This window comes from Equus przewalskii, chromosome 31, assembly GCF_037783145.1.
Source record: "Equus przewalskii isolate Varuska chromosome 31, EquPr2, whole genome shotgun sequence".
Lineage (NCBI taxonomy): Eukaryota > Metazoa > Chordata > Mammalia > Perissodactyla > Equidae > Equus > Equus przewalskii.
Window position 1 is genome coordinate 27,618,814 of NC_091861.1, and position 115,705 is coordinate 27,734,518.

The 115,705-nt window shown below is 46.1% G+C and overlaps 5 long non-coding RNA genes and 1 other non-coding gene across 10 annotated transcripts; 2 read left to right on the forward strand and 4 right to left on the reverse strand.

Annotated features, from left to right (window-relative positions):
• Positions 1–5,186: 5,186 nt before the first annotated feature.
• Positions 5,187–63,425, reverse strand: LOC139080601 (uncharacterized). Of its 2 annotated transcripts, XR_011535216.1 has the most exons (8): positions 63,193–63,355; positions 48,767–49,390; positions 43,068–43,191; positions 38,452–38,552; positions 37,927–38,033; positions 9,832–9,916; positions 8,782–8,983; positions 5,187–5,744 (listed from the first exon to the last, which is right to left on the reverse strand). It is a non-coding gene; the product is annotated as an uncharacterized lncRNA (long non-coding RNA). The 2 variants fall into 2 exon arrangements; XR_011535217.1 differs by lacking the exon at positions 5,187–5,744 and having other exon boundaries at positions 8,106–8,983; positions 49,250–49,390; positions 63,193–63,425.
• Positions 50,436–50,565, reverse strand: LOC139080705 (small Cajal body-specific RNA 4). The gene has a single exon (XR_011535420.1). It is a non-coding gene; the product is annotated as a small Cajal body-specific RNA 4 (non-coding RNA).
• Positions 61,849–69,337, forward strand: LOC103559099 (uncharacterized). The gene is made up of 5 exons (XR_011535223.1): positions 61,849–61,941; positions 62,289–62,370; positions 65,396–65,696; positions 66,092–66,770; positions 69,018–69,337. It is a non-coding gene; the product is annotated as an uncharacterized lncRNA (long non-coding RNA).
• Positions 64,787–84,900, reverse strand: LOC139080605 (uncharacterized). Its single transcript, XR_011535226.1, has 5 exons — positions 84,453–84,900; positions 83,143–83,375; positions 72,579–72,735; positions 68,687–68,818; positions 64,787–66,683 (listed from the first exon to the last, which is right to left on the reverse strand). It is a non-coding gene; the product is annotated as an uncharacterized lncRNA (long non-coding RNA).
• On the reverse strand, positions 84,895–101,855 carry LOC139080602 (uncharacterized). Of its 4 annotated transcripts, XR_011535221.1 has the most exons (7): positions 101,716–101,855; positions 101,443–101,588; positions 101,097–101,213; positions 100,796–100,872; positions 87,560–87,708; positions 85,893–86,757; positions 84,895–85,277 (listed from the first exon to the last, which is right to left on the reverse strand). It is a non-coding gene; the product is annotated as an uncharacterized lncRNA (long non-coding RNA). The 4 variants fall into 4 exon arrangements; XR_011535219.1 differs by lacking the exon at positions 87,560–87,708 and having other exon boundaries at positions 101,491–101,588; XR_011535218.1 differs by lacking the exon at positions 87,560–87,708.
• Positions 101,773–114,964, forward strand: LOC139080603 (uncharacterized). Its single transcript, XR_011535222.1, has 3 exons — positions 101,773–101,913; positions 113,654–114,150; positions 114,469–114,964. It is a non-coding gene; the product is annotated as an uncharacterized lncRNA (long non-coding RNA).
• The last annotated feature ends 741 nt before the right edge of the window (positions 114,965–115,705 follow it).

Sequence of the window (115,705 nt, forward strand, 5' to 3'; positions counted from 1 at the left end):
AATCATCAACAGGGTCTGCCCTGACCCCCGTTCTGACTCCTATAACAAGATCTCCTGTCGCTGCCTGAAAAATTTACTGTCGCCTCTCCTTCTCATTGAGCCCGAGTGAGTACTTCTGTCACCTTCAGTGAACTGCGTCGGCAGGAGATTTAACTAAACACCAGTCCTAGTTTAAAAACTAAATAAGTGCGTTTCCTATAAAGCAGGCGGCGGCCAGAGGCCTCCGTTTCCAAACGGCGTGAATTTCTAAAATGTTAAATCTTTCTTTGTGCCGCCTTTAATGCAGAGCGACATTGGGGGTCGCAAACTCATTTATTCGTGCAGTGCCATGAAGGGGAAGACCTTGTTAGAACCGCGGCCCTTAAGAACTATCTGTTTACCGCTGGTTGCCATTAGCAAGCTGAGATCTACATAGCATTTAAGTCGTTTTGAAAGTTGCTCGAAAATGGAAATTCTGAACTGTTGAAAATATTGCACATGATATGCATAAACGGAATAAATACACAGGCATACAAGAGGAAATCAGATGAAACATTTTAAGCCCTCCAATGCACCCAGGCATCCAACTTCGTAGCACCATTTTAAAATATATTGTCAATAAAGACTTTTCAACAATGACTTCAAAAATATCCAGATATTAAGTATCAGTGTATTATAACATTCACCAGTAAAACATACACAGAAAGCATAAACCCACATTTCTGTAATGTCCCTGATTTTAATAATCAGCGTAAAATAGTTAAGCAATCAAAATGAACATTTGCAAACCCCCGTGTCAACAACGAGGCAATTAAAAGACTGAAGTTTGATGCTTTCCTGCATCACACTAAAGCCTTACGCAAAATTTCCACTCCCTCTTTAATTTTCAATTCTTCTACCCTCCCTGCTTCACAGCTCCTGGCTATTGGCTTTTACAATCTGTCCCTAGGGAGTGAGGAGTTATTACCCCTGTCGATGGAAGAGAAAGGGATGTTATTCCCTTGTCACCCTCTTCGGCTCCAGCAGATTCCAAGCACTGATGTATAGCTTTCATTGGAGAAAGGCGGCCAAGATGCTCTCAGTCCTCAGGCCTGTCAGATCCATCTACCTGTGCCACTGATATTACTTACTGGAGTCAGAGTGACACTCGGTGTCCCCAGAAGCAACCGAAAAAGTCCAGGTACAAACACCTCACGGGCCTTTCTGCTCCTGGGGGTGAGCACCACAGCCGACCCCCGGGTCTCCTGCAGAAGGGGCGCTATACCGTCGCATCTTTGGCATAACGATACATGCAAATGTTTATCCGCCAAATCCTTCGGAATTGTACCAAGTTCATTTTTTAGGGCACGGAGTATAAAATAAACATTGTGACAACTTACTTTCGAAAAAGCCGAGGGAAGCTAATTAGAAACGTTTGGGATGCTGCCCCACTCATTCACGCTGTTTTCAACCATTTCATTCTCCTCGTTGCTGTGATTTCATCATTATATCGTGACAGTTAAGAGGCTGGAAATCTCTACTTAACTCACCATTTTCAGGCCCACATTTCTCTCTCTCATATTTTTTTTTTATCTTTAAAGATTGACACCCGGGCTAACAACTGTTGCCAACTGTTGCCAATCTTTATTTTTTTTTTCTGCTTTATCTCCCCAAACCCCCACTGTACACAGTTGTATATCTTAGTTGCAGGTCCTTCTAGTTGTGGGATGTGGGACGCCGCCTCAACGTGGCCTGGTGAGCGGTGCCATGTCCACGCCCAGGATCTGAACCCTGGGCCGCGGCAGCAGAGCGTGAGAACTTAACCACTCGGCCACGGAGCCGGCCCCTCTCTCTCATATTGAAAATATGAATAACTATTTCCATTAATTGTCAAAAAAAATCACCATTTGCAAAATGATTAAAAATGTTTATTATCAAACAATAATACTTTACATGGCTAGAAAATACATATTAATTTTTAGAATTCAGTCATGAGTTCCCCATCCTAAGAAATGTCTAGTCAGGAATCTAGGCCATGAGACTTTTCATACAAAAGCATGTAGAGCATTTTCTTCTTTTTGTCTTTGGCTTCACCCCACGTCTGTCCTCTCCCGACCTGTCTCTGGCCTGAGGTGGGTAAGCAGTGGGGCTCAGCAAAATCGTCCGCATGTGGAGCCTGCTCTGACCTGCCTGTGAGTTAGGCGACCCATGGCCTGGCGAGGTCAAGGTCAGAGCCACTGTGGGCTGGGCAGTGGACTCCAAGATCCTTTGATCATAAGCCCTTAGCAGGAGAAAGTTTTGAGCTGACACCCTCAACATATGCATATTTACTCATCTCTAAATTATATACATCTACAGGTCCCAAATCCCCATCCGAAATCTCAGAACCAAATGTGCTTCCAAATTTCTCCGATTTAGGCAAGGTAATAGAGAGCATCCACGATCCGTCATACGACATTCCCACGGGGTCCTAGGACTCGGGAAGGAAACACATCAAGACTTCTGCAGAGAAACGTAGGATTATTCTGATGATGCGCACCAGTTGTGCTAAATAAAAGCTAGAAATCAATTCAGGTCAGTTCAGGCTGAGTCCCAAGTGAACCACAAAATCACTTCTGGCTTTCAGAGCTTTTCGGACACCAGGATCGTGGATAAGGGATGGTGGACCTTTACCTCCATATTAGGTATGGCAGAAAACACACGCCAAAAAGTAAATAAAAGGGAGATGAGATAAAAAGAGAAAAGGAAGCCCTAAAATTTTCCTTTTGTATGTCCACAGTGCACACACTTCATTTTGGAAAACTCTAGACACTAGGAAGACCCCTGTTCTTGAGTGAGGCTACAACGGGTGCGTGTACAGTTGAAAATGTCCCTGGCAGAATGAGCTCATCTTCAGGATTCAGGGCCCCGGGACCATCCAGAGTTCTCCTCCCGTTACAGCAAATGCAAGCCTTCACCTCGTGCACAGTGAGAAGGGCCCAGCCAGTCCTCCCAGACCTTCAGCCCTTTAAGGATGCACAGCATCTCGGCAGGTAGACTTACCTATAATCAGGAGGAGAGAGGAGGGGTGCTCATGGCTTGCAGATACACTGGTGAATTGAAGAAAACAATTCTTCTGTCAAACGGATTTGTTTATTAATGACCAGACAACACGCTCCCATCGTTTAAACTTTGCGTTTGCTAAAACTCCTCCAAGCGGCGAGGATTAACACCAATTTTATTTCTCTAGAATGGACCCAGCTTTACCATTTCTGGTAGCAATATTTTAGTATGAGTCAATAATCTATTTCCCAGAGTGACCTCTGTTACCCCCAAGGGGCCCGGTGAATTGAGGAGTAAAAAAGGCTGAAGCACGTGGATAAAGGGGATGTTTTTTTACTTGAAATCCTCAGTGAAGTAAGGTTAAAATTGTAACATAAAGCACTTTCCACCAAGAACTACCATCCATCATAAGTGGCTCTTCCTTCAACCCTGATGGTCAAGTTCTCGTCCAGCCTTACCCACATTTTCTTTTCACAGGAAGAACCATAAGGAGGCCACATGAAGGATTAGGGATGTCAGGGAACACCCAGACCACTCCTCCTTGTGATAATTGCCTTTCCTCTACTTTCTTCCTCTGGCTTCCATTTATTCTGCCTCAGGATGTAGGACCACAAGGGCAGTGCTTGCCCATCACGGGTTGATATCCCAGTGACAGTCCTGAAAACTCAAGCAGAGAGTAGACCCCACCGCCCACCCCTCTCCCATCGCCCCCCATCCCTCTGGTTCCCCCCTGTAGGGCCCCGGGCCTTACGGGACAAAACAGAATCTTTGTTGATGAATGCAGAAAGTTTTAGGAATTCACACCAGCTGTGTTCTTATTCACAAATACCTCAGTTTGACCCTCGCAAGTACCAATTAAAGTAGGTATTACCAAAGCTGTTTGAACTCTAGTCAACATGACATGCCTGGAGGAATTCCATTTGCATATAATTTGTGCTTACTTAACGTCAGCGTTTATAAAAACATCCTGAGCCTCTTTTTCTTTTCAACCAAGAGAGTCTTTTTACACCCAGAATTTTGAGACACCCCCAAGAGCCCTAAGCAGCCTGAGGCCCATGTATAAAAACTGCCTTAAATACAGAATGTGTCCTAAAGGGCAACAAATGTGGAGACTTGCATTCTCCCACAAAGGTCTCCTGGCAAAAAGTGGGATGGATATTGTTTTTGTGTCTCTGTTGTGAAATGGATTTCTTAGCTTATTATGTTTTTGTCTCTCATTCATGTCACAGATTTAGAAAAAAAAAAAAAATCCTCATAGTGTAAGGACAACGTCTGATTCAGACTGGAAGGCCCGGTGAAATCACTTATGGGACCTCTTCAGAGTGTCAGACTGATTCCAGACACATTCTCAGCAGGTAAGTGAGTCACTCCCATGGACGGAGAGATGCACAAATAAATAATCCATCTCGTCCACGGTGGTACCTTGACTTCTAGAGCAATGCTGGCCAATAGAAATTTGCCAGCCATATTACATACAAAATTTTAAATTTACTTGTAGCCACATTAAAAAAAAAGTAAAGAGAAACGTGATATTTTAATAATATATTTTATTTAATCCATAATATTATTATTTCAACATATGATTTACATTAAAAAATTATTAATGAAGCATTTTATGACCTTTTTTCATCCTACATCTTCAAAACGCAGTCTATTTTTTATGCTCACAGCCTATCTCGATTTGAACTGCAAATTTTCGTAGGAAATAGTGGCTATGTATTTAGGTTTCGTAAAATCTAAAGTTGGAAATGTAGGCTCACATACTCAAGTCGTTCCGAACCGTACTTAAAGGTTTTCCAATAAGAGACACGAGTTACCGGTTTTTTCATTTTCATTTTCATTAATTAAAACTTAAAAATCAGTTTCCTAGTTACAACAGGTACCTTTTAAGCGCCCAGTGGCCTCCTGTGGCTGGTGGGTTCTGAGGGGGGACCTGGCAGTCCTGGGGGCGCACGTGAGGACTGGGAGCCGCCAGTGAGCCCCACCAGTCCTCCCCCCCGACGGCCCCTCATCCCAGGAGCCAACCCAGGTCCAGTTACGTCCTCAGCTCTCTGAGCGAGATTCCCAGCTACCATACTGTCTGTGGGATATTTGCGGGGATGACTTCCCTTGCGTCTTACCAGGTCCCCTTATAAGACTCCGTCTCAGTCAGCGTTTGATCAGGAAGCAGAGCCACGATGAGTGTCGTGGACTAAGGATTTATTACAGGGCACACACATCGCACGGGTGGGGTGAGTGGTGAAAGATCTTAGAAGTGTCACTAACCAGCCCTCCTGAAGCTTTGGCATAGGTGGACAGTCGGGGCTTCCAGGGCCCTCTAGAAACCAGGCACACAGCTGCTCCCGGCAGGCGTGAAGACGAGCTGGCGGAGAATCTTAGAAGGCTGCTGCCTGCACCTGGCGCTGGGCCTGCCCCTGCTCTTGTGGGCATGGCCGGCTGGACGGCGGAAGAGCCAGAAGCCGAGTGGAGGAGAGCAAGCATCAGCTGGAAACTGCCAGTCGCTCCGTGTCTGTCCCTCACGCTGGCCGTCTCCGCCGACCCACAGAGAGCAAAGGCTGCTGGCTCACTTCGCCTTCTAAATCACGCACCACTTTCTCTCTCTTTCAGTCGGTTCTTCCCAAAGCCACACAGGGAAGGGGACTCTGGGAATCAAAGGTCCAGCTCAGCCAAGCCAACACCACACGAAACCACCACAGTCTCCGTGAAGTTTTTCTCAACTCTCAGCATACAGTCAAGCATTTCTTCTAAGAAAAGAGTTTGCTTTTGCCTCATGGACACCATGAACCATCTAACTCATCACTTGTCTCTCTTTGTGGTGACTGCTAGGAAGCTCTGAACTAGATTTTCAAACCCCTTCTCACAAGTGTATGGGTCAAGACATGCATTTTGCATGCTAATGTCCCAGCTTTATTTTATTTTTCTAGTTGCCCCCTCTTCTCTCGTTTATTTGTATAATCCTGTTATGCGTGTTTTTACAAGTTGTGCCGAATGATTTTTCACAGGGAAAGTATATAAATAAAGGGATGGATGGAGAAATAGAGACAGGCAGACAGAGGCACAGATGGACCTGGCTGCAGCCGACGCCTCCAAGCTTGTTGGACTCCACTCTTCTCTCGCTGCTCCAGCTAAACCGGCCTCGTTCCTCAAACACACCAACCTCCTCCCATTTCATGACCACTGGGGTCGCGGTGCCTCCTCCCAGAAGCATGGTTGGTTCCTTTGGCTACATGAAGACTGCTCTATCTAAAATAGAACCCCCCCACCGACACTGTTACTCTCTGTTCTATCATGCTTTTTCCTCCAATTTTTGTTTTAAAATTTCCTACACTTTGATGTTCTCTCAAATAATTTACCACTAATAATTTTTTCAAAAGAAGTTGGGGGGGGTGTACCATGTTCAATCAATTTTACTTATTCAAATGGTTTGGCCAAAGGGTAAGTCCTCTTTTCATGTCTCTCCTCCCACCAGACGAGCAGTTGTAGGGGTTTTCATAAACATTTGAGCTTGTGTCATTATTCCCTGCTGCTACGGTGTCGGGGGGAAGACTGGCACAGTTTGGGTTTATTTGGGAGTTAGTTGTTCCAAACCTGTGCTGTTGGCCAGCCCCATCCCCATCCAATTCCTTTTTTTTCTTTTTGAGGAAGATTAGTCCTGAGCTAACATCTGCTGCCAATCCTCCTCTTTTTGCTGAGGAAGACCGGCCCTGAGCTAACATCCATGCCCATCTTCCTCTACTTTATATGTGGGATGCCTACCACAGCATGGCTTGACAAGGGGTGCCATGTCCCCAGGATCCAAACCGGCGAACCCCAGGCCACCAAGAAGCAGAATGAGTGAACTTAGCCGCTGTACCATGGGGCCGGCCTCCCCATGCAATTCTTTTAACAGAGAAATCAAAAGCGGAATATGAGGAACCTGAAAGTGTTTTCACAAATGGTGTTTGCCATCCACGTCAATCCTATTTTTTCAAGGGAAATTTTAATATTCCTTCTCTTGATTGGAATGATACAAGACAAGTCTCCGGCATATTCTAGCAACTATCCCTGGAAATTCTAACGGCCAAGAAGGCTGGTGCTTATTTTTAGTAGCATGTAACTTTCACATTAGATGTTGCCCTGACCCACGTTCATACCACAAATTAAACAATTTGAGAATATTTGTATTAAGATCAAATTAAAAAAAACTCATTAAAAACATATCTATAAAAGGATAAATACTGTATGATTTCTCTTACATGAGGTTCCTAGAGTAGTCCAATTGACAGAGACAGAAAGTAGAATGGTGGCTGCCAGGGGCTGGGGGAGGAGAATGAAGTTGGTGTTTAATGTGGACAGAGCTTCCGTTTGGGAAGATGAAAAAGTTCTGGAAATGGATGGTGGTGATGGTTGCACAACAATGTGAATGCGCTTAATGTCGCTGAACTTACAACACCTAAAAATGGTTAAAATGGTAAATCTTATGCATATTTTACCACAATAAAGCTGTTGAGTCTGCCCCAGTACACGAAGGTACTTGGCCTGCCTTTATACTTTATAGTAGGCTGGATAATGGCCCAAAAAAGACATCCACTTCCTAAGTCCCTGGAATGTGTGAATGTTACTGTATTTTGGCAGAATGGAGTCTGCAGGTGTGATGAAATCAAGGATGTTGCGATGGGGAAATAATCCTGGATTGTCTGGGTGGGCTCTAAATGTGACCACAAGTGTCTTTATAAGAGGGAGGTAGAGGAGATTTGACAAAGAAGAGAAGAAAGCCATGGGACAGAAGAGGAAGCAAGCAAAGTCAGAGAGAGTCCATGCTCTCCAGCCGTCTTTGAAGATGGAGGAAGGGGACGTGGGCCAAGAACGCAAGGAATGCAGCTCCTGAAGCTGGGAAAGGCAAGGAAATGGATTCTTCCTGGGGGCCTCAGAGGGAGCGCGGCTCTGCTGACACCTTCATTCTGGTCCCAGTGAAACTGATTTCACTCTATAGTCTCCAGAATTGTAAGAGAATAAATGTGTATTGTTTTCAAGCCATCCAGTTTGTAGTAATTTGTTACTACAAATTGTTTGTAGTAATTTGGTAGCCATAGGAAACTAATAGATACAGATATGATGCTCAGATGTTTACATAACAAATGTCTTTTTTTTTTTTTTGCAATACAGAATTATTAACTGTAGTCACCATGCTGTACGTTACATTCTCGTGAATTATTTATTTTATAACTGGAAGTTTGCACCTCATATTTTAATATTAAAACTGTATTTTTGATACAAAATGCTTTACGTATTAGGTACATTCCCATTTTTTGTCTTAGAAAGCTTTGTATTAAGGGTATTGTATTAAATGGTATTGGTATCTCTGAATTATAATCAGATAATTTCTATTTGAAAATTCAACACTTAAAATGCTCAGGAAAAACCTACCCGAAGCAAACTATTCCTGGCTTACTTAGCACCTCAAATATTCTATTATCTCCCAAAGGGCATTTAAAACCAAAATCAGATTTCCTTCAAATGGAGGAGGCAAATAGAATATAAACTCCCTTGAATTTGCATTCATTCTAGTTTTAACACCCACTTACATAGGACCAGCTTCTTAGACTCGGGAACATTAACAGGACAGACCCTTAGTTCCCAGAGAAGGCCCTGAACCCTCCTAAAGCTTGGAAAAGCAACACGAAATCCATCATAGGTCACCATGGAAGCCCCAGCACCGAAGACATCCTTCAAGTCTAAAGTAATATTTCGAAAACAGTTGGAGCTCTCAATACCCAAATTATGGAATTGTTTTGCACTTACATTTGTCAGGTTCCTGTCATTTCCAAGTGGTGACCATTGGTGCAAACCCAGAACGGGATCCATCCAGTCAGTAACTCATTCCTTGCCTTCGATGCCAATGGCACCATTTTCACCAGTTGGAGGAGGTCTCCCCTCCATCTTCTGAAGAGGTTGAACCAAGAAACCACCTCTTCCACCAAGCTCTGCGCCTCCACCGGGAAACCTGACACAGGGATTGCGTAGAAACGTGTAAAATGTTGATGCTGAACAGAGAAGCTAATAAAGAATACTAAGGGTCTCTACTAAATCATTAAACTCTGCAGATTATATCTCCTAATGCCACTTAAATATGTCCCGTTCTCTCCATTGCCACACTCATCACCTTAGCCTAAGTCACTAGGATTTCACCCCTGGTTAATTGCAAGATCCCACTTACTGATTTCTCTTCATCCTCCATCTTGGGCCCTTTCCGTTTGTTCTCCATTCAACAGCCTGAACTCTCTGTACTAAATGTTAATCAGATCATATCGCCCATTCCACGTCCTACTGAAACCCTTTCAATGGCTTCTCATTGTTCTCAGTGGTGACATCAACACCCTTACCAAGGCCAGTAAAGGCCCTCTGAACCCGACCCTTCCATGGCCACCATTCTATCTCATCCTCCTGGCTCTCTGCACTCCAGCAACACTGGACAACTGCCAGTTTCCCAGATGCGCTGCGTTCCCACTCATTCCAAGGAGAATCCTTGCTCCACCTCCTCAGCCTGAGGACTTGGCCCCAGCTACCAACCCCGCTCTTCGCTGGGCTAATCGTGGGTGAGGGAGGAGTCACGAGGACAGAGCAGGTCAATGTTTTTAAAGCCCTGAGAGCAGCAGCCAGCAACAGTGAGATCTAGCGCAATCGTTGCGACTGGCGTTAGTATTATTATCACTCCTCTCTTAGACCTCATTCCACGGATTCCCACGGCAGAGCTTCAGACCCCTCGGTCCAGGTCAGGCGTCCTTGTTGACGCACCCACGGAACCATGATCAGGAGAGCTCATCCCAATTTGTAATCATGCAACTTACTTACGTCGTTATTTAAGCCCGTCTTCCTCATCCAAGTCCGAGAGGTCAAGGTCTGTGTTTCATCACTCTTATATCCATGGTGCCTGGCCCTAGTGTTGATAATACAATATGATATGATAATATGAGAAGTGTTGTATAAGCGCATAGCACTATATTTCTCAAATGGCTAGACTAATTTAAAATATAGTCTTAATATACAGACTGTGTGGCATATACAAAATTCACAGGGAGGAGCGCTGGGAAAGGACCAGCCAAGAGACAGTTAACGCAGTCAGCTTTTGCCACCTCAAACTCAGTGGCCTATACAAAATGTCAACTGAGTTTAAGGAGTCTAGGCTGCGTGCAGCTAAGTGACTCCGTTAGAGGCCCACATCAGCTGGACTTGGCCGTTGGTTGGGTATAGGCCTGCTCCACATGTCTCGTCCTCCCCGGCTCCATGGCTACCTGGAGGAGGCCCTTCTCGGGGTGGAGCACAAGATCTGAGTCCAATGCGCCAGTACGTTAAGGCTCTAGCTCATGGCACATCTACTACCAGTCCTTTGGCCAAAGCATGTCACATGACCGAGCCCGAACTCAGCGAGCCAGAGGAGTACGTTCTGCCCATCGTAGGAGAGGAGAGGAAGGAAGATTTGCTGAACCATGATTTGAACCACCACAGAGGGTCATGCTTCAGAGCAGTGGAATCTAAGGGAAAACGAGACGCCAGTGCCGCCCAGCCAGAGGAGGCCTGCTACAATGATGACGCCGCTGCGAAGAGAGAAGACAAACAATGGGATCAAATATAAGCCCCGAATTCAAAGTCACAATCAAGAGCCACCACCGCAAACTGATTTACAATCGAGATGCTTCTCAGTTCAACTCCTCAGCATGCTCCGGGGCGAGTAACTGTTGGGATTTATTTAGCCACAATTAACGAACACCAAGGAGGCCTCCGCCACCACTGGGACTCTGTGAGAAATGAACGTGCAAGAAGAAAGAGAGGGCAAAAAAAAAGAAGAGAGAGAGGAGAAATTAAGTATAGTGAAGGCAACAGAATTACGGGTCATTTTTTTCATCGTCATGTTTTGAAATTTCCTTTATTACAGTGTTATGGTCTCTCAAGTCAAATAAAAAGGTTTTTTTTTTTTTTTTTAAGTTTCAGATGATTGCCCAGCAGCTGTCCAATCGATTCTCCTGCCTGCAGCCACTGTGACTATTTGAAATTGTAAATTTGGTCATGTCTCCACCCGACTGAAAACTCTTCAGAGGCTTCCAATGGTCCTCTCGTTAAACTCCGGTCTCCTTTCTATGGTTTCCTAGAATCTTCTCAACTGGCCCCAGCCTACCTCTCCGGCCTCATCTCTCAGCACTCTCTTACCCTCTAACCTCCAGATGCTGTAGACATTTTTGTTTGTAATAAAATGTTAGCCTCCTCTCCAGGCCTCGGCACGTGCTGTTCCCTCTTCCTAAGAAACTCTTCCTCTTCTCTTCCTTGTCTGGCTAATCTCCAGCCATCACTTAGGTTTAAGCCATCTCTATGGCTTCGTCAAAGAAGGTTCTGTGACTGACTCCTGCCGTGTGCCCCCAGAGCACCCTCTGCTTCCGCTACGGCACAGTCGACACGCTTTGGCTGGTGCTCCGTCTTCCTCAAGTTCCCACACACCCGTGAAGGCAAGGACCACACGTCTGACCCATTCCCCATCCTATCCTCAGAAGTCACGGTTTCCACCAGTTTTGCTGGAATCCTCTGCCTTCTGCTTCTCAACAGCTGCTCACTCTAATACCAGAGAATTTTCATTGCAAAGGAAATACTATTGAACCTTTTTTGAAATCCATATCAATTCAGTATATCTTTGGTAAGTGGCGCATTATCTCCAACTTCTACTCATTCCTCAAAATTCAGCTCAGATATCACCACTTCCAGGAAGTGCTCTGAGTTGCCAACAACCCCTTCAGGCTAAGCCTTGGAGCCCTCTTTTGTGCTCACAGTGATAACTGTGCACCTTCATCTTAGCACCGACCATAACCTTGCACGTTAAGCTCTCAATAAACATTGGTTGAACTTGGAGAAACGGGACCTAAGAGGCAGGATTCACATGTGACCTCGGCCAGAATCCTCTGTGCCAGCGCTTCCACTGACTTATGGCTGGCTCTTCTTTGAAAGCTATGTGGTACCCTCGAACTGGCACAAACGTTAAATAATGTTCCCACACTGTTGCCTCCTGGCTGGGATGTGAGAGAGGCACACATACACTGCTACAGGCATCTAAAGTGAGAAGATTCCCCAGGTGAATACAACGGTTCATACGCCAGGTGCTCTAGACACATTAACTCATTTAACCTCCCCTACAACAATCCTCACGTCCCTATAAGATAGTAGAACCATTCCATCACTCCCATGGTGCACATGGGGAAACTGAGGCAAAGAGAGGTTAAGTAACATGATCCAGGTCACACAGCTACTAAGTGGCAGAGTCAGGCACGACAGTCTGGCACAGAGCTTGTGCTCCAACCCACCACGACACTCCCTCCCTGCTGCTACAGTCACGGCGCATCTGCGCCCACATCCGGGACTTCTCAGCTCTTGGTTTTTTGGGGTTTTTTTTTTTTAAAGATTGGCACCTGAGCTAGCATCTGTTGCCAATCTTCTTTTTCTTCTTCTTCTTCTCCCAAAACCCCCCAGTACATAGTTGTATATTCTAGTTGTAGGTCCTTCTAGTTGTGGCATGTGGGATGCCACCCCAGTGTGGCCTGACAAGCGGTGACATGTCCGCGCCCAGGATCCAAACCAGCGAAACCCCTGGCCACCGAAGTGGAGAGCAGGAACTTAACCGCTCAGCCATGATTATCATTTAATAATAAGTTCACTTCATCATTTTGGGGGGTGTGGGAATACAGTATCGCTTTATCACAGAAGAGAAATAAGATGCTATTTTGAAAAATACAAACCCAATTTGAAAGGTGTTACGGACTGAATTGTATCCTCCTGAAATTCATATGTTGGAGCCCTAACCCCCAGTGAGGCTGTATTTGGAGATGGGGCTTTACAGAGGTAATTAAGGTTAAATGAGGTCATAATGGTGGGGCCCTAATCTGATAAGATCAATGCCCTTATTAAAAAAAAGGAAGAGACACCAGAGATTTCTCTCTCTCTGCTCACACAGAGGAAAGGCCACATGAGCTCACAGTGAGGGGCAGCCATCTACAAGCCAGGAGGAGAGTCCTCACCAGAAACCCACCCTGCTGGCACCCTGAGCTTGGACTTCCAGCCTCCAGAACTGTGAGAAAATAAATGTCTGCTGTTGAAGTCACCCAAACTGTGGTATCTTCTTATGGCAGCCCAAGTAGGCAATGTGCAAAGGAGCCTCATATTTCCAACAAGCTGAGGATCAATCATAAACAGTGAGGGAAAAAAGCATCAGATGTTTGTTGGGTCAAAATCCGATTGCATGAGGGAGCACTCCATTCTGGAATACATCAACTTCTCGTCATCAACAAGAACTATTTGCCAAATATCTACCAACTCTGCCCCCAAGAAGTCTATGGTCTAGTTAGGAAGCCGTGGCATATATTTACCTACATGTGAGCGCGGAGGAATATGTAAGACTGCAAGACAGCGTGTGCCCAAAGAGTGGAACCAACTTCAAGTGGGACCGGGGCTCGGAGGAGGAAGATTCATTTCAAAGACAGTTTTTGGAATATTTAGGATTTGCTGTGCTTCATAAAGAAGGAACAGGCTGCAAATACACAGTTGTGTGGAGTAAGAGATTTACAACAGAGTTCTGGTGCCTGCAGAGTCTGCAAACCCTAAATGCAACTGGTATATTCAACAACCAGTAGGCCCAAGGCCAGTTCTTCAGGATGGGGGGATGGGTAGGGATGCATGCAAAGTTGTGTTTGGGAAGATCATTCTGGAAGCTGAGTGTCGAGTGGACTACTGAAGGGAGAATCTGAAGGCAAGAAGACTAGCTGGGAGAAAGAGCAATAATCCAAAACTGAATTCTAGGGTCTAGGTTAGGCTGGTGGCAATGAAGACCAAAAGGAGCCAAGGTGAGCAGCCTTGAAAAGGAGGAAGTGACAGCCAACCATCCTTGCAACCTGGAATCCTGTCATTCGGCTACACCTCCGGCTGTGCCTCCTCCTGCTGTCTGTCATCAGGGTCTCTTGGGAGGCAACTCATTCACCCAAGACCTGGGCCTTTGACACTTCAGCCCTACTATCCCCTGTCATTAGCGGGTGCTGGAGCAGGCTCGCACCAGTTTGCGAGAGCCAACAGGTAGATTTTCAAGAATTTTGCAAGCTGGCTATTATATCCAGTCATTATTCAAAATTAAATTATGTATACTCACAATTAAATAGATACTATTTAAAACAAACCTAACAACTCAAAACATATCAGCCCTTAGTTATTCTACTAATTTTGCTATTATCTGCTGCTATCTGGTCTTGAGGTCGTTGAGGTCTATTGTCTCCGTCCATTGGCAACATCGCGTCATGGCGTGCTTCTGCGTATCTCTGCCCGACCAGCATTCAGTGGCGTCAGGTTAGCAGCTTGAAATCGAGGGAGCATGTACACCACGGAAACTGGCAGACACTGCACCTTGGGGCTTGACTTAGTGTTTTGCTGGATCTCCAGAGTTAAAGGGAAGGAGAAAATGTTACTGCAGATTAAATTCAAAAGCTGCACTGAAGGTGAAAGAAGAGTCGGTTTAATGAGGACAGTTTGTAGGAGGATGAGACACAGTTTTACAAGCGCTCACATAGCAGATTTAAGGACAAATCCGTCGGGAAAAGAGTTAGTGGATTGGGATACAATTCCTATTGTTAAGCCAGGCTGGCCACAGATACAGAAGTTTGGCCAAAATCAATGGAAGCATTCGATGAGAACCAGCTAGGTGCCCAGTATTTACGATAAAGAGTATTGATATTATTAGTGGTAAATCCTGTGCTATACAAACTTTAGATCAGTAAAATTTATAATGAACATATGGATATATCTTTTCATACATTCCCCCCTCCCAAGAAAACCTGTTATTATGTATTTACCAGCACACCACTGCCTACCATCCAGCTCAGCACCCTGGCTTAATCTCGACTAAAAGGGAAATTTGGGGTACTCTTAAGGATGAAGTAGAAAATACCATTCAATTGAATTTACTTTTTTTCTAATCAATACTTAATTCGAGTTGTTTTCAAATTAAAAAGTCTATTTTTTCCCGAAGTTTTAAGAACTGCTTCATATCTTATTATTTTATTTACAAAATTACAAATATTCACCATCACTTTTAAGGGGGGTGACTAATATTTCGTTGTTTTCACAAACTTTGGACTTTAAACTCCTTTGAAACTTTTGCATTGCATTTATAGATTTAACATATTCTATTTATATGAAGTATTTCAATTGACTGATAGCAAATAAATCAATCCCAAGGGCCTAAATAACACTTATAAACCAAATAAATTTAGCTTACACATACTGTAAATCCCCACGCCTCAGTGACAGCTCTGTGTAAATGCCCGGCCGCCATGTCGGCCACCACGAGCAGACCAGTCATCTTCAGTGCTCCTATGGCACAGTATTGGGCTTTGCCTATAATTAACTTTCTTTTTTAGAGTTTTATGTTAGCCTGGGTGCTCTAAAAAGCAGACAGTAAAATGGGCTTAGAGGTTCGAGAGATGGAATGGGGGAAACACCAGTAAGGGCAGGTGGAGAGGGCGCTGGAAAAGGCTGGGATAGCTGTCTAACCGAGATGCTGACAGGATGGAGGGGAGACGGAGGAGGAGGAGGAAACGGAGGGAAAGCGAGACGAAGGGATAGAGAGGAGGGAACTGGAGAGGGAAGGAGGGGGGAAGGAAGACAACGGTACTGCATCAACCGCAGTACCATTTAAGAGTTCTGCCAGGGCCGACAGGGGGTCCTCAAGCCAAAGGTGCCATTCGGAGGAGTCCGTCCATTCCCCTGCCTTAATGTCCCCCTCCACCCCCACCTCGTCACTGGCTGGGAGCAGCCCACGGATGTGCAGCAGTGAGAGAAGTGCCCTAGAGAAGCCGCTGTGAAGGACTCAGGAAGTAGCAGCTAGAATCATCCATTAGCTCCACTCTCTGCAGTAGGAGATCTAAGACACACATCCTCTGGCCACCACAAGCCCTTCGCTTTTTGCTTTCACTATTATTATTATTATTGCAAAAGTAATCCATTTGTGCCTAAACACGTCTCCTTCATCTCTCCCCATCCACCCTGAAGCTGTTCTCCTCCTCAGAGACCCTCAGTGTCAGCAGCTGGGCGTGGATCCTTTCAGACGTTCTTTGTACTTCCTACACTTATATTCATGCAGAGAAACACTGCAAATAAAGGAGGCCTTATTTTGTTTTGCCTTTTATAAAATAATATATACTGTTCCATTTCCTGCTCTTTCTTTTCTTAAAATAGAATCTACATTAGTTATTTCCCAAACTTGTTGACTTTCAAACCCATTTCACGGTCTTACGCATCCCTTCTGGAATTTTTCAATTGTGTCACTTTTGTGAGGTACGTGATTAAGGAGTTGATTTTAAGCAAGAAAAAAAAATTGTATTTCAGTTAGAAATCATTAAAGAACATTTAAACATAATATGTAAAGATACGCGTCACGTAACTACACGATTTGACATTTTCCCATTAATAAGTAACATGTTTAACTTACTTTAAGGTATTTATACCAAAAAACATGATTTGATGACAAATAAATTTTAAACTGACTATCATTGTAAGCTTGGTTCAGGGACAGAATATACATTAAATACAGTTAATAAATTTAACTACATCTAACATAGATTAAAAACTACCTTCAGGACAAGATGTTTGGAATTCTTATATTTTGCGCTAAAAATAGTTACGTTCACCATCTGTTTTAGCCCTAAATGACAAGGTAGAGAAGAAGGTCTCCCGTTACTGTATGCTAGTGCTCTCACATTGCCCACATGGGTCGTTTCAACTCTCCGCAGATGAAGAGCCAAGTAGATATGCTCATCATTATATCGCCTTCTTTTGCCACTGGCTTCTAAGAACTGGAAGCATCTTGATGAGCATATTAGAATTCAGATCAGATTAGTGCAATTTACAGACGGGATGAAGAGCGTCTTGAGGTAAGTCGGCAGAATGACTATAATTTGGGGCTTCTTATCTTTTTCTTTCAAGTTCAGTGCTCCCTGTGCTCCCTCCCTTACTGCACAGTCCACTGAGGGCATAAACTATGCAACAGGCGACTGCCAACCGGCCACCATGGCAACTACTGCAGCTCAGCTCAGCTCAGCCCTGCGGGTGACGGTCGAGTTAGCAAGGGCTCCAAGGGCGGCCCCCGTCACTAGGCATCCTTACTGTTCCGTTTCAACGGGGGTAAGATTTAAAAATTATTTTCCTTACTGATATTGTAAAACTAGATGCTTAAAGCAGGTGTCTTTGCCGCCTCCAAAGAACGGCTTTGAGCATCCCAGTAAACACACCACCACCAGCGGGAAATACCACTCATCCTCGGTGTTGGGGCTGCCCGGGATCACAGTGCAGATGTGCGTAACTGACCTGACCCAGCCCTTGGGGTCCTCTCCAACACGAATGTGCTGGGGTCCTAGGAAGCTCAGGTGGAGCGTGAAACACAAGTAGTTAAGCTCAGAGGCTCAAGACTCCGGCTCGGTGTCCCGTTACTGACTTCATTTATCACGTGACTTCCTTCTTCTAAGTAAAGACCTGGATGTTGGAAAAGGCTCTATTCCCCTAAACAAAGTACTCAATGTCACTGTTGTGTCCTTACAGATAACAATGACAGAAATAATGATATCTTCAATAGAGGCTTTGCAGGCAACCTTGCAATAACTCCACATTCCCCCAGGAGTCTGTGCGACAACAGGTTGGTGATGACTTATCTAAAAAACGGATGGACAGCGAATACTTCAGGCCACCCTCCATAAATATGTTTCTCTGCAGGGCTTTCGAAAGGGATTAATGGTAGTGAGTCTGAGATTATGTTTCCTGATAGGAAGCTGGAGAGCAACTATTCCAGGTAGCCAGTTAAAAGCAAAACAGAAAAAAAATAAAAAAATAAAAAATAAAAAAAGCCAAATAGTCATCAGATGAGGACTGTCTGAATGTGTCTGTGTGTGTTAAACAGGTGAAAGGACTTTGGAAAGTAATTCTGAGTGATAAAGCATCCCCTCATTCCTTAGTCATCACAATCACAGCTCTTTCTGCCTATTCATTTTGCTAATCAGCTAAAATAACGACTCACGCATAACCTACTATGAGGTATGACATGCCACTGAAATGCCCCTTGACAGTTAAATGCACATGCGGTGACGTGTAACAGGACCTCCTGTGCATCGTAAAACACAAGCAGATGGAATTTTACAGGATTCCACACTTGAAGTGCAAACCAATCATTTAATAAGCAGGAGCAATATTTCACCATGCTCTCTGTAAGGGCCCCCGATGTTTTCTTAAATTGTTCCTTTGGTAGCCAAGAAAACTAGTTCCAGAGATGGCCGGTCTGCATGAAAATTATCTCCATCAATCCAGTTGAAATCGCAGATTCGTTAAGCTCCCTGTTTGATGACTAACATGTACTAAGCAGTCAGCGCTTACACGCCACCGTGCCAGGGGCTGAGCCACGCCCCCTGGTCCAGAAGACACTGACTTCTGTGACAGACGCAGAGGGGCTAAATGGGGTGTGGTGCACCTGAGGCAGGAAGACAAGGAGGGGTTCATCCGTAAAAGATAGGAAGATCAGTGCCAAGGGGTTTTGTCTATGCAAAGGGCGGTCACCCCCAAACAGAGCCTCTCAAATCCACTCCCACTGGCAGACAGTGAGTCCGTCAACTCAAGCCCCCATAAAATGGTACCAGCATCTGAGAGACAAACCCTCATCACCTTCATTGTGAAAAAGACATTTCCAGCATGACCTGAGCTCCAACTGCCCTCTCCAACTTCCCTTAAAGAAAGATTTCTGCTAAATGTTTCCGTTTGTTTTCTTAATTTACATTCATTATTTCAAAAGAGAAAAATAAAAGTCTTATTTGTCTCTCAAGAAATGAGATGCTCAGGTAAGCCCGCAGCCACGTTCTGCGCAGACGTGTGAACTGCAAAATCGATGCCACGGTGAGGCGGGGAAGGCTCTGCACTCACATTGATTTTAAAATGCAAATCTGAACACAGCTAATCTTCACCGAAATATAATAGGGATAGCATTGATCTTTTCCCCTCGAGATCATATGAAAAATTAATTGAAGTGATGGTCAAGAAGTAATATGATATTATTTGAAGGCAGACGGTGATAAGTTAAAGATATGTATGTAATTTCCAAAGCAGCCACTAAAATATACGCACACAATGAGGTGCAGCTGAAAGTCAACAGAGGAGACAAAATGGAATACCAAAACTATTCAATCTGCCCGAAAGAAGGCAAGAAAGGAGGAAGAAAAGAACAAAGAACAGTTGGGACAAATACAAAACAGAGATGGTAGATTTGAATCCAACCACATTAAAAGCTCCCATTAAAGTGATGGTAGAGGGGCCAGGCCGGTGGGTTAGTGGTTAAGTTCGCACACTCCACTTCGGCAGCCAGGAGTTCACAGCCCTGGATCCCGGGCACAGACCTACACACCACTCACTGGGACATGCTGTGGCAGCATCCTGCATATAAAATAGAGGAAGATTGGCATAGATGTTAGCTCAGTGACAATCTTCCTTAAGCAAAAAGATTAACAATAGATGTTAGCTCAGGCCAATCTTCCCTACCAAAAAAAAAAAAAGTGATGGTAGAAAATTTGTGAGAAAAGTATCAGTAACAATGACACTGACCACCAACTAACATCTTTTCATATAAAATAGATCTTTCTTAATATATTTTAATGTGTGTTTGTCGCAGTTTCACCTGTGTTGCTTGGTAATTGGCTCCACGTGGAAGGAAAAATTCACTGGCTAATTCTCAACTACGGCTCCATCAGCAAAGTCCTTCAATGGTCAGAAACATAGTGGGTGCCCCCATGCTGAGGCTGCTGCCATCAGTAGAAATACTTGTTTATTTAACTGATGGCTGCTGCCTTCGTTAGGGTGCTAGGGACTCAGAAAGACATGCCCTGGACATAGCAAAGAGACACATATGCTTGTGAACTCTTTTTGCTCCTCTTACTAACTGTTCCTGTGAATCTGAAACACTTGGTGCCTCAAAAAAAGTAAGATTGAGTAAAGAAAGGTCAAGATGTTAGTCACACACACGCAAAAATCTCAATAAATCTGACATTAAGAAGAAAGTGGATATGATGTCCACACACCTATAGCTGGGGATATTTACAAGTCAGGGTTTCTTCATCTCACGAGGACGACAATATAACAACATTTTTATAGCAAAGCAGACTGAACTCCTGTGATAAATAACCCCCAGTCCCACACAGGCAGGCGTCCTTAAGAATTTCTGCTTTAATAACAAGAAAATTTAATTACAAAGCCAATGGGTTATGATGGACCCTCCCGGCTTCCCACACCCGTACCACAGCTGCATACACAAGTACCTACCCGTGTGTGTCCCTCTTGACTTGAAGGGACAGGAGAGGTCAAAACCTGTGTGGTTTAACATTTTCAAATAAGTAACACTTTCATGGGGGGTCCTTTGGCAACAGAGGTTTTAGCTAAGTCATTTCACCCTGAGGTGTAAGAAATCCTTTATTCATCAGTGATATCAAAATGGATTTTCTACTTAGGGTTGTGACATTGGACCACATGTGTGCCATATGAAGCCATCGGCTAGGACCACGACTGTGAAAAGCAATAGGATCTGAGAGTTCTGCCTGCAGCCCAGGGCACCGTTCCCTTCTCCCACCTCCTTGGCTGGCCTGAGGATCCAAACCACACCTGGATTCTTGCAATAATCTCCTGACAGTTTCCTCTGTTTCCACCCCCACCCCCAACGCTGAATTCTTAACACAGTCCGGGAGAGCCTTTAGAGATGTCAAGCCAGATGGCGACACTCCTCTGCCACACTTCACTCAGAGTCCTGATGTGGCCTTTCGGGTCCCCACGATGCGATGTTCCCCTCCTCACTCGGTGTGGCCTCCCCCTGCCATCCCACCATCCTTCGCTCACTCGGCCCAGCCGCCCGCCTCCTCCCGGGCTTTGCCTGTGCTGGACCCACTCTGAGCTCGGGGCCTTTACAGACGCGCTTCCCCAAACACCCACGTGTCCATGCCCGCACCACCTCAAGTGTTTATTTGAATGTCTCCCACTCAGAGGCCTACCCTAACCACCTTTTTAAAATTGCAAACCAGTCCCCCACCCAAGAACCCCTGATCAATTCCACCCCCTCCATATTAGCAATTATCATCCTCTGATGGCCAAGAATGTTACTATCTACCCTATTATGTAATTTTATATACATGTATAATTTATTTACACATTTACTTACCATCACTAGATGGTAAAACCCACAGAAACAAAGATTTTCATTGATTTTGTTTCCAGTGTCTAAACTGCGGTCATCATCAATAAGTATGTGTTGAGTCTTTAAAGGAAGGAACAAAAGGCTACGTTTTCATCAGGGGTCAGGCATGAAGAGCCCAGAGTGCCAGGATGAGCCCAGACTCGATGCTGAGGGCAAGGACAAATGTGAAAAAGATGAGGTAAAAGAACCTCCAAGAAGGGAAACTTTTGTGCATCAAAGGACACTATCAACAGAGTGAAAAGGTAACTCACAGAATGGAAGGAAATATTTGCAAATCATATATCTGAAAATGGATTGATATCCAGAATACATAAAGAACCCCTACAACTTGACAACAAAAAAAAATTTAAAAATGGGCAAAGGACTTGAATGGACATTTCTCCAAAGAAGATACACCAATGACCAATAAGTACGTGAACAGATGCCCAACATCACTAATCATCAGGGAAATGCAAATCAAAACCAAAATAAGATCACCTCATGCTCATTAGGAAGCTACCATCAAAAAAGAAAAAAACAGGAAACAATAAATGTTGGCTAGGATGTGGAGGAACTGGAAGCCTTGTGCACTGCTGGTGGGAGTGTAAAATGCTGCAGTCACTGTGGAAAACGGGATGGTGCTTCCTCAAAAAATTAAACACAGAATGACCACATGACCTAGCAATTCCATTTCTGGGTAAGTCCCCAAAAGAATTGAAAGGGACTGGAACAGATCTTTGCACACCCGTGCTCACAGCAGCAACATTCACACTAGCCAAAAGGTAGAACAACGCAAGTGCCCATCAGCTGGTGCATGGATAAACAAAATGTGGTCTACACCTCCAGAGGAATAGTATTCAGCCCTAAAAAGGAATGAAATTCTGACACACGCCACAACATGGATGAACCCCTGATGACATTATGCCATGTGAAATAAGCTGGCATGAAAGGGTGAATACGGAATGATTCCACTTATATGAGGCACCTGGAGTAGTCAAATTCATAGAGACAGAAGGTAGAAGGGTGGCTGCCAGCAGTGGGAGAGGGCAATGGGAGTTATTATTTAATGGGTGCAGAGTTTCAGTTTAGGCAGATGAAGAAAGTTCTGGAGATGGATGATGGTGATGGCTGCACAACAATGTGAATGCGCCTAACGCCACTGACTGTATCCCTAAAAATGGTTAGAATGGTAAATCTTATGTTACGTATATTTTGCCACAATAAAGTATAATAATTAAATATTTTTTAAAAGACCCCCAAGATGGTTCCCAATGAACCCTTACCCCACCCCCATATAGTTCCAGGTTAGTCTGCATGACCGATGGAATATGGCAGAAGTGGTGGTCTTTCCTTTCTGAGATTAGATTATAGGAGACACGGCAACCTCCTTGAATACACGCTCTCCATCAGCTGCCATGTCAGGAACGGTCCTATGGGAAGGACGCGGGTGAGGAGCTAAAGGCTCTTGCCCTTTCCACGTGAGTGAGCTTGGAAATGGAGTCTTCAGGCCGAGTCAAGCCTTCAGACACCTGCAGCCCCTGCCGACAGCTTGACTGCAGTCTCCTGAGACCCTGAGCCAGACCCTCTCCGTTAAAATCATTCTACTCAGCTAAGCCACTGCCGGATGCCTGACCCTCAGAACCCACGTGAGGTCATAAATGTCTGTTGTCTTAAGTTGCAAAATAAGGGGGTAATTTGCGACCCCGCAATAAGTAACCAAGGAAAGGGATAACAGAGAGGAGGCAGAACCGACTCACAGATTACTCTAGTATTCCAGCTATTAGGGAAAGGATCTGGACTAGGGCAGGGGCATGGAGGGCGGAGGATGGAACTCCTTCCAGGCATCTCTGGGAGGCGGGACGACAGGACTTGATACCCGATGGGATGCAGACAGGGATGAGGGGCGGGAGTCCAGGAGGATACTCAGATTGCTAACAGGGTTGCCTGGATATACTGCGAATCCTCAGGACACAGACTGAGATTGACCCCCACTCGTTCCTGGTCTCCAATGACAACCAAGCTCTAGCTGTTTCCTTGGTATATCCCAGCTCTACTCATCTCATCCTCCCTCCACACCCACCCCTGCAGGCAGCTCAAACCTCCCCTCCCCTTGCCAGGCTCTGCAGAGTTCATCTCTCTCCCCTGCGCCCCGGTGCGTATTTACACGCTCCTTTCATAGCACTTTCCAGGCGTTTGCAATTACTTGTTTCCGCTTGGATCACCTCTACTTTATTTCTGCCTCCTTGAGGAGGAAATTTGTCTTTTCCATCCTTATATCCCTTGGCTGTGCATACAGTAAGTGCTCAATACGTGTTCGATGGGAAAATGAGTGAAGAAAATAACTCCTCTCCACCCACCCACACAATTATTGGGCCACTGCTGCCCAAGGGAGAATTTCCTATGCCGGCCTGTTATATTCCTCCATCCAGAACGCCCTCCCCGAGATGAGCAAGCTTTCCTTACAGCCCTCCCGACGCGGCATCTCCTCCCAGCATGTCTGCAGCCCAGAGTGATCTGTTCCGGCGACAGACGGAGGCAGCCCTTTGCACAGACAGACATGAGTGGTGACCCAAAGGAAAGTCTGCAGGGGACAAAGAGAGGGTGCCTGACCGCCAGGACTACGTTCCAACCAAATAATTGGAGCAGTCTTTCTTGTCCTTGTTCTTAGGTTTAAAATATTAAACCCCCTTGCCCAAAAGTGCAAGTCCCGTGAGCTACAAGGGTTATAATTCCCAACCCCTTGTATTAGGTCTGTTTCTCTTGAACACACAACTCATTGACTCAACAATATGTACTGGGCTAGGCCTGCTGTGCCCTAGAGATGTAACAGCTGTGTGCCAGGGTGAGTCCTCCCCCACCACATCTGGGGGAACCTAGGGAATGGTTTTGCTCCCCTCTACCAATGTTTCAAAGAATATTTAGAGGGGCCAGCCTGGTGGTGCAGCAGTTAATTTCCCACATTCTACTTCGGCGGCCCCGGGTTTGCCGCTTGGGATCCCGGGGGGTGGACCTACACACCACTTGTCAAGCCATGCTGTGGCAGGCGTCCCACACATAAAGGAGAAGAAGATGGGCACGGATGTTAGCTCAGAGCCAGTCTTCCTCAGCAAAAAGAGGAGGATTGGTGGCAGATGTTAGCTCAGGGCTAATCTTCCTCAAAAAAAAAAAAAAAAAGGAAATAAATAAATAAATTTTTTAAAAAGAATATTTAGAGACAGGAATACAGCACAATGTCATTTCAAGCAGCAACAGCAGCATACAAAACCGTTTAACATGTAATACAATCCTAGTTCTGCCTCTATGTACAAGCGTGTGTCTATGTGCGTCTGTACGTGAGTGTATATAGATGCATATACATATATATAATCACACCCACCCACGCACAGAGACAAGACAGAAGTGAACTACATCAAAATGTCAACAGGTTGTATATATTTGAAGTTTTCCACAATAAAAAGTGAAAGGTTATGTTAGCCGTGGCAGCGGCATTATAAAAGCATAATATTCTTCTTTGTATTTTTCTGATTATCTAAAACACCTGCAATAAAAAATGGTATCAAATGTCATTTAAAAAGACACCTAATATGGAAAGAAATACAACAAGTGGTTAACCCCCCCGCTGAGGAGGAGGAGAGGAGAGAGAATGAGCCCTTTTTGCTTCCTTCCTATCCCCCCCACGTTTTCCTCAATATTCTGTAGCCTTCGTGTATCTTTAAACTGGGAAGTGGAACATATCGAAAAATGGAACTAATACATACAAGTGATGGACGGGATGTTTGTGTTGCCCCCAAATCCATACGTCGAAGCCGTAACCCCCATTGTGATGGTCTTTGCATGGGGGCCTTGGACAGGTGATCAGGTTCAGATGAAGACGTGAGGGTGGGGCACCCACGATGGAACTAACGCCCTTATGGAAAGAGGCCAGAGGCCCCTTGTCTTCCCTCATGCCGGGACACAGCAAGAAGGCGCTGTCGGCAAACCAGGAGGAGAGTCTCCCCAGACGCTGACTCTGCCAACGCCTTGATCTTGGACTTCTCAGCCTCCAGAGCTGTAGGAAATACACGTCTGTTGTTTGAGTCCCTGAGCCTGCGGCATTTTGTGATCGCAGCCCAAACTAAGACTACAGGCACCTGAGAACATGAGTATTCCCTCTACAGTGGCCCCTGCGGCAGGCTTTTCTCCGGGAAAATGACCGCGTACTTCTCTTGTCTACTCTTCTTTCTCTATTAGAATGTTTCTTTCACACCAAGCCCTTCAACATTCAGATTTAGACGGTAAAGCCTCTTACTTAGGTTGGAGACCCTCCTGCGAGGGCTTCTTCCAGGTCACGGGAAGCTCACCTCACGGGATGGGGAGCTGGACTTCCTGGGGCCAGAGCAGCTCTTCCTCAAAAAGTCACTGGCGAACAGGCCAAAGAGCCGTTTAACCCGCCAATCCTTCCAAACCTGTGTCTGGGATTTGGGTCCTCAGATATCCCAGGCTTCCTTCTGACTCCAGCAGCCATGACCCGAAAAGCTGGCAGACAGTGTAAGGAGTAGGTGGATTTGCAGGTCCTGACGCCCCCTGCTCTCTATTTGTGCACAGCCTCAGAAGCTCATACACAGGCGACCTACACCTGCACACCCTAGAGAACGAAATCACTGCTCCTGGCTCCTCAGGCCCTCTGCTCTAGCCGGCACCAGGACCCCTCACCCTGCTAGGGCTGCTGACATCCCCTCGTTCTGTGCGTTGTGGGACCCTAGGCCACTCCCCTGTCATGGGCTCCAGAGGAGAACTTCACAGAGCTCCTTGCATCCTTGCGCTGCCGACCTCTTCCCCCTCTGGGCTCCCTTACCTCCCTGCCCACCTTCTTAAACCCTTTCTTCTGCTCAGTTTAGGGATTCTCCATGGTTCTGGGCAAAAGGCTCTCCTGATGCTTTGCAATCGCCTTTTAAAGCAGGAAGCCCAGCCTACGTGTGCAGGTGTCTTGGGCTGAGCCCCTCCAGCTGGGAAAACAAACAGAACATGGCCTGCGGCCTACAGGAGGCAGAATGGGCCTTTCTTGGAGCTCAGGCCCCTTATGTATTTGGATGAACTCAGATCCCTCATGGATCCCGCTGGAAACTGTCAGGGCCGCCTGACGCCCTGGCCTTTGTGAGTTCTGTGGTGAAGGAGATTTAGGGTCCTCGCTGCCACCCGGGAGCCAGGCGGATGGACTGCGGAGTGGGGATCAGCACCAGGGTTCCTAGTCGGCTTCTCAGCACCACCCATGAGCCACATTCCTGGAGCTCCCACTGCAGCCAGCCAGGCCCATCCTCTCTGGCAACATTGTATTGATACAAATAGAGCTGTCACTGAGTTTGATTGTAAAAGAAAAAGATAAATGGGGGAAAGATTCTAGTTGCTACGCACGTTTCCTTTTGCATGTTACAACCATCGGGCAGAACCAGCGCCCCACTCAGGCAACATTAGTAAAAGCAAAGATGTTGCCTGAGCCATTCGGCTCTTCCTGGAGTTGTGGGCTGAAACAAATTATTATTATCACCAGCTTATAAACCCTTAAAAAAAACCTTAATGGAAATGCTGACAGCTCGTTAACTATAATGAGCGCCATCGTTGCAGGACACATTCCAGCAGACGGACGGCAACTGTGTTAACGCGATCTTTTGGTAACCCAGTGAGCTCGCCACCAGGATGATGGACACCAAGCGGCCAGGACCCTCACATCAGGACCAAGCACGCTGCAGTTTGTGAGAATTCTCCCGGCTCCCAAACTAGGCCCGGCAAAACCCAGTCGATTCACCCAAACTGACTGGTCCTGGAGAGGACGCAGCACCTCTGTGGGACAGCTGAGAAGGGGGGCAGTCAGCTCTGGGCATCAGCTGGGACCGCAGCCCGTTATCACAGACCGGCTGTTTGCTCCCGGTTTGAATCTATTTCTGGAGACTGTTTACCGAAGTGAAATTACTGATCCTCGTGGGCAGAGTTCAAAGCTCAAGAGATAAGTGAAGTTGGTGGCTAAAAAGATGCAAACCTGGGAAAATAAGGGGAAAAGAACGAAGTTAGATCAATCCTAGGAAAGAAGTCTTAAGCTATAAAAATCACATGGCAGGGCTGGCCTGGTGCTGCAGCAGTTAAGTGAGCATGTTCCGCTTCTGTGGCCCGGGGTTCCCTGGTTCGGATCCCAGGTGTGGACATAGCACCACTTGGCACGCCATGCTGTGGTAGGCGTCCCACATATAAAGTAGAGGAAGATGGGCATGGATGTTAGCTCAGGGCCAGTCCTCCTCAGCAAAAAGAGGGGCATTGGCAGCAGATGTTAGCTCAGGGCTAATCTTCCTCAAAAAGAAAAAAAAAATCACATGGTATTATTTAGACCATCAATTGATTTTAATTCCAAAGGTCTGAAGCCACTGTTTAAGAGAACTGATTAATACATGATATCCTCCCCAGCGATCTTCAGGAAGGTTTAGAAGAGCAAGTGCTCTGAGGGGCTATCGTCACAGGTAACGCTAGACTGAGTCCCCTGGGGACGAGTCTGCGGATTCCTAGACCTGGAGGAGTAGTGATACTTAGTGAGTCTAACTCAGACGCTTCCTGACTTTCAGTCTCTGTGTCTCTGGGGATTGGCTCATGGTGATCACCCCACAACAAGCTCTGTGGAAAGTTGATCCCATGGTCCCTGGCTTCTCTTGAAGGCTCCGTTACAATGTCTTTTCTTAAACTACTCTAGGGGCAAGTTCTGCCTTGACCATCAACCTTGGGTGAGGGGTGTTACAATCTAGTTCTTGCCCATTTGCATTTTCCTTGTTTATACATTTTAAGGGACATCAGAGAGAGAATCTTTGTCTTCTAATGTTTTACTGAACATTTCCATCACGGGATTTTCTTTTCCAGTCTTTGGCTGTCTTTTTTTCTTATCTCCTGCACCCCCAGCAGGTGACCGCTGCTGACAGCAGGCACAGGCTCTCTCTCTATGCGCACATTTCTCCAGGACCATCCAATCCCTTAAGCCAGCGGACACAGAGATACGTGTGTGAGTGTGCGTGTGAGTGTGTGTGCATGTTTGTGTGAGCCTAGTTTAATGTAACTGGATTCATAATCCGTATCTCTGCATCTGCTTTTCCCCCTTACAAACATGTCATGGTCACCCTTCTGGGTTAGTAGAAGATGCTATAATCACTTTTTTAACGGTTGCCTAATATTTCACAGTCTGAATGGTCAGCAATCCATTCAGCCATTCCCCTCCCGCAGGCACTGACGGTGTGCTCAGTTACTCACCCCTACGAACGAAGCCACAATAAATATTTGTATCCGTGAATCCATCCATGCGGGTACCTTTCTTCCTATAGGAGACTCCTAGGAATGTGCACGTATTTTTACTGATATAAATGGTGTTAGGTTACGTACCACATTCTATTTCTTACTCCCGTCTCTGTGCACTATGTTTCGGAGACTTAGTGATGTTGTAATTCGCAGGCCTCCTCTCTCCATTCCAAGCTGTATAATACTCCACAGCGAGCCTGCACGCCACTCACCCGTCCCTCCCCAGCGGGCTCAACACAGGAGCAGCACGACGCGGAGAGTGCTTCTAAAATACTACTGAAAGGCTAATGCACCCACGGGAAGAGCACTAGATAGAAAAGAAAGCATCCAGCCTTTTCAAACTCTCAACAAATTTGATCTTGAAAGATTGTTCTGACCCACCAGGGCACAGAGAGAAAGGGGAGGTTGGAGGGGGTCGGGTGGGGGGTTCACATTCGTTGAGAGTCTGCTGTACACGAGACACTTAACAAAAATCTTATTTGGTGCTCAACACAAACCCTAGAAGTAATATTTTACCCACTGATCAGATGACGAAACGGAGGGATGGAAGGGTGGAGGGCACCCATCGCACCTGGGGGACTGGGATCCAAAACCACATCTACCTGGCTCTGAGCCTCGGCCCTTCCCGCTGCTCCTTGTGAGTTCAACCCAGACTAGCTTCTCACTTCGTGTGCGTGTGTGTGAGGAAGATTGGCCCTGTGCCAACATCCGTGCCAGTCTTCCTCTGCTTTACGTGGGACGCCGCCATAGCATGGCCTGATGAGCGGTAGCTAGGTCCGTGCCTGGGATCCGAACCTGCGAACCCTGGGCTGCGGAAGCGGAGCATGTAAATTTAACCACTACACCACCAGGACAGCCCCTAACTTCTCGCTTTTTAGAAAGGATTCACAAGCATCATGGGGGTCATCAGGGGAGGTACATAAAGTACCCCAAGACTTTCCTTCTATAGTTTCATCCAAGGATTCTGAGAACACTGAAAGTTGATATTCTTCCCAACAAAAATGAACGGTTTTAAATTAATGTTCCAAGGAACTCTAAAAGTCTAACAAATGTACAGAGCTTTTTTGAGAAGATCCTCGTGGCAACAGGAACACGATTAGGGGTTGAATTCAGTTTTCCGGGGTCAGGCAAGAGGCCGGGCAAACTAAGATAGGAGGCATTGGGGAGTTGGGAGAAATAGGGTCGAGTCAGGACACTGCTGGCATAGAAGGGGTGGAAAACGAATGCTCTGGAACATGAGCAGATCTCTGCCCAGGGTCCCAGAACTGTCACGGGGTCTCTGGCCCGGCACTGAGCTTTCTCTTCCTAAACACATGGGATAGAATGAGTAATATGCCATGGTCAGTGTGTGTAAAGAATCTAGAAACCATCCTAAGCCAGTCAGTCAGCAGCAGCTACTAGGCCTGTAAGGCAGGCAATGGAAAAAGCCCAAAAGGAGAAGATGAAATGATCACCCCACAGGATGGCAAGGCAAGGAATGTCACCTGTTTGCATAATCTCCAGCCCAGGATCCAGAGTCCAAACAGAGGCCCTGAGATCACTTAGATTTTTTCAAGCGCACGGAGACCCGGCATCAGCTCAAATTGCTGTGTCGTCGTGCTATGACACCTGTGCCCAAAGCCACCATAGGCAGCAGGTGAGCCGACTAGCACTGGATCTGGGCCTTGAAGGACGGCCTAGTCCTAATAACCACACTTATGGCGAGCTTCCCAGGTGGCCAGTACGGATCTAACAGCTCGTGCATATTCTGTCCCTTCCTCTTCACAGTCATCTTGTGATTACAGATGCTAGGTATGTCCCAGGTGATACAGATGAGGAAAGGGAGGCTCAAGGAGATTAATTGACTCACTCTAAGTCATAAGTAAGGGCACAAGAACAGGAAATTGAATCCAGGACTTTTTACTCCAGAAGTCCTGCGTTCCCTCTCGTCCTCTGTGCTCAGCACCCCTCTAACTTTCTCACACACAAAAAAAGAGAGTAAGAGGAGAGAAACTCCAAGCAAAGGGCTTTCAAAAGCCTCAGCAGCACCAAAGTGCCTGGACTTTCGATGGAGGCCACCAGGGGGTGGTAGAGACAGAAAAGGAGGGAGGGACCCGATGGGACGGGCGGTGAGGGACAGGGAGCCTGGAAAAAGCCCGCAGGCAGGCCGAGAGGGAAGGGGGACGCCACCCTCAGAAGGCTGTGTTTCTTTTTCAGTGGAGGTGGAATTCACGTTACACAGAACTATTTGGAAGTGAATAATTGGGCGGTACTCAGTACATCCCCGGTGTCGTGCAACCACTACCTGTGTCTAGTCCCAAAACATTTTCATCATCCCCAGATAAAATCCCACCCCTATTAGGAGTCACTCCCATTTCCCTCCTCCTCGCAGCCCCCGGCGACCACCGCCTGCATCTTGTCTCTGTGCATTTCCCTTCTCTGGACGTTTCATATGATGGAATCACACAATTTGTGGCTTTGGTGCCCAGCTCCTTTCACTTAGCATCGTGTTTTCAAGGTTCGTGTTGTAGCAGGTGTCAGGACTTCACTCCTTTTTGTGGCCAAATAATATGCCATTGTATGGGTGGACCACAATCTATCTATCCAGTTGTCCATTGATGGACATGTGGGTGTCCCTACCTTTTGGCCATTAGGAACAGAGCTGCTATGAACATTCGTGCATATCATAGGAGTTTCCAAACTGACGTGTACTTGAGAAAAGACAGGAAAGGGTCAGAGGAGTAAAGGAGACCAATACTTAGCACCAGCAGGAAGAGGCTGAGCGAAGAGGAACGATTTGAGAGAGATCAGAAGCAGAACTGGCAGGATGTGTTCTGCATTAAATGTGCTGGTGGTGAGCAGATGGCAGGTGGCGAGAAGGCAGCATCCCAGGGGACTGTGAGGTCTCTTCCTTTGCCCGAAAGGTGATGATGAAGCCATGGAGGGAGGGAGAGCGAGGCTGAGGTTGAGAACATGAGTTCAGGGTTGAGTTTGAAGGACCACCAGGCACTCAGCTGGCAATGCAGTCGGCCCTCGGAGACTCCACCCAGGAGAAGGTGCGGGGCTCACAGCCAAGGAGGAAAGAAAGGGGGTGCAGAGGAGGGGATGGGGCTGAAACGCTGGGAGCCCAGCTGAGGGGAGAGCAGCTTCTGGACCACTGCAGGCCCACTCTGCTTTTCCTGGGAGGCGGCTCCAATTCTCCGAGCCTCTCAAGGTCCGGGTCATATGACACCCTTTTCTGGAGAAAGTTTGCACTCTGCGATGGCTTCTCTGTGGCACCCTGGTCCCAGCGTGATCCGTCATGCTGACTCGCAATTGTGTCGTTACAAGGGCTCCTCCTGAGTGTGAGTCAGGGATGCTGCCCATGATCTTTCTGTGCATCACGGACAAGGCACCGCGGAAATGCCGGCCAGAGGAGGGAGTGAAAGAGTGGGCGGTCTGTGAAGAGGACCGAGAAAGCACTGCCGAGGAAGGGAGAGTGCGGGGGGAGAGCAGTTGTGTGGAACCCAGGAGGAGAAACGTCCAAGGAGGAGGAATAAACCACACAAAATGCCGAAACCAAGTGAAATGGAACAAGAAGGTGGCCCTGGATTAGGAGGGAGGATGTCTGTGGGCTTCACCAGGGGGCCCCGGGGATGGAAGGCAGCAGGGGGCTAAGGAAGGGCCCTTGTCCCTGGGGATGGAAGGCTGCAGGGGGCTAAGGAAGGGCCCTGGGCCTGGGGACGGAAGGCTGCAGGGGGCTAAGGAAGGGCCCTGGGCCTGGGGACGGAAGGCTGCAGGGGGCTAAGGAAGGGCCCTGGGCCTGGGGACGGAAGGCTGCAGGGGGCTAAGGAAGGGCCCTGGGCCTGGGGATGGAAGGCTGCAGGGGGCTAAGGAAGGGCCCTGGGCCTGGGGATGGAAGGCTGCAGGGGGCTAAGGAAGGGCCCTGGGCCTGGGGATGGAAGGCTGCAGGGGGCTAAGGAAGGGCCCTGGGCCCTGGAGGCAGCTAAGGACAAGAAGAGGATGCTGAGGAGACAGGAAAGGCTCTCTGTTAGGAGGTGGAGGGAGGGAGGAAAAGAAGAGCTGGAGGCAAGTCAGAATTAAAAGAAAGGAATTCTTTCCCTTGAGGACAAGGAAAGCTTTATTCATTTGCAGGGTGGAGAGCGATGAAGAAGAGAGAAAAAGGGAGGTGTGCAGAGTGAGAAGAAACAGAGCACGAATGGATGGGAATGCTGGAACTGGGGGTCAGGATCCCAGAGGAGGCAGGTGGAGGGCCGTATTCTTTCTCAGCAAAAACTCCCAGAGGTGGAGTTTATTTTCATGGGCCAGGATTTGCTTTGACTGGTGGAATGCGGGAGAAAATGACGATGAACCAGCTCCAAGCAGAGGCCTTAAGAGGCCTGGATGGTCCTGTTTCCCATCTTGCACTTCTGCCCTCTGCCAGTTGAGCGGCCGGCCCAGGGGGCCAGAGCCTCATCAGCCAGCGACCTCAAAGGAGAGCTGGGGGCAGCCCTGAGCCTGACCTGCCATTTGGAGCCAAACCCAGCCAAGCCCCAGACCATGAAGGAGAAACCGGGGTTGTCACTGTAAGCACTAGAGTGTGGGTCATTCGTCACCGTACAGCAGAAAGGAGTAATGTATCTCGGAGGGGTCCAGGGCCACTGCTTCCTCGGCAATAGGAGGGGAAACAGATGTCTGAATGGATGCAAACAGACGCATTTGCAAGTGGGAGGAAAGGGACGGAGGAATTTCTCACCTGATGCACTTTGACTGTCTCAGCCCAACTCCAGGTAAGGTTGTCTGTAGAAAGGGGGCCGAACAACCCCGTGGACTGGAGGAGAGGCGCACAGTGTGGAAGAGCTGCAGGGGAGGGGGGAGCCAACCTGGAAGCACGGGAAGAACCCCGAGCCCTCGCCTGAGCCAGCTCACCAATGCACACATGCCCGGGATGAGAGGCACCCCCCCCCCACCCTAAAAGGCCTCAAAGACAGAGCAGGAAGAAAAGGTGGGAGGGAGAAGTTTCCCAAGTTCCAAATGAGAAGGAAAAATTTCAAAGTCTCCTTTTTGCCTGCCATGTCAGGGACACATCTCTGAGCCTGAGGCCTCCTGGTGCTGGGGACCATTGGTGACAAGAGGGATAAACAGCAACTCACGCTTCCTCCCTGCTCACCACGGTCTCTGCAACTGCTCTGGGCCACCTGTGTGGAACTGCCAGGCCGAGAGATGGACAGCCACAGTGGGTTGGGGGTCCAGGGCCCCAGGCCTCAACTTTCTGGTGGCACCTGTGTCCCACCGACTTCCCAGCTCCCTCTGACCTTTGCCGTGAGATGGCAAAGCTCATGGCAGGTACTATCCCTACACCATCAGCGGTGCCGAGACATTTTAGACACTCCAACAATTGCCCAGTAGCAACAACATGAAAAGGAAGAAACTGGAGATTTCTTATGACATCGTGTGATAGCTCCAAAAGATACCTCTTTGGTTATCTATCCAGAGATGTGTGTGTGTGCCTGTGTGTGCAGGGTTAGTGTAGCTTGATGCCAAAAAACCCAGAAAGCAGAGCAGTCTGCCAGAGGCCAAGCAGGGTACGAACAGAGCACAGACTGGGGCCAAGAGCCTGGGTCTGAACCCCGACCTGCCAGACTGTCACTTTGGGCAAGTGGCTTGATGACACTGTGCCTCAGTTTCTTTATCTGTATAATGGGGATAACGAGGGCCTACCTCATAGGAACCACGAGGAGAAAATACGTTAAGTCATGCAAAATTTCCGTGACATAAGTGGGACATAATAATCCTTCACTGCATCTTATCTCTGCCACTGAAGCTGTGACCACGGGCAAGCCGCTTACCTTCCGTGTGCCTCAGTGTTCCCATCTGTATACTGTGGATACTAATAGTACTCACTTCAGAAGGCTGTGATGAGACATACATGTGCTAGTATTTGTGAAATGCTCAAAAGAGTGCCTGGTACACAGTCAGTGCCATAAAAGCGATGGCTGGGCTTTCCCGCCTTTTAATCCATGGACAAGCCAGGCACGTATCAAGAAATATCCATTCATTTTTTCCCTGTGGTTCTCAACCACACCAAACCTAACGTCTTAAGACAACAAATGTTTGTAGTCCCCCATACATCCTGAAATGTAGCTCACAGATAAAGTAACCTAGCTATAGACACAATTGCAGAAAAATACACAATGGTCCAACTGTATCATAAAGGATTTCTAACAAAATAACGCATATTTCAATGTTGAAACGCTGGAGCACAGCTACATTAGGAGACATAATTAGTCAGATGCTTGTCCCTACTTCAAATGAGTAAGTTTGGATTTAAGAAACTAGAAGAAGCCACTTCCTACGAGAAGCACAGGATGGAGAAACAGCAGACATACAGGTGGACACCAGAATAAAGTCTAGTGTTTGAACAACGGTAACAGACAAACTTATTTATATGTGCTAAGAGAAAGCACAGGTGTGCCAGCCCCAGGGCTTAAGTTTGGCACACTCTGCTTCAGCAGCCTGGGTTCAGTTCCCAGGCATGGACCTACACCACTCGCCTGTTAGTGGCCACACTGTGGTGGTAACCCACATACAAAAAGAAGAAGATTGACAGTGGATGTTAGCTCAGGGCGAATCTTCCTCAGAAAAAAAAAAGAGAGAGAGATAGAAAGCATATGTGTCTATTTTATATACATATATACATTTTATATACACATGTATATATGCATATATGTATACAATATATGTAGATACATTATACATACATTATATACATATATGTTTATTTGTATATGCTAAGAGAAATGACCCTAACTAGAGGAGAAAAAGCATGCTGAGACAAATTACAGACAGTTGAAGTAGAAAAAACAAGTTTATAATGATGTTCTCACAAATGAATAGGACCTGGTTTCTAGGTGTAGCAGCTGAATAATCACTTCTGTTGTGACATGGAGCCAGGAAGTGACAAAGTACCATAGCCAGCTTGTCTCCCGTTGTGACATCCCACCACAAATGAAAGCTGACATTCGGCAGCTAGAACTTCAGAATTCTCACGGGAGAAGAGAAGAGAATGGGAAAAGAAATGGATGTGAGAGACTAGAGAAAGGCCATGCAGGGGACCTCCGGGAACAGCGTCAGGGAAAGAGTGAAAAAAGAGAAGCGACCCCCATGTTAATAAATAATTTCATTATTATCACAATATAGACTTCTTACCATTTCACATCCAACAAAATTTTAATAGATAGCACAGCAATAAAATATTTTAAAATAAGTTGTTAATAAAATCCAACGTTATCCTTGAAATGCATGTGTCTGCACTAATTTAATCTTTTGGCTCTAAGAACGTTTAAAGGAATCTCCACTCTCTGTTACACATTTGCAGCTGGCTGCCTTGCTTACGAAGAAACCCTTTTCAACTAAAGATGCAGTTAGAAATGCTAGACCGCAGTGAACAGGCAGGAGGCACACATCATGTTGCCCAATAACGTTCAGAAAATGTCTTTATTCACCAAAAATAAAAGGTAAATACACGAAGTGACGATGTGTTAATTAACTCGATGGGAGAAGCCTTTCACAATGTACAGGTGTATCAAATCATCAAGATGTACCCTTTAAATATCTGACAATTTTATTTGTCAATTATACCCCAATAAAGCTGGAGGGAAAAAAAAGAAGAAAATGTCTTTATTTTGTCTAAGCTTCCCTCTCCATAATAACATTATCCTATATTATTGACTATTCTTGTCATTTCATGTGAAGTATTACTACGTGGTCGATAGTATTATTATGTACTAACGTACTACTGGTTTGGCGGCCAGCCCACTGGTGTAGCGGCTAAGTTTGCATCTGCTTCAGTGGCCTGGGGTTCACAGGTTCGGATCCCAGGTGCAGACCTACACTCCACTCGTCAAGCCGTGCTGTGGCAGCATCCCACATAAAACCGAGGAAGACTATCACAGATGTTAGCTCAGGGCCAATCTTCCTCAAGCAAAAAAGAGGGGGATTGGCAACAGATGTTAGCTCAGGGCCAATCTTCCTCACACACACAAAAAAAACAGTACTACTGGTTTATATTTATAATGTGTTTAGTTCAGGGGGACAGAACACCGCCATGGCCAGTGACGAACGCCACCTCACAGGAGCTTCAGCGGGAAGGAGAACTCACCAGCTCACATTACAGGCCCAGCTTGATCCAGGGATGCGAATGCTGGCTTTGGGACTGTAGGTGTCTCCCGATCCCTCAGTTCCGCTTGCCTCCACTTGGCTTCATTTATACCAGCTCCAATCACCTAGCAGAGAGGTGGTACCAACAGCCCTGGGGGACACCATCTTCAGAGCAGCTCTCCTGAGTAAAGAGCACAGCTCTTTCACACCCTAACACCACATGAGCACTTCTCTGGTGAGGACTATCCTGGTCACCTTCTGTGAGCAGGAGAACGGTGTCACTGATTAGCGACTCCTGGGGGTGAATGTGGAATACATGCCATAGATTTATGGGGGGGGGGGGGGTAGATGCAGGACAAATAAAAAAAGGACGTGCGTACAGAATACCTCCAAAATCAGTGTCCAGATGGCAACTTTCGGTTTGCCCAGGTTTCAGAACAACAGCCAACCAAAAATCGCCATGTAGAATTTCACTGAACGGTCACGCATACATCTCAGAATGTTTAAAATTTCAAAAAACTCGAAATGACTATTTCTGGATGGTGATATTATGGATGGTTTTTATTTTCTTCTTTATATTTTCGTACTTTCTTAAAGAAGCATTTATCTTTTTTAAAAAGCAGAGAAAATATAGCTCCTAAAAGGAGAACTGAAAACTGTATATCTATGACATATATAATCCTGGGGGAAGCTATTTTTAATAAAGTACACTTTCCTATTCCTTTTTTCAGGTTTTCTGCAATGTGCACATGGCGTTGAAATAATGTGGGAAAACGTAACAAAATAGGATTCTTTTCAAGATGCATTCCCGACTCCAGGTGCTTCCTCCTGCTCCTGGAGCTTCTGGTTGAGTCTTATTGTCCAGGATCCAAGGAGCTACTTTCACATCTCCTTTTATAATTAGAACTTTTAGCACCAAAAACACTCCTGAATTGTTCGTTACTGGTTCAGTAACCAGTAAAATGCAATCAGATGTGTGTGGCGCAAAATGAGCGACCCAACCAAAAATTATTTATAGAGTCAAAGAGTAAATATTTTCTCTATTTGCTACTACGGTAGGCAGAGGAAGGAAGGTAGTTTGAGGAGTAAACAGAAGTTTTACATTTTTCTGATGAAACAGGAGAGGAATGATGACACAGAGGTTTCATTTGGAGCCCAACAGCTGCAAATGACAACGGAATATAAAACACCCTGAGCACTGAGACTGGCACATGGCGCTCAGTTCCTCCTGTCCCCTCCCGTCCCTTTCATACCTAAGATACGCAGGCCACGGACTTCAGGGGACGAGACACAGATGCAAATTCTTGCACATTTCCAATTCAGCATTCATGGAAGCGGCAGGGAACTTCGGAACGAGACCCTGAGATTACAGAATTTGACGTGTTGAGGAAACGCATCCCTCAAGAGGCTCTCCTCTTTGCCCGGAACGCCCCAAGCCACTAGCTTCCTCCAGGCAGGGCAAACTCCCACTCTTCTTTCATTTCTCATCTTTTTCCTCAAATATGAAGCCCACGGTATCGGGCAGTTCTCACTATGTTACACTGCAGTAACAAACAATTGCAAAAATCCAATGGTTGAAAACAACAAAGGTTTATATTTTCTCACCTTCTATATATATATGTCATCTGGGGCTTTGCACCAAGTATCTTCTTCAATCTGGGACCCTGGCTAAAGGACAGCTGGCTGAAATGCCCAGCCTAACTTCTCTGAACGAACTTAAAGAGACTCAGCTGCCACTCCAAGTAATAACTCCCTTGCTCTTGCAGGCATTCGCTCACCGTCATGTACGGAGCGCTCCAGTGTAAGTCAGCCACTGCACCAGCTGCCGGGAAGTCGGACTTGGGTGGGATACAGCACCTCTCATGAAGGAGCTCAGAGTCTAGCAGGAGTAAAAGGCAAATCAATTGACAGTGATGATGCAGGAAGGAGGTTTTGGTTCGGTGGTGAATAACAGAGGCACAAAAGAATAGTGACTTAAGAAAAGTTGAATTCTTTTCCATGGAAAAGCCCAGAGGTGGGCAGTCCCAAGGCTGGTGCAGCCACTCCACTCCACAAAGTCCTCAGGACTCAGGCTCCCTCGAACTCCCCACTCTGCACGCCTGGGACGGGCTCGGCCTTCATCCTCAAGCTCCAAGATGGCGGAAGAGTCACAGGGTGTCCCAAGCAGCAGGGTGAAGGAAGACAGACTAAAAGGGGGTAGAGTGTCTTTTTTAACACATTTCTGTTTACGTTCCATTGGCCAGAGCGTAATCACACAGCCACACTTACGGGAGCAGAGGGAGGGAGGGGGCAGGCGGTTACATGAAGTAAAATTCAAAAGCACGTCTTTTGTCCACAGACAGACACAGCTTTAAGCCTTTGCAGGTCCCCCATTTTCAAGCTAAGAAAATCTGAGAGAGAATGGTTACCCAGTTACTGAATGGCCAACTTAAAACTAGAAATACTAGTTTTTTTCACTATACCATGTTGCTTCTCAACCCCTCATTTTATTTAATAAACATACGATTTTTATATCATCTACTTTCAAAAATGTAAATTATTAATGTGGAAGGAACTAGAAACATACTATTTAACGTGATAAAGGAACTGGAAAGATTACCAAGAGAGAAGGAAACTAGATTTGTTCCACGTTCAATTCCTAAATAAATACATCCAAGGAATTCATTCATTCATTCAAACGACACCCATTGTTCCTCTCCCCTAATTAAAGAACATGGCGCTGTGGGACACAGAAAGATGAATAAGAAGTAATCAGTGTCCTCAATGGGCATTGAATAACATAAATAACGCTAAGAGTATCCTATACACACCAAAAGAATTAAAACGAAATACCACCTAATTCAGAGGAAAGGAATCACAGTGGGCTGAAGGCTTTGTAACAAAAGCGGTACCCAAACTGGGTCATTTAGGAGGCAAAAGACTTCAACAGATGGGTGTGGAGTAGAGACACTTTGCACTCTTCGAACACAGAGCACAGGGTCCAGAGAGGTTCCAGGTGTGCGTTTTGGTGGGAGAGAGGCGTGCATCCCATGACGAAAGAGCAGGGAAGGAAAAGGCTGGCGAGGTAAGCTGAGAGCAAAGTAAAAAGGGACTGAATGTCAGTGAAGAAACGTGGGTTTAATTCTGACGGCAAAGTGCATGCACTAAACCACGCAGGATGTCCACTTTAAAACAAATTCACGCAACCCAATGTCAAGAACGTGACTTCAACCGTGGGGTTGACACCACCAACTTGCTTAGAAAAGGCGTTTTCATCGTTCCAAGCTTTTGCATCAGTCATGGCAGCCGTGTGTGTGTTTCCCAGGGAAGATGACAGACTTGCCCACCCGTCCTTCTCCACGGCCTGCCCAGCTCTCCCCGTGAACAGTGAGACTTGGTGGCGAAATAGTTCATCAACCGGAAGGTCTCTGTGCTGAGAGCTGCAAAGTACAGCTGGGCAGGAGGAAAGCAGGGGCGGAGATGCAGCCCAGCTCTCTGCCACCTGGTGCATAACCTGATGGGAGCTGGGGCAGTCCAGAGGGACGGGCTCACGTGCCACATTAGCACAAAGTCTGAGTCTGTCCACGAAACTGGGGCTGGGGGCTCTGTGGGCTCAGAGGGGTGCCTGTCTACATCACACAGCAGAGGCCCTGCCGGGCCCTTTCCCTGCTTTAAACAGGATCTTTAGTCCCAGTTGCTTGAAGAGTCTTACAGATGCCTCCTGGCGCCAGCGAAGGCTTTATTTATCCTCCGAAGGCACTCAACAACTGCTCGATTGATGGAACCAGAGGCTGGACCAGGGTTAAGGAGAGGATCATTTTGTTGATAGGCACTAAGAAACTTTCAACAGAAATAGAACAGAACCGGGCGGCCTCGCTTCGTGTGACCAGGGACCACTTTTCCCCCAGGAAACCACATCGAGCCATAGCTCTTCATCTGTTGAAAACATCAACCCCTTTTATATATTCATTAGAAATAATTTATTCATTATTGTAAAATGCTTTTAATTTTTTACTACTTAGTTAATAATAAACATGAATCACCAACAATGAGATAAGCGTTCTCAAGAAACAGCCAAGATAAAGGCTCAGTATTCAAGTACTTATATATTTTTAAATTATCCAATAAAAATCTCAGATGCTTATTATTATTAATGTGCACCATCAGAAGGCTTGATAATGGCCCGCAGGCCAATCGCTCTCTCTTCCAGATCCTAAAGGCAGGGGCCAGAGCTGGAATCTCAGGGCTTGCTCCCAGGCATTCTGCCTGTCACAGCATATGAAAATTGCAGGTGCGATAATATTCCGTTTCAAAGCTGTAGATAAAGAAAGCGGCACGCAGTCAATGTTGTAAACCTCCCCAGCGCGTCTAGGAACTGACTCGCCTTCGCTGTGTTTCATGAGATAAACACTGTCATCTGACTCACAAAATGACTCCTTGAATTCTCAGTAAATTAATCTTGATTGTTCCCCTTTATAACATATACTGGTGAGCAGATAAACAAAGACGGGATTCACTCAATGATCACTGATGGCCGGGGCCATATTAAAGGAAGCATATTCCATGCGACTATCATTATCAGGAGCTCACACTGTTGGACTTTTAAAAATTTCTGGTTTCTTCCTCCAGGAGCCAGAGAGCTTCAGCTGCAGACCTGACCGGTTCAGTTGGGCACCACTCGCTGTCTTCCCAGCCAAGTGAGACAAACGCGCCCTGTTCACCCAGCTGGATCATTTCCTCCAAGGCCACGTGTTCCGCTCACGGATTGCTTCACCTCCTGAGCAGGACAAGACTGGGTGACACGCAGCAGCAATTCCAAAGTTCCAGTTCCCCGGAGTGAGTGACAGTGTAAGGGAATCGGCTAATGAGCTCCCCAAAACAGAAGCCAGACCATAAGCACCTACTTTCCCAGACGCCCCAGGTAGTTATCAGTGAACCTCCCAGGTCTGTGGGGAGACCAATTCCCCAGCAAAGGAAACCAACAGAAATTGTTTAAAATGCTGCAGGCATTTAAAAAGAAACAAATATGATCACCTTCAAAACAAGAATAGTAGAAATTTGGTATCGAACCACTAAACTAAAATTGTTCCGTCAGAGCTATAGGAAAAGGCATCTAAACCATCGTCGGTTTGTGCGCAAGATGGAGGGGAGACCATACCAGCTGGCGATGCTTTACATTTTGCAACTGGCAAGTCTGGGACAGGACCCCCGGAATCTCTAAGCTCCCCACTCAGGTTCTTGACAACCAGCACCTGCAGGCCTGTGATCCTTGAACTAAGAGCACCCGCAAAGCTGGATAAACTGCAAGACGACGAAATCGTCTCCATTTTTACCTGCAATGACTCCTTTTCCCTCACAAATATTATCCTGAATTTGGTTACTCCAGGAGCCAGTGACAGGTAGGACGTTGCAGAACACCGGGCCGAAGCGGCGGAAACCTTTCCTGACCTACCACTCAGGGATTACACCCCCGCTCCCAGGTGGTGGAGAGGAGTCAACTAGCTTTAGAGAAAACAGAGAAGTGCCTGACACACCAGGAGCGCTCAGTGATAGCTGTTACCAGAGGGCACCCCTCTCTCTCCTAGTCCAGTGCCATTTTTCTTATCACTCAGGGTGCATCAACCTCTTTAAATACACAGTGTTCTTTGAGATACGTGGAAGTCTGCAAAACGCAGAAAAAAAGCATACCCTGACATGAGAGAAAAAGGATGTCCCTTCTCCCTGTTGATCACCCTTTTCCCCACAAACACTTCCTCAGGGAATTATTTAATCCGCAAAATGACACCACAATGCCTTATTTTAAAAAAGCATACCAAACAGACAGCGAAGACCCTTCCCCGGGGCGGGCGGGGGCGGAGGGGGGCGGTTCACGAGCAGGCTCTGGAAGCCCTGCGCCCCAGTGCCTGAGCGCCTCCTTAACATCTTGGGTTTGTTTTCACCAATTCCAGCCCATTGTTTCCCCTGAGAGCGCGCGATGCGGAGCCTTCGCCCAGGATGCGCTCCTGCCGGCCTCTTCCTTCCAGGCAAACTGCTGAGAGCAGCGCTGGGAGCGCAGTGCCTGTGGGAGGCCACCCCGTGGGAGCGCGCCCCCAGGAGGGAGCCAGGAGCGCAGTGCCCGGCCAGCGGCTGCGCGGGTTGGCTCCGCGGGGGGCGAGCTCTTGCAAAAGGAAAAGCGAAAATGAGCACGTGCTATGGGCCGCTGTCTGGCCTGGAAAAACCGCATGCGTACTGCAAAAATCCCTATGCGCACAGTTTGGTCGGCATTGCTGTATTAGCCCGACTTTTATTTATACATTCAAAGAATTACTATCCTGAGAATGGGGTGCCCCTCTCCAAAGGAAGTTCGAGTCAGGATTTCATTCCTTTGGTGCCATAGACGCCGATCAACAACAAACGCCCCCCAACACACACACACCTTGTTTCAGACCCAGGCTTGTTGAGAAGGATATTTGGGGCGCGTCTCCAAGGTCGTTCCCGGCGCCCGAGTCCAGCCTTCTGTGCCAGGCAGATTGAAGATTTTAGGACCAGACGCCCATCGCCTGTGGAGAGTCAAAATTAGAAGCTCAGTTTTCTTTACGCTCATCAGTGAGAATCCTTACATTTGAGACATCCTTGGGGTTTATGCTTTTTTGTTTTTTATCAATGATCTTATTATGGAAGCCTATTAATAAGCCCTAAATCAGAGGCCTGCTGGAGTCTCCCAGACTTATCCAGATGGAACCTCAGAAGAGGAGCAAGTGAGAAGTGGCTTCAAACACCCAGACCCAGCCCAGGCTGCAGAACGGGGAGGGGGCACATTCAGCCTTGCTCTGCGGCAGGGGGCTGCTGCTCACTGACAACTGGCCTGGATGGTGGCAGCCAGCGCGTCCCAGGAACTCACAGCAGGTTCCCACTGTTGGCTGCACACTCCCCTTCTTGTGTGAGACAGAGGGGAACATTCTTTTCATCGTCTTTGCTAACAGGATCTTAAAGAGCCATGCCTCACTACGGAAGTACCTCACAGGAATTCCTATTAAAGAAAACTGCTTGAAGATGACCTAATTTATTCATTCAAGAAGATAAACTCCTCCTATCTACGCATTATTGTTGTTATGGCTTCTGTTCTTAAATTACACATAAGACGCGCAAGCTGGACCAAGCCTGATTTAGAAGTGAAACAATGTCAGAACATGAATCTTGATAAGCTCATTCTTTTAAATTGTGCCTGAGAATGTGCATTATTATTGTAGATGCCCCTTTGTATCTTCACCAATTTGTAATCCTAAATGCACTGTTGAAAAATTGTTGTAGAATGCATTCTTAGACTACGTTCGTTCACCCCCTTAGACCTGGCTGTTGCCTTTTTAGTCTTCGGTCATTTTTCAAATAAGCTTCAAGATAACCCCGTTTATGGTCGTTTGCCTTCCCTATGTCCACTTTTCCTCAGTAAAACTTTTCCACCTTTTCTCTGATAAAGTCTTTTCAAACACGAACGAGTCTATAAATTCATGCTCCCCAAGGCACGGTTCTTCCAACACCTGTCCTGCAAGACCCTCTCTGGAAAGGAAGTTTGGGAAACCCTGCACGTCGTCCCCTCCCCAGGTTTACAAATCCCGGTAAGGCTTGTGGTCAAGAAACCTGCTGCTGGCCTTGCCTGAGCCCAGCATTTCTCAAGCTTCCTTGCATGTGAGGCTCTTTCCCAAACAAGACTCATTAATATTCGTGGAGCTTTTCTTTCTAGGATTTCACTTTGGGAGTTAGTAATTTAAACCATCTAGTATATGGGATAATCAGAGGTCAAATACAGCTGAGATAAGTCAAGACGCAACAGAAGAATTTATTTTAGAGAATGAAGAGGAAGCCGACCCTAATTGCTATTGGTGCATTTCATAAATGCACTGTTAAAAAAATGCTTTAAATAACTAGGTGACTAGACACTGTGTCAGAACCCTGAAACTACACAGAATAAGACCATTCCAGAAACATCCCTTTTCTCCCACGGGAAGCATAGCCCAAAGTGTGGTAGACTCCCTTTCTGTTGAGTCAGCCTCTCCATCAGCCCCCAACACGCCCGGAGTATTTAACAATAGTCTCCTGCAGTGTTCTTGGAAGTGAATTTAATGCTCAGGAGGAAGGGCTGCCCAGTCCAAGCCTGTTCTATTGCGTGAGCCCCACCTCTGCCCCCCGAAATAGCCATGCACCCCGACAGGCTCTATGCTCCCAGAAGATCTGCACGGTTGACAAGGCTGACAGGCTCTTTTTTTGCCTCGTGGCAGAGCCAACAGAGAAAAAACCCACACAAACATCACCCTTGCAGCCTAAGCATTGCTCAAACTGTGGCCCCTCTGGACAATTTTTATTCGATGAAAACATTTTATAGAAGGAACTCCAGGTGTGTCAAGCACATGGACTAATAGGAAGTGGGGAGCAGCCGAATGAATGGAGTTGCATTTACCTTCTCAATCAGACAGACTTCAGAAAGAGAAGCATTTACATTAAAACACTTAAAAAATTGCCCTTAGACACCGCTACCCTCCGTGGCTCCCAATTTCACACACACACACACACACACACACACACACACACACACACACCAAGGCACAGAAGGTAATAGGAATATAACTAAGAAATTATGCAATCATTTGTCTCATAATCCTCACAACGCTTAGCAGAGGGCTAGGCACAAAAGAGATGCTCCATAAATTCTAATCAATGGATTAATTAATGGATCAACTAATGGCCCTCCCAAAGTTGCTTATCATCTGAGAAAAGCTGAGCTTACACGCAAACATTTTGCTCCTGCTGCACCCCAGCCGGTTACTTTCTGTTTCAAGGGAAGCTGGCAGTTTAAAGTGGACTGTGAAAAACGAACCAAAACAGGCTGGCTAATATTTCTCTAATTCTATTCCACCCACAAAATTTGCATCGTGTCTGTTGATACTTGTCAAATGCCTCCAAGCCCCTTCTGTCATCTTCTCCCACACAGATAGCCCAAAACTGTGTATATTTGTTCTCGGTTACCTAGTAATTATGAATTTTATGGAAACTTTTCAAAGGAACAGAAATGATAGACAAAATATATTTCATCTCAGCCCACCAGATGATGGCTTTTTAAGGTCTGATGCTTGACTTGGTTAAGATATCACCAGAGGCTTAATTTCATCACTAAGAATTACTATTATCACACAACGTATACCATTAAACAAACAGGTCCGTCCTCAGCGATTTCATTGTAATCAGCCGTATTGAGACCTAGAATCTCCTACTTAAAATGCATATATTTGAATCGGCTAGATATGTTTAAAGTAGAAAAAAATTATCCAGTGCACGTCTGGTTAAGTATTTGTAGCAAAGGTCTCTGCTTCTCATACTTTCACAGAAAATGAAAGTGATACTTAATTAGCAAAATAAAAATCCTCTGAATCTGCACGTGCAAAACAACTTCCCCTTTTTCTGGGTATTTTCAATCCCCCAGGGAGTGGAAGAACAGAAAGGTCTTTCGGTTGTTGGTTCAAAGAAAATAAAGTGTTTTTCTGTTCAGAGTAAGTAATTTCTTAAGGCAGTTTGTAGAGTATTTAAACAATAATACTGTACACTAAAATAAAGTCCTTATCACAGCTTGGGAAATCACATTCGACTTTATAGCATGGAAGTGCCTCTCGGATTCGACCAATGAGCAAGCTCTGGGCTTTCCTGGCGTGCCCAGCTTGCCAACAGCCGCAGACCAAATGTGCTCCTTCCATTTTTGTGACCTGAAAGTCCAGGACTGCTCATTCCATCTCGCTCTACTCCTCCAGCAGGATTTTAGGGCGGTTTGATGCGACCCATATCCACGATCTATTCCAGCCAAAGCAAGGTGACTGATGGGCCCTCATACTACTACATTTTGCCTTTGGAAGTCCTCTGGTTGGGAAAATGGGGCAGCTGCATGCTGGTGTCTATGCTGCCACCTCTTGGTCTTACAAGGAAAGACATCAGTGGGAGAAGAAGGCAGGCTGTTGCGTGCTGTCCTCACGTTGTATTTATTTTAGGGTCTGTAAGTGCTCGTTAAGTGTGGGGAGGGGAGCTCACAGACCCTTTGGAGACTATTATGAAAGCCCTGGACCCTCTCCAGAAAATTTTATAGACAAATCAGGACAACCTGACCCTCATCCGGGTACCCCATCTAGACCACACATCCATCAGAGCAGCCTCGTTTTTTGCACTATGACAAAAATTCTGTATGTGAAAGAAAGCAGGCATTCTGGGAAGATGATTAGAGTGTGAGATCTGGAAGAAAAATTTTGACATCAAATGATTTTTAATTCAAAATTAGTAGTGTGTCGAAAGGAAAAATAAAAAACTCCATACACTTTTCCTGGCAGCCAAGAATGTTTGGATTTCATTTCCAAGCGAGTCAATGGGAAAGGCCCTCTGGGAATTCTGGGTGGGGTTTCCAACAGAAACATTATGCTTTTGACGCCTCCGAGGTTGACATCTTAAGTCCTCCCACAGCTGAGTTTGGGATCAGATGGCACGGTCTGGGGCACGTGGTCTGTTTGTTTGTTTAGTTTATAGGAATCTCCTCTGGGTTTCTATGAATACTTTTGCAACACGGGTTGCAGAGTTGTCAGCTGCCTTTCTAAGTTGTTTCGAACATACCTCAGTGCTCACCAGATCCAGAGGCCTCCCCATCCCTCCTCCACATGAAGCCATGCTTCCCTTTTCCTATTTAGAGAAGAGGGCCTGGCCGCGTCCTCAGAGCATCTGAGAAGCTGCTCGAACTAATCCGGCCAGTCTTCCTCCCTAATGGAGTGATTGGCAGACCCCTAAAGAGGTATCGATTGGTCCAGTCATCAGGATGGCCAAAGGGACGACTGGTCCTTCTATCTGTCAGTGTGACCAGGGTATTAACCCAGGAGCGCTGGAACCCTGTACACTCTCCCGCCGTGGAATTAGCGTCTCTTCATGAGTTCCCCCTTGGGTCTCCCGTATTCTTAGGGACTGAGCTACTTTTTACATCTATAGTGACAACCTGATCACTCAGTCCACCCAGAGGAACGATTTTTCGCATTCTGCTTTTTCTTCTCATTGAGTTGGATTTTTTCCTTTGCTTTGCTACTCTCATAACTCTCATAGAGCGTGTTATGTCATCAACATGCAGTATTTTATCTTGAAAAATAAATCATTGTTTTACTGGGGGAAAAGCTTTCCCCGGTGCCCTGCGAGTGTTACCAGCAGCAGACAGCAAGCTGACAGGCCCCTAACTGATGGAGCAGCGAGTCCTAACACTGGTGCTGCTACATGCTTCTGGGTCGCTTCAGGAGTTTTTACGTTTTATTAACGTAATAAAATGTAGCTTTTACAGTTATCTAGGGTCTGAAAATACAAATGCATGTCATTGATATTATCAGTGTGATGCTCGAGTTTCTTTTTCCATTAGTAGAAACTCTGCATTTTATATATTAATTATGTAAACAATTAATGATGGCTTATACAAGTCTGTCTACAAGTGGACACTTTAGAAGCAATTATATTCATCGTGGAGTACACCTCTCTTTAGTAACAGGTTTGTTCCAAAAAGTGATTTTAAATTTGTTCATAAACATAAAGTGGTATTATACAAGGAATAAAATAAGCATATTCACATAAAACTCCAGTTTTATAAGAGAACAGTAGATGTTGAACATGGCATCAGTTCTTAGTAAAATTTCATCCAAAGATATTTACATTTTGACTTTCTTCTTTGCATCACTAAAAATGTTGATAACAAGGACTCCAAACTCAACTTGTCCAGAAGGAAACAACCATGCTCTTCTTCCAGTGTCCTGTCACAGGGGATGGCACCACCATCATCCAGCCCCAGAAACCCACACCCAGGGGTCATCCCCACCTCCCTCGATCCAATCTATCACCAAGCTTCCTTGGTTCTCCTCCTGAGTATCTCTTGAACCTGTCCACATCTCCCCACACCCTCTGTCACACTCTGCTTTGAGCTCCATCATATCCTACCTGGGGCCTTGCAGTGGTCCCATACCCCTAACCTCCCCACATCCACCTCAGGTCCATCTCAAACCCATTTTTCCATATTGCAGCAAGAGGATTATGTGAAACTCAAGTCATGCCTCCCTCCCCCCATTGAAAATGCTTCAATACCTTCTTATTGGTCTTGAGATCAACAAGAAACTCCTTTCCATAGTCCACAAAGTCTTCTTGCATGGTTTGATCTCATCCGGCACCAGGCTCTTCCTGGCTTGTCACACTGACCCTGCTGGAATTCCTCAGTCTGAACTCTCCTGCCCATCAAAGGGCCTTTGAGGCTCATGTTCTGCTGCTATTTACCTGGCTAAGCTTTGCTCATCTTTCAGCTCCCAGCTCAAGCTACCTCTCCTCAAGGAAGCTTTCCCATCTAGGTCAGATTCTCCTTCTGTGAGCTTTCGTGGTATCTTGTACTTCCTCCTTATATTGCAATTTTATGATTATTTGGGTTTTTTCAGTTAATATCTATCTCTCCCATCTATAAGTTTCATGAAGGCAATGTCTGCTTTTGGTCCCCACTCTAGCTCCAAAGTCTTGCATAGGAAACAGCAGGTAGTAGATAATAAGTGAATTGGTTATTGATCGAATGAATGAACGAACCACAAGCAATGCTTCACGCCAGGCTTTACATCAGTCGTGGACTCACAGGCCAGACTTCCCAGTTTTGAATTCCAGTTCTGCCCCTTACTGCGTGACCAAAGGCAGGTGACATAACTTCTCTGTGCCTCAGTTTCTTTATATCTGTAAAATAGAAGTAATAATAATACCCACCTTACCGGGTTGTTATGAAGTTTAAATAACTTAATAGATACAGACAATCCCAGACTTACGATTCTTCGACTTTATGATGGTGTGAAAGTGATACACCTTCAGTAGAAACCGTACTCCAGATTTTGCATTTTGATCTTTTCCCAGGCTAGCGATATGCGGTAGGACCGTCTCTCATGATGCTGGGCAGTGGCAGCTCCTGTCAGCCCCGAGATCACCAGGATGAACGACCGATACACTCACAGACCTTCTGTATCCATCCAACCGTTCTGTTTTTCACTTTCACTACCTTGTTCAATCAATTACTTGGCTATCCAACCCTTCATTCTAAAATAGGTTTTGTGGGAGGTGATTTTGCCCAACTGTAGGCTCACGTAAGTGTTCTGAGCACAGTGAAGGTAGGTGAGGCTGAAGTTACGATGTTCGGTAGGTTGGGTGTATTAACTACATTTTCGACTTACGATACTTGCAACTTAACAATGGCTTTATCGGGACATAACCTCAGCGTAAGTCAAGGCACATCTGTACAAATCACAGAGAACTGTGCCTGGCACATAGGGAGCACATACACGTATCGTGACAATTATTATTATCCTCAGACTTTAATGATGATAAAGAAGATCCTCAAAGAAACGAAAGACCTTTAAAACCGTTACGAAGTTAAACCTCTTGAGTTCTTATCCTGAAGCTGTGGCATACTGAATGTATGGTCCAACTGAGAACTCGTCCCTTAACCACGGGCAGCGTATGTCCTTGGCCACCATTTAGAAAATTACTTCTACTTTTATTTTCATCGGAATCACCCGCCTTTCCTTACTAGAACTTTAAACTCTCTTGCTGTTTCTGCACTTGTAGATCATGATGAGGTTAATAACGGCTGGATGACACCTCAAAAGTCAGTCTGAGCACAGCAAATACCCCGGAGGCTACAGCAGACATTAACATGGCCCCACAAAGTCACTCATCCCATCTGTGGGCGGTGTGACGCACCTGGCACTCTCGTCCTGGAGGGGACCTCTCAGGACAGGTACTCCCACTGTAGTCAGAAGATCCTTCACAGATCTCCCACTTTCTCCAACCCTTTTTCTAGGACAATTGTAGTCAGCAGAGTCTTGCTGTGTCAGACTCAGCCTCCTTAGTCATCCAGCTCATGATTTTTAAAACAAAGTTAATTCCCACTCAATTACAAAACCACAGTACAGATCATCTCAAAAATTCCATGACATTAAGGCTCTGGTCCAGATTTCTTAAACCAAGTAACCAGAGTAACTGAAAGCAGAATAAGAATTTTTGGTTTACTGAAAGTGAAAAAACCTTTAGAACATTTCCATTCACAAGACTGGAATGGACCTCATCAGATTCATGAAATCTGAAGGGAAGAAGAGATTGGCATCCTTATTTCAGAATGGAGGAGAGAAGAGAGGAGGCCCCCAGTATTCGGGGGGGCAGCTGCCGCGGGTGGGCCATCATGCTAGGCACCTTCAGGTGGGTCATTTCATTTAATTCACACACCAGCACAGCCACCTTGGTCTTATCTTCATTTGACAGATTAAAAACTTGACACTAAGAAGGTTCATATCTTTTGCTAAAGGTACCACAGCTATTAGTGGGCAGAACTAATACCTGAACCCCAGGCTGACATTCAAGTGCATGCTTTTTAATAACTCAGAACGCCCTGTGACAGCTCTGTCCCCTCGTCTATTTCAATGGATGGCTCTTCACGATGGAATGACTTTCAGATCCCTGTCCTACCATAAGTTATTGTTAATTTTCTATTGATTCTTCCCTTCTAGGATGCTAAAATTCACCTCTCCTCTAATGTTGGTGACCTTACACACAGTCACCTTCTCTCCTAGCCTTGTTCTGTTTTCGGGACCTCCACCAGCCAAGGACGTTTCCCAGGGTGTGACTGTCCCCAACCCTCTGGGATTTGGCACACGCTCTCTGACCCTTCCCAGGATGCTCAGGGCTCCTCCTGGATCTTGACATTTGACAGAAAAACCATGAATAAAACACATGTAAACCTGGTCTGGATGGTTGATAACTGTATAGTTATTCTTTAACAAACTTCCACACTCAGGAGTCGAGCTTAGACCAACGATGACAACTCACACCAACAGAATGACCACGGTAATTCACTGTCCTGTTTAAAGATATTATTTGGCAAAGTCAAGGTTAAAGGCATGTAATGGAACAAAGTAAGCGGGGCTATCATGAGACCTCCATAGGACTTGGCATACACCTCAACTGAGACTAAGAAACATGGCTGTATTTCATACTCATCTAAATTTTTAAAAATTTTTTCTTTGTAATGATATTTAACATATCTTAGGAGAGATTGTTTGAACCCTCGTAAAAAACCTTTTTCAGAACTTTTAGCCAATATTTTTCAATTTATTTTTAAAATTTCCAACTATGGAAATTTTAAGGTGAGGGTAACAGGTTTGCCTTTTTTCATGACTAAAAACAAAATCCCCTAAGAGTCTGACCACAGTTTTATCCCTGTGTTACCATGTAACTCACATTTACTAGGGGGGAAAAAAGTCAATTTAGTTTTTTTAAAAAAGAAGTGGCAGTTGGAAGCCCCACCCCGACCGCCTTGGAGCCCTGCCCGGGTTTTGTGCAGAGCTCGGCTGCACAGGCTGGAGAAGGCAAGGGCAATCCCGAGGCACGAGCCACGTAGAGTTAGCGCATCATGTGTTTTAAAAGGAAAGAATGTGAGAAGAGTTCATTGTGAGATGCACGGGGACCTGCCCACTTTGCAATCATTCTGTAAAGGGAATGAAAGGGTAGCAGCATTTTTAAGAGCGCCACAATCTCCCATTTGGTGAAACAGGAGGTTTGCACGTTCCTGGAAGGGAGGCTGACTGTCCTCAGCCCGCACCCTCTGCTGCCCATCAACGCCATTTATTAGTCGCGATTTCTTCTGATTAATATATAACCGCAGAGACGAGAGAGAAAACTTCACAATCTGCATGTCGCCTCAGTTTTCAAATTCCTTTATGTCGAAAGCAATCCCCAGCAAGGCTCTCTCCACTCTGACATATTTATTCTTCCCCTTCAGATTCAAACCATTCCAAAAGGTTAACAGAAAATACAGCAAAAGCAGCCTGCTTGTCGACAGTATTTACATGCATTACGTACCCTAAAAATATGTAGCTTATTAACGACTGATTTTCCGTCCTCTTCAATAAGCTTTTTTATTAGCATGACCCTCCTTAACTTCCAAGTGTCAAACCATCTTGCCCGTGCGAGTCTCCTTTATGGTGTTTAATATAAAGATAGAACAGTATTTATATCCCTCCCAATAAGAGATAGATTGTTTTAAGGTTATACAGCCTCAATGTGATAGAGAAAGAAGGAACCTTACAAAATGATAAATATTTTCATTAAAAAACTTTAAAACTAAAAGTTCAAAGATATGTTCGCCTCTCTTATTTCTTGTCAAAACATGACTTAAGACCCAAAACTAATCTACTTTCAATTTTATTCCATATTTCAGCGCTGTCATGGTACTCAGCAGAGAGTACTGGAATACGATCATTTTTTATTTTGTTGATGTTACCGACAGCTTTATTTCACAAAGCAATCTTATACTATGTCTACCAGTGGCAGGGCACAGAGGTCAAATAGTCCATCCTCACAGGTAGAGAGCTTATTAAATGGCGCGTCTATTAAACCCGATGGACAACATAAAGAAACATTCCAGCAAAATACTTTTAACATAGTTCAATGAAGATATGGCTCCAAAGGGTAGTAAATAATTTAAACGGAGACCAATAGAGAATTTGTTCTATTTTTTACTAGCATCTTCAAAATTATATTTCAAACAAAGTGGTTAGAATAGAGAAACACAAAAGCTGCAGGGATGGCCCAAGTCCTGTGGCTAATGTGAAGGAGCACGGGGACTTCAGGGCAAATCCGAATATCAATAAATCAATTCCACTGCAAAGTTCATTTAAAATAATCTAGGCACAAATATTGTGTCATTGCGAACAGAGATAACCACTTTTAAAAAATAATCTTCCTGACCGTCATTTTAATGTTTTGCTTTTATTGTGGTTTTGGAAAACACTGGATTTTTAAATTTGATGTATGATATTTATTCATGACAACACTTCGCTTCTAAGAGAAAAACTGCATCAGAAGAAGTCAAAATAATAGGGAAAATACTTATTTGAATATTGCACAATATTTGGTGTGAAAATCTAAATGTGGTCACAAAGGATTGGAAAAAGAGCACTTGATAATGCATAATTGTGATGTTTTTTCTAGTATGGCTGGTAACTCTGATCATCAAAAATCAGACTATCACCCTTTTAATCAAAGTGTTTCCTCCTGTATATGACTAACTGTATTTACAAACGAGAAAAAAGTGGACTCCATGAAAGAGAACTCCGTTTCTTATCCTCATACACAAGCTGTGGTTTTCGACCAAAATAACAAATGGAATCAGTAACTTTTAATAAGTTTATGATAAACTGTATCTCTTAATCTTGAGACTGGATACCTAGTCTCTTCCCAGGAATATGAACTACTTGATCAACGGTTATTAGTAGCTTCAGCTGGTGGGATAATTAAGAACATACAGAAACATCAAACACGCTCTGTTCGCGTTTACAATGACCTGCCCTCACGGCATCTCTCTGGATGCGCTGTCCTTGCCTCAGCACGCAGTAAATCATCTTCCTAAATGCATTTGCACCCAATCATTTTTTAAAGTCACAATCTCTGTAGTGTCAACTTGTCAAGGGTCAAAGGGAAGAACAGGCAAGATTCCCAAATCAATCTGCTTGTAGAAACTGTCTCATTTCATTTCAAATTACCTGCTGTGGGTGAAGCAGGCTGTGGACGAACTGACTTTCTCCATAAACCCTGACAGCACGGGTCGAAATTCTGTGATCACTCAGAGGTCGAGTCACGCCGGCTCTGTCATTAACTACTTTTAAACGGCCGTGCGGGGTTAAGTGATCTCGCAGGGCAGCCGCAGATATAAATATTGTTCGGACAGTTTAATGTCAAGAGACAACTCCTCTGGGATTAAAACTGTGTAACCCAATAGAACAGTTGTCGATACGAGGATTAAGGTGTTTGGTATTGTTACTAGGAGCCCTGCCTTTACGTACATTTCGTGTAAGTGACCCCAGAGGAGACTTGGAGTGTCGTCCATCCACATCATGCAGCTCCTGGACAGCGTTCCGAGGATATTAAAAATAACTTCAGGGCCTCGGAGGTCCACCCTTCCAGCAGATGTTCTTAGAGAGTCTGTGTTTGTCCTTGTGAGGCCGAGCGGGAGATGAGAGCAGGCTGCTGGTGAGGGCGGACACCTTGCACCAGCTCCAGAACCTTGGGCTTCCAGGACGCATGGTCAAGCGAAACCTCAAAGAGCTAATGCTGTCCATAAAATCAGGGTGGTCGGGTACACTAACTGGTGCACGAAAGACCCATGATCTGAGAAAGAAGACTGAAATAGTGATCCCACCGCCTTTGAAGCGCTCATTCCTTGGGGCCAACACTATAATACCCAAAGATAACAGCAGCTAGTATTTACCGAGTGCTTACTGCATATTGGTCAATGCACAAAGCACTGTATGTATGACCTCACTTAAATTTCCAAAGAACCCAACGAGAAATCTATTTTTAGTCCCACTTTACACGTGAGAAAGCCGTGAAGCAGAGCTGGTCCTAATTTGCACAAGGTCGCACAGCTGGTGATGATGAGTATAGGAACAAAAATATTGTCTGCCTCCAGCACTAGCCCTCCCAACTCCAGCACTATATACTGCCTCCACTCTAATTATGCCCCCTGTGAGAAATTCTACTTGCTTGACTGATAAAGTATTCATAATAGACACTGGCTTAGCTCTCTTTAACATGCGTTAGCTGTGTGCGAAAACAGTCTGAATCATTCAATGAAAAGAGTTGCTAAGTTACTCAGAGAGCTGGAGAAAGTTAGATCCAACCGGTGTACCAATGCCTCTGTGGGAAAACGCAGACTTTCTGGAGGGTACGTGGGCACAGATGGTTTTAAGGAAATGCATTTCAAAATCGTCAGGGTCCATATGCTTTCTTTCCTAAAATTGATCCACCTGAGAGAATATCCTGCCAATTCTACTTTTCTACCCCCACTCAACGATGGCAATTCTCCGAATTCAGGACCCACATCCCTCCCACTCACGACTCTCCCCCTGCCCCAAGGGTGAACGTCTCCAGGTCACCCGAGACTGTTTACCGGGCCCCCAACTTCCCTCCCCAGTTCATCCCGTGAAAAGACGCATCTCAACCAAGAGGTTTCTGTGTTGAAAACTCATCTATCACATGTTGTCATATATTTATGGTGTTTGATCCATTTCTAAAGCTACCTCAATAGGGAAAGAAATTAGTAACCTTTAGGACCTCATAGTCATAGGATAGCTGGAAAAAATTCAATTTACATACATAGTTTCCTAGGAGAGAATTTTATGGTAACTCGTAAGACTTTCAGACTCAAAGGAATTTCCTCTGGATAACATTCTGTGAGGGGAAGAGAATGGGAATACAATTTCAAGGAGAAAAAGGAACAGAGGTATAGAAGGGTTTGCTTCTGTATTTTTTAAATGGATGCTCATGAGTATAAAATCACCATGATTTTCATATTCCTTTGCACACGCTCAAATCAAAGTTTCTCAACCTCAGCACTGTTGACATATTGGCCTCGATAATTCTTTGTTGTGGGTTGCGTTATAAGATGTTGAATGCATCCCTGGTCTACACACACACACACACACAGTTGTGACCACCAAGAATGTCTCCAGACATTGCCCAAATGTCTCCTGGGAGGCAAAATTGCCCCTGGGTGAGAACCCTTAAACAAAGGATGTAACAGATTTGTGACTCATTTTCAAAATTTAATATTTAAACTTATGATGAAAAATGTGAGATATCCACTAAAAACGATGCAAGAGAGAAAGTAATTTTTCAAAATTATATTTAGAGGTATATATGGGCAAACACATTTCAAGACCACTGAGGTCAACAGAAATAGAAACGTTGGTGGCCAATGTGGTGCCGGCAGAAGGAACCTCAGCTGGGCCTGGTCCCTCTCAAGTTCAGCCGCCGGGATGACTCAGATCCATGGAATGGGAAGAAAATGGCTGGATCATCACAGAGGCGGCTTCGATGTGAGATTTGATATTTGAAGGTGGCCACTTTGAATAATCAGCAGTTTAAAAGAAGCAGAAGTAACCATGAATATGCATCATTCCTCAATGATTTTAAAGAGACATCTTTTGAAGAATAAGCATGCATGGAGAAGAGCCGAATTCAGGAGACCCTGAAGAATTCCCCAGAAATGCTAAGACCAAGAGGCCACAGACCACACGATATTTCTTTTGACTCGTCATAGACCTGTGCAACGTATTTATCCATGCTTCAAGTGAACTGGCAAATCTACTTTATTATAATATACAATAATATAATAATTGCAATTTCATTATAATTATCTGTCCTGATACAAACTTAGGAGTCTGGGGATGTGTAGAGCTCAAAGGACCTCAGTTTCCCACAGGCCTGTTGTCCCCCTGGGAGCCACACACCAAAAGCCAGGCTGGAGGAGTAACCAAACCACCCATCAGACAGGACTACAGCACCTAACAAAATCAATGGTAATAATCCTGATATCTTACATTTAGTATGCTGTCACTTAGAGACATCGAGTGTACAATATCAGATATTTACAACAGTGATCCTGAAGTGTCAAGAAAGTATCAAAAAGCAAGTTACAACCTTTTCATTGGATATCTTTAATAACTTTTTTTCTTTTTAGTGAGGAAGATTGGCCCTGAGCTAACATCTGTTGCCCATCCTCCTCTTCTTGCTTGAAGAAGATTGGCCCTGAGCTAGCATCTGTGCCGATTCTCCTCTATTTTGTATGTGGGATACCAACACAGCATGGCCTGATGAGCAGTGTGTAGGTCCCCGCCCGGGATCTGAACCTACAAACCCTGAGCTGCTGAAGCCAAGTCCTCAAACTTAACCACTACACCGCCAGGCCAGCCCTTTAATGACTTTTTTCTTTTAAACAACTCAACTGAGCCAAAAAAACAAAAAAGTTCTTAATAGCAAAATTAGGAAATGCAAATGGGCAAAACCAAGGAGATGAAGTTACCCAGAATCACATCAACCAGAAATGACAAAAATAGAATCTTCTTGTGCACGTTCTTTTGAAACTCTGTATATTAAAACTGGCAACTCAGGCTCTGTTCCAACTCCCATCTTTCACTAATAAAGGTTGCAGATGGTCCTTTCGTTTTAATGGTCGTCTACAATAATGGAGGCCTGAAGAGGGGATGCATTATCACTGGAGTCTGTAAGGGAGGGAGCAGAGGCCCTAGACGTAAGTGGCTTAAGCCCCAAGTCTGGGGCTCTTTCCTCCGAACCACGCGGCCTCCGAAAACCAAAGTAGCCGTGGCCCTTTATGCATGCCAAATATTCGTTTTTGGCTGAGCTGCCAATGTGAACACAGTTTCACACGTTGCATCCTGGTTAGGAAGGATCAGCTGGCCAAGTGTGCATTTGAGATCTGAATCTTTAAGAGAAAAGCGGTCTGGATACTCCATCCTTGGATGTTCAAAACCATCTTTCTGAAAAGTGCTACTTGGGATCTAACATCCTGGACTTAGTTCCCACCTTAGTGACTTCAAGGCAGCCCCGGCCTCCTGAAAATTCCCTGTGAGCTTGGAGACGCAGCACCCGCCATCACAGGCTTAGAGGCGAGAAGCCGCACACTGATGAGTGGAGAGGAGCACAAGGCAAGCCGCCTCTCCGATGCCCACAGACAGAACGAAGGCACCGTCACGGGAGGAGAGGAAGGCACTCACGTCATCAGCCCACACATCTTCCTGGGCGCCTGTGAGCCTGGCAGTGTCCCAGGCTCTGGAGATGGAGGGGACAGACAGGCCACCTGGTGGGGAGGGACCAGCATCCCATGCACCCGGGCATATGTGAGCATAGATCCCACTGCACCTCTCACCAGCCAACGAGGCAAACAGTATCATCTGAGCTTCGGTTTCCCCAATTATACAATGAAGATACTGTCTAGGCCACTGGGTGAAATTAGGTAATATATCTAAAATATGTGACACGCAGTAGGAGACCCACAAATGTTATGAATGGAAGCTGATCTTGGCTGAGGGCTGACTTGTTTGAGGGATGTGCTGGCCCTGCCACATGCATTAGCTCATTCAGTCCTCGAAATTTAGCATCATCCACTACTTTATGGACGACGAGACGGAGGCTCAGTACAACTACCCCGGGTGAGAGTCAACATTCAGATCCTGGTCATTTGTCTGCAGGGCTGGTGCTCATAAAGACACGGAATGTACCCGCTCCCCTCTCCTCCCTCTCCTGCAATTTCCAGTCCAGGTTCTGAAGGAACAAGGGAGAGAGGCGTCTGAAGGGCACCCGAGACTCAGACGGCCCTCCCTCAAGATTCCATGCCCGGGACTTTGCACACAATACCCACTCTCCACTGTCCAGTCACACGGTTCCTCTTGTCTGTTGCTTCCAAACAGGGCTCCAAATTCTAATTCCTCTGACCCTTTCTCACTTCCGTGTCTTCCTAACCAGCAGAGCTGGAGTTCTGGATGGAATCAGCATCCTCAGCAATATCTAAGGGACCCTGTGCTGCTTCTGCCCCTGGAATACGAGGACAGGGCCCATGTTGGAACCAGCTAAACGGCAAGTCAACGCCTATCATTCTTTAATTATGAATTTGGTACATGTTCAGTCAGAATCCTTGCTTGTTCTGCACCCGGGATCTTAATCAATATACACGGCACGTGTTTCTCCCAATCAGCAGGCCGGGGGGCTCTCCCTCTGAGTTTCAGTTCAGGGCATGACAGGCTGTCTCCTGGAGACGGCCCTACCCACGGCTTTCCAAGCGAATCTGAAAGACGCTTCAACACCAGGGTAATCACATCATTTACTGTCCAGACCAACACTTTAGAGAGCAAAGGAGGACGCTTGTAAGAATTATACTGGGACAACAGGTGTAAACTGGAGCGGCACTGGGCAAACCAGAACACACGGTCGTCCTCCAGCTCCACTGTTTCTGAACTGGCTCCCTTCCCAGGAGCCTCCTCTCCCTGTCCTGGGGAAGGGCGAGCCGGCTTTACTGATGGTTTAGCATTCCATTCACCAGACGCTTGAATCACATGAGCCCCCAAGGGCTTGACCCAACCTTGGTCCAACCCCTGTGGTCAGGAAATGGAATGTGGTGGGGTGGCTTAGCCAAGGTCAGAGGGTGGAGTCCGCTTCACCCAAAACATGGCAGGAGGAGCTGACTATTCCCACTGTGGCAGACAGACTCTAAAGGTGGCCACCAAGAGCCCACCTCCTGTTATCACAGCCTTGCATAATCGCCTCCCTTAGAGAACAAGCACAACCTGTGCCTTGCTTCTAACCAATGGGAGATGGCAAAGGTGACAGAGCGTACATAATCCTGACTGATAAGATTGTAGCGCCTGTCCTGCCGAAGTCTTTTCTTTCCCTTGATGGCTTGATAAAGCCAGCAGCCACGCTGAGAGCTATGTGGCGAGGGACCTTAGGACTCTGAGTCCAGTTCCAATGTGGGTTTTTTCCCCCACACCAAGTGATTCTCCAACACCAGCTGGGTGTCCTACAATTCAACTCAATTCGGACGCTATCTACCTGGAGAGAGCGTCAGATCCCACAGGTTGAGGTCTCAGTCCTACAAGACTGCGCCCCACCCCCACTTCAGACACCAACTGCAAGTCCTGATCGTCTGTCCCCCGAGTTTCTGACCAAGCATCTACAGACTGGAAGTTCCCATGACCTCTTCCTTGGGTTGGATTAATTTGCTCGAGTGGCTCACAGAACTCAGAGAAACACTTTCCTTAATAGATAACCAGTTTATAAGAAAAGGATGTAATTCAGAAGCAGCCAGATGGAAGAGAAGCATAGGGTAAGGTGTGGGGGAAAGGGCACAGAGATTCCACGCCCTCTCTGAGTGCGCGTCTCTCCTGAATCTCCATGCATTCACCAACTCTGAAGCTCTCCCAATCCCATCCTTTTGGGTTTTATGGAGGCTTCATTGCATAGTCATGACTGATTACATCATTGGCCGTTGGCGACTGATTCAACCTCCATCCCCCCTCCCCCACACCCCAGGCCCGGGGATAGGACTGAAAGTTCCAAATCTCTAATCACATGGTTGTGTCCTCTGGCAATGAGCTCCCATCCTTAGGTGAGGTCCAAAGCTTACCTCATTAACATAACAAAAGACACTGTCATCACTCTCATCACTTAGGAAATTTCAATGGTTTTAGGAGCTCTGTTCCAGGAACAGGGATGAAGACCAAATATATACTCCCTATTGTAAATCACAACATCACAGACCTCTAGAAACAGAGGCTGGTTTCTGAACAATAGCCAGCAAGAAAATGAGGTTTCAGTCCAGCAACCTGCAAGGACTTTGAGCTGCCTGTAGGATCTGACAACGGTCGACAAGCCACAAGGAACTGAGTTCTGCCAATAACCGTGCTGGTTTGGAAGCAGATACTTTCCCAGTCAAGCCTCAGATGAGAACACAACCCAGCCAACGCTTTGCAGCCTTGCAGAGGACACAGGTAAGCTGTGCCTGGACCCACAGAAACTGTGATATATATTGTTTGAAGCCACTAAGTTTGTGGTCATATTGTTACACAGCAATACACAACCCTTGCATCCACAAAAGTAAAATCACAGCACTGTAGTCATGGAAACAGGGCAGAGATGCTGGATGACAAAAACAGCAACATCCACCACTATTACAAATAATGATTGAATATTTGGTGTTCCCACTCTGCTGTTTCCCTCAACAGAGCATAAATAGCAAATTATTTGTGTTGTAGTTTATTAGCAAATAAATTCACTTCACCATCATATTTTACCACCAAAAACACACGTTAAGAAAAAAATCCAAATGTACACCTTAAATATATACAATTTTCAATTGTCCATTATACATCAGTACATCTGGAAAAAATGTAACCCTTGATTTTGAACCATTTCTAGCAGCAAAATGATAGTGGTCATCCAATAATTGGATTTAAAACTGACTGTGGGCAGTATTTTATGATCCAATAAGAATAACTGAAAAATCAAGAAAATGGAAATAACCATAATAAATTAAAACTAACTAAATAACAGTATTTATAACATTAAAAGTGGTCTGTAGGATTAGAGGACATGCTGATTTGTTTGAGAAATTCACAATATTTTAAGGAATAATGTGTTCAATTTTACATAAAGAAAAGTCACAAATCATAAATACGCTCAATGAATTTTTAAGTTTGGTGAACTTTTAACAGTGAAAATACTCATGTAACCACCACTGGCATCACACCCAATCAAATACAATCCACATAAATAGCTAGAAGTAAACGAAACCCTATTGATGTAGGAGATATTTGGAGAGCCCGCCTTCCTCTCTGGCAGCCCGAGATGTTACAGGGATGTGAGTTGTTACATCTATCAGCCCAAAGGTAAGTCTCAAGAAGGATGAGAAGGTGAAAGTTAGAAAGCAGGAAATATATAGATGTATTCCTCTCTCGGTTATGTCAGCCTCTGCGTGTGCACGTATCTGCAAACCTGAGACATAGACGCAAACCAGGAAGGAAACAGACCAAACCTGCAGAGGGTTATCTCCCGGTACAGGAATTGCTGTTGATTTTTTAATTCCCTCCTCATCTTTTTCTGTATTTTCCAATAATTTCATAACTTTTTAGAATCAGGACCAAAGTGCACTTTTTAAAAGATGGAATTAATCTGGGTTAGTTCAGAATAAACTATGTGCTTCTGGTTTAAGCTACGTATCCTGATATGTACCCAGGTGCCCTGGCCCAGGATGTCAGAGGGGACTGCCTGTCACATTCAGCAGGACACACGGGGAGGGGGTGAGACAGACCGAGAGAGTAAGTAGAGGAGAGATGGTCTCCTGGGGACAGACACCTCCACCAGGAAGGTCCAGGAGCATCTTAGCGGGAGCCTGAGGACGGAGGCGATAGGGTGGTAAGGGCTTTCCAGCCCCGGCTGGTCCCCACCAATCCACAGGAAGGGGGGAATCCAGACAGGCACCGGGAGGGTCCCAGAGCGCAAATTACACTCCCGAGGGTGGCACCAAACCAAGGGGAGGGGCAACCTAGAGCAAAGCAGAGAATGTGACTACAGACAGGAACGTACAGCCCTAAAGGGCACTGACGCCACTTGTGGGTCTCAACAGATGGCTAATGGCATGTAAAAACATTCACAGTTCAATGTTAAAGACAGAGTTACATAAAGAATATTACCCCATTTTATACAAAACACACACACACAAACACACACTGGGAGAACTCAACATGTTAAAGTAGTTATCAGTGGGAGGCAGCATTATGGGGGATTTTTTAGTTTCTTCTGTATTTTCCAAGTTTTCTACAATGAGCATGCGTTACTTTTATCATCTAAACATTACCAACATCCGTATACATAAGAAGGGCCCCAGATCTCAGGAGGGCTCCCCAGAAGCCTACAGTGGTCAAGAGCTTGGACCCTGAGCTTGCTCAGGGACTGGCCATGGTCAGCATGTGGTCACCAACCGCACAGAGGCAGGTCCCCTGGAGGAGAAGCTGGAGAAGCTCAACTCTCTGCACCTCTGTGTCCGGGGACCGGGCACGTGCTAAGCTTGCAGGTGGAGACATGGAAAGTCAAGGCTAGCAAACAGGAGCCCCCACCCTCTTGCCATCCAGATTACTCACCCTGATCCGCCCAGCCGTCTTGGTTCCTACCCAGGGGCAGCTGCCTGATGCTGGAGAAGACCCCCCAATCCCATAGATTTGTCTTTTAACTTCATGGCCCCGACCTCGGCGGGCCTCCCAGCCACACAGCTGCTTCTCCTCCTCCTCTTCCGCCTCCTCCAGTGGGTCCTCCCAACCTCCACCTCCCTCTCCGCATCCCACCACTTCCTCTGGCATCTTCAACAGATGGTCCCACCTCCTCCTCTTTGCAGCAAGTCTCTTTGAAAACAAACTCTCAACTCTCGACCCCACCCACAGCGAGGTGTTATCTGCGTCTCCCCACCCTCCTCTCAAAGGCCTCGCAGTGTACCAGGCACCAAGCCGCTCAGGGGCAAGAACACAAAGAAGACACACTCCGGGCTTGCAGAAAGTTTGCTTTTTCTCTTCCTTGCCCTCCCCTCGTCCAAGGTGAAATACTGGATCAGGCCTTCAGAGCATTCCCTCCCAATCCTCCGGGACCTTATTATCTCTCATCTCGCCTTTTAACTGCCTCTGCTCTTCAGCATACCAACTGCCTCAAGAATTTCCACTCTGCTTAATTTTAAAGCATTCTCTTAGCCCTCACCCCTCTCTCTGGTAAACTCCCACCGCCTCCCCCAACTCTTCACAGCGACCTTATTGAAAAAGTGCATCTCCCGTGGCCACCTCCCAGCCCTGCAGTCTGATCTCCACGCCCGCCGTGCGTCTCCGCTGGGGACGAGCAAAGACACTTTGGAGAAGTGTGAAATCTAAAGGACACCCTCTCTCCTTATCTGACTCAATTAAGATAGGGGAGTGTCTCTTTGTACAGCAATGGGCACTTTTCATCACTCTCTTTTCCTTCAAACTCTTTTCTTTGGCCTTCGAGTCACTTTGCAGGCTCATGGCTTTCCAGATTCCTTTCGGGACCCTCGTCCTCCTGCCCCCCAAACATCAGTGTCCCCTAGATTGCCTGCTCTGACTCCTGACACTGCTTCCCTTGGGGAAATGCATCCAGACTCCCAGCCTCAACCACTCCCTCCAGACTGATTATTCCCCCAAACACGTTCCAGACTAGAACTCGCTCACAGACGCCAACCAGGGCAGCGGGGTCACAACACACCAACATTTGACTTAAAGGAATTCAAGGAGACTCAGTCAATAAAAAATCTTATAAGAGAGAAATAAAGCAATAGAAATAGCTCGGGCCATTCCACGCAAGGAGCACCTGGCCTGCAGTGAGCGTTACGCTGTGGTTTCCTCGGGCGTCTCATTCCCCAAATGCCTCTGGAAGGCGAGCAGCGGCCAGAGTCTAGGGTTTCCACATGCTGCCAGCCCTAAAGGTAACCCGCTGCTCCAGCTCCTGTTCAACTGAAACACTGGAGCAAAGTTCTCATTCTTGGACTTGAAGGTCATGGTCCAGCCCAATGCCTCCTTAGAGATTTTTGAGCATAATTTATGCAATTTTCACCTCATACCTTAATCTTAGGAACAAGGAAGGTCTAAAATGAGGGAAAAGGGGAAACTGAAGTACACTCAAAATTACTCCCTGGAAAATCCCTTGAATTGTCCATCACATGCAAGGTTGACACATATAATTATTCACAATAATATGTATTTATACAGTAATGTCCAATACGTCATAAAGAGTAGGCAAGATATTTTGTAGTTGACTACGAGATTAAGATAGTTAGTTCACATTTAGAGTCTCTGTTGCAGGAGAAAAAAAAAACGTTGAATTTGCATAAGGAAATTAAGTTATATTCACATCTGATGTGATGCTTCTGAGCTCTCTCTAAAGGATTGCAGAAAATCTCCCCAGAGAAGAGGGGCTTGAGCTGATGTTAAGAAGAGGACTTTGCCCAGAACACCAGTGGGGTGAAATTATTGCAGGTCCCACCACAGCATCAGGCACCTCTTTCCTGCTCAATCCATTGAATTAAACTGAAGCAATATGTAGAAAGATTTCGAAGGAAGAAAGAGCACAGTACGTGGCAGAAAATGCCAGGTGACTTCAGCGTTGTTGGGGTGTAAAGTGTGAGGTTGGGATCAGAGGAGGGAAGGGCAGGTGAGCAGTGGTTGAAGATGGTCTGAACCGGTAGGCAGGGCCCACATGTCACATAGATCCCAGGAGGTGGGCTGTGACAGAAGGTAGAGCCTTCTGTGCAAAGCTAAGGACTAGACGCTTCATCCTAGAATTTCTAAGTTTTCGCAGGGTTACAAGAAATGAGGCGACATGATAAGATTGGCATTTCAGAGCACCGGACCCTGGACAGAGATTGACGTGGAAAGAGAACGTGGACACGAAGACCCTTTAGGAAGTTGGTGAGAGGGGACCTCCCCTTCAAGGACAAACGAAGACACTGCTGTCTAATCCTCAAGGCAATTTTAAGGAAAATGGTCTTAAACTAAAACACTTATACAACATGTCCAGTAAACTGATGATTCGCTGCTTTGCGAGATTGAAGTCATAAAGGACATGTTCATTCCTTCAGCTCCTCTCCACGGTAAAATGGCGCCGTATCTTAGCACCTTCTGTTTTCTCCGGCAGTGTCTCTGCATAAACACCCTCCTCTCCGCGCTCACCATCCCAGCCCTCCTGCTCCTCCTGAGGCTGCCTTCTGGTGATTAACCCTCCTTCACTGATACCCTCCTTCTGCCTCTTCCCTGCTCCCCTTCGTTTATAAACATGAATGTTCATACTCACCCGGGGCTGAATTATTTTCTTCTTGAGCTTTCTTGAGTCCTCTTGAGGGACCCTTGAGTCTGGTACCCTCCCCCTTGTCCAGCCAGTCTTTCCTCTCCCTCCTGCCTCCTTTCACAAAAAAGCAATCGGTGCTCAGTGCCTCACCACCCACTCTCTCCCTGATGAATACCGTGTCTTCTGGTCTTGACCCTCCAGGGCTCTGTCCTCCTGCGGGCCCTCACCTTCCAGCAGGATGAAGTATGTGCACAAATAGCACACCCCAGGCAGCGTCAAACCGTGCAGATAAAGAGCCAGGGGAGAAAAGAGGCGGCTGGCCACCTGAGCCAAGGAAGAACATGAAGGAGTTGGCGTAGGACCTGTGCCTGGAAAGATACGCCACCTCCTTCTCATAAGTGACAAAAATCCAATGCAAAATCATTTCAGCAAACAGAGAATGTATTGTTGCCCACAGCAGAAAAGTCCGAGGAGTGAACCGAGGCTTAGCTGATGCCTGTCAGGCACATTCTCCCGCCCCTTCATCTCTTGGCCCTGCTCCCACGTTGGGTTTGTTGTCAGATAGGAGAACGTCAGAGAATAAACGGTCACGGCAGCTCCAGGCTCATGCAGTCTTGGAGCTGGAGTCACAGAGTCTCCTTCCAGGTGCCCTATCCACCCTGAGCAAAGGCTGGCTGCTCAGCAAGGTCACGTCCCCCTCCACAGCTTCCCAAACAGGAAGGGATGAGGAGGGAATCAGGAGATGGATGGAGATGGTCTACAGGAGGGCGCGTTTTGGGGAGAACACGTGTTCCTGTTTGTGGGGAGAAGGGGAAGAAAAGAAGCTGTGACTGCAAAAGAAGTTGGGAATGAGACGGAGCCCTAGAAAGCCATTCTACAGGTATGTGTGTGATTTTTTCGGGAGGGCTGGAGAGGGTTGGTTATTTTTAGGCACTGAAAAAATATTGATGGTTATTAAACAGGACAATGACCAAGTGCAACTGGGAGTTAGGAAACAAGACTATGGCCATTCCAAGCACCACAGAGTCGGGAATTCCTGGAAATACAAGGAATTCCTCGCTGGTCATGATAGAACCTTCCTGGATGATACAGGTAGAATGGTCATCTCTTCAGTCAGAAGCTGAGGTGAGCAGGCAGAATAATGCCTTCCAAGCAGGAGGAGTGGTAACTACTTCCTGTGGAAAGACAATAGGATAAGACAGCAAAATTGTGATCCTGAAGGATTTCCAGTGAAGGATGGTGGGGAAGCAGGAATGTCATCACGGTTTCTACTTAGAGAATCCTAGTGTATCAGGACAGCCATACTGGCTGTTGAAATATGAAGATACTTCTGTATATCAGTTGGTAAATAACCATTACCTTAACATCCCCTCCCAGGGCCACTGAGACCATCCCATGTTCCAGTGACTACAGCATTGAGTCTGACCCACGGTGGGGGGTGCTTCCAGAACCTGGTGCATCATATATGGTCCATGTTCTCTGTGCAGATAGGTTGATGCCTGTACCACCTTGATTGTTACATATTTTGGATCTTAGCCCTGGGTGAGAGCATCATGGAGAAGAGCCCCTGGACCATTTTCCAGCATCCAGGGAGCACTGGGGAGGCTGGACCACCAGAGAGCTGAGGATGGGGAGCTGCCCATAGAGGAATGGGCCGGACCCCTCCTGTAGAGCTCACGGTGTCTGTGGCAGTCCACCCAACACTCCATTCTTCACTCTGTTCACTTCAAACGGGGACAAGGAGAGTCACCAGCCAATTTGATGTTGGAAAACTAGCAGCATTATCTGTAATGATTTCATTTCTCTTTTACCCTGCCCTGGGCAACCATGAAATGTAAGCCAGAGTTAACCTAGAAAGGAGGATGAGTAGCTAACTTAGATCTGCCCTTGGATTACTCTACATTCATCCAAATCACAAAAGAGATTAGAAAGCCTCCATTTGACCCGGAAAATGTATGAAGCCAAAGTGGATAGTGACAGCGTCATCTGTTTATAACCGTCCTCTTAAGAGATACTGAATTTTGTAAAAGGTCAAATGTTGTAGGAAGAAGCCGACCATGGCAGGAAGTAAATAAATATGGTAAGTGGCTTATACTTGCTTGTTTATTTAGGAAAGTATTCTGAATGAACTTTGGCCTCACAGAAACCTCTTAGACTTTTAATATTCAGTCTAGAACTATAACCATTCTTTAGCGCATCCCACAACTGATTTTGGAATATCAGTTTCGCGGTGAATTTTTATTTTTAGAAAAGCATTCAGAAGGCAAGAGAAAATTAGTTTGGTGGTTTCTCAATAAGTTAAACATAGAATTACCCTACGACCCAGCAATACTATACTCCACTCCTAGGTATATACCCAAAAGAATTAAAAACAGGGGCCGCCCGGTGGTGCAGCGGTTAAGTTTGCACATTCCACTTCTCGGCGGCCCAGGGTTCGCCGGTTCGGATCCCAGGAGCGGACATGGCACCGCTTGGCATGCCACGCTGTGGCAGGCATCCCACATATAAAGTAGAGGAAGATAGGCACAGATGTTAGCTCAGGGCTAGTCTTCCTCAGCACAAAGAGGAGGATTGGCAGCAGATATTAGCTCAGGGCTAATCTTCCTCAAAGGAAAAAAAAAGAATTAAAAACAGTTTCTCATTAATAACTTGTACATGAACATTCATAGCATTATTTACAATAGCCAAAAGGTGGAAATGACCCAAATGTCCATTAATGGTTGAATGGACAAATGAAAGATAGCATATCTGTACAGTGGAATATCATTCAGCCATAAAAAGGAATGAAATACTTACACATGCTACAATGTGGAGGAACCTTGAAAACATCATGCTAAGTGAAAGATGCCAGACACAAAAGGTCACCTGTGTGATTCCATCTGTATGAAATGTCCAGAAGAGGTAAATCCACAGAAATGAAAGCATGGGCTGTGGGAAGGAAAGAATGGGGAGTGACTGCTTAACAGGTAACAGAGTTTCCTTTCGGGGTGATGAAAATGCTCTGGAATTAAATCACGGAAATGTTTGCACAATGTTGTGAATGTGCTAAATGCCACTGAATTGTACAGTTCAAAATGGTTACATTGGTGAATTTCATCATATATTTTGTACACAATCTTTTTTAAAGGGTCAGAGAAGGCAACGGGGTTGGGAGACCCTGAGAACACGGTCTCATGACTGAGAGCTCCTGGAGAGCATCAGCACCAGCTGCCCCCCTTCCCAAAGCAGCCGCCTCTCGCTCCTCTTGCCACGAAAAGCAGCATTTCCTCCCCAGCTGGCGCTTTTTTTTTTTTTTTTAAAGAACTCTCTGAGTAGGTTTTGAATCTTCAAGATTTGACTTCGTTAATCTCACCGAAAAGACTTTTGCAAAGTATTTATTTTCCCGATACTTTATGTAAAGGAAGTAAGAACAAAACACTTCTACTTAATAAAAATAAGTCCTTGCTCGGTCTGTCTAGAAATGGTTTAGCTCCGCTCTTAGCTGCAAGCCTGTAACAAGGTGCAAGCCAAAGAAGCTGGGGGGTCCAAAACAGTCTGACGGCCACAGACTATAACCTGAAGGCTGCTGGGGTGACCAGCCCCCAGGACTGGGAGTTGCGGACATGGCTGAGTCTGAAGGAAGGTTTTCTGTCCACATAACCCATCATCGAAATCAATGGAGTTTTCCCAGCTTTTAAAGTTGGGCCACCTTCACATTGGCGTGTGGTAAATACATGCATCATCTGTGCATTACCGGGAATAAAAATATGTCATCCTTTGCCTGTGGAAAACATGAAAACTTCTTTCACCAAAAAAGGAAAAGAAAAAAAAACATACGATTTTAGATTTCCTATAGATTTCTGAGTCAAAAACAACATCTAAGGCTGCTATTTTAAAACCAAACTAGAGAATTTTTTATGACAGGAAACCATCCTAACAATGATACCTTATTTCCTGAAAACTCCAAGTAAATTCCACATATTCCCATATTGACTTCACCGGAGTCCGAGGCGACAATTTCCACCGCTTAGTCACCTGAGTGTGTCCTGCATATATCATTTGAAACTTTAGATGCAGCATGCTTTATATTCCGAGGTCTCACTCCACATTTGAGCAATATACAAAGGATCAAGCAAACTAAAACATACGAAATATTAACACGTGAGGAAAGTTTATATGATCCCAATTTACTTTGATTTTTCCTGAGACGTAACAGTTCGATAACCGAAAGCCTCTCAGAAAAACACCAACGTAACTTTGCATTATTAATTTCGACATCCTTTCCTAAGGAAGACCTTCCAGAGTCTGGAAACGTGGTGTCGTCCTTTTCCCTTCCCAGCCTAGAAGGCCTGGTGAGTTGACACAAGACACAGACTTTTCTGCAGTCGCTGAAGTGTTGGGAACTTCAACTGAAATGGAAGGGGAGAATGCAAGGCTGAAGGCACCATTACCCACACGAGGTCCCTGGAGCGGCCGCCCACACGGTGGTCATGGGCACGTGGCCCAGGTCACTGCTGTGCAGCCTCCTCCCTCGAGGAGCGTCTCTGAGGCCTGCAGTCCAGAATCCTGCCTCACTTGGTGGAATTCCACGTGCCCCTCTCTTCTGTGGCCACTCCTTTTTGACGGGAGCGTGATTAACATTCCACAGACACCCCGGGCACGGCTGGCCTCGTCATTTCTGCTCGATGTACGGCCCCTGATATCATGGACAGTTATCGGTTGAGTCCAGAAACATCCTGGGTTGTCAAGATGTTTGAATTCTATAGAGGAATGCTATCCCCACGCCAGCCAAGAGCACACCTGTCCGTCTTTTTATCCCTTGTCTAGTTTGTGGCCTGTTAGGATTTTCAAGTCCCTTGAGCAGAAGACGATTCATCTGAGATGAAGGGCACATGTCTGACGGTGACTACCCACTTTCTCTCCGGAACGTACCCAAGGGAGTTACCAAAAACGCCGTTACAAAAAAAGGACCCACATTTTCTGCCCACGCAGCTTTCCTGTCATAGAATATGCCGACACGCTTGGTCTGTCACCATGGTCCGTAAGAGCTTGAGCCTGTGTTCAAATTCAGACTCCACCACTTTACAGTGATGTCACCTTGGGCAAGTGGCTTCACCTCTCCGAGCCTCAGTTTTTTCGTCTGTCAAGTGGGAGAACAATACATGCACCCGCCTCTTAAAGAAAAGATCCCCATGAAAAGGTTAAAAGTGACAACGCGCGTCAAAGCCCTGGGAAGGCTGGGGCCGGGCGCTTAATGACTGTTACTGCTATTTCTTCTCACTCCTCTGCGCCTCCTCCTTAGCTAACGTCGTTTCACCAGCTGGGACAGAGGACAGGAAATGGAAACCACGGGAGAGGAAAAAGGCCGTCTGCGGATGTTTTAGATGTATTTACAATGTGAGGCAGGGGAGACAGACATGCGAACGCAGAGACCAGAGCTTTTGAGCTCAGCAGAGAAAGAGGGGAGTCCCAAGCGGCGAAGGGTTGGAAACTACTGACAGAAGAACAGGATTCATTTAGGAGGACCGCCTACTCGCGTCAACACTGCCCATGCCAGAGGCTCAGATTCCAGCCCCGCAAGATGCACACGGCTCCCTCCTGTTCAACAGCCACCGTACGCCAGCTTAACAGAGAGGTACAGCGCTGATGGACTAACACAAATTCAGTCACCACCAGTGGGGCCACATCCCCCCAGGGCTCTGGACACATCTCCACCAGCTACGGGGGACAGTCAGAGCTGAGCCCCATCACCCATTTGGTAGGAGAAGTGGGGCGCTCAATAAGTATTTGTGGAACAGGTAAATGTTTGAATGAAGGAGTTAAACATGCACATGTGAATAATTAAGGGTAAGGAGGCAGAGAGGCTGTCGGGATTCAAGCAACTTCTGCTCATCCTTTAGGACAGGGCTGGGCAAACTTTTTGTGTAAAGAGCCAGATAGTAAACATTTTGGGCTTTGCCAACCATACGGACTCTATCTCAACAACTCAACTCCGCAGTGTAGTTTGAAAGCAGCTGAAGAAAATATGTAAATGAACGGATGCGTTCTGATAAAACTTGATATTTGTACACAGAAATGTGAAGCTTGGGGGCCGGCCTGGTGGCGCAGCAATTAAGTGTGCACGTTCGGTTTCGGTGGCCTGGGGTCCGCCGGTTCAGATCCCGGGTGTGGACACGGCACTGCTTGGCACGCCATGCTGTGGAAGGTGACCCACATATAAAGTAGAGGAAGATGGGCACGGATGTTAGCTCAGGGCTAATCTTCCTCCAAAAAAATAAAAAATAAATGTGAAGCTTGTATCCTTTGCACATATCATGACTTCTTCTTCTTCTTTTAATTTTTTCAACTGTTTAAAAATGTCAACATCATTCTTAGTCCACAAGCTGTATAAAAACAGGTGACAGCCGGATTTGACCCGAGTGGCTTTGCCAACCACAGCTCTAGGAAAAGTAGGAGACAAGTAGATGAGGAAGGAGGGAGACGACCAAATATTTCTTCAGTCTCTACTGTTTGCAGGGACTGTGCTAAGTGCTGCTGGGGACAGAACAGCGAAGAAAAACAGGCCGAGCCCCTGCCCTGAGGAGCACGTGTTCCAAGCAGGAGAACCAAAGGAGGTGATTTCGGGTTGGTATGGAGGATATACGCAGGATCATGAAATAGACCAGGGAGGCCGTCTCAGAGAGACAAGGGGCTCCGTGCATTCACATACCTGATCACGTGTAAACCCCGGACAGCTCTGTGGAGATGGGAAAAGTGATATCTAGGCCAGTTACGTGACCTGCCTGAAGTCTCAGAGCTGGTGATTGGAGAAACCAGGTCCCAAAGCCACATCCACTTGTCCCCAAGTCCTGCGCTTGGTGGAGTAGCTGGAAAGGAGATAACTCAGTAAGAGTCAGGGATTCCAGATCCAAATTCCTCAGGGCCTCAGTTTGAAGATGGAAAATGAGGATAATCATCAGGATGGTTGCGAACATATGTAAGAACCTGGGGACGCACCAGTCAACAGTGCCTGGCACACAGTAGGTGTTCCGTGGATGTTAGGAATCTCTTCCATTTTTTCCCAAATAATCCTAGTCCTTCCCTTTGTCTGCAGCGCGGCGTCCTTAACTGAGGCCCGCCCAACCTACTGTGCATTTGGCCTCCCCAGTTGGCAGCCTCTACATTTAATTATTGTCACAATTAATCTGAAGTGCTCACAGCATGTGCTTTGCAAACTAAGGACAGGAGGCTTCAGGAGACGTCTAATGCTGCAGATCAACCTCGCACACAAAACAAGGCAGCCAGATTTGGGGACTGTCATGCCTCCTCCAAGCCCCACCCATATCCTTGGAAATTCCCTTAGGACAAAGTTTTCCCTTGAAAATGATAAACAGAAAAAGAAATCTCTTAGATTCCAACGTCCATAATATTCTTGTTTCACAGTTGTCTATGTTTATCTTGTATTTAGCAAAACCTATGAGGTGACGTGGGGGGAAGTGATTCTGCAGTTAAAAATACACAAAGGATTTCTGGCCTAAATTTCAAAAGTTAGAACCCCACTCTGCACTAATAATCAGAATGCCTGGCTCATGGTTACAATGAGAGAAAAATCAGGGAAGGCCAGCTTTCCATAGGCATTCGAAGGACATAGTATTTAATCACCAAACAAGCAGTCATGTGAAGTAGACAAGTATCCCAGGACATATGTTATTACCTGAAGTCCTTTAGAAGGAGAAAAAAATTCGTATGGATATGGACTGGAATGTTTAGATAGTTGCTACTGTTCACTCACGATCAAGGTGGTGCTTTACTTGCGAGTAGGATGTCGGGGAAAGAGAAAATTGTAGCAGATTAAGGATGTAATGCACATTTAGCACATAGCATAAGGTATGAAATTTAGGGTGGTCTAAGAGAAAACACAAAGAAATTAAACATTAATAGTAGCCAGAAGAGCTTTTCTTGGACAATAATGAGAATGAAAATGGTGCAATTGTTTGGAGTATTTACCAACAATAATACACCAGCAAGGCTGGGTATGAAACACTATGGCCATTTCTAAGGAATTGAGGTGTTCTATCAAGTCAAAGTGTATCAACCAGGGAAATAGATGGCATTCTCAAGTCAGGATAATCCAAGCAGGATTGAACAAGGAGACTATCTACGAAGGTAGACAGTGTGCAGGAGACCCCAGGGAGAAGGGCTGGTCTCTAGGCCTGACGGGATGCACAAAGCGGGTGCTTACTAGAACTCAGAGAGGCGCGGAGAGAGGACAGGTTGAGAGAAGCAGTGACCTTGAACTTAGGGATACGGCCAAGCTTAGGTGACACCACAAGGAGGGAGCCGGGGAAATACATACCTCAACCTCACTCTCTACTTTCCCTCCATCTGCTGGGGCTCCCCACTGGCCAAACCCAACCAGAGGGCCCTTGGTATGGTTTATAGGTTAGATACCTTGGGAGAGGGCAGGGTGGAGGGGTGACGAGAATTGAAATGGGGGTGCAGACAGATTTGCTGCACACAATGTATTCTTTCTCTCTGTGTGTATATTTTTCCATTTCTGTATCTCAGATGAGTCCACTAAAATATTAACTCTAAGCAGCATTGGCTACAATAGTCTAGGCCATGTGGCAAGTGCTTAGAAATACCTCTTCTGCACCATGAGCCAAACAGACAAAGCCCCTCCCTTCATCAAAGCTATATCCATTTCTCAAGTTTCTATCCAGCACCACGTATCTAAGTTTTACTATTCTATATTTCCAATTCTGATATAGCTAATTCTTCAGTATTTTTTTTTATTTCAGATAGCCTAAAAATGTCTCTTATTTTCCCCCACACTGAGACTTTTCATGCCCCTCCTTCATTTTCCAGAATGATCCGTACTCATTTCTGTTATGGAACCAGGTTTGTTTTTGCCTGTCACCCAGAAAGCCAGTCAGTGAGTCGATGAGGTTGCAGCAGAAAGAGGGTTTAATCACAAGGCATGCAAGTGAGGGAGCGGCAGAACCAGTCTCAAATCCGCCTCCCCGAAAATGGGGACTCAGGGATATTTATGGGGTAGGGAGCAAGATGGTCTGAAGTGTGGAGACAGAGGATTGGAGGTGAGGAGAGGTGAGGTCATTGGTGATCTGTGCAAGCATAGTCAAGCTTCACGCCTCTTCATAGGGCGCATGATCACAAAATGGCGGCTTCACCATGATCTGAGGGTGGATTTTTTAGCTCCTCCATGTCACAAAGATCACTTGTCAAGCATTTGCGAGGGCCCAGTTGATGGGCTGGTGGTCTCAATCAGCCTGAACTGGACAAGGGGTCTCAGCTCCCAAAACATCGCTCAATTATTCTGTTGATAAGATGCAGTCAGTTGAACTGGTCCTGGAGGGTCCGTGGTTACATTTCCACTTGACCCTCCAGATCTTCCATGAACAAGATGGCGCCCAGAAAAAAGTGATGGAGTGAATGTTCAACAAGTATCCAGAAAAGTAAGTGTTCAAGCAGCAGCACCCAGCATTTCTTTGCAGGACAATTCCATACATGGGGCCTACATATGCAAACTCGTGTCTGGCTATGCCATCATTCCCCATAGTAACACAAACCCAAAATAATTAATACCTCTCCTCTCTCAGCAAATGTCCAGCCCCTAGTCCCCTGTCCTCATGCTCAGCTGGAAATCTCACTTCTTACTTCACTGAGAAAATTGAAGCAGTGGGACGAGAATAGTCACCAGTTGCCACTGTCCCCTTTACAAACCACATCTACACCTGGCCCATATTCTCTGCGTTCCTCCAGTTCCTACGAATGGCCTCTCCAAGTCACCTCTTAAAGCCAAACCCTCCCCAGGGCATCTGGTCCTGTCTCCTCCGACCTACTCAAGGACCTCTCTCCAGCACGATCCCTTCTTTCCCGCATAAAATTTCCCGCTCTACTAAATCTTTCCCGTCAGCGCTCAAACTGGCCAATATTTCTTCCATGTTAAAAACAAAAAAATAAACCTCTTTACCTTTGTTATTCGTTTCCTGTGGCCTCATAACAAACTGCCACAAACTGAGTGGCCTAACAGAACAGAAATTTATTCTTTTCACGGCTCTGGAGATCAGAAGTCTGGAATCGAGGTGTTGGCAGGATGCACTTCCTACAGAGCTCTAGGGGAGAAATGGTCTTGAATTTCCCTCTGCCAAAGACACTCGTCATTAGATTCAGGGCCCACCTGAATAATCTCCTCATCTCAAAATCCTTACCTAAACTGTATCAGCAGAGACCCCTTTTCCAAATAAAGTGCCATTCACAGGCTCAGCTAACTCCTGTGTGATCTTTACTCGGCTACAGGAAGTCACAGCCTGCCAACAAGAAGATGTAGAAGGAACGAGCCATGGAAAACCACCAATTTGCAGCCTCCACTGAAACAACTGACTCAGGCAAGGAATATCTTGGATGCTAAAACCGTGGGATGAAAGGTCACCTGGAGAAAGGATAGTCACACAAACTCTACGTATCATCCAACAGACTCCTTATTACTTAACAAGGGGATGGGCACCTTTGCAGTGAAGAAATCTCGTGATGCCCCTGAACCCAGGGATGAGGCCTTGTATGGGCACCATTGGATGGGATGCACTGAGAGGACCCAACATCACCTCTGCGGTACCTCAGTAGAAATGGATAATCTGAGCCTACTCATGAGGAGATGATCAAAGCCACGTCAAGGGACAGTCTGCAGAATAACGGATCTGGATTCTTCAAAAATGCCCACATCAGGAAATCCAAAATAAGGGCCATGGTGTTCTTTTTTTTTTGAGGAAGGTTAGCCCTGAGCTAACATCTGCTGCCAATCCTCCTCTTTTTGCTGAGGAAGACTGGCTCTGAGCTGACATCTGTGCCCATCTTCCTCTACTTTATATGTGGGTCACCTACCACAGCATGGTTTGCCAAGGGGTGCCATGTCCACACCCAGGATCTGAACCTGGGAACCCCAGGCCGCCAAAGTGGAACTTGTGCATTTAACTGCTGCACCACTGGGCCGGCCCCTAGGGCGGGGTGTTCTTGATTAAAGAAGACTAAAGGCTGGGGCCACCTCATGGCTGAATGGTTAAGTTTGCACACTCCACTTTGATGGCCCAGGGTTTCACCGGTTCGAATCCTGGGCACAGACATGGCACCACTCATCAGGCCACGCTGAGGCAGCATCCCACATGCCACAACTAGAAGGACCCAAAACTAAAAATACACAACTATGTACTGGGGGGCTTTGGGAGAAAAAGGAAAAATAAAATCTTTAAAAAAACATAAAAAAGAAGAAGACTAAAGGCATGACAGCTACATGGAATGTCTGGATTTTTACATCCTGGAATTTTTTTTTTTTTTTTAAGCTATGAAGAGCATTAACAGGACAAATGGAGACTGTGTACCAGATAATAGGATTATATCAATGCTAAAGTTCTTTAGTGTGATGATTGTACTATGGTTACGTAGGAAAATATCCTTATTCTCAGGAGTTACTTAAGTATAAAGTGCCATAATGTCTGCATCTTACTTTCAAATGGTTTAGAAAAGAGAGAGTGACAGAGAGAGAGAAAAAGCTAATGTGGCAAAATGTTACCAACTGGTCAATCTAGATAAAAATACAGGTGCTCATTGTATTATTCTTCCAACTATTCTCTAGGCTTGAAATTTTTCAAAGTAACAAGGGGGTACACCTTAAACTAACACAACATTATATGTCAACGATATCTCAATAAAACTGGGGGGAGGAGATATTGAAGGGTATCATAAAAATTATCACAGAGCCATTCTTAAATATCAGAAATAAACTAAAAAGAGTCTTTGAAAATCATCTGAATGATGGAAGCCTTGCTTGCCAAAGCTTTATGTAAGAAAAGCTAAAGAGAATATTGGTTGCAAGGGTCTTGAAAGGGTTTGTGTCAGTAGCAACTGGGCTGGCCACAAATGATGGTGGAGACAGAGCATGCTTTGGCCGAGGATTGCAATTTCTAGTCCAGGTCTGTGAGACCTGGAACCTTAATGTCCTCAGGTTTTGGTTTTGTCACATCTGTAACGATAGGGTCACTCTAGTTGAGCTTAAGTTCTATTTTGCGCACAAAATTATGTGATACAGATAAAAGAGAATGCCTCTGGCGTGTCATACATACTCACTATATAGTGTACCCAAAGCTAGAAGATATAAAACCATGGACACACTTTCGTTGCAAAATATAAAACAAAATAAAAATGGAAAAAAAATACCCAGTTGGCGGGGAAATGAAGTCTCAGTATATGACTATTTTTTCTCTCTAAGAGAGCTTCTCATTGACTTGAAAAACAGCCCCTGCCTCACTCAATCCCTGTTCTACATTACCTGCACTGCCCTCTCCCATCTGCCAAGCCACCCCAGTGCCCCCAATCCACCACCGCCCTTCCCACCCTCCACAGCAGACCACCGAGCACAATCGGACTGGGGGCCCCCGGCCAGCTCCACCTGTCACTTTTCTCAAAATCACCATCCTCCTGCAAATCATTTGGTCACATAAACCATTGGTGCTCAACCTTAGCTTGAGCCTCAGAATCACCCAGGGGGCTTTATAAATGCAGACACCCCAGAGCCAGTCGTACAGATTCTAACTCACTCGGTCGGGGGGGGGGGGGGGGCGGGTACAATGCACCTGTATTTACATGTTTCAAGATCCAAATGAAGCCTGGCAGTCACGGACAGGAGCCCCTGGAGCAAACCCCTCCGGGTGAGTTTCTCTTTGTTTACCCACTTCGTTCCGGTTAAGAATGATCATTTTGACAGTAAAGAAATCCTAAACTTTGGGGACATTTCAGTGGTTGCCTTACCACTCTTGTGGTATATACAGTACTCTGCATACGCAAACTTGCCCCAGGTGTAAAGTTTGATGTCATGAGGCAGCAGGATGAAATCAGGCATATACATTAGGAGGAACGCCAGTCATTTACAAAAATCCATCATATGTTAATACTCAGTTGCCAACTAATCCAGGAAAAATATACTAAAGTATCTGAGAAAAACAATTTCCACAGGCATTCCCCTGTTTTCCTCTTTCAATGGTTACAAGACAAGGTTGAGTCAAAGTGCTATGGGAGTGCAGGCAGGCAAACTCTGGGTGTCTCAGAGTGCAAGGTACCTGTCTAGGGTCTGGGAACTGCTCTGAACCTTGGTATCCTCATCTGAAAAAAGGGATAATAAAACGTACCTTTAGGGGGCCAGCCTGGTGGCACAGTGGTTAAGTTCGTGCACTCAGCTTCAGCAGCCTGGGGTTCACTGGTTCGGACTCCAGGTGCAGACCTACATACACACTGCTCATCAAGCCATGCTGTGGCAGCATCCCACATACAAAATAGAGGAGGACTGGCACAGATGTTAGCTCAGGACCTATCTTACTCACCAAAAATACAAAATAAAACCTATCTTTGGCTATAACCAAAATGACATATAGTGACAAGTGTCGGCGAGGATGTGAAGGAACAGGAATTCTTATATGCTGCCGGTGGGAATGTAAAGTGGTGCAGCCACTTTGGAAAACAGTTTGGCAGTTTCTCAAAAGAAGAAAGAGTTACCGTATGATCCAGCAATTCCTTTTCTAGGGGTATACCCTTAAGAAATGAAAATGTACATCCACAAAAAAACTTGCACACAAATGTTCATAGCAGTATTATTCTTACTCATAACAGCCAAAAAGTGGAAATAACGCAATTGTCCATCAACTGGTGAGTAGGTCAACAAAATGTGCTATATACAAATGCAATAGCATATCTATCATTCAGCCATAAAAAGGTATGGAGTGCTGATTATTTGCTGCAACAGTGACGAACCTTAACAACATGTTAAGTGAAAGATGCCAGTCACAAAATACCACCTATTGTATGATTCCATTCATATGAAATGTCCAGGATTGACCAATCTAGAGACAGAAAGTAGGTCAGCGGTTGCCTAGGGCTGGGTGAATAGAGAGAAATGGGGAGTGACTGTTAATGGGGAGGGTTTCTCTGCAGGGTAATAAATATGTTCTAAAATGGACCATGGGGATGGCTGCACAATAGTGTGAATATCCTAAAAATCACTGAATTGTACTTTAAGTGGGTGAATTACACGGTACGTGAATTATATCTCAATGGAATTTATTTTTTAAAATAAATGTATCTTGCATCATTCTTCTGAACTTCACATAATTTATGTAAGGGCTTCGCATCGTCCTGCTGAATAACTGAAATTCAATAAATGGGCACTATTATTAATGGTTATTAGTTATTAAGGCAGGCCTACCAGGAAGTGACATGGAATAGATTTGGGTCTTGGATGAGCAAAAGTTTGCTAAGATAACTTGGCTGAAGTGTAAACCAAGGTATTCTTTACAGTAATTCCTTAATTGTGTTATACTTTCTTACATATGTGTGTCTTGCGCTAGACCCTGAACTCCTAAAGGACAACGTCCACGTCTTATTTGTCTATGAATTCCCGGCACCAGGAATGGGATATTAGTGAAATAATTTAATTTAAAGTATGTACAACAGATATTACCAAGCTGTTTAAAATGCCGTAGAAGATTAGTTAACAACGTGAAAATACGAAAAATGAAAAAAGCAGTTCATGTGAAAGAGTCTGATCATTTGTGGTATGTTTTAAAAAAAAAAAAAGATGAAAGGATTTTCATGGAGATACACACAGTGGTCATCTCTAGGTGGGAGGGTTATCCGTGATTTTTATTTTCTTCTTTTTGATCTTCTGTATTTTATACATTTTCTGGAGTCTATATTACCTTCATAATAATGATGTCTGGTCACTGACAACACTGGTCTATTCTAAGTAGAGGACACAGCACCCCTCCCTCCAAACTTCGTGAAAACACATTCTCGTACCTCAGCTGCACCCCAACATCTTACAAAGCTGTGCTCCTTAAGAGTGGGTACCCCGCAGATCACATGTGCTTTTTCAAGATACAAATACCTGGGCCCTACCTGAGACCTAATGCATGAGACTCTCCTGGGGTAACATCTGGGCAGACGTCCCAGATAAAGTTTCCAGAGCTGCTCGCTTGCTCTGTCATTACTAAATTAAGAACAAACGCGAAAAACCTTGGCTCGTGGAATCTGCAAAACTTCATTAGCACTTGTCTCCAGACCTGCACTTCTGTGTCTCTCTCCTCCACATTGGCTGTGAGCTCCTGGAGGCAGGAGTTCTGTCTGATTCTTCTCCGTATCACAATGGCTGACGCATAAGCCATGCTTCCGAGGCCCTGACGGGATGGATGGCTACTTGCGTGCAAGAACAATAAACACCATTCACCTCCCTCCTTTTTCTGCCACTGTTTTATAACCTAGCTTGCTTACCTGTAAAATAATCATGTTAGGCAGGTTGGATTGTAACCCGGCCAATAAAAGTAAACAACTTTAGAAATATGTGATAACTCCAGTAGGTAGATACTCTGCTGGGAGATGACAATGGGGCACAGAGACATGGAGTGGCTTTATGCACAGGGTATTTTGAAAATGCAAAGCAAACCTCTCCGGAGCTTTTTATCCATCCTCGGCACTAGTCCAATACCACCAGGCTCTTGGCACCATCTTTAATTAATTCAGTTCTACACTGAATTCAATATTCTTCAGTAACTCCCTTTTCCAAAAATGCATTTGAGGCTTTCCGTTAACATTTTATTAATAGCTCTGCAATATTTGAGCTCTCTATAACACTAAGATGAAGGATCCAAAAATAAGATGAACTGGAAAGAGAGGCTCAGGTCTGCCTAGGCATGCTTCGATCCTATCTGCAAAATAAGTACAGAATATGGACATATGTATACGTGGCCAATAATTTATCCAAAAATCCAGATTTTCGTGAAGTGCCTATATCTATCAGACACTCCTGTGGAATTATGCAATCAGTGACCAGTGAGGTAATCTGTAAAACTGACCACAAATTCTCTACCCCTACTTCCTTGCAACGTGATCCCGCAGCCTTCCCGTCACGGGGTCGAGTCTATTTCCTCACACCTTGCATCTTACTTGGTCCTGTGACTTTATGACAAATGCGATATGAGCAGTGGCTTTTGTTCCCCTGTGGGGGTCCGTCCCTTGCTGCATTTGGGCCCTCACACCGCCACATGAAGGAGGCTGAGCTAGCCTGCGAAACCGGAGGAAACAGGGAGCCACACCCAGGCTCCCGTCAGCAAGGCCTTCCCGGGTTATCTGGCCGCCATCTAACACCCCCCGCCCCCCGGCTGACTCTAGACGTGCAGCCAGCCCAGAAGACAAGAATCATCCGACCACAGAAGCATGAACTAAATATATGATTGTTTTAAGCCACTAAATTTGGGGGCGAGTGTTGCTAGCAGACGCTATCTGATTAAAACAGGGCGATAGCTTTACAATTCAAAATGCTACCTGGAGACAAACTCTTACTCATGGACCCATGGACTGACGCAGCACATCCTTATAAAGTCGAATCTGCGCAGCCCCAATTCTATTTACCTGGTCTGACAGACGACACGGCCACTGGAAACCTACTATGTGCCCGGAAGCTCGGGGGAAAGACCACGGTTTACTCAGGCAACATTTACTGAGCATCTGCGGGAGTGCAAAGATGATGAAATAATCACTCAGCCTCCGCCCTCAAAGTTCTCCGTCAGGGAAATGGAAAAACACAATGGTCATCAGACAATTAAAATAAAATCTGATAATTTTTATGAAGGATGGAGGCATGCTGGAGGTGGTGGGAGGAGGAGGAAGGAGAAAGAAGGAAAGGCCTCCTGGGCCGGGCACTTTAGCCAGATCTTGAAAGATAACAGGAGTTAGCCAAGAGGAGTGGCGGTGATGTTTCCAGGCAAAGGAGCCACAGAGACCTGGCTGGGATCCCATTCTAACCTCAACTTCCCTGGAATTGGAACCCAGAGCACGAACACGGGAGAGCAGCAGGCCTGAGTGGAGCCGAAGGGGCAGAGAGGAGGTGACAGCAATGGTAATGCACCCAGAGATCCTGCTGAGAAACTTGAATTTCATTTTGAGGCCACTGAAAGTTCTTAAGGTGGGGAGATGCCATGACGAGCTTTAGAAAGCTGTTTGCTCAACTTGTCAATAGTGAGGACCATGCTGAGGGACACATCGGCTGAAGGCAGGGGGACCACGTGTAAGTTGCAGCTGCACTAAATAAGCCGGGCTAAAGGGGCCCTCACACAGAGTGAGCTCCACGAGGCTGGGAGGACACAGTGACCAACACCAAATTCAAGCATACAGCCGCGGCGGGGTGAGTAGGGGGAGGTCAAAGACAAGACAATGATCGAGGGTGCCTTACTGACCTGCTAATGTCATGCGGGAGAGGCTTGGGGGTAAGAGCTGATAGCTGAGTTTTGACATATTGAGTTTGGGCGTCTATGGAAAGCCCAAATGGAAAGGTTCACAGGGTCATGGATGTGCTGCTCTGCAGAGAAGGGAGCTGAAGATGCAGGCGTGGGGCGACGGCAGAGGCATGCCCTGGGAGCCTCTGGGCTGTGCCCTTGGGAAAGTGACTTTCCTCTCTGAGTCTCCAGATCTGGGAAAGGAAGATATTAACCATTACATGACAGGGTTGTGGCGAAATTACACGTGATAACATTAAACACAGTGCTTGGTACATGGCAGGCATTCAGCTCCACTGGCTTATTGTGAATGAGAACCGGGAAGAGCAGGTATTCGGTGAGAAAAGGCCCAGCAGGGGTGGGCTCTGGGGTGTAGAAGTATTTGAGAAACAGGCTAAGGAGCAGACAAAGGATACCGAGAGGAATGTAATAAGTAAAATTAACGGAAGAAAATAAGCTAGCAGGTCGACGCCCCATCAGAAAGCTGCTGATGAGCACAAGCTACTCCGTCTCCTAAAGAAGTTCCTACACATTGACCAACAGTTCCTCCTCCACGATCCTACTGTGCTGAGGAAAGAACTCATCTCCTAAAAATTAAGAAGAATATTTGTATAAAATGCCCGTTGAGCCTTAAATAAACAGGAAGAACACAAACAGAGAAGAGGTCCGTGAGTTGTGGTGGGTCAGAGTTGGGAGTGTGATGCAAACGTTCGACGAAACGCGGACGAAACGTACCAACTATTACTAGAGATCAGACTGTGTTATAGGAAAATTCCTGATTTTTGTAACTTCCTTAATTTATCGCAATAAATACGTATTATTCACATATACGCACCCCAAAACCCTTGCTTGAAAAAATAAATAAATGAAAGGAATTATGGAACATTTTACTGGGGGGGGAAAGGAGTACTCACCTTGTTTTCGCTGTCCCTCACGATGGGACCCACCCTATCTTTCCAGGGTTGTTTCTGATGATTCCTGCTCACACAGGCTTCCTCCAGCCAAACTGGGCTTGTGGGATTGCTTGCTTTCTACGCCCCGCTCTCCGTCCTGTCTCAGACGATTCCCTCTGCCGGGAATACCTTCTTCCAGATGCTGACACCCCACCCCCAATGAGGCAGGCCTGTCTATCAAAACACCACCCATCCCACCAGTCCACCGGCCCCCCGAACCCACCTGGATCTTATCTTTAATCTCTCTTTCTGGTCAGCGACCATGGCTGGGTGCTTCCTTGAAGGCACTGTTATTTCATTTCATGCCAAAATACTCACCCTGAGGTCATTCCTGAGGCCAAGATGCAGGGGTGGGTGGCAGAGGGACGTTTCTAAACACTCTGAAATCATTGCAAAACTGTGTGTGTACGTGCTCATATGCGCATTCTTCTGGGAGAGAGGAGCTATAACTTTCACCAGATTCTCAAATCTTCCGTGACCCAAAAGAGGTCATCTCTGGGTGGGAGGGTTATCCTGGATTTTTATTTTCTTCCTTTTGATCTTCTGTATTTCATACATTTTCTGGACCCAAAAGAGGGTAAGAAACACCAAAATTCATTTAATTCTCATTTGGTCCTTTTGTCCTGTCTGCTCGGTGGTTGAATTCAACTGAATGAAGTCAGCACAGATGCTGGCGTTTACCAAGCGGAAAGGGCAAGTTTTGACAAGAAAACCCTTACCTCCTCTAGTCTGAAGGTTCTATCACAACCCACACAAGAACAAGAGTGAAAGTGGATTTATTGTATTTTTCTTTAAAACTGTGAGCCCAGCCGACCAGCGAGGCTGGGGTTGGGGATGAGCGAGGCCGTGTGCGGTCCTCCATGTCACGTGACCCACTGCTCTCTTGAGTAATAATTCCCTCAGACTCGTCGTACCTCATTTCCTATTTATGCAACATGGAAAATAACTCTTGCCCCTTATCTACCAAACGGGGAGGTTGTGAGGGAAACAGATGACACAGAGAACGCTTCTGGAACACTTCCTTAGGCAGAGGCTTCACAAATCTTCTCAGCAGAGGGGCCTGTGGCCGCAGCGCTGTCCGGGCGTCCCGAGGAGCTGCCTGCCTTCAGGTCGAGAAGATTTCCAAACGCACCCAGACTTGGCCTCAACGGAAGAAGAAAACCTGGGGCTGGAATGCGCCCTGACCACACTCCAGAGCAGCATTTCTCCACATCTAACCCAGATTCCCATTTGATAAGCACTGGGAATCTCCCTCCCTCCTTAAATTTTGTATTATGAAAACAAGGGTTTATTTTTTTTTCCCCCTTTTCAAAGTGCACGATTCCATAATAAAGACTACTGGGCAATAAAAAGGAATGAACTCTGGATTTTCAACAGAATGGAGGAATCCCAAGCGCTTTGGCGGAAAGAAGCCAAAAAGAGTACAGGGCGCATGATGGCGTTCACACGAAATTCTAGAGAAGCGGATGATGCATTGTGACAGACAGGAGATGAGCAGTTGCTGGGGCTGAGGCGTGGGGGCCCCAGGGAACTTTGGGGGAGGGGTGATAGAAATGTTCGTATCCTCATTCATTACCTGTGATGTTTGCTCAGGGCACACATATGTCAAAACTTACCACATGTGTGCACTTATTGTACATGAATTTACACCTCAATAAAGCTGTTTTCCAAAATTCTACTATACCATTGAATTTTTTCAAGGAAGTTTAACCCTGTCCACCCTGGCCCCATAAAAATTGTTCGAAAAAGTGAGCTTACCCACCACCTGAGTCAACAGGACTCAGCACAGGAAGCAAGCACTTAACAGTCAGTACTCCTCATTTCCACAGGGGCCTGGGGGTCTCACCCCAGCACTGTTCTGTTCCCTCCCTGGAGATGACCGCCTGCTTCTTTCTCCTCCTCTCCACTCTTCTTTCCAGAGGCAGCTCAGGAATCTCCAGAAGGCGCCCTGAAGCTGGGCTGGATCCCCCGCATGGGTTCCTGTAGCTCCTGGGAGTGTTTCTAGCCTACTGATTTTCACCGTTTAGGCTTCCTGTCTCCCCCATGAGACCGGACACCCAAAAGGGCTCTGAACCTTTCTTTGTACCTTGAATGCCCCCTGGCAGCCTTGTGAAGCCTTCTCAGAACAAGGTAAAACACACAGGCATGTGCAGAAAACGTCGTGAAGTACAGTTTTCAAACCATTAAAACATACGTTTGACGTAACGACACACGTGCCTTTTTAGTGATGTCTTAAATGACAAGATGTAGTGGTAGGGCAAATAATTCCCAGTATTTCAAAGTAGTGATACGTATGCACCATATTTCAAGAGAGCTGCAAACAGCTGTAATACGATATGAAAATACGTGTGATTTCCTGGTGACGGTCACAGGTACAGCGAACCCCGCTGTGGTTTCCCACTGCCATCCACCTCTGAAGGAAACCGACCCTGCACTTGGAGGTTACTGAAAACGTAGTCTTTTCTCCATCCGAGTTCACAAAACCCCTGAATTCCACCCAAGGACAAGGACCCATGCACGCCTGGCAAAGAGCTACGATTTGGAGAGGCCGTGGACTATTGATCTTTGTGTTTGTGATGGTCTTGTCGTACAACGGGAGAACTTAACATCCAGCTACAAAACCCTGTAAAAATAACAAGGACAATATTAAGTGTGAACACAAAAACAAAGACAAATAATTTCTCCTGCTAATAGTTGTGATCATTACTACTAGTATGCTTACAACAAAGTATTTCCTGGGAAGGTGCTCACGGGCTGCCGAGGTAGCCTCAAATGCAGCTACCTGACCCACATCTGCCCCGCCCGGACACCTTATCACACACTTCGCAATTCTCCATGCATGAACACGAAGCCACGGAAAGAGACTGTGTAAAGACGGAGGATTTCGGGGAGGAAGTGAATGCTCTCACCGTGACCTCACCCCGTCCAATGTGACCTTCAAATAACCTTGTAGCTCTGGATCCATGGAGAAGGTAAGAAACGCCCTTCACTCAGACTTTTTCCTCCCATTGCAGCAGCGAATAACGCAAGATGCTTTAGTCCCACCGCCTCTCTCTGAGTATTACTACAGACTTCCTTTCTTCTCTTTTTGTTGCTGCAGCTCTTGTTGAGAGCGTTTCATAAGAGTGTAAAGATAATGAAATAGGTTCGAGCGAGCTGGGGTAACAATGAAACACCTGGCGGGCGGGGGGGGGGGGATCCTGCTCCCTGTTCACAGGCCCTCTGTGGTGGAGGCTGCACCCTTGACCGTGCACCCCGGGCCCCAGTGGGCCTGTGCATGCTCAGCCCGGTCTCCTTCCGGGCCAGAGAAAAAGACGGCAGCTCCTAGGCCCCCCACCCGTGAGCCGCTCCCTTTAGCATTCGAGGGGACTGATGTCAACTCCCGGCATAACTCAAATGAACTAAGGTGAGGGGAAAATGTTTACCTTCAAATCTCTTGTCACTCCCATCCAAGACATGCTGGAGCTGCGCTCACCCTAAATCAGTCAAGCGCAAAAGAATGCTGAGCCCGTGTGCCGATCCACCCACATGGGTATCCCACTGTGGCCCAAACATCTGCAACCTTAAAAATGAGCTGTGGAGAGATAAGCAGTTTGGGAAACGGAGTGTCGGAAGATAGTGGCTCATGGCCTGAACGAGAACTGCAGGGTGACGACATGGGTAGCTCGCTGGCAGGCCCACCATCCTCAAGCAAGCCAAAGGCACCTCTCTGGCTGCCCCTGCCTCAGCCAAGGCCAGCTGACCTGCAGGACATTGTGCACACTGCACAAATGAGCCTCTCCGTTCGCCCTGCCCTCTCGCTCACCGGCTTCTTACCCTTTGTCTACAAGCATGTTCCAGTTGATCGCATCTTTACAGCGACAACCGCCTTTTTACACCACTTCTCCCAAAAGTTACCAAATGGCTGCCTGTTATCTCCGCTCTCACTTCTTCAGAGAGCAGCTCGCAGTGGGTGCCTTCACTTCCTCCCTCTGAGCCTCCCCCCTGACCTCTCTCAGCTGTTTCCAGCCACCAGTCTCTGCATTGGACTGCAATTAATATATTCAAACGATGGTGCCAAAGTCAATGACCTCAACATTGCCCACTGGACCCAGTGGGTGGGGGGCTTTGAGTCCTCGGCTGGCGTGATCCCGGGTGACGCCGGACGTCCCGTCCACCTGGGAACACTTCTCCCTGGTTCTCCTCCCACCTCGGCTTGTCTCCTGCATTTTCCTTCAATGCTGGTATTCCTAATTTTCCTTCTTAAGTCCCCTTGTCTCACTCAGTCTAACCATTCTCTTTAGGAGAGCTAGTCCATTGGGCTTCAAGGTTTTTTTGCTCAGGAATCTCCTACAACAAAACCTACGTATCCCTATGAGATTTCTAATTTGACATCCACATTTTTTTTTTTTTTTATCCCAAGTTTAAATGGTTGCAAAGAATCTTGTTTATAGTGTTTCGGACATGCACAAGAACTTCTCTAAGAGTCAGAATCATTCTTATCTCTGTTTTAACTCCTATTTCCATTCCACTTAGCCCACAGATCTTTTAACAGATTTACTGAGCTATAAGTCACATATCATCCAATTCATCCATTTCAAGCGTACAATTTAATGCATTTTAGCATATTCAGTTATGCCACCATCACCACAATCAACTTAAACATTTTCCTCACCGCAAAAGAAACCCTGTACCCATTAGCAGTCACTCCCCATTCCCTGTTCCCCTACACGGTCCTAAGCAACCACTAATCTCCTTTCCATCTATCGATTTGCCCATTCTGGCCATTTCCTACAAGTGGAATCACGCGGGATGTAATCTTCTGTGCCTGGCTTCTTTCACTCGGCACGTTTTCAAGGTTCATCCATTTCACAGCGTGTATCAGCATGCATCCCTTTTTATCGTCCAACAATGTCCCACCATATGGACACACCACATTTTGATTATCCGTTCCTCAGCTGCTGGACGTTTAGGTTGCTTCCGCTTTTTGGCTGTTACAAATAAGGCAGTGGTGAATGCTCATATGCAGTTTTTGTGTTATCTACAGATTTTAAACCAAATTTGTTTTCATGCTTCAGAATCTTTTCTCAACAACATTTTCATACATCTCACTCACAAACTATGCACATGAATTAAAAATTAAGGTCAAAGTTTCTATGACCAGAATCCACCAACTACACAAAAGGTCCTTCTGGGTTGAGTGGCAGTAAATTCTGGTTGCTAGTAGTGCACATTCATGAAAGCATCACAAACTTTGACAATTATTAAACACAAAAAAGTGAAATTTTATTGGAAGTATACCCCTTAATGAGATGAACTGGGTTTATTTTCCAATTATTAGTTCATGCATCTGTGGTTGCCTTATCATTACAATGAAACGGTCTGGTTTCCTTGCCTCACTCCTTTTCTGTCTAGCGATGCAATCACTGAGAAACTCTTTTCATAAACAAGCGAAGGAATGGAAGTATTTTATTTACAGCAACGTCTCTCCAATCTTTGAAATCCGTGCAAGTCATAGCGCCCAGATCACTTTGCAATCTATCATCAAAAATTATGTTTCAGTCTCCTTCCAAAAGTGACGAAAGCAGACAGCCCGGGCCACCAGCCCTGTGAAAGGAAGTCACCCCACCCCGAGTGACTTTCTCAGACCTGTGACAGGTTGAGGACAGCCCCTCTGGAGCCCAGGAGGGTTTCACAGACCCCAAAAACACACCACAGTGAGACGACGGAGGGCAAGAGTGTGTCTTTTTCCTGTAAAGTGGGAGATGGACGTCTTCCGAGGGGGATTCACGTCAGAAGGTGCATACGGATGATAAATGTCTGAAAACTGCATCCCTCACCCAGACTGGTCCATTTACTTCAACTGCTTGACTCTCGGCCCCACAACTGCGGCTCGGCTCTCACTGAGCCCAGGCCATGCGGCCTGCAGTGTGTGCCCTGGCCAGCCCTCAGGCCCTCGTGAGCCCCACACTGAGCTCACGTCTCCCAAATCAACCTCCTCACATCCCGGGCATCCTCGTCCACTCTGTTCACCACACCACCGCCAGGTCAACATGCTAACGAAGCAGATCCCAAGAGTCACTGTCCCACGGGAAATCCTTCATTGGTGCCCCAAATCTTCCTTGGCCCTTTGTGTGTAAGCACCTCCCCTGAGAGATCCTGCAGAGAAACGACATGAGCTCTCAGCCTCTGATCCTCTGACACTCGGTTAAGAAGAGCCAGACCTCCAGGAGACAGGACCGGTTAGCAGTTAAAAGGATGGACTCTGGAATAGGACTGCCTGGGTTAAAGGCAGTTACTCAAAGAGTAACCCTGAGCGAAATCTTTGACCTTACTGAGTCCCAGTTTCCTCATCCGCGGAGGATAAAAACACCATCTTTCGTAAAGGGTAGGCGTAAAGGTTAAATGATGAATTGTATGTGATGGGCTTAGCACAGTGCTGACACATGATGGAGCAGAGTAAGACCTCAATAAATCCTGGTCGCCACCATGGTGAGACAAATGCCCCAGGTCTGAAGCTGAGTGTCCAAGCCCACAAGAAGTTGGGGGAGCCCATTTTCCAGCCTCCCATCTGGGCTTTCCCCTCCTCTTCCCCGCTCAAGTTCCCCATGCCACACTACTTGCCATCCTCGCCTCCTCTCTCCCAAATGAGGCTTTCACACCTCCAGGTCTTTGCATTCTCTCTCCCTCTCACCCAGAATTCTTTCCCTACCAGGTGCCCCGGGAATGCCGTCTTGCAAGAGCCTCGCTGGCTGCCGTGTCTCAAGTCTCCTCTGCTGATTCGTCTTCTTTTTCAGAACTCTCAATGTTGGAGCTCCCCAAAGCGGAGTCCTTGCACCCCTTCTCTCCTCTATCGACACCCCCTTTACGATCTCTTTAAGTCTCCAGGCTTTGAATATTTATATGCTGATAACCTCCAAATTTGTCTCATCAGATCAGACCTCTCTCTTTCTACTTGTTGACCTTCATCTGGATATCGAGGGGACATCTCACACTTAACGTGGACAAAAATGAACTCAGTCTGCCCCCCCCAAATCTGTTCCATCTGCATATCTTCCCCCATCCCAGGCATTGAAAAATTCCATCCTTCCAGTTGCTCATGCCGATGACCCTGGAGTCACCCTTGACTTCTCCCTCGCATTCCAGATCCAACCTCGCGATAAATCCTGTTGGTTCTACCTTCAGAATATATCCACAATCTGACCACTTCTTACCCACTGTGCTATCATGGACCTGGGGTCAGAACCATCATCCTCTCCTGCCTGGATTTCTGCAATGGCTCCTAACTGGTCTCCTGCTTCGAACCTGCCCCCATGGGTCTGCTCTCAAGACAGCCATCACAGTGATCTTTTTTAAACCTCAGTCCCATCACATCCTCCTCTGCTCAAAACCCAGCAATGGCTCCATGTTCCTCCGGGGGTGGAATCCAGAGTCCTTCAGATGGTGACCAACAGCCTGACCCCCCTAGCTCTCTGACCTCACCTTCTCCATCTTGCCCCTTACTCACTCTGGTCCAGCCACACCAACTTCCTCGCTGTTCCTAAATCTTGCCAGGAGGCAATTTCCTGTTTTGCCTTAGCTGTTTCCTCTGCCTGGAAACCTCTTCCACCAAGACCCCCACGCGGCTAACTCACCCAGCAACTTCAAATCTTTGCTCAAATCTCCTCTCCTCGGTGAGAACCGCCCTCACCTGAGCTGGGTCTCAGACACAGGCACCTGAGCCCAGGGCATGCCCACCCTTCTACCCAGATGCTCTGTCTCAGGACTAGTCACACCTGGGCCTCCGAGGAAGGGAGAATAAAAAGTTCACTTTGCTGAGTGTCTCCTCTGGCCCCTGTGAAGAAAAGGTCCCATCCTAATGTCCCAGGGGTCAAATCGATTGTCCCAGATCACCAGGCTTATAAACCACCGAAACTCAGAAATGAGTCTGCCCACTGCCTCTACTGCACCCTTTCTTCAGACCACTCTGCTGAAGGCCAGCCGGGGCACGCCGTGTCCTCGTCCTGCCCCACACAGGCCCTCGGCTACCTGCAGAACGTTGGCCCAGTTTCCAGCTCTAGAGAGTCGGATGAAAGGCAGTTAGCTCAGGGTTTTTGTTTGTTCTTTCAACGCCAAGTCATTCTATTATGTCCATCAATCTAAACTAGAAAAAAACAACAGAACTTCAATACATTTCACAGCTTCATCTGTAGGTGTTAATTACAGAACAGCTCCGAGCAGAGAAGGGCATGAAGTTAGGACCTTTCTGAGCCCACTGGGCTCCTAAGAGGCTCTCGGCAGCCTTTCCGCCTTTTCTTCTCGGCCCCCCTCCCACCCCTGCCCCTTCTGAGTTGTTCACAGAGAGAAAGCAAGAACTCTAACCAACCGATGACGTTCTTTCCATATTTATTTAGCATGACTTGCTGGTGAGTAGTCATTTTTATGAGCTAAGAGGCACTCTCCACAGAGACACCAGGGCATTAGAGTCATTCTGCCTGGGTTCAAATGCCCACCGTGCCACGGGCCAGGAGTGCTACAGGAATGACTTAGCCTGAGTTTTAGTATACTCAGCCTTAGGGTACTAAAAATAAAAGTTCCTCTTTTCAAGGTGACTGTTAAGGATGGAATGAGACCATGCAGTCAACGCACTTAGCACAGTGGCTGGCTCATACTAAGTAAGCACCCAGCGTGCGGGGCCTGCTGTCTCACGGGCCCTGGGTCAGGGACGCTGGGCCCCACTGCTCCACCCACAAAGGGATCCAGCAGCTGCGCGCCGTCCGTGACTCAAACGCTCTGGAGGAAGAGCACGTTGGTCGGTCCTATAGTAAATTTCCACCTTGTGAAATGACCTTGGGATGTTTGTTAATCCCGGTGAACAGAAGTTTCTGACTTCCTTGTTAGAGGAATGTTTGCATTCTCTTTAGTCCCAAACGCCTACTCTGAAGGGACCCGCTTTTACATTATAAAGTAAAAGAGCAGTTCTGAATACAATTTTTCTGACTTTTTCTCTCTATCTATAATCCACATTCCCAGCAAGCGTTCTATAAACTTTCTTCCTGATTCTAAGGAAACTCTGCAGCTTCCTGTCACTTCCCCTATTAATATAGTGGTAGTGACAGCTCTTCAATGTCCATCCAACTACATGATCAACAGAGGGAAACAGATTTCCTAAAAGTTCAATTCGTTAGACATCAACTCGCAATATCTAGCTCAATACTGTATTTTTTTTTTTTTGCTAATCATTCTTTAATAGAGAACTAATTCCAGAATCTTAATCATGCAAAACTTCAGAATAACGGCAAAGACTAATTTTCTCCTTTTTCTAAACAGTGCAAGACAATTGCTTTACCATTTATATTCATTTTCACTTTCTAGAAACAGGAATAAAGAGTTATAAAGAATGTCACCAACAAATTTTCAACCAGAAAGAGAACTCTTGGGACTATTAGAAATCTCTCAAGACAAGTTGGAAAAGCTAATAATAAGTTATGCTGTCTCTATGCACCATCCCCCTTCCAGTGTCTTATTCGTATGTAAATAATGACATCCCTGCTCACAGTACTTTTCTGCAGTACTTTTCCGAGGTGCAAAATGTTGACCCTGCAAGAGAAGATGACTCAGCACATTCAAAGTGCAGACCTCAGGTTTAGAGGGCGGGTGCATTCCTCGCCTCTTGCAAGTTCTGCTGAGAAGATACCAGGACGGGAATTTTTTTAATTTACGGTTTGAAAGGTCAAAGAATCTAAACATATGCTTCTCTAGCAGGCAAAAAAAAAAAAAAAAAAAAATAGAAATAATAATAAAGGACAAATTTGGACTAGAGAAAAGAGAAATAAGACTGTCATAAAGACAAGTCTATCTGATTGCCAAAAAGATGGTTGTACTTAAATACATTAGCATTTGAATTGCCCCGTAGGACGTGGGGGAAATACCCCACCGCTGCTATAAAGGTGAGGAAGCTGGTCAAGTTTGCACCTTTTTTTTCTCTCTTATTGTTTAAGTGAAGCCAGTTTTTTCCGCCCCAAGGAGAAACAGACCACAGAAGGTGAAACAGGCATTGAGAAAGCTAATATTGTTTACGAAACGGCAGATAAACTAGTTGGGTTTTTTTTTTTTTTTTTTTTTTTCATTTCAAAGACTACGAAGCTGAGAAATGGAGACGTTTGAGCACGGTGCTTTTCTAGCAGCGTCTGTACGGTGGTTCCCAAACCTTGCAGGTTATCAAAACCACAGGGGAGGTTTTTAAAAGCGTAGATTTACAGTTTACAGTGCCTTTCCTGCCCCATCTCGGAGTCAGGAGGTGTGGGGCGGGGCCCAGGGATCCAAAACCCTGGCCTAGACGATTCCCGTGTGCGGACGCGGACGCGTTTGGGATCAGAGCGAGCTGGTGTGACACAAAGGTGCCTCGACACAAAGGTGGCCCACCCCTCCCCCAGCCCAGCGGTACATCGCACGGGTGAAAAAGAGAATACTCTCAAATTCAGGAGGATGCCCCTCCGTGCGTTGAAGCCGATATTAAATTTTATTCATGTTCTTAACTTTTGAAATTCCCAGTGAAACCCTCACTTTAGAAAGTTGTTTTAGGACGGGACCTGGCCTCAGTCGTGTTTCTAGTGATGACCTGCGCATCTCTCTGTGCCTGGAACGCGGACGCCTCCGCCAGGCCCCGCGCCTGCCAGTTCCCGCCACGTCGCTCCCAGAATCTTCGCAGCGGCCCCTGGAAGGAGCCACTGTCACCCCGCTTTACAGACGGGGAAGTGGAGCTGGGAGACGTAAGCTGTTCTGGTGAGAAAGCCGAGACTTACACATGGGGTTTGGATGTGATCAGATCATAAAGACTCTCAGGCCTGGTGTCAACATCGCCCGTGCAGCAAACCCCGGCTGAGCTGGGCGCTGGGGGAGCGCTCCCGGCCTTGCAGGGGCCGTCCTCAGCCCTCGGAGGGTCTCCTTGAGGGTCCCCGGGGCTTTCTTCGGGGACCTGTCCCACTGTCTCCAGCAGCACCCTCTCAGCTGTTGGACCTCTCACAGCTGCACTTCCGATTCAGAAGGGGGTTCGCCAGATTATGGCACAGGTGGGAGGGACACGGGTGGGCGGGGGGCCTGGGGCCCTCTTTGAAAGCCTTCACAGAGGATGTGGCTTCCGAGCTGAATGCTGAAGGATGAAAAAAGATTTCACTGCGCAGAGAGGAGAAGGGTCGGGCCCAGAGCAGCACGTGTGAACCTGTCTGGTCTAGCAGAGGACCTGGGGCTGACGTGCAGTGGGGGGTGGGGGCAAAGGAGGGACAGGGAGGCTAGGAAAAGGCCCAGAAGGGGTTCTCATGCTGTGTGAGGAGGTCAGACTTTAGAAGCTGCAAAGGGAGCTAACAGTGTTTCTTACTCAGCAGCGTCCTAGGCCTGGGTTTGTATTTAAGAAGAATACTGCTTGCCCTGGGGGGTAGAAGGGGCTGCTGGAAGGCGCAGGGCCTGCAGGCAGCACGGGATGGCTGCCCCAACAGTCCGGGCCAGATCCAGGCCAAACTAAAGCCGTGATCCTGAGGCTAAAGGAGGGACCTCGCTGGAGAAACCTGAGGTTCAGGGTACAGCCTTAGAGTCAGGCGGCTGACTGCTGGCTCCAGACTTCTCGCTGGGGCTGGTGGGCAGGTTTGGGGCAGCCCCCTGGGTGGCTGAGCGGCTGCCGGCTGAGGGTAGGTGAGGGGAGAGGGAAGATGTAGGGTCCCTCCAAGGTCTCCAGGCGGGTGGGTGAAGGCACACGTCCTCAGCCAGATGATGCTGGGGACACACACGGGAGGAGGGCCTGGCCTGAAACAAAAGGCCGTGAGCTCGGTGGTGACCACGTTGACTCTGGGATGTCTGTAAGACTGTTTTATTAATAGCTGGAAATGCAGACTGAAGGAGGGGCCAGAGCCATGTGCACAGATTCACGGTCACCCAGGGTCATCTCTGAGGCCTGGGGAACGGAGTTCCAGGGAACGCTGATGCCCAGGGCATGCTGACGGGAAACCAGAGTTGCAATTATTTTGTTCAAAATGGAAGCTCTAGTTCAGGCTTACTGGAAACAGGGAGCCAGTCAACCAACAGACGCTGAGAGCCGACTGCATGCCAGGCCCTGCCCAGGAGCCCAAGCCGTGAGCAAGCAGACCAGCCCACGGAGAATTCACATGGTCACGTGGCCGTGGGGAGAGACGAGGCAATCAACAAGCCTGTGCAGAGTGGGAAAGCCACCAAGAGCGAGGCGGGCAGGCTGCAGGCAGAGGGCAGAGGTGCTGAGTGCCTGGGGAGGCCCACACCAGCTCCAGGGCCAGGTGGGCCTCCCCAGTAGGCAGTATTTGAGCTGACACCCGAGACCACACAAATATTAACCAAGGGCTCACGAAGCGTTTTACGGCATTATCCCGCTTACTCCTTACCACAACCCAGGGAGATAAACACTGTGATTACCCCCAACTCAAAAATAGGGAAATCAAACCCACAGGGCTGCCAGATAACCTGCCCACACTAATAAGCTGGGAGAGAAGACCGGGACCCAGCAGGCAGCTGCCCACAGAGGCCACACTCTCACCCGGTGCACCCATTCCCCTCACTGTCTGCTAAGCGCTCAGAGAACCTGAGACTTGGGGGGCAGGAAGCCATGAGCAGGACCTCACGGTGGTCAGAGCGCAGAGACTGTGTCTGGAAATAGCAGGTGGTTGGTAAGTGTTTGCTAGATGCTCGAAAGCAGGGCGGCTTCACAGAGGAGTGGTCAGAAGCCCCAAATTGAAATGCTGGCTCACTCTTCACTAATTCTGTAACCTGGGGACAAGGAGTGACCTCTCTGAACCCCGGTTCTTTCATCTGTAAGATGAACCCACCCCACAATTCACAGAGCATCCAGAAGACAGAGGGGTGTAACCCCATGGAAGTACACATCGCCGTCTCCAGCGCACAGTGTCGCCTCTGGCAGTGGGTGATGCTGGGGCAGGTTCCCACGGCAGGTCACACGCCACCACTTCTTCACAAAAAGCTAAAGCTCAGAGCAGGCACAGCGTTGAGAATAGGACTGCTAATAACTATTCATTGTTAATATCTAATTGTTATTCTGAGAAAAAACCTGGGCAGGGTGAAAAAAGTCCCTTTGAGAACTACCACTGGTCTTAGCAATTATTAAGGGAAACTAAATCCACTTTATTGGCTGCTGTGAAGATTAGCCTGGAGACGCACAGGAAAGCCTGCTTCACTGAGACTCAGTTCCTTCCAGAGAGGGTCAGTCACAGAGGACCGGCTGCTTCTGCATTGTGCCTTTTCTCCCTGTGTTTCCCTCGTTCCAAACAACAGACGGCTGTCGCTTGTGAGGTGGAACAAAACAGCAAAATGAGTGGCCGGCCCAGTGGCGCAGTGGTTAAGTTCGCAGGCTCCACTTTGGCAGCCCAGGGTGCGCTGGTTCAGATCCAGGTGTGGACCGACACACTGCTCATCAAGCCTTGCTGTGGCAGGCATCCCACGTATAAAGTAGAGGAAGATGGGCACGGATGTTAGCTCAGGGCCAGTCTTCCTCACCAAAAAGCAAAAACAAAACAGCACAGTGAAAGCCAGGTAGCTCTTGGGAAGAACAGACACCAAGATCCCAGAGTGCTGTGAAAAGTGCCGTATGAGGCCCCCATCACTGTGCTGTGATGGTCCAGGACAGCCCTCAGCGGCAGCATCCGGGATGGTTATGAAAAGAGGATGGACCACAGCTTCAAAGGGCAAACTGCAGCTGAAGCCAGCATCAGGGCCTGGAGGGCACAGCGCGCCCGCCCCGGTCTCCTGCAGCATCCACCACTCTCCCAGCCCCACCGCCCGGCCACAGGGGCAGCTCTGTCCTTCAGGGCAGCGGGGCCACTCCTGGCCTGCGGGTGAGCTTCGCCCTGCTGGTCTCAGGTGGGGCATAATCTCCTCTGCGAAGCCTTCTCCACATACCTGGCCCCCTACGGCTCCACTTGGACACGCCACATCCCCCGACACCCTCCCCCATACAAAGTCACTAACACTCTATTTTACTTTCTTTAGAGTACTTAAAACTATGAAAAATTATGTTGTTCGTTTCTTTACTGGTTTCTTTCCTGCCCCTCCCCACTCTCTGCTAAAAACTGGAAGCTCCCTGCATGCCTAGGTATTGTCTTTCTGGTTCACCCTTCTGTTCCCAGCACCTGGCAGGAAGTAAAGAACTCAATAAATATTTATTGAATCAATAAAGTAATGCAGAACTGCAGGCTCAAGTTGCAGAGGCAGAAAAGCAAGAGCTGACTCTGAGAAAATGGTGAGCAGCTCGCTTTGCTGCAGCTGGGCACAGAGGTGAGGCTGGCTGGGCCACTTGCAGAGGACCGCGTGGTGTGGAACAAATAGATAGTGGAGTGCTCTCAAAGGGTTTGACCAGGAGCGCGCCCTGAACAGAGCTGCCTGTAGGGAAGGACCGTGGACAGAAGGGACGGAAATGGAGCTGGAAAACCCAAAGAAAACCATGCGTTACCCCTAAAATCAGCAAAAATTAAGAAGTCTGATGAGGATGTAACGTACAGCATGGTGGCTATAGTTAATAATGCTGTACTGCATATTTGAAAGTTGCTGAAAGTACATCTTAAAAGTTCTCATCACGAGAAAAAATTATTTTAACTAAATTAAAAAAAAACCAAGTCTGACACGTGTTGGAGAGTATTTAGAGAAACAGTTTTCAAACAGTTGAAAGTCAGTTTGGTAACCTCTCTCATATTCAAAATGTTGCAATTCTGCATCTAGGTATCTAGAGCCTAAGAAACTACTGCCTGTATCTGACAAGCGTAAAAGTAATGCAAGCATCGTTTATATTAGTGAAAATTTTTAAACTATCTGCATATCCACTGATGGACTGATTAATAAAATGTGGTATTGATCATACCATGAAATACCAGATAGCAATTAAAAACAGCGAGTGTGTGTGTAGAATGTATGTATTTGTATGTCTACATAAGCATGGATAGATCTGAAAAACAACGTTCAGTGAAAGTAAGCAAATCATAGGACAATGGGGACATACGGAACCACTTATATATATTTAAACCCATAAAACCATACTACATATTAATTGGGGGTACATGTAAATATATATAAAATATTTTAAAAGCCCATATCAAACTGAATGTGGGCTCTGTGGGGTAAGACTGGAAAGAGAGAATGGAAGTGGAATATTCAAAGGGAACTGGACCTTATCTCTAGTGTTTTTCTTCACTAAAATAAATTGAAACAGGACAAAAATGATACAGTTGTTAATTTCGGATGCTGGCAATATAGTACAGTTTTTACTGGGAGTCAGAAGAGAGACGCTAGAAACAGATGGAAAAACTAAAAGGATTTCAGGACTGGCTGGATTAGCAGAGTACAAAGAAGGCTGAGAGGGTGAGAGTTAAAAATTACACTCTCTTTTTTTTTAATGATGAGAGGGTGGCCGCACCATTAAAAGAACAGAAAAACACTGAGTTCCATTTTAGAAAGGTTTGCCATATTAATGAGCCATCCAAGTGACGTCCAGAAAGAAGTCAGAATTCAAATTCCAAGCTGGTGCTGAATAGCTAGCTGTCCCGGGAAAGTGAGGGATAAAATGGGAGCCTCAATCAGTTTTCTTCGAAAAAACCAACTGGTTTAACTGGGTTAAGGTCCCTAGAGAATTTACTTTGTGTATTTGGTTTGTTTACGACACATATAGAAACCCAGGCACAGGGCCCTGTACTCAACCAAGGTTAGCCTCCCTCTTTGAAAGTCAGGTTACTAAATTTTAATACACATTTCTAGAAAGCCTGGGGCTCTGTTCTCTGATAAGCAATTAACCGCTCTGGTAAGGTAGCTTGTTAACAGTTTCCTTTCAGTAAGCAACACAGATTAATAGAGCGAACAATGACCCGAATTCACACTGGTCAAATAAAAAATTTCAAACATGAAACTCTATTTTGAAATCAAACTCGCTATTCTGACATAAAGATGATCAACTTCCAATTATCGCAAGAACACATTTGCCTTTATAGGACTCGCCTCCTCTGACAGTTCACACTCCCATGTCTGCATGGTGCCTTCCTATCCTTTTTAACGTGTTTTGCAACCCCCGAAAAAGTCAAGTCTCAGCTCTTCTCTAAAGAGGGAAACACGAGACAGCGGGTGGCTGGCCAGGTTCACTCGTGGGCAGTCGATGCTGGAACTCAGAACCCGGGGGCCTGGCATTCCCTGTTCCCAAAACCACGAGGCTCCGCCAACCCCAGCAGACCTCACTCCGTCCCCCGGGCGGCGCTTGTCTGAGGCCTCGAGACCGGAATGACGGTTTCAGAAGCTTTCTCTTCCAACGGTGGTCAGCAGTCAGAAGTGAAAGCTGGCCTGCAAGCTGTTGTCTTTAATAGTTTAAGAAGAACTGAATTTAAGGAATTCCACGCCCTGAACTTTGCTTTTGTATAAGGCACAGCTAAACTCCACTGACACAACCTAACAATCTCCCTATTTAATGTCACTCGGCTGGCGAGTTCTTTTTTAAGAGTCCTCTGTGCAGGCTGGGCTGCATTCGAACTGGTCGGTGCTGTTGAAACGATCTGCTGTTTTGTGTTTGTTCCAGTTAGTGCTGTCTTGGACATGCTGAGCTCCTGACAGCCCCACAGCTCGTCTGCTCCTGCTGACCTTATAAAGCCAACAGTTAGTGACTGTGTATATAAGGATTTAAGAGATTATCTTACCAGAATAAGGTCGCTATGTAGCCATCCGGTGTAAATGGCATTTCTTTCCATTAACGAATTGAAGAGTTCATAAGCACCTGAAATTAAATGATGCCTTAAAAAAAAATAAACCAATAGACTAAAATTTAGGTTTGCTGACAAGATCAGGTATTTTTCAGTTCAGAAACCCACCCAACTGTGGTTTCTGATTGTGCCGTTCTCACGGGACTTTAAAATGCTTTTACAAATGTTTTTTTTTTTACTGTCACATATTTCTCATTCCAATTTTATAAATTAAAAAAAAAAGAGCTGAATAACTTACCTAAAGTCACACAGCCAGTTCATAGCAGAAATCAAATAAGAGCTCAAATTTAATTAAGCAATGAAGAATCTGATACAGTGTGTCCTTTTCGCTAGGCTGCACTGCCTCCTTATTTCCCTTAAAAAGTAATTGTTTGCATATCAATTAAAGTGGTCACATTGAAATAGAAAAGAAAGTTACCATTAATTATCAGCAGGTCCTTTCTTGAAGCAACAAAATCAAGTTTGTCTTAAAAAATAAGCTCTGAAAATAATGTATCTAATAGTTTTATCTGCAAGTTTAAGCTTTCATTGTGTTAATTAAAATGCCATAAATCCTCCTTTCCTATTACTAAAATATTCTTAACCTGGCAGACAAAGCGCCAGAACGCACGTCGGCCACAACGCACACAAACCCATCGCTCAGTCTGGGTCCATTCATCTTGCCAAGGTCAGTATCCAGCACTCCCGAAATTTTCCCTTGTAGAATGAATAGATGTTTTGTAAGGATTATCTATTCAGGCAGAAAAGGGGGTGGGGGGGTGGGGATGAAACAAGACACAATCAGCTATTCAACTGGTGCCGAGCAAATTCCAAGTATGAAATCCTTTGTTTGTTGGTGTCTTGTTTTTCTTACCCACCTTGGACTCCAGTCCACGAGGAGACACGCGCCCTGCGAGGTTTGCCCAGAGCTTTTCCACAGGCCTCCAAGGAGATGCTGACGTCAGCTTCAGCTTTATTTTGCAGCCGGGAACGGGAACCAAGAGCTGTCTGTTTGCATTTCAACACCCTCCTTTTGTTTTCTGTCCCTCCGGAGGCTCAACCCGTTCAAACAGCAGGTAAGTCAGTCCGATCATTCTAATGACCCCAGACAGCTTGTGCAAACAGTGTGGTTATTTTAGCTAAAAGCTACCACTGACTTCATCAGGCAAACCTACAAGGCCCAAGCTAAACCATCTTGTTAAAAATTTACCTTAGATTGTTCTTAATTCTTTCTGTCCTAGAGAGGGAAGAGCGATGAGGGGATGGCGGGGGAGCGGGGTGGGTGGGGGTGGAGGGCACGAGTTCTGCCTCCTGGAATCTCTCCCGAATAAATGTCAATAAAACGTTCAGAGGTTCATAGGAATTTACCGGTCACAATACCGCATTGGATTCTGAAAGCAACAGCCTCTATCGTTTCTGCTGAAGGAGCTCTCCTACACAGCGCTCACAAAACTAAAAGAGGAAAATGCTTGTTAGGCGGAGAGAGTTGCAGAAAGTCCAGTCAGCCCAGGACCTTAAGGACACCCAGCCTCAGATGCTGCTGCTGTCACACCCACTCAGATGACTGGAGATGGAAGGGACCGCAAAGTTCAGCTCCTCAATGTCCGTAGTTCCGCAGCCAGTGTGCGACAGGCCCGGAACTGTGGGTGGGTCTCTAGGCTCCCAATCCCGAGCTCTTGGGCTTTTGGTTACCAAACCTGCTTAGATGAGATCCACCATGAGATTATATGGAATTCCGGGAGTTAGCAAGCCAGCCTGTACTGAAGACAAATCCGCATAGATTCAAAGGCTGACCTTGTCATCACCTAAGTCAGCCCCACCCGGGGAATTACCGACCCCAGCAGGCAGCTCTTCCATGAGCATCTCTCCATCGAACTTGCATGACCAACAACTCCACCTGTTCTCGGAAAGCTTGGAGCCTCCAGTCTGTTGATCCCTCCGCTCTCCCAGTTCCCCGGCGCTCTGCTTTTCTCACTTTCCTCCTTTTTCAATTTAGAGTCCGTGATCTGTTGTAATATCCTTCTTGCCAATCTCTTGACTCCCTTGCCTTCTGTATTTCCTGCAAATCTACGTAGAAAAACATCAGCCCTCGATGAACCTGGCCCTCTCCTCCCCCCTTACTTGCGTATGAGCAGTCACGCTGTGCTGGAGATCAAGAGGGTAGAGGGGTTCCTGGTCGCCCACTTCAGATGGGCCCTCAACACGTCAGACAACTGTGTTATGTTTCTCTGTCCAACTTGCTTTCCAACAAGGACTGGGAACCTTCCCCACCGTCCTTGAACTTCCAACATCCCTGTGGCTCCCTCGACCTCCTCATCTCCTCTCGCTCAGAGGAGGGCTCTCGGTCTCCTTCCTCCAGCCACAGGCCTGCCTTCCCTCCCGGTTCACGATGGGCCGGCCTCCTCCACGTGTCCAGTCCCTCCCCGTGCTTTGCCTTCTCTCCCCTGGTCATCACCGCCAACGCTTGTATCACTTTCTTCTCAAATCATACATCTGTTCTAACAGGAAAGCCTGTTGGTTCTGCCTTCAAAATACCTTCAAAGTCCGACCATTTGTCACCATCACCTCCACTAGCACCTCATCCAAGACACGACCATCTCTTATCTAGACCCTTCATGGTCTCTTATCTAGACCCTTGCCTCCCTACAGTCTGTTCTCAACACAGCAGCCCCAGCGGACTTTTGAAATCAGAACCCAGAGCATCTTCCTCCTCTGCTTAAAACCTTCCGAAGGTTTTCCATTTACCCAGAGTGAAAGCCCAAGTCCCTACAAAGACTGCAAGACGCCATCCGCACTGTGCACAGGACTTCCTGTGACGATGGAAATGATTTGTATCTCACTGTCCAATACGGTAGCCAGTAGCTACATGTGACTATGTGAGAGCACTCGACACGTGGGTGGTGCCATTGTGGATATGAATTTTTAATTTTTAATTAATTTACTTAAAAATAGCCACCTGTGGCTAGTGGCTACCATATTGGAAAGCACAGCTCTGGGTGATCTCCTTCCCATCCACACTACCCGCCCCCCCGCCCCCGACTCCACAGCACACTGTAAAGCTCCAACAGAGTCAGGTGATGCCACACCTGTGCTCAAAAATCTCTATGGCTTCCCATCTTACTCAAAATAAAGGGCCAAGAATGTCCCTGTCTTAATTTACAAGGCCGCCCCACCCACCTCTCTGGTCTCAGTCCCTATTCCATTCTCTTCCCTGTTCACTCCACTCCGGCCACAACACTGGCCTCTTTGGTGGAGCATACCAAGCATGCTGCTGCCTCAGGGCCTTTGTTCATGCTGTTCTCTCATTCTGGGATGCCTTTGCCCCAATATTCACATCACAAGCTCAGAGCTTCCCTGCTTGCTTCTTACACGCTGCAGTGTCTTCTGATGAGAGGCTGATCTGACCTCATGTGACCTGAAAGCCCTACCGAAAACAGCGCCCCTCCCACCCCGTGTCACTCTTGGTCTCCACATACTGTGTTTTCTCCAGGGCACTTATCTCCATCTGATAAACCATGTTTGTTTACTTATTTACTGTCTGTCTCCCCAGCAGGTGGGGGGTGGGGTGGGGGTGGGGGGGCGCTGCTTTGTTCACAGGAGTACCCCTGATACCTGAAACAGCGCCTGCCTCATAACAGGCACTCAAAAAAAAAAAAAAAAAAAAAAACCCATGCTGAATTTGATGAAAGAATGTGAATGGCTTTATGGCGCTGAAACCCACTTCCAGCAGTCTCAGCCCTCCAGGCCTGGGATCCGGCGCCCTCCTGCAGCTACTCCCTGGGGACAGCCTGGAGACTGGGCTCCTCGCTAAATACGCATCCTCACTCACTTGCACGAAGGCAGCTGTGCTGTCAGTGTATGAGCTCTAATCTACGCCTCAAGCCTCTCACCAGGACAGAGACAGACAGGTGAAGTACGCTGCTCAGGCTCAGCCAGCGTGACCTTAGTGGTCAACAGAAAACCCCCCAAGGGCAGCTCCCACGATGTGCAGGAAAGTGACCACATAGCTTCCTGACGAAAGCTCTCTTCTGACTCGGTGCCTTCACAGGGGAAGACGAGCATAGCTACTCTCATAACTGGCTAAATGAGAAATAACACAGCTAACAAAGTGACGGCCACCCCATGTTCATCCTTTACTCCTCCCCTGAATGGCCTAAGTCTTACCCAATCGCCTTTGGACTTTCAAAATGCTATGCTAAATAAAATACTGTTGGCCTTCATGTTTGAAGATGTTGCTGCTGAGAATGCTAGTTTTTATGCTAGAATTTTTACAGTCAGCAAATAAAGTAATGGTCAGTCAGTTCAAGACCAGTTCCACACGTTGGATCAACTTCCTCTGAACCCGCTGGACAAGAGCAAATGCTGTTTTCTTTTCTTGGTTTTATGTTTAACATATTAATGAGGAGAAGGGATGGCCTAAGTAAATCCAAGCCACAGGTAGTTAAAATAGTTCTAGCCATTCGTTCTGATGATAGACGCCATGAAATCCTTTGGTGGAAATGTCAAACTGTAAACATTGGCCTGTGTTTCACATCCTGTTCTTTTCCATTGTTGCCTGACAGAAGCAGCAGTGAATAGGGAAATTACATCTTTGGCTGCAAAAACGAAGACACAGTTGGAGTCATCCACAGGACAGAGAACCTAAAAACTTTTAGGGACTTTGGGACTCCTGTTTCCAACACCCTTGCTCGTCAGAGGGGGAAACCCAGCACAAGAAATTTGCTGCACAGCAAAGGCACTGTGGCACATGCCGCCAGGACGGACACATCCTGATTGCCTGCAGTCCGTATGTTTTCACCAAAACCTAATGACTATCCTCCAACTCATAAAGAGGAGAGAGAGAGAGAGAGAGAGAGAGAGAGAGAGAGAGAGAGAGGGAGGGAGGGAGAGAGAATGAATTTCCACAGAAGCCCTGCATATGACTTTTTGGCTGCTATTCACAGTATGAATTGCAAATTACTTTTCAAAATTACTTCTCTCAAAATACCCAGACACCTGGCCACAGGCTGCCAACCTAATGCTAAAATAGGCACCTTGATCAGCTCGCCCTGTGACTTCAACCCTTCAGCTGTGCTCGACCACAGAGACAGACATCTCTGCCAAAAGAAATACGAACAACTCTGGGAACTGATTACAAAATTGGGATTGGTCCAGACTTTTCAAAAGTGATGGCTCTGTTGTCTGGAACGTCTCACAGCCAGGACATTTTTCGCAACAAGTCAGCTCTATGTAATGAAAGCAATTAGAAGAAATTCAGATGTACACAGAGCTGCTCTCCCTGCCTAATATGGGAATAATAATTAACTGTCCAAAAATGTAAGCAATGGCTCATGGCTGATGATTCACCTTTAAAGTTGTGCAAAGAAAAAGGTCAAACCTTTTGTAAAGCAATTTAACAGTGTGGATCAGGAGTCATAAAAATGTCTATTCCCTTTGACGCAGCAATCCTCTTGCTGGAAACTGATCTTAAGAAATGATCCAAAGGAAAAAAGATGTTCACCACAAAATCTGAATCAACCTAAATGCCCAATAATAGGAAAAATGTTAATTATGGGACATCTTCCTAAGGAAAACTTACACAGTCATTAAAGATGAATTACGAAGACTGTCAAAATATGGAAAAAATGAAGACAACGTTAAATGAAAAAGTAGAATACAAATTAGATATGCATTATGATTGCAACCATGTTCAAATATTATCTTCATGTAAGAAAAACGGAAGGCAGGATTAAGGGTGATTTTTCCCCCTCTTTTTCCTTAACTTTTTATAATGTTGATACACTGTTCTGATAATTCTCAAAAGGAAAAAGGTTACGTACAAGGCTTCATACGCCACTCTATATAAAAATAAGTTAGCACAGAAATTCTTTTCAAATTATCAACAGCTCATTTCAAACATCTGTCCTTTAAAACCTGGGGGCAGGGCACTTGCCCAACATTTGACAGCCAGCCAAATATTCACATCAGTGTGGCCACCACCCCTCGGACCTCCCGAAAGTCAACCGAGCTTCCCGGGAGCCCAGGTCACAGTCAGACTGGACAGGCACGTGGCTCCACCTCTGGAGAGCTCCCGGCTCAGGTCCCCTCCTAAAGGGACCGGCTGCGGGCATCTGCCTCCCAAGCCCGGCTCCTTCTGGAGAGGACGTGGCTTGTGAAAACCTCAGGGCCCACCCCCTGTGCTCAGCCGCCCCTGGCTCTGGGGGCAGCTAAGCCGTTTCTAGATGGACTTTGGATCCTGGTCTCGGAGGTAGAAGGTACACAGCTGTGAGGGCTTTGTTTTGATGTTTGTTCCTCAAAAATGGACTTTTCACACCCAAGGCGCCTGGGGAGTGGCTCTCTCCTAGACAAACCCACAGCTCCCCAGGGCAGATGACGAGGTGGGGCTGCCCCTCTGCTTTGGTCTGCTACCAAAGAGAGTTCATGCTCCCCACAGACAACGCCGGGAGCGAGCCGTAACTTGGTCTTCACGGGCTCTGCGTTCACGCAGATGGCAGCCATCGATGTTTACACGTGAAAGGAGACAGAGTTTTTGTTTGTTATAAAAAGCATTAAAAAAGAAACAAAATCTACAGATCTGATTCACTGTCTTGAGATGAAAATGTTCATAAGGACCCAGAAATCCGTCTGGAGAAGTTGAGCCCTTGCTGAGCGAATGCTTAGTCCCGGGGACACAGGTATTTTGGCGTGCCAGTAAATAAGAAACGAAAACAGACCCTCTCTTCATTATTGATATATGCGAATTATACTGTTTCAAATGAATGCTTTTTCCGTGTCTTCAAAGGGAAAAATTTTAACTCTGCAGGCTTTATCTATGGAGCTCTTTCTAAACCATCATACCTGTGTTGCTCAAAAACTGTTGAGACCTTGGGTCAAGGAGACACTCGCGTTGGCTTTCGACAGAAAATGTGCTTCTCTACACTAAAATGGCCACTTAAGCAAGAATGTGGAAATGATTTATCTCACAACGCTTCAAGCTGGATCTTCACTCCAGCTATGTTGTGACTGCAAAATCAGTCAGGGACCAGGAGTTCTATATGCTCCTAAACAAAGAAAAGCACTCTGACGGCCAAAAGAGTACCTAACACACCAAAATTACCCTAATAAAATTTAAACTACCCACATCCCAAAGAATAAAAACCACTGACAATAACAATGTTTAAGGGGAAAGAGCAGCAGAACACAAAATAGATCTATTTACACCACACAAACAGCGTCTTCCAGACATGGTGTCATGGTAAGCGGTGGTGGTAGCAGTATATTCGTATAAAGTCAGAAGGAAAAGGAAGAGGACTGGGAGTGGCATAACCAGCACACACCCACATGGGAGCAGAGATTACTGTTATTTTGTTCACCTCAGCGTCTCCAGGACCTAGTAGGTTCTCAATAAATATTGGCTGAATGAATGAATGCAGGAAGAAAGGAACACAGCTCATCAAAATAAAAATACCATTTGTGAAATTATAGAGGCATAAATACCTGCCTTAAGTCAGAAAAGAAGTTTCACCCAAAAGTGAATACATTTGCTACATGCTATATTTAAAAGTTGGATGTTAAAACTTAATAGAACCAAAGTGGGGCCATTCTAAAGACTGTCTCTGTAGACTCAATCGTGTTGGAGTTCAGAAGTTTCTTGGTCAAACTGACTAATAGGTTTTGAGCACCTCCTCATCCCACTGTAATCTCCTTCACCCTCTAACTCACCATTTCAGTTGTGTCTACTGATGGGCTCAGGGCTGCTCCTAGGGGTGTCAGGAAATGCGACATGGCCCGAGATGCGTCTTAACTCTCCCTGGAGATACAGTCTAGCGTAACCACCCCATTCTCTAGCTCACCATCCTGCGTCCTTTCTTGGTAGCACTCACCACAATGGAGTTATCCTCCTTGCTATTCTCTGCTTGCTCCCACTAGAACGTTACTTCCGGGAGAGCAGGAACCTTGACTGCCTTAGTTTATCAGTATATTCCAGGACCTGACAGTGCCTGGGGTCTAGCAGAGAGTCAGATTCCTAAGAATGAATGACTGAGGGACTAAATGAAGACCAGGTCCAAGGGCGCAGTAAGTAGCTTATCGCTGGCTGCAGGAAGGGATACGGAACAGGGAGTAGGCAGGCTGCTACGTGACAGTGCAGAATTCTGTTTTTACATGAGATTTGGTAAAAGGCTTTCTAAGTCAATGACATATCGTCCATGATGAATGATCCAAGTCTTCCCATTCCAGACAGAGTCTAAGAAAGATCTCGACTATTCAAAGTTCAAAGCGCTCTCAAATTTAAGGAGAGGCCTACGTTCCTAGAAATAATTTTTTAAAAAATTAAGTTTTTAAAAACTACAAGATTCCAGCTACAGCATCATCTGTGAGTCCACTCAATTTAACAGGGAACTACAAATTTCCTATCATACTTCTTAATTATCACTAGTGAAGATACTCAATTCACTAATTCAACAGGGAATTTGTAGAAACACAATCAGACAAAAGACATTTTAATTTCTGCATTTTGCCTTAATCTAGTAACTTTAGGATATTCTAGTTTTTCATTATATCTGGATTCTCAGGAAAAGACTTGATCTCACAGGGCCTCTCCTTGTCAGCATGAGTGTGAAGGTGGATCTAGACTTGACTGCTGGTTCAGTTTGAGCTACCCGACCGTGCACTCCCTGAATGATCATACGGCTTCACAACACACTCACTTTCCTCGGGTGCATCACGTCTATGGTGCGAGTCCACTTTGCGTAATCTTGGGGATAAAACATTGTGTTGCTATCAATCCACACAGTTCGTTGAACATGGACCCCCGACAACCTAGGTGAACACACACCACGTCAGCCTTCTCGCAGTATATTCTGACGTGGTTCACACTGATATTTCAGGGCATCATCGTGGCAATTCAAAGCCTAGCTAAAAATTAAGAAAGTACAGAAGTCCAGCGTTCATTTTCAGCTCTTGTACTTGCTTTCACCACCCTCTCTGTACACTGGGTTCAACATAACAGACAATATTTTTGCCCACATCAATAATCATTCCAAAACCAGGTATAGCATGGATGTATTAACTCAACTGGTTTTGTTTTATTTTTGTACAAATATTATAGTGACATTCATGAAAGTCAGTATAAAAGAAGAAAAAAGTATTAATGGCATAATACTCTCATTGCACCAAATCAAATACTTCCTTCCTTATCAATACATTAAGATAAATTTAAATTGTATTCATGGTACCCGTGCTATTTGGGGGTTTTTCCTTTTCGCTGTATTTTTATCCATGTTGCCAGGCACTTCATATTTATAATTTTCAGTGGTTAAATATGTTTGCCGTCTAATAAACTCCAGAATTTAATGTTCCTTCTGTGGGGCATAAGGCATTTCTCTTGTGTTTGGGGGAGACCATCAAAAATAACACTGTAGATACGTCTTACTAGATTCTGAAATTCTTGGACTAGGGTAACCAAGTCAAAAAATGAACATTTTGGGGGCCAGCCTGGTGGCGCAGCGGTTAAGTTTGCACGTTCCACTTCAGCAGCCCGGGGTTCACCGGTTCAGATCTTGGGTGCAGACCTACGCACTGCTCATCAAGCCGTGCTGTGGCAGGTGTACCACATATAAAGTAGAGGAAGATGGGCACACATGTTAGCTCAGGGCCAGTCTTCCTCAGCAAAAAGAGGAGGATTGGCGGCAGATGTTAGCTCAGGGCTGATCTTCCTCAAAAGAAAAAAAGAATATGAACATTTTCACATCTTGGTTACATTTCCACCCAGATTTAAATGTTTGTTCTCAAAAGCATGAGTAATATGGGTGCTCCAGGAAATACATAATGAATATTAAAATGTTATGGCTTTTGTTTAAGTCAAGAAAAGTGCTGGAGAAATAGGAAAGAAGTCTTAGCCCACAGCTGGTCTACCCAGCCCAGGAGACCATGGGAAGCTTAAGAGATGTGCCCCCGAAACGTCTTCATTTTCCTTAGCACCGTTTTGCAGCAGTTATTCATAAAACTATCTACATAGACGTTCTATTCAGAAACCAGCTTTAAAGATGCCAGCGACACACTCTGACAGCAGGACATCACCTGTGGCACCAGGACCTCAAACAGCGCCGGGAAGGTACTGGGTACTTTTTGAACAGCCCGTTCAATGAATGCTGAGACGCCTGGAGGAAGTCTGGACTCACTATGGATTCCTTCTTTTCCACTCAGGGAATCCGAACTTACTTCTCATCGATCATTTGACAGAGCGCTTGGTCGGAAGCCGTTTCACAGAAGGCAGACAGCAGAAGAACATTCCGGCGTGAGCCCCCGCAGGGAAGGCTGGGTTCAAAGCCCAGCGCCCCTCTGAGGCCCAGCCATTCCAGCCGCACTGACCTGGATCACATCTGCCCCACACGGCCCAGCACCCTGAGACACAGACACACTCTTTGCTGAATGTTTCCTATTTTTCTATTCCCCAAAAGACCAATCTCTACACAGAGATAGTAAATAAATTTAACAGGAAAAAATAAAGTGAGAAACCACCATGGTGAGCATCACAGGTAGCTCTCTTCCAAGGAAATTAATAGAGGGAATTGCAGAATGAAAAGACCTGTGGGAACGGCAGTGGGCCCACGGCAACCTCACCACAGATGACTTGAGAGCCAGTGTGGCTCTTCAGGGTAGCCATCCAGCTCTCCAGGGTCACCACGGAACCAGAACTAACACGGAAGAGAGGAAGAGAAAACTCCACCAAGAAGAGACCACACAAAAAACAACAAGATTTCCTCAACTGCCTTACAATTTGTGGCTTCTAGTTACTAGAAGCTGGTCAACGGTGGCTGCGGAGTTCAGCATAAACCAGCTTTAAAATAATGCGCTGAGATTTTCTAGAAAGGTTTCTAACAAGAGTTCTTGAGGATTTAAGCAAACGACACTTTCCTGAGTTCCAAAGAGATCTCCATCCCAGTTAGATTTCCCTGAGTCCCGGGTACCTTTCCTTGAGCCGTGCGTCATTCTCTAGGTATGCAGTATTCAAGTGTGGCTTTTGGTAACCAAGGAATGCAGAGAGCTGCGTCAAAAATAAATAAATGCAATGCTGTGGCTTCAGCAATGATAAATCTAGAGTCAAATTCCAGATATGCTGGCCTTCTAAAGCTAAAGGGTGCGGAGGAAGCAATCATTTCTGAGGGAAAGAGTAGAGTCAGGAGCCTTAAAGAACGTAACAAAGATCACATCTGTTAAAGACAGGTAATATACGACTAAAATGAATTTCTGTCATCTCTCTTAATATTCATGTGCTTAAAGAGACAACCCAACTCAGTCTCTCTTTAAAAATTAATTTTCCTTCAAAAAGAAAAGTGGAGGGGCCTGCCCAGTGGCGTAGTGGTTAAGTTTGTGCACTTTGCTTTGGCAGCCCAGGGTTTGCAGGTTCGGATCCAAGGCGTGGACCTAGCACCACTCATCAAGCCATGCTGTGGCAGCGCCCCACATAAAATGGAGGAAGATTGGCAACAGATGTTAGCTGAGGGCCAATCTTCCTCACAAAAAAAAAAGAAAAGAAAAAGGAAAATGGTATAGGATTTATTGCTGAACACAGAGCCATCCTGGAACCATTCTAGAGTTCAGAAAAACTCTAAATGTTTTCTACTGACCCCGGATTAACATCCCTTCCCTGCGTAGGAAGGGCAACAGCTCGGATGACTGACAACATGAGCCAAGCTGGGGTAAGAAGTTTTCTTATTAGCATATTAACCAAAGACCTGTCAATATTCATGAAAGTGGATTTAAATTTCACATTAACTTAAAATGGAGCAAATAATATTCCAAGTAAATGATGAGGGTGAGTTTAAAGACGCTTTACGTTAGCTTATTTTTAAGCAGATCATGTTCTAGCTAAAGTAACCATGTGCCAAGATGCCCCATACCTTTACATCAAGTGTGCTTTTTGCTTCCAATAACACTGACACTGTGAAATTTAGGCCGTCTCACTTTTGTTGGTTTTTTTTGCAGAGCTTTACTTTTTACGCATACATGTGTCACTCTAGACAAGTTAGAATCTACAAAGAAAGACTTGGGAAAAAAATACCTCCCCCCATCCCATCACCCAGATATAATACACTGTTAACCCTGCGAGGCTTTTCCTACGTGTACATTCTTACAGAAAGAAAACAGGAATCACCCTATTCTTTATCTCACAACTTTTTTGTAACTGAGTAAATACTGAGCATCTTTCCGTTTTTATAGAATTGTTTTTAAAGACTGCACTCTATGGAGACGGAATGAGTCCACCTGTGTGGACATTTAGAACGTCTCCATTTTCACTCTTAAGAAACAGTGCTGGAGGCACATCTTTGTTCAATCTGATCCACGTCCCACAGCATGCCCATAGGAATGGCCCTAGAATTGTAATTGGTGGCTGACAAACTCTACGCACGTAGAGCTTGGTATAAACTTTAGATATAAACTGACCTGCAGGAAAGTTGTACTGATTTAAACTACCAAAAGGAAAGTTGAGTCCACATTACAGGGACGTTACATTAACGGTGTGTTTAACTTAAATGATGTCTGAAATCAAAATGTAGGCAATGTCACTTAACCAAAGAAAAATGGCCAATAAACATAAGAAAACAACTTCCAAAATAATCATAAAAATGCAAATTAAAATGATTGCATTTCTCCTATCAAAACGGCAACATTTCTTAGAAAGAAATCTCTAGAGTTGGCAAGAGTGGGGTGAGCGGGGCACTTCCATGCACAGCAGGTGAGAGTACGCAGGCACACTCTCTCGGGAGGCCAATCTAGCAATAGCGAAGCCTTAAGAATTTTCCGACTTTCTAACCCAGCATATTCTACTTACAGACCTGACCACACCAGAACAACAGGAGACAGCTATAAAGAAGTGCACACCAAGGCATTCAGAGCGTTACATGTTTCACCATCGTAACCATGAAAAATTACCAACAACCAGTAATGGTGCTTCAAGGAACTAAAGTGGGATTCAAAACTACACAGAAAAATAAAAGGACAAAAATGTTATGTGCATAGGGAAAACTGAAAGGAAATACAACAAAATGTCACTTAAATGGTTGTGAGAATGCTGAATGCTTTTCTTTCTTTTTTCTTTTTTTTGGTGAGGAAGATTGGCCCTGAGCTAACATCTGTGGCCCATCTTCCTCTTTTTGCTTGAGGAAGACTGTCCCTGAGCTAACATTTGTGCCAGTCTTCCTCTATTTTGTATATGGGGTGCCGCCACAGCATAGCTTGATGAGTGGTGTCTAGGTGTGCACCCAGGATCTGAACCTGCGAACCCAGGGCCGCCAGAGCAGAGCGCAGGAACTTAACCACTATGCCACCAGGTCAGCTCCTGTTCTCTGCTTTTCTCTCTCTTTTTCTGTATCTTCCAACTTCTTCACCGTAAACATCGTACTCATGATAATCAGAAAAAACAAAAGAAACATATAAAAATGGATGCAGTCTTTGAACTTCATTTCTTTAAGTAAAAATACCACCAAGTCCCCTTTGAGTACTGGCGTGTTATCTTCAGCATCTTAGCTCATACTGTTAACGGGCATTGTTCACCTAAAGGACTATAACTTAAAATATTTTCACTTCTAAATGTTGTTCCATAATTTCTGCACGGTTCATGAAAATGTTTAAAATTTGTCTTTCTTTAGAATCAGTTATATGAGCACAGTAACTTTGCGGTTGAAGGCCTACCTCTGGCATGCGTGGCAATAAAAGATGCTTTCTTCAAATAAAGACAAAGAATGACAGACGGTGGATAAAAGGAAAAGAATTAGTCACTTCTTCTCCATTTCATCGCCCTGTGCAACAGACATTCGGAAACAGAGCAAGGAAAAGGAAATGGGTCAGAGGCCTTTGAAATACTGGCTTATTCACTGAAAAATATTCAGAAGCTGTCCTAAATATTGACGTAAACACTAGAGTCACAAACAGAAGCCCCTTTTTTCCCTTTCCATCTCTCTCCCTCCCTCCCTCCAGAAGGACAAAATCAAGACAGATGGATAAGCTATCCTATCGTTCAGAGGAAATGATACCTTCAGCTTCTAGAACAGTGTTTTTCAAGTTACAGATGGCTCTTTAGTGGGCCCCGACGATCACTTTTTAAAAAATGAAATAGAATAAAATATATCAGAAGGCAATACTAAAGATATTATTTTGTGTGACAACTTTCTGTTATATGAGTTGTATCATAGGTAACATGAAATATAGTTTTGACAGTGGGGTCATGGAAAAAAGGTTGAAAGCTTCTATTCTAACGTAATGGAGAGGCAATGAAGTCCACAGTAAACTGTTTTTCCTCACCCCTAGTCAAAAAGTAAATCCCCAAACCAAGAATTCCTGGAAAGTAGGAAAAAATAACCTGAGGCAGAAGGATTCTGCAGTTATGCCCTCACCCAAGCCTTAAACCTTCAGCAGTGTTGAGTTGCCCAAAATCATCTGAAGAGTGTGGGCGGCTTGGCCACATGAAACCTTGGTCTATTTCGTAATACTTAGTTTACCTGTTAGGCCATAATTACACAGCCTCTTAGTCCCACAGACCCCACGTTCTCTGTGCCTCCACTCTCCTGGCCACACTCCTCCTTTTAAAGGCCTTCCTTCGCGTCCCCTGGAACTCACGTTCCGTAATTAAGCCCCCCACAGCCTCGACCTCTGGCATTCACTTGAACCACCCCCCTCCCCCCACCCGCCCCGACCCCAGTCCTCTCTCCAGGAGGCTGGTTTTTCACTCGTTTAACAAACATTAGTTGAGCACCTTCAAGTGCCAGGCCGCGTAGAGAGCGCCATGAATCCAGCCACACAGAGTGGCACACGCAGTGCTGAGCTGGCACGGGGCTCGCCTTCTCGCAGGGGCAGAGGAAGCCGGTGTGTCAGAAGCTCGAGGCGCGA